Source organism: Euprymna scolopes, chromosome 40 (genome assembly GCF_053919585.1).
Source record: "Euprymna scolopes isolate OS-2025 chromosome 40, ASM5391958v1, whole genome shotgun sequence".
NCBI lineage: Eukaryota > Metazoa > Mollusca > Cephalopoda > Sepiida > Sepiolidae > Euprymna > Euprymna scolopes.
The window spans coordinates 21,905,835-22,049,503 of NC_136521.1; the positions used below are offsets into that span (position 1 = coordinate 21,905,835).

Below are 143,669 nucleotides of genomic sequence, written 5' to 3' on the forward strand. Positions count from 1 at the left end.
CTACTATATTACTCACTTCTCTTCCCACGCGCAAACAAACGATAGTGAGATGAACACACATTTCCTTTTCTTTCTGCACCACCAGTCCTGCAACAAATGATGGTTACACCCATGTGGACATGAACACATGTTATATCTAAAACATTCATTCTTTCAACAGTAAATAAACGACACGTTTATCTTATCCATCAATTGAGTTTTTGTTTCCTTCAATTCCATTCGTTTCATTATATTCTTTTGTAAGGGGATTAGGATTTATACATCCTAGTTCTGTACATGCTGAAATAATAAATCATTATTTAGAAACTTATTTAAAATGGGGAATATGGTGAAAATATTATGTACTTTCACCTAACAATTTAATAAAAGCGATATCGTAAAAACGGGATTCCTTGTTTAAATAATTCTAAATAAGAAAAATCATTTATCTTTTTAGTTCAACTATTTTATTGTGCAATATTTATATCAGTATGAAATAGATTAAACTTTTTAAGTTTATGACCGTTTTTGCTATCCCAAAAGCTTATTAATAATTATTTGTGGTAAATTCCGTGGCCCTATAGGTGTCAGAATTTTGGAGAATATACTTCCAAAATAAACTATTAAAATTGTTTTAAAAAAAATAATAGAAATATTATTTTTTTATTTAAAAAAAAGTGTTTACAAAATGCTGGCAATAAAAAATAATATTTCTATTATTTTTTAAACAATTTTAATAGTTTATTTTGGAAGTATATTCCATAAAGAAAATAAACAACCCACTTTAAATGGAGAAATTACGACTTTTGTATATGTTATTTGCAGTTTTGTGTTAGGGTTGTCAAAAATTCCCCCAAAATTCTGATACTGCTAGTTTAAAATTACGGCAAACGAGTAGTTTCCAAGATATGAAGAAATGTTAGTTTTAAAAAATGGGAGATCACTTTTCTATAAAAATTTAATGTAAAATGAGCACCCACTTTATGGCCATCGTTTTTTTAGGGCGCTTTCTTTTTAACAATTAAAAGCGAAGAAAAATGAGTATGGCCACCTTTATGTTGGGGGTTGGGAGTCAACGTACAATGAACACAGTTTAACGTAAAATGAGCACCCCCTTTCAAAAAGTGTAAACAGAATTTTTGTCGGGGAGAGGGGGTCAACTGTAGGTGCTCATTTTACGTTTAGTTTTGTTCATCCCTACATCAAAGAGGCACTTCGCCTTGTTTGAGGCGAAAATGTAATTTTAAAAAAAATTGCTCGTTGACCATGTAAAAAAAAAAAAACTGGCCATAAAGTGGGTGGTCGTTTTAGGTTAAATTATCCCCCCCCCCTTTTTTTAACTAACATCTCTTTATATCTTGGAAACTACTAGGTTGTCGTAATTTTAAACGTTATTTTCGTTTTCAGCACCCCCGAAAACCTATTCAAGTTGTAATTTAAAAGCATTTTTCGAGGGTGGACTAATTCTGCACATTTATCTTATTTTTTTATTTTATCATTTTTTTGTCATGTAATTTTCTTTTTTTTTTGTATTAAGTCAAACATGGTACGATTTTCTTTTAAATTATTTCTTTAGGTATGTGAACTTCATTTTCGACCTGAAGACATACAGCGAGAGGCATCAGCATTGATGAAAGGACTGGAAAGACAATTAGTGTTAAATTAAAAAAAATCCCTATCTTAAGGATGGTGCTATTCCTCGAATATTACCAAACTGTCCCTCCTATTTATCGTCATCAACCACTTTTAGAGAGTCTCCTAATGCAAAGAAAATGCGTTTAGAAAATTCTGCTGTTAAGCGTGCATTATGTGAAAGTGTTGCTGACGAGTTAGAGTTACGGAAACGTAAAACTTTCCATAATATTGTTGGTTTAGAAAAAAAATTAAGGTTTATAGATAAAAAATTATTGGACTTCTATTAGGCAAGACAATACCATCATTATATGCCATATAAAGAGATGCCCATGCCCAAAAATAGAAATGTCTATGGTGATTGAACCAGACGTGGCCGTTGGAGTATTCTGTAGTGATGTGGAAATGAGTGCTATAGGGGAGTATAGAATTCATAAACATGTAACAGAGGAAAATACTCTGCAGATTTTGATGGACAACATGAAAAAAATGGACATCGAAGAACAGGAAATGAAAACTTCTAATATAAGTTCTTTATTAAAATTAATCTTATCATTTTTGCTATTAGTGCAAGATGAATCATTTAAATATTTTAATGCCATTAAGTTCATATATGAACAAATTAACATAATGACAATGAATAAGGTTAATTATTCGAGTGAAATGATGGTATTTTCTTCCTTATTATATAACTGCTCCTCTAAAGGGTACAGACTGTTAAAAGACACTAAAAATGTAATTTTACCATGCTATTCAACCATTCGAAGATTAACCTTATCAACTTCTACGAATCCTGTCATTGAACAACACGATAACAATTTTCTCATGTATATTAAAAGTAAGTTCAAGTTACTAATGCAGAATGACATCACAGTATCTTTACTTGTTGATGAAATACATCTCAAACCTTATCTTGATTATAAAGGTGGTAATATTGTTGGCTTAGCTAACATCAGCAATGAACCTGCCACAAGTGCATTTGCTTTTATGCTTAGCAGTGTATTCTCACAATATAAGGATGTTGTGCATGTTATGCCAACTAAATGTCTTCTAGCTGAGAACTTATTTGACATAATTAAACGTGTAATAATTGGCTTAGAAGATATAGGGTTTAAGGTATTATCTGTTATAACAGATAATGCAATAAATAAAAAAAGCTATGTCTTTCTTTTGTAGCCAATCAAAGCTTTCAATTGTATATCCTCATCCAGTTAGAACGTCTAGCCATCTTTTCTTCTTATTCGACTCAGTGCATATATTAAAATGCATTAGAAACAATTGGCTTGGCCAAAAAGATGAACGTAAATGCATGATGTTCCCAAAGTTTTGTTATAATGGAAATCATGAATTAGATAACATCCAAAGTGCTCCATTTTCTAGTTTACATAAACTTTATGCCCTAGAATCTCAATCACTTGTGAAATATTGCTATAAGTTGACTTCAAAAGCTCTTTCTCCGACTACTTTTGAAAGGCAAAATGTTAATTTGGTTTTGCAAATTTTCAACGAATATTAACTAATTAATAGATTCAAGGTTTGCTAACCTTAGGAAAACAGGAATGCTTGCCAAATTATACAGAAATCACAGAATACATTCAAATATTTTATATTTGGTGGACAATACTGAATGTGAAAACACCATATAAAGGTTGTCGATTTTGTAATAAATATGCTAATCCACTTACATTAAATAGTGATAATTTATTTTTTGCCCCTCCCCTTCTCAAAACTCAACCCATCTTGGAGGAAATCAAGTCTAACACTAACACCCCCCTCTCACCATCAAATTTGTTCTTTTCTCCCCTGTCCAGGACCCCCCTCCCTCCATTTAGAGGCTGCCCAGGAAACCCTGTTTCCTTTACAAACCAGAGTGAAACGGGTGGTCTAGCATTTCAGACAGGGTTGAGAGGGCCTTACTAACCAGGGTTTTTTGGGGAGTTTTTTCCCCATCTCCCTCGACACAAATGAAATTTTATTAATATTGTTATCTTTTTGTATTTTTTGATATAAATAAAAAATGTTTTAAAATTGGGTTTAAGTAGGAACAACCCCCCTCCCACCACACACACACAAATACAAATTTAAAGGGTAACCATGATAAAAGGCACTGGCCGAGAGAAAAATCATTTAAAATTTCCAATAGAGACGAGATGGACCAACCAACCTCACCATCTCCTTCTTCTTTTTGAGTTAGCCTTGTACCTAAATTTTTTGTTCATTTTTCCATTTGTATTTTTTTCCTGTGAATAAAAGTTTAATATCTCAAAGTGTAGTATCTGTTCCCACAGTATTCTAGCTCTCTCTTTTGCAAAAAAAACGACGACCACCCATTTGTCCATTATTGGACAAGTTTAAGGGTTTCTTTGTTTGGCTCGAGAGGACCGACCCCATTCTTTGGCTCCAAAGGACTGACCCCATTCTTTGGCTCCAAAGGTCTTAGAGCATTGTTTTAGTTTATTGTTGCCATTTGTTACTATTAACTGTTGTTTTCTATTTGTTGCAGATAGTCCAGTGTCTGGAACCAACTTAAGCAGCTGGCAGGGCTAGGGGAAACCGACATGCCTTTTTAGGTGAAGATCCCCCTGGTTTCCAAATCGGCGGGTTGGTAAAGAGCACTGGGCGAACAACTCCTCCTGGACACTATGGGGAACGCCCCTGATATAGGGTCCGTGTCGAGAGGAACCACACCCGGTGGTGCTCCAGTGTTCGTGGTGGGGGATACCACATCCGGTGGTACCCCAGTGTCTCTGTCGGGGGGGTGCCACATCCAGTGGTGCCCCAGTGCTCGTGGTAGAGGGTACCACACCCAGTGGTACTCTAGTGTCTCTGTCGGGGAGTACTACATCCGGTGGTACTCCAGCGTCCGTGTCCATATCAGGAGTCACCCCATTACTAAGGGCAACCGTCTCGCCCTCACCTCCAGTAATTGTGGTGGAGGGGACCACACCCGAGGGGTCCCCTGAGCTAGCTGAGTCCATGACTATTGTAAGCTGTCCCCGCCCGCTGGTGACCCAGGGTCAGCCAGAAATATTAGGAAAAACATCTCAGGGGCTCCGTATGTTACATCCAGTAGATTACAGGTATTAGGAGCGCCCCTTTCAACTTCTTCAGCCGGAGAAGAGATAGTCCAGCTAGACAAGGAGGTAGAGGTCCCGTTAGAAGAATTCCTTAAACCATGGCCGGTCGATGAACGACGACCAGTTTTTAGCCAGGAAGAACAAAGGAGTTTCTGAAAAAAATGGGTCGGAGATACCCAAGGAGAATGGGCAAATGGACGGAAAAAGACCATGAAGAGTGGTACAACAGCAACAGTCGCCCGCTCAGCAGCAAATAGCCCCAGAAAACATCACGGAAGAGGGATGAGGAAAACCAGATCCATGGAACAGCTAGGATCGGATGGGTGCTCTATAGTGGTGCGAAAGGTGAAAGAGGAAGATTGGCAGCAACGGACTTTCCAATTCCAGAAGCCCAAAGGACACTAAAGTAGTAATACAACAAAAACAGGCCCGCAACAGAGAAAGTCATCGCAGTATTACAGAGATCTGTTTGAAACCAAACACAAGGATTTCACCGAAGGAAATGTAATCAAAGTGGTGCCAGAAACGATGGAGAAAATCCAAGAGAGGCGTCTTTGGTGGCTTTCGACACCAAAAATAGGGGATTAGCCGGCGTTTCTAAGGAAAAAATGCTGGAATTGTTGAGACCTACAAATCCCAGCACAATATATGGTCAGAAGGAGCTTCACTTTGTGGGACATATTGCTCCCAAACAAAGAGGAAGCAGAAGCAGTGGCGAAGAGTGACATAAAGTGGAAGACCGTCATCTTAAAACCAGAGTACATGGTCAGAAGGAGGTCGGCTTCCTCTCCAAAGAACAATTGGGAGCAATTATGTCCCAATATGGAGAAGTGGAGGAGATTAACCCTGTAAAAGGATCTGAAATATAATCACAGGAGACTATAAGCTCCAACTGAGATTGGACAGACAGGGCTTTAATCAAATTACAGTGCTATTGCATTGTGAGGGCTGGTTGATGGTGGTAATTGTGGAGGGAAGAAGGCCCTACTGTTGACACTGCTAAAAACCTGGGCATATTTCCAAGGCATGTCCCCAAAAGCCCAGGTCAAGGCAGTGGATTAAGGACCAGTGAAGACAGTGGAGGCCAAGGAAGTAAAAGAGAAAGAAAAAGAGTAGACAAAATGGAGCAAGGTTGCCGCCAAGAAGGTTAAAAGGACCAACAGATAGAAGGTTGCAGGTGGCAACAAAAAGAAAACGCATGACGCTCTCCTCAAAGGCAGAAGAGGAAAGTGAGAACGCTGTCACTAAACCCAAAGACAAGAAAGAAAAAGTAAAAGAACTTCCAATACAGGCCCCAGTATCACAGGAAGAAAAACCCTCCACACCCCCAGCTAATTCTTAAACCAATGCAGAGGAGCCAGAAGAGGCTCTGATAATGAAAGCAGTAGAAGAAAAATCCTCACCGGCAGGCCCTAGAGTTGAGAAGACAAGGAAGTACTCTTTTTGACTGGGGGGTGGGAGACTCTGTGAAGCCAACTGTGATCACGTGATAACGGATCTGAACAGACAGCAAAAGAGGCATCTCAAGAGTTTGGAAGAAGTCAACGGGAAAAAAGTGTCAAATCCTAAAAACTTTGAGGAGGTGGCAAAAATAATTACGTTTGTGAGAAGTAATAGGGGAGGGAGGGCGAAAGTGCTATGGTACATGATAGAAGCCGGAAAAGCCTTTCCCAGACAAAAGTTAGTAGAAGAGGAGCACCCATCCTTAACAAACATAAAGAACAAATGCTAAGAGAGGGTCCCTCTTTATGTTCACCCCTCCTTCTTTAGAGCTATCAAGCTAACATTTCCCCTGGATGTTGGGGGCCTATCCCGAAACAGACGGGTTACGTCCGACGTGCTCACGGGCAGTCTCGGCCAGGCCTTGACACCCTAACTGCCAAGGACTTTAGACCTGTTATAGATGTATACTACTAGTTAGGGACACAATGAACTTGAACCTAGCTAGTTTGAATGTGAGGGGTATTAGATCCCGAAGCAAGTATGCTTGCATGATGAGGGATCTCGTGGCCCTTGAGGTAAATATAGCTGCAATACAGGAGACCCACTTTGTTGGGCCCGGGATTTCGATGTGCTGGTGAACGACTTTGACGTTTACTCAGCATATGGCAATTTCCGTAGTCATAGGGTTTCTGTGCTAGTGAATCGCACCCTATCTGCGACGGTTACTGTAGTCCACGCGCACGCTCATGGAAGGCTGATCATGGTCGATGTTGCCATTAAAAGCGGTAAGTTCCGGATTTTGGTTGTTTACGCGCCCAAAATTGCTGGGGAGAGGGTTTCCTTTTTTCAGCAGGTGGAGGTGTTCCTATTGACGGATCCAGAGTGGGTAGTGTTAATGAGGGACTGGAATGCCATCCTGGACCCCAAGATAGATATGGTCGGGGAGGAGGGGGGATAGAGGCTCGGAGAGGTGGGAAAACAGCCTGTCTGACCTGATGGCCTCGTGCGATCTTGTCGACAGATTCCATCTGGATCACCCGGGGAGGGAGATGTGGACGTGGCAAAATAGTGTGGCCTCCTGTCCAAGTACCTACTTGGATAGGATGTTAGTTAGAAAAGACGACATAGATTTCTTATCTTGTCTCACGTTCCACTGGCTAGGTCATTCGGACAATAAATTAGTAATGGCCCATTTGAGAGTAAGTAATAGTAAGTAATAGGCGTAGGTTGGCTGAGTACTGGAAGTTGAATGCCTCCTTACTCGAGACGAACGACTTCCGGGAACAACTATTAACACTAATTCAGTGGGAGTTAGTGGGGGCGCTTACCAGGAGTAGCTGGTGGGTTAAACTTAAGACCACTTTTAAGCATTTTTGCATCCAACATAGCCAAAGCCTCGCTTTAACTAGGGCACGAACGAAAACGCACTTAGATGATAGGCTGACCCGGGCGGTGGCTGGTGGGGATCCCCTAGAGATAGCATTAGTTAAGGGGGACCTCCAGCACTTGGCGAGCGTTAGGAAGGTCAAGTAGTTAGAGCTAGGTTAAAAAGAGTCTCTAACGAAGCTGTGAACGTTGACACTGTTGAGCATAAGGCCATCTTAAGACGCGGCTCAGATGGGTACATTCGGAAGGTGAAAAACCTGGAAGGATATACCCTTGTATCAACTCAAGAAATTTGCAATGGGTTTCGGCAACATTTGGAGGAGCGCTTTAGGAGTTTGGCAGCTATTTATCTGGCTCACTCCACCTTACTGCGGCTCGTGCAGCTAGCTGTGATGGGATGGTTATAGAGCATGAGGTCATTACTGCGTTGAAGCAGGTTGGCCATAACAAATCTCCAGGGCTCGATGGTCTGCCCTACAAACTGCATTTGAGGCTGTTGCCCTTGTTTGTTCCTCTTCTGATGGGTGTGTTTAACCACTGATTTGCTCAGGGATCCATCCCTGGGTGGTAACCAAAGGAGTGGTCACACTACTGAAGAAAAGAGAGCACCATGGTGGGGAGGACTTAGATGATTATAGGCCCATCACTGTGCTAAACACAGAGTCCGACTGCAGGTTGTTATTGGCGACTTGGCCGAACCGGATCAGACTTGCTATGGGAGGGAGAGATTGATTCAAAACAACTTGCACTTGGTGCACACAGTCATAGAGGGATTAGAAGATGACACATCAGTCGTGCTGATCAATTTAGATCAATCCAATGCGTTCGATAGGGTCGACCATGGTTTCTTGGAATCTGTTATGAAGACTGCCGGCTTTGGTCTGGACTTCCGCAAGTGGATCTCTGTTCTGTATGATAATCCTAGAGTAGCGGTACAAGTAAATGGTAGGTTGTGGGAGTCCTTTGGGATCTCTTGATCGGTGCACCAGGGATGTCCACTGTCACCTCTGTTGTATATCCTGGCATTGGAGCCCTTCCTTCGCAAGTTAAGGGACGAGGTGGCTAGACCAGTCCTATGTGGCATAGGTCTACCTGGCAGCAAATTCGCCAGAGTGTCCACGTATGCTGATGATGTCACGATTTTCGTTGGGTGAAGGATCAATATTAAAGCAGTGATGGAGGCAGTTGCTGAGTATGAAGAAGTCACAGGGGGCATAGTCAATCGCAGCAAATCCGTTGGCCTGGTGGTGCCTGGACCGGGGTAAACTCGCTTCCAGGTGAGTTCGGCTGGACGGATGGCCCAGTTAAGATTCTCGGTGTGTGGTTCGGGCCTGGACTCCAGCTGGATAAAAATTGGTCGGAAGTACAGACGCAGGTCGAGTCGTGAGTAAGGACTTGGATTCGCAGGGGGTTTTCCCTGAAGGGTCGTGCGGAAGCATTCACAACTTACGTATTTCCGCTAATCCTTTACCACTTGTCAGTACCTCCCTGCCTATGGACCACTGTAAAGCTTTAGAACAACTCCTTTTCAAACTTCTTTGGAAAGGGAGAAAGCCATATGTCCGTAGACAGGTCTGTACACAGAAACTCAGTGAGGGAGGCTTGGGAATGTCTGACTTATTGTCATAAGTACGCAGAAAGATTAGCATTCCTGAGTCAGACACTGCTTGAGGAATTGTACTGGGTACCAGCTGTGGAACAAGCTTTTCCACAGCTCATATCCGCCCCTGCTGCTGAAAGTCACAGAAGACTGGTGGGGGAATCGCAGTTCCTCTCCGAATGCCGATCCGCCCTTAGGACATTGCAGGGGTCCAGTGACCTTGCATGGCATAGGAGAAGGCTATATCAGGATTTAGTGGTGGGGTGGGGACCACAAAAGATCTGCTGGTTGAGCGGCTACACATGTCGAGGGATGAGGTCCTCTCTCAGTGGAATTGGGCGCCAGCCAGAAGCTTTTAAAATAATTCAGATTTCTCAATAACATGGAGGCTTGTCCAGAATGCGCTGCCACGTTTTGGCGTGCTTGCCAGGGACTGCAAGAGGGATGAATACATTCCCTTTTGCCAACACTGCGAGGAGGATGAGGATGAAACAAGGGATCACGCCTTTTTTCTTTGCAGCGGAGTTCAGAGGCTCTGGGAGTACATCAGAGAGGTAATGGCTCGCATCGACCCTGAGTGGTTGGTGCCACTTGATTTTGCATATGTCATCGACAATATGGACCCGCCGTTTACTGGGGAGAAATGGTTGGTGTTTTTCACGATCCTAGCTGTAGCTAGGTTAGTGACGTGGGTTACACATCTTAACATTGTCTATGGGGTTGAATCTGTTTCAGATCGGGATCTGGTTGCTTACTTTAAGCTGATGCTTAAAGTAAAGATCAGATGCGATTCAAAAAGATTACATTGCATAGACTTTGATAGAGATGGGTGCACAACACTAGTTTGTGCATCTGACGAGGCGTTAGGTTTGAGTTTGTTTTCCCACCCTAGTGGTATTGGTCAGGCGATGCTAAGGTTCTATGGAACCCAGCCCAGATTGATCTAAATTGATCAGCACGGCTCTTGTGTCGTTTTCTAACCCCTCTATGATCATGCGCACCAAGTGCAAGTTGTTTAGAATCAATCTCCCCTTCACATAGCAAGGTTCTATGGAACCCAGCCCTGAGCAAAGTTTATTAGAGTTAGGTTTTAACCACTTCGAGTGGAAAATACTTTATTAGGTACTAGACTAGGGCAAGTATGATAGTTGATCCTGTCCCCGATTTTATTTTTCAGCGGCACTAGGAGAGCTTCCAAAGATACCCAGTCCACCCTTTGTTTTGTCCCCGGTCTGTCGGTCCTATACGTATATTTATCTTGGAAGACGCCGTCCATTCTCTATATTAACCATTCCTATCTAATTTGTTTTCGAAATATCGTCCCTAAGTTCCCCACTCCCCACAAAGGAACGGCCTCCTTACTTTCGACCTTCGGGACCAGAAGACAGTGGGCGTTCCATATGTAGAAGTAGGTTGGGAGGATCCCTTACTAACCTGCCCCCATAGGCATTTCTTTTAGTTGTTTTCTTTTTCTTTCTTTTTGGGTGTATCTTGCCCTCCTCCCCATCATCCTCATCATTTTATAATAGAAAAAAATCCTTTTGTTTGCACATATATTTTTGTTTTTTTTGTTAACATGTAAATATTCGTTTTTTCCAGATCTTGTACATAAAGCCGACTCATATGCTGGGAAGATTTTAAATAGATAAACTCCATGGTAAGAATGAGGTATTATGGTGATAGTGTCTTAGTGTAGGGATTCTAATAAAGTCTTTGCAAAGACCTAGCTTAGAGTTTAGCATGACCCTCGACCCTCACTACCCCTTACTGGCTTCATGCCTAAGTGCTTTGAACCCCAAATGAGGCTCTGACAGTAGATAATGCATCGTTCCTGGCATGATCGTCGGGAACGTCCAAAAGCAATCAGCTTTGATCAATGCGGAGTTTCTCCTTGCTATTCAATTTGGACAATCCCCTTTTTATGGGAAGCTGGTTTCCCCCCAACATCTTGGGGAAACAAAAAAAAACAAGAAAACTGCCCCGCAGTGAAAGTTCACTTGATCTCATTAAATCATAAAGTGCGGGCACCTGCCAATTCTTAATACTTAAATAAATTCAAACATGTTTCCGTTACTATTTCTTGCTGACTGAGCGGTTAACGTCACACGTTTTTTTTTCACACTTTATTTTCCAACTTCGCTTCTCAAGGCTTCAGGTTCGATCCTTCTTACTTACCTACCAAAACTTTTTTAAACTACCCCCCCCCACCTTACACAAACATATTTTTATTATTCTTTTGTTTTGATTCACCCAAAAGCACACACACCTCTAAACACTCGGGCAACACCGGGTACCCCCGCTAGTATATATATATATATATATATATAAAAGTGAAAATGTGTGTGTGTATGTATGTGTGTATGTGTGTGCATTTTTTGTGGATGTCTGCAAAAGGCTTTTTCGGGGGAGAGGGCTCGGTGGGGTCGCTCCTTCTTAAAACTTTTTAAATGCTGTCTAAATGATAATATGTACGAGTTACGAAAGGAGTTTGCATGTGTATTTAATTTTCCCAACTTTCATGCACTATTTTTTCCAGATTTTTTGATTGTCGCGTCTTTCTTTCACTTTTCAGTATAAAAAAAAAGCAAAACTGGGTTGAAATCAGCAGTTCCCTGACCCACGGGTGGTCTTTGGAAAGCGATGTAAACGTTTGGTCAATGTTGGCTTTTCACCATCATATCAGACAATTGCTTTCATCTGGACACTCCCCAAATAAATGAGGGAGCTTGTTTTCCCCAAAGTTGGGTAAAAACAAACAAACCGGATTTTTGACCTCCTTAAAAACTGTCCCGCAGAAAATGTTAACTGCTGAATAGCGATTGCTTACATCATTGCAACGCTTGCAAAAAATGTTAACTCCGCGACTTCTATTTGACCTCATTAAGTCATTAAGTGCGGGCACCTGTCAATTCTCTTTTTACTTAAATAAATTCAAACGTCCTTCGGTTACACTTTCTTACTGGCCGAACAGTTAACGTGGCATGTTTTTTCAGATTTTGTTTTCCAACTTCGCCTCAGGGCTTCGGGTTCGATCCTACCTACCTACTAAAACTTTTTTTACCTCCCCCCCCCCCCCCCCGGGCAACGCATATTCTTTTGTTTTGATTTAAGAGCACACACACCTCTAAACACCGGGGTAACGCAGGGTACCCCCGCTAGTATATATATATAAAAGGTAAAATGTGTGTGTGTGTGTGTGTGTGTGTGTGTGTGTGTGTGTGTGTGTGTGTGTGTGTGTGTGTTTTTGGGGACACATGCTCGGTCGGGTCACTCCTTCTTAAAACTTTTTCCAATGGTTCTCAACCTTTTTTTAATCATGATTTTCTTTTCTTTTAAATGTATTTGGGTGAATCCTTATAGCTTATTTTATTTTTCAGTAATGTAAAGAAAACCAAAGGACATATATCAACAGTTTATCTTGAAGGAAGACTGAACCGATATTAACGTTACATGTACCATGGAGGTCCACATGGACCCCGGTTGAGAACCATTGATCTAAATCATAATATCTATGAGTTACAAATAGAGGTCGCATCTATCTTTAATTTGCTCGACTTTTACATGCTATTTTCAAGATTTTTTCGATCGCCACATAAATCCGTACCATCAGTTCCCTGGCATTTGTGGCAGGGACATCCACAAGCAAATCAGCTTTGATCAATGCGGCAAAAACCGTCATATTAGACAATTGTTTTTCAAATGGACATCACCATATTTTATCTTGGGTAAACAAACAGCCAAAGTTGGGAAAAGAAAAATTGCCTCGCAGCAAAACTTAATTGCTGAATATGTTTGACCTCATTATCATTAAATTCACGCGTCTGTTTTCACTTCCTCTCCCTTCATGGCCAAGTGGGTTAGATGTTACGTTTTTTTCCCCACCTTCACATCAACGCTTCGGGTTCGAGCCTACCTTCCTGCCAAAACTTTTTTTTTCTTTTACACCTCCAAACACAAGGGTTTTTGTTTTTGATCTAACCCCCCCCCTTAACACACACACCTACAAACAATGCCGGGTACACTCATTAGTATATATACATATATATACATATATATATATATATATATATATATATATATACTCCTATAACTTTTTTCTTTTGAGTGTATTGATATTCATATTTAAAACCCTTTCTTTTTATTTATTTTAATATTTATTTAAATCACAAATTTTACAGAATTTTAGGGTTAAAATTATATAAAACAGGCAACTAATTCTTTTTAAATGTGGCATGAGGCCAGAAAGGGTGTGGGGGGGGGGAAGATGAGTGTCGGGGGTCGTCCACTTGTCTATTCCCTATCACTAGTTGCAATCACCACAATACCGCATTCACTCTAGGAGTTGGATCTACTTAAAGCCCCAGATGACAATATGTACAATTTTTTTTTTTTTTTTTTTTAACAATAAATTATATACAATGGCTCTTCCTTTTTTTTTTTTTTTTTAAAAAAAGAAAATAAAACTTTGTTGTATATGGGTTGTAGAATTGCATTCATCTGCAAAAGATCTAGCTAATTTGCATATTCTTTTAAATATTCATTATAATTATTCCCTATTAGTTTTTTTTTTTTATGGAATGATCATCTTTAGTTAACTATTATGCGCAATTATATTCATGCAGATATTCTACAGGATTTATACTTGCGTAATATTTGCATCAAAAGACAAACACAAACCCTTTTCTATATATATATATATTTGTTTAAAAATGTTGCCTACCAAACTCCTCTGTCAGATTTTGGTTTACAGACATGAAACTTAATATATAGAGTATTTGAACACATGAGAAACTTTATATTTGGGTTTTAGCTGGGGAAAATCAGTGCAAAAGTGTGAAAATTAAAAAAATGGAATTTGCCAGGTAAAGGTAGAACGCTGGCATTACGAATATGCATAACGTCACAGCTATTGGTTCATGTTTTAATTTTTAGCCTTGCAGCAAATATGTGTTCATAACTCAGGCATTAACGTTAAAGGAAAAAGTAAATCAAAAGCTAAACGTTTTGGTTTCGTTACATTCAATTTAGCTTAAATTTGCGGTTTTTGAAAAAATGGCACTGTATATATATATATATATATTTTACACAGTGATCACCACTTATCAAGGCCCGGAAACCACTCAGGGATAAGGGTTATTGTAAGTACATTATGTTAGTGTGGAGATTTGATGAAGTGCTTACTTAAGGGGGCGGTTCATTAGGAATTTGTTAACATTGGACTTGAAGACATCCAAGTTGTAGTCCGGTGGGAAGCAGGCAGACGGAACAGAGTTCCACAGGCGTGCAGTTCTAAGAAAGAAGCTTTGTTCATGGAATCCGCATTTTGATTTAGGCACAGATATAGAGTGGGGGAAATTTTTCACAGTGGATTCAGCTAGACGGGTGTTTTTCGTGAAAGATTGGCGAGGGGGGACCAGAGATTGGATTTCAGACGAGCACCTGCCATGGAAATAACGATAAAACAAGGATAGGCTCGCAACGTCTCTTCTGTGGGAGAGAGGTTGCAGGGTAGAGAAAAGGGCATCCCCCCACTAAGCCAGATATATATATATATATATATATGCTGATTAGGCGCCAGCTTTATATGGGGAATCCGAAATGAGGAATTTGGCAGCAAGGTGTTTGCTCACATTACATTTAAATTTTTGCATGATTAATACAGTCAAGGAAATAGAGAGCAGAGAATTGCAAAGGTAAATTGGTCTGAGGAAAGAAACTATTAGAATAGAAAGTTTTCCATCATCTAGTGACATTTATAGTGAAGTGATAAGTCGGGTTTGTCCGTACAAGTTCACTAAAACAAATAAAGGAAGGCGACGTTGCGGAGATGGGATAAAAGCTAAAGTTTGAAAGATAGTGTGGAACTTATTAAGTTAAAGATTCTTTTAATAAGCTCTAGCCTTTCTCCCATCTCCGCAATGTTGCATTCCTTTTGTACCTTGTCCAAGAGAAAGAGACTAGTGGTTGGTGGACCAACCCAGATGTTGTAACAGTACTCCTTGTATAAATGACAGCTTTATAGAGATATAGAATATTGGCAGATGCGAAAAATTTACTAACCTTGTAGAGAGAACCAGACTTGGTTGGCAGTATTTTTTATTGAGCTTGTGAATGTTATACCAAAGAATTTGAATATTTGAAAGGTACTACCAACCATGACAGTCAGTGATTGGTAAATGAAAAGGAATTTTGTTTTAGTAGCATTAAATGTAATCACAAATTTTTGGCATTATTCTACTACAGACTAATTTTAGGTAATTTTCTAAGCATCCAACCTTGGATGCGTGTGTCCAATTCTCTTGTTTTAATTTTCTTATCATTTTGTTTTTCATGAACAATCATCCACAATTTCAATCACTCCAACAAGACCTTTTTAAGATTCTAACCGTTCCTTTGACTGCAATTGTTTGTATTTCCTCTGCACTTGGTTCATCGAGTATATTAAACAGGTAGTTTTTTTTTATACTTTTTCATAAATCAAGTTGCTCCTATAGGCACTGGAATGGTGGAGATCTTCTTAAGATTTCAGTTTCTTTTCATATTGTAAAACTAAAGGAAATGCTTACAAATCAACTGTTAAAACATGTTTACAAACTCCCCGTCACAGATCACCAGATGTGGTCTCTGACCTCGTCGAAACTGCAATGGCTGTGATCGTCCTCTCTGAGAGTTCTTTACAAGATTCTTCTGCATCGCAGGCTTTGTTGTTGGTTCCCAACGCCGGCATTCACTGAAATTTAATTAGTTTCTCATGCAGATCAAAAGAAAACAAACGCAGAGGTTTCTAGTCCACTAAAAGTTAATTCACGGCATTACAGGTGTTTTACATATATACAATTGTTCAGTTCGATTACACCAGAAAGCAGTCCGAAATCTTATTCTTCATTCTCCACGATAGCGACGATGGTGGAAGGGGGTGAGTGGCATTCTTTTGGGTGAATGTTCCTGCCTCGAGATTTGGCAGTCACTCCTTGGAATATTCTCCCTCTAAAGCTGATTGCAATTGTTCCCAATTCAATCAGGAATATTCTTCACTCTTTTGACCAATGAACCCTGACACCAGCCCCATCACTGCTACTAGGTTCGGCTATCAACTGGGCCAATGGCGAGAGGCTGTTGGGAATCGAGCACATTGATGAACGCGCTCGATTCGCAGCAGTCCAGCTCCTCAAGCCAGTATGTGTTTCCTGCAGCCACTGGCGACAACCCTCAGCCTAAAATATCTTACCATCATTCAGTTTCTTTTTAAACAAAAATAAACCTGAACAGATTTATATTCATTCACGATGGTACCTACTGCATCTGTCATCTCATTTTTGCCATAGCCATTTGTCATCTTCTTCTTGCCTGTGTCGTTTTTTAGTTGTAGGATCGATTGCCACTGACATTCGGCCCCACAACATACATCAGTAACACACACACACACACACACACACACCTTCTATGCTGATGAGAAGACAATATCCAAAAATATTTTATTTCATACATTAACAGAAACTTTGCTCTTTTAAACCTTTAGTCTATTATTCTCTATAATATATATATATATTATAGAGAATATATATAAAGAGAGAGAGAGAGAGAGAGAGAAAGAACAAAAGAAGATTGAAAGATCTGCTGCCAAATTTTACAGACTAAATACCACTGCCCTCCCCAAATATAATCCCTATCTCGACGAGTTCGAAAATTCTATGTTAAAGTCAAGAAAATTAAATTTAAAGAACAAAAACACCATTATAATCCAGTCAACCGAAAAATCAACAACTTTGCTGAGAAGGTTAAAAAGAATAAACATATATTCGTCTTTGCTGACAAAACTAAAAATTATTATAAACTTGACCATCCTACATATAAAAAAAAATCATCTATCATCTATAAAGAACTCAATAAATCTCACAAAATAGTCCCTCTTAACACATTACATTTTATTATTTCTGAAGCTAAAACTTTACTGACTTTAATGAATATTCATAAGTTCTTTGAAATGCTTTCTCCGGGTACCCCTAGATTCACCCTCAAGAACCATAAACCTAATTTTTATGACAATCCATCCATTAGATGATTTACCCTTCTAGCCCGACTTAGGCACAGTAAGCAAAAAATTTTAGATAGAATTATCCTCTCCATAAAAGAAAAAATAGCTTCCCTCTTTGACAAAATTCAGATTTCGTAATTAATTGGTTCCTTTCCTTTAAAAATAAACATCTCCTTAATTTAATAACTTTTGACATCAACAACTATTTTTTTTTTTTATTCAATTTTCACCCCAAACAAGGCACAGTGCCACTTTGAAGCAGGGGGCTACTATTAGGGAATTAATTAGCGGGGTCATTATGAAGGGAGAAGAGTAGAAAGATGTTTGTTAACATTACACTTGAACTTCTGCATATCATTGCAGTTGGGAAAGCAGAATCCCGGAAGGGAGTTCCAAAGACCCGCAGTTCCGGGGAAGAAACTATTGGAGTAAAAGGCTTTCTTGCACCTAGGGATCTCCACTGTAAAGGGATGAGACTTAGTAGCTTGTCGGGTTTGTCGGGGGTAGTTACGTCGGGGAGGTACAAGTGTTTGCAGTTCGTCAGAGCATTCACCATTAAAGTATTTGTAGAACAGGCAGAGGGATGCAACATCTCGTCGATGGGACAGAGGTTGAAGCCTAGATGACAGTTCAGGACCTATCAGGTTGGCGACTCTTTTTTGAACCCTGTCCAGGAGCGAGAGACAAGCAGCAGATGCACCAGCCCAGATGTGACAACAGTACTCCATACATGGGCGAATGGTTGCCTTATAGAGGTATAGGATACTGGCAGGCGTAAGTAGTTTTCTAGCACGGTAGAGGGAGCCAACCTTCCTTGCAGCAGCCTTGGCAATGCTCTCAATGTATCTATTCCAGTTCATATTCCCTGTAAACGTTAGGCCGAGGAGTTTAAAAGAAGTACTTTCAGGCAATGTGTTCTTCGCCATTGCTATTGGTGGTAGAGAAGGTTTCTTGTAGTTATTGAAGGAAACAAGCTTAGTCTTAGCAGCATTGAATGAGACCAACTATTTTTGTCCCCATTCCACTACGGATTGGAGGTCATCCTCTAGTGTTTCTGCCATTTTCTTGGATATGTGTTCATTTGTTTTCCCCTCATATCTGTTATAGAGAGTGGTGTCATCGGCAAATATACCCATCTCCGAAACAATATTATCAGGGAGGTCGTTTATGAATATCAGGAACAATAGAGGTCCAAGGATAGACCTCTGAGGCACTCCCACATTTATGTCATATTGTTTGGATGTACGTCCGTCGAGGATAACTTTGATTTTTCTATTACTTAAGAAGGATTTAATTACGTTATGAATTCTTCCAGTGATTCCATATGATCTAATTTTCCTTAGAAGACAATCGTGCCATACCCTGTCAAAAGCCTTAGATATATCAAGGGCCACCGCTCTACCCTCCCCTGTTTTATCCAATGAACGGTATATACGTTCAGAAACTACAGTTAAGATATCTGCTGTTGAACGGGCTTGCCTGAATCCATATTGTTTGTCAGTCAGGAGTTTAGCAGCTGTTAGGTGCTGGACTAGGACTTGATTAACTAAGGACTCAAATATTTTGGCGAAAAGCAGGAGGAGGCTAATGGGGCGATAATTTAGTGGGTCAGTTCTTTCACCAGAATTCTTGAAGACTGGTACCACAGAGGCGGTTTTCCAGCAGTCGGGAAAACAAGATTCGTTAAGGCATTTATTGTAAAGTTTGGACAGAACTGGAGCAACCTCGGCAGAGCATTTTTTTAATAGCACAGCCGGGATGAGATCTGGTCCACATGCTTTTGAGGTGTCTAGGTTTTTTATAATAGCATGTACCTGAGAAGGGGTGATTTTCAAATCGTCAAGTGTTGCGTCTGTTCGCAGAGGAAAATCAGGGAGTGAGTGGTGTACCGAATTCAGTGTGGAGTTTGAGGAAAACCGACTGGCAAGCAGATTAGCCTTGTCAGTTGCCGTGCAAACAACCTCATGATTGTTTGTTAGTGGGGGAATAATTGACTGTCCATTATTAATCAATTTCTCTAGTCCTCTTAAATAAGTCCTAATCTTCGCAATAAGAAATTCGGACTTAACTAATTTAGAAATTAAATTAATTCTCCTAGCCAGAAAATCCCTAATACAATTTAACAATAAATATTGGACCAGAAAAGACACCCCTAATAATTTTGATATTCTGATGGGCTATTCAGATTCTGCAAGGATTACAGATTTAATGGGGATCTTCTTACTGAAAAAACTTAAATGCCAATTTAACCATATTCGACACCCTATTTACTACAACAGCCGGACTAAAAGAGTAAAACAAAACAATTAAAAAATTACATAATTTCTTTAATAACTTCGGCTTTTCTATAGAACCAAACAAAAAAAATTCTAATTTTCTACACATTACACTAAATTTTAACATCGAGACATATAGCCCATATTATAAACCCAACCTTCTAACTTTATACTCTTATACGTTCATAAGTCTTCTAATCATCCCAATTCAATTATAAGGTCTATTGTACCACCCGTCTGTAGAATTTCTACTCTTTTTGTTGACAAAAAACTTTTAATCAAAATGCCACCTTCTTCAATAATGCCTTAGGGAATTTAGGATATAATGAAAATATTAAATACAACCATCATACCCCCACTGTCAGCTGTCCGAAATTCGTAATCACACACAATATGACTCGCAACAAACCAGTTTAAATAACAAGATCTACTGAAATCAATAACAATGAACCACACAACCACTATAATCCGAACCAACACACTAATCATAACACCTCTAGCCCACTCAACCGCCTCAGGAGAAAGAAAAATATTTGGTTTAATCCTCCATCTAGTTCAAATGTCAAAACCAATATACCTAAAGAATTTTTTCATGTTCTACAAAACTCTTTTGAGTACCCACATAGATATAGTTCTATTTTTAATAAAAACTCAATAAGGATTTCTTATTCGAATATGCCTAATTTAGCACAATGAATCATAACATCCAATAACAAAATAATAAATCCGCCCAAAAATCCTTTTCCAATTAAACCCCAAAACAACTGCAATTGTAACAACAAGCAAATTTGCCCCTCAATAATAATTGCATCCATAGAGATGTTATATATTCATGCACAATCACAAAGCTCCCCCGTACTCCCCCATAACACATATGTTCATTGTCTATTTTTGCCTCATGTTTACTGTTGTGGCTTTATATTGTTACAATATGCATCTCAAGGGGATTCCAACTTGGAATTTATTCCTGATTACGTTAAGAAAAAATGTAATATGCCGCTCGTGGAATGTTATGACCCAGATGGCAATATAATCCCAAGTTCTTTGATTAGTACGATAACATATGACCGAACATAACAACAAGATTACATGTATAATATATATATATATATATATATATATATATATATATATATATATATATATATATATCAATTATTTTATTGTGCTATAAAATTTAATAAACAAAACAAATCATAGAATGCAATATCCCAACAGGTCGAACTAAGTAAGTTAGTAAGTTAATCGATGTATTTTTCTCTTTTAAACAAAACCTAGAATACAATGTCCCAATGGATTAAAACAAAACAGGGCAAAGAAAGGAAGTTCATAAGTTAACCAATATCTTTTTTTCTTTTTCTTTTCTTTATATAAAATAATATTCAGTCAAACAAAAACAAATGTTTGAAGATTTTAGTTCAGTTATTCATGAGAGTGGACAGGATCGGGATTAATAATCAGTACTCATCTCTTAGAAAAGGTATAATCCAAATGAGATGAAAGATCCAGGGAAATAAAATATTCAAGAGAAGTCATCTTCCAATTCCAAGCTTCCAGGAATTTTAATAATTCTTTGATATTTGCAGTAACACGTTCATTCGCCGATTTGCAGTAAGCATGGTTCTCTGGGATGTCTGCCCTTTTCTGCTGTATTTATAAATATATATATAGGCATGTTGGCCCTTTATCCTGTGCAATTATCTCCAAATTGCATGGCGAAATTGGTAATTTCGATACATAAGATTCTGGCGATGTCTGCATGCTTGTTTGAATGCAAAATGATTTTTTTATTTTCTGCCCTCATGTGGTTTCATTTGTGTGCCAACTTTATTTCCGATTGCTTGCCCTCCCTCTCTCTTTATCTTTTGAAAGGAAGAACGAATATGGAGAGGGTAAAGGGATAAAGAAATATGTGACATGACAAGGGGGTAAGAGGAAGGTGCTTGTCTGTGTCATTTCTGTTAGTAACTTGATGCATGGGCATTATGAATTCATTGCCTTTCCCCAATCAAATAAAAATCTAATCAAGGTAGGGTGGAATCTTGTCATTACGCATTTTAGCTGAATCTCGTATCAGCATCAACACTTAATCATGCACGGTTTATTTCAGTGAGACCTAAATCTCCTTATTTTCGTGGCAGACGTATATCCTGTCTGTGCATTAGTTTTGGTATATTAACCTATGCAACACCAATATTTTTTAGCCTTCTCATAGTGATGTTATGTTGTGATGTTATGTTGTGATGTTCTGTCAAACCAAATGAGATGGCAGGTTAGTGACATTATGAATTGAGTAGTTTTTTTAAAGATGTTTTGTGTATTCTATTTCCATTTTCTCATGTTTCACCATTACATTTTTCTCTACATCAACCTACTTGTATGTGACACCCTCTCCCAGTCTTTAATAAGGATGTTATTTATCTAAAGATATTCTGATATTACTCTTTTTCTCCTTTTGCACATTTAACACGTTTGTCAAATCCATGCAGGCATCTTCTGTGAAAGATTTTATGATTCTTATATAGGAGTCAAAATGTTTTGCTGCCTCCGTGTAGAATTTGAGATGTTCATTCTTTTTTCTGTTTTTTTTTCTTTTTTTTCTGCGTCTACTATTTTTTTTTTTACAAGCAAGTCACCACTTATCAAGGCCCAAAGACCACTCAAGAATAAGGGTTGATTAATATATGGTGGTAGTTTAGTAATCGTTGTAGATTGGATTAAATTTGAATTATTTTAGGAGACGGCTGAACAAGAACTTGTTTACATTGGACTTGAAAGCTACTATACTGGAGTTGGTTGGGAAGTAGGCCAGTGGAACAGTGTTTCACAGGCGGGTAGTTCTAGGAAATAAGCTTTTTTTATGGAATCTGCATTTAGATTTAGGCACAGATAGAGAATGGGGGAAATCATATATAGTGGTTGTAGGTAGTCGAGTATTTTTTGTGAAAGTGGTTGTAGGTAGTCGCATGTTTTTTGTGAAATCTGGTAAGGTTGTAGCCAGCATTGCAATGTTTAAGGAGCTTACAAAGTGGATCCATTGTATGGTAGAGGATACCTTGCTGAATATTTGTGGTACTGTTTCATTCAAAGTGATTTACATTAATAAATCAGATTGCTGTCATTATAGGTGTGACGAAGTGCTGCCAGCATTTTCAGATAGAAATTAGGGATATTGTCGATTCTTGGGATTTTGAAGTTGCTGAATTTTTTTCAAACAACTTCTTTTGTAATTTCTTGAGCTGGCATCTGTTGTTTGCCCCCAACTCCTTTTGTGTCGATCCGCTCCTTTTACCGGTGTTAGGGTCTTCATATAATAGCCTCCAACAACTTTACACTTCTTCCTGAGTAAGTGGAGATAATGAGATTTCGATATCCTGGAATTCCTGTTGTGAAGTGATTGATGTGTGTTAAACATTGACATGTGTTAGGATTATAGGACTACAATCAAGGGGATCTAACTCCCTTATGCTTCAAGTGGAGTTATCCTCTTCCTTTTATCTCTGTTATGTGTGTTCCCACGTGGAGACGGAAAGAGAGAGAGATGCTGGCAGGCACCAACTAAAGGATGATTTTGAATCTGGGTAAATGGAGATGGAGATATATTACTTCTGTCTGTGATGTGACACACAAACTCAAGTAATATCAGGTTAACATGTCATTTGTATCATTCTATGTGTTGTCTCCTTTCACAAGATGAAGATATTCTGAAGATATATTGATGATGTCTGTACACATCTGACTTGAATAAGAAAGAGGTCACTATACCTTCATTTCTGTAATAATATAAATTCATTGTATCGCAGAAGATCAGGGATGATGCGTTATCTTATTGAAAGATAACTTGTTGAATATGTATGGCATAATCATGTTTGACACACTGGTTCCCATCAGATCACCAAAGTTAAGTAACGATGAGCCTGACCAATACCAGATGGGTGACCATTTGGTATTTCCAGGTGCTGTACATGCTCTCCGTTTATTTCGGTATTATTTCCAGTCGTCCTGAACTTCTCTTTGCCACTGGATTCAAGCAGTGCCGATTCAGAGAGGTGTGGCTAGAGATTGTGCAACCCTTGCCATATAATTACACGCACCGCTGCCCCTACAAGGGGTATCCTTTGTCTTTTGAGACTGAACAGAGACATTGGCTAGATTAATTTTATTAAGCAGAACATAGAAACGGAAGAAAGTTTGTTTGTCACATATTATGGTAGGAAAATGATTGAGTCACGATGAAGTTATGGCAAGAGTCATGTCTGTTCTCCTTAGTGTCTCGATTAGAACAGTTTATATTTGGTACAAATAAAGCAGCAAAGTCTGTGGATGCACATGCATGCAAAGTCTGTGGATGCACATGCATGCAAAGTCTGTGGATGCACATGCATAGTGATGTACTAATTGCTTGTGCATCACCGTGCAAGTTTGATGATCTTTTCACCAGTTGAATCCCAATATATTGTTATGCAAAGTATGGCAGATCTTTTGTCATCTAATTGCAAAATAATTTGTTTATTGATTTGAATTGGATTTTCTTTTACTTTTAATTTCTGTAGCTTAAGATTTTAGTTTTCCTTGGTTTTCTGCTATGTGAGCTCTTAATCGGTTTGGAGTGTGAAGGAAATATTTGGATTTTTTCGCCTTCATTGAGGAAGGAGTTTTGTTTGGATAAACTATGCTGACTTATATATTGCCTTGTTCATTTCTGTTGGGACCAACCGTGTAAGAGCATTATTCACCTTTAAATGAATGCTTTAGTAATTTTTATTGGAGCCAGTCTGGTTCAATCTCCAAAAGGCAGATTTATTTCCTATTTTATTGGTAAGAAGGTTCTCCACATTAATTTGGTCTGCAACGATTGATAGAGTCTGAAGTGGGAAGGGTCACTTCTTCCAGGCATGGTTATGGTGTTTTTCTCTACAGTATTTATTGGGGAGGACCTTTGATCAGATATTGTTTCCTTGATTGAGGAGTTGTTTTGTGTAACAAGTTGCTGAGATGCAGGGACAAATTATCTGTAGTTGGAGTCAGACAGACTTCATCCATAAAAATGGTATTGCTGACAGGACAGATGTTGCTTACTGACATTTTGTGAGTGTGGTGTTTTGCAATCTCGTCCTACAAAAATTTCCCAATTTTAAAGAAGTTAGATTTTTTACATATTTGACTTTTGCTTCCCCATTGCCCACACAATTGAAGTGGACTGACTCATCTATCCCATATTAAATTATTTATTTTGGTATCTGCAATATAATGGAAAGCAATTTCTTGGTTGTTGTGGCCTCCAATTATTTTTTGATAGTTTTATTCCTTGTGTTTGAGCTTTGACTATTCATTTTTTACATCTACCCACTTCTTGTGTTTAAGCCTTGATTATTTATTTTTTAGACCTGCCCACTTCCTGTGTTTGAGCCATGACTATTTATTTTTTACATCTACCCACTTCTTGTGTTTGAGCCATGACTATTTATTTTTTACACCTGCCCACTTCTTGTGTTTGAGCCATGACTATTTATTTTTTACATCTACCCACTTCTTGTGTTTGAGCCTTGATTATTTATTTTTTACACCTGCCCACTTCTTGTGTTTGAGCCTTGACTATTTTGTACACCTGCCCACTTTTCAAATCCCGAGTATGCAAAGCAGTGAAAAAGTTTTTTTCTTTTCACTTGAGTAAATGATGAAATTGTCATCCTAAAAAGTTTCTTTGAAAATTCAATTAAAAATTATATATAGGCAATAATATTTTTTTTTAAGATTATGAACATTTTCAAGTTAAAATCATTTTAGTATTGCATAATAATAGAACAAAAAAAATGTAACACTTTTTTGTCTTGAGCAATACAAAAAACAATCATGACTCCATAAACAGTATGATGCTATTCTTTTGAACATATTGTATGATGCTATTATTTTTAACATATTTTTCTTCAGATTTCATGCGCAATATAAATGGTTCAACATGAAAAAAATCTTTGAAAAAATTAACATAAAACCATTCATTACATATCTACACAATTGTTTATCACATTTTTACACATTTTTACACAATTTTTCATCACATTTTCTCTAGGATGGCGATCCCATCATTTGCCAATAATTGTCATTTTCTTGAAAATAATTTCTATCATTTGCTTTCACCTGCTTATTTTGCAGCTGCATTTTTTGTAGTCTTTATTCGATTTTGCTGAAGTTTAGGATCAGGATTGTCTTGTCTTGTCTGGTAGTTTTTCCAGTTTAATATATAATATATAGGTACTGTTAACATATATAGGTACTGTTAACATATATAGATACTGTTAACATATGTACACTGTGTATCAAATTATTAACGAGTTTACATTATTTTAAATATTCAAGGAACGAGTGAATAAAAATCCATGAAACTTTGAGAAAGTGCTTACAATACTATTCAGCTACTCCAGTTAGAAAATAAAAGTATTTCCATGAATATTAGCGAAACTATGGTAAAAGATAGGAATATCTGTTAATTTCAATGTGTCAAGTTATTAACGAGGTTGAGAAAAAAAAACACAATATACCTATAACTTGTTTATTGAAATAATTTTCTAACATTAAATGAACTAGGAAAAATGCTTAGAACACAATAACTACATAGCAATTTCTACGTTGACATAAATAGTAGGGATATGCAATCTTTTTTATGAATGACTTATAAAAGACGTTGGTCCGCAGAATTAGTCAAATTTGTGATTTTATCAATAGTTATTCCTTGCGATACCTCTTGGAGAGCATCCCACAACTCATCTATGCTCTTAAATTGGCGTCCATTTGCATAGAGGCGTCGCTTCAGGATACTCCAAAGGTTCTCAATCGGGTTCAAATCTAGTGAATTCGCAGGCCACTCCATCTTCCGTAGCCCAGAGAACCACAGTTGTTGCAAATACTCTTTGCTTTTGTTTGCTGCATGTGAGGAAGCATTATCCTGCATAAAAATAATGTTTTTTTTTTTGGAATGTCAAACTTTGTTCCTTCAGTTATGGTTCAAAGTGCTCCTTCAGAAAAGATATGTAAGCATTTCACATCATTTTTACGCTTTCTGGGACTCCCCATGGGAAAACTAATATACCTCCGACAATCCCAGCCCAAATCATTATCCCACCACCACCTTGTTGACGCCTTAAACGCTGATGACGATGTTGTCCATCTAGGACCCATTCCTGGCTCCAGCCATCTGGGGCATCAAGAGTGACACGCACGTCATCCGTGAACAAAACTTTGGAAAAATCTGTTTTCATGTTGTCCTCTGCTCATTTCAATCGGTTTTGTATGTGACTACAAGAACGAATTAGTTCTTGACAATACTCGATACTAATTTTAGAATATTCTTTTTGAAGCTTCACCCACAAATTCTAGGGTTATAATCACGATTCGGTTCTGGGGTTCGGGAAGGAGTGAGTCACTCTCTCGACAACAGCACGTTTCTGCTCTTTTCTTTTCCAATAGACCACACCTGACCTCTCGCCACCAATGTCACACCGCACAATCCGAACGTCAGCAATACAAAATTCTTTTCAGGAGAAGATGTTCACGACTCTTTTCTCTCTGCCCCACCCAGGGAATTTTTCCCAGCTTTTATATCCTCCTATCTAGAAAAAAAAGGAAGAGACAGGAAAAAAAAATAGCTTCTCCCATCATGCTCTGCCTTCCCAAGATGCCCTTCACGTATACAAATGCGCTGGCTATCCTTTCCTTCTTCTTTCCCAAAGAGCGATGCAGATACGCCCAGTACATTTCTTTTTTTTTTTTCTTTTCTAACCATATACCACACACGCCCCTCCTGATCTGTGAGATCAATAAGACACTTCATAATCCTTCATCTAAGCAGGCCTCCTCCTCTCACGTTCTTTACCCATATCATCAAATCCGCCTTGTTCTTTTCTGATGGGATTAGCACTACAGATACCTTCAACTGGAATTCCGCTATCAAATTTGCAAGTGCTCCAAGCCTGTGCTTGATCAGCATTTCTGCAGCACCTCTGGTCCTAACTCTCTTATCGCACAATGGCAGCAGCACATTCAGGGGAGAACCATGGTTGGCTGTTAGGTTTTTGTTGGAATTTTTTGGATGGTATGAATCGGTCTATGCCTACAATTAACCATTCGGTCAGGTCTGATACTATAGAGGACACATCCTTTTTAAACATGAAATGCAGAGGTAGGTCAGATATGAATGTACAGAAGCTATCCCAGTCAGTCATAGAGTATCGATATACAGTATGGTGGAGGGGTATGTCTGAAGACTTATTACATTTCATTTTTATCTTAACTGATACAACGGAGTGGTCAGAGGATCCCAGAGGAGATAGAACAGAACATGAACACAGCTCAGGGGAAGTTGTGAGGAAAAGGTCTAGAAAGCTTGCATATTGACCGGGTGTATCGGGCACATGGGTGGGTTCGTGAACAATCTGAGTGAGGTCATAGGCAATGGCAAAATCATGACAAAACCTCCCCTTGTCATCAGTTTTATTTGAGTGGGTTAGTCATTCCACATTATGGACATTGAAGTCACTGCAAATGTGAATGTTAGTCAAAGGATGAGCAGACAGGATGTGGTCAATTTTCTCAGATATGCTCTTAAAGATAGTAACCCCACTGTTGTGGGGGCGATAGAGAGCAAATATAAATGCAGTGGTGTAAGCTAGTGCAACCCGGAAGCACATATAAGGTAAATTAGGGTCTTCTTTGGAGATATCCCTACCACATTTCATAGTGAAAATCAGTTATAGCAGATTTTATAAGGTTGGCTAGTTCAAGCATATGTTCATCACTGTTCCATGTGATGGCTTTGAGTTTTAGTGCATTCAGTGATGCAGTTGTCAATGCAATGACACTTTCTTTGGTGCCACATTTAATAGTGTTGTAGGTTTTGAGGACAGGGGTGCCAGGTCGTCGGGTAGTATAAACTTTATAGGTTCACCCATCGGATGGCATGAAAGGCAGTCTATGGGCAATGCTTTACTCTGGTGATGTGGACCATAGTAACTCTGTTTTTCCTTGAGGTTCCTGTTGTAAACCTGTGCTAGGGGTCACAAATGAAAGAAACCACACGTAAAGTGTATAAATATAATATGTATTTATCATAAAGAATACAGGAGCCACTAAAGTGGTATGAGAGGAACATGTTCATAGCATGCGGTTAAACATGGTATGAATGTCTTCATTTAGTCTCTGAAATCAGTGGTATTCATAGGACTGGTTGATTCCACTTAGTTCTCAAATAGGGGTGATTTATACCCCACAACACTCCCCTCCCAAACTTTTTATTCCCCTGGAATGATCATATAGCTCTTTTTCCTGGGGTTGATCTCTGTCGGGTCGGGTCGGTAATTTTTTTCTTTTCCTGGAGAACCAGCGTTGTCCAGCTGCTTATGGTCTTACCAGATCGAACGTTTCATATATCTGCTCTATTACCTCTTCTTGTTCAGCAGGAGGTTGTCTTTTGTCATCTGTGATATGTTTCCGAATTTGGTTTAAATGCTTCTTGTGAGTAAATCTTAGACCTACGATAATGTAGACCATCTGCCCAATCTTTTTCTGGACCTTTCCTAGTCCCCATATCGTATTATTATTTTTGTGTACCTGGAAAAATACCTTTTTACCAGGTATGTACCTCTTTTTTGGAACTATTGTATTTGACAGTTTCCCCTGTTTTGGCAAAAGTTTCTTGAAGACTGGCCTAATTTTCTTTGCAAACATTAGCTCTGCCGGCGATATCTTCAATGGAGTGCTTTCATTTGGTGTAATTTGGTAAACTTGTAAAAACTGCTGGAGCACCTTTTCTGAGGACGTTCCTTTAGTCTTCTTCAGGGCTCTTTTTAGCATGTCTACAAACCTATCTGCCTGACCGTTCGATCGGAGATGATAGGTTGGTGTCGTTATGTGGTTAACCTGGAAATCCTCATAGAAGCTTTTAAAATCTGCTGAAGTGAATTGCATGCCATTGTCTGACACTAGAAAATCAACCACACCAAATGTAGTGTACAATTTGTAAAGAGCACTGATTTAAAATCCGTCGTTGGACTTTTACATCGAAATACCTCAGGCCATTTTCAAAAACTGTCTACCACTATTAAATAATAGTTTCCATCCAGTGGGTCTGCATAATCTACGTGTATTCTTTGCCATGGGTGGTCTGCTTTAGGCCACGGGCTAAATTGTATTGGAGGTGCTTTTGCAGCCAATGCGCATCCCTTACACAACTTTGCCTTCTATATCAGCGTCCATACTCCTCCAGTAAATGTAGGACCTCATAAGGCTCTTTATTCATGTATCCCTTGGATGTTCCATATGGAAATCATTTAGAATTTTCTTTTGGAGTGTAGCTGGGATTACTACTCTTTCTTGGGACAACAGTACCTCATTGCACATAAAATAAGCTTCCGCTGCCGATTCATTCGATTTAATTTTTTGTTTCGTTTCTTTGATAAACTCTCTTCTTCAGCCTCCCTTATTATATCTTCCAAAGTGACTGGTAGTTCCTTGATCATATTATATAGTATTTGAGTATAGTCCTTTTCATTTTGTAGTGACGCTATTACTGTGTCTTACAGTGGTTCCCTTGATTTCAGCATTAATTGTGACAATCTGTCTGCATGACTTAACTTCACAGACGTAAGAAATTCCATACTGAAGTCGTAATTCAGTAGACTGGTCCCTCATCTTTGCAGTCTGTTAGCTCTGTAAGTTGGCAGGACTTTTTTAGAACCAAAGATTGTTATAAGCGGCTTATGGTTAGTTTGTAATTTAAATTTACGGCCGTGTAAAAATCGGTGGAATTTTGTAACCCCAAATATGATCCTTATTCCTTTTCAATTTGGGAGTAATTATTCTCGGCCGGCAGTAAAATTCTCAACACATGGGCGATCGGCTTAGTGGACCCATCGGGCATCTTGTGTAGAATGCATGCCCTGATCCCATAATAACTTGCATCGGTTGCAACAATAATCTCTTGTTTCAGATTGAAATGAGTCAGGGATAAATCTGACGTTAATACTGTGCCGAGCATGCGCAAAGCGCACAAGCGTAAGAATCGGGCCTAGCTGCGGTGAAAAGCAAACCCGAGACCTTTCAATTACAAATCAAGTCCACTAATGAGCTACATCCATCTTACCCCAAAGTGACGATTTGGTTTCGCCCAACTGCTACAAAAAGAACAAGCTGATTAGTGATTTGCGGGTTTTGAAATACACTTCTTTAATAACGTGTCTTGCGTTATTGGATTTTTGTGTCATGGCATGTCGATTCGGCGAGATTGTTTGGTTCTGCTTGGAAACGTGTGTGTTGATTCAACGGTATTTGTTCGTGGTGTGGCATGTCGATTCAGTGGTGGTATTCAGAATTGCATGGACGAATTTGTTAAGGACCGTGCCATCACATGTGAAAACAAATATATATATATACACACATTTTTTTTTCTCACACTCTCTCCCTTGTGTAGTGACAAATGCATCTTTTAATTTTCACTCAGGCATCCAGTCCAATTTTTTGTACTTTTTTAATAGTACATTCAATGGTGCATGTAATTCATGCATGTTCTTAATGAACGTTTGATAATAGTTAGCGAGCCCTTAAAAACTTTGCAGTGTATTTACATTATGAGGCTCTGACATGTCTTTTATAACTGTGGGCCTACCCGGATTGGGTTTCCTCCCGTCCTTATCTATTATATGACCCAGGTATTTAATTCGTTCCCCCCAAAATTTGCATTTTGCTTCCTTCAATGTGAAGCCGTATTCTTTTATTCTGTCAAACACTTGAAATACATGATCTCTATGTTGTTCAACATTTTGACTATGCATAAGAATATCGTCCAGAAAGCCTATTGCAAAATCCAAACCGCTTAACAAAGCATTGATTACCTGTCGGAAAATTGCAGGTGCTACTTTTATACCAAATGCTAATCTATTGAAGTTATACAGTCCTTTGTGCGTTGAGATACACAAAAGTTTCGAGCTATCTTCCTCTAACTGGTATTTGTAGGTACGCCTCACTTAAGTCTATTTTGGAAAAAAATTTTCCAACATTTAACTTAGCGAATACTTCATCTGGGTTCGGTAATGGATAGTGATGGTCCTTAAGCACCACATTCAATCTGGTAGAGAAGTCTCTTTAGATTTTTTTTTCATGTATATGGTGGAGGCTGCCCACTCAATATAGTTAATAGGGGTCAAAATCCCAGGGGTAACTAGTCTTGTGAATTCTTCTTCAATTTTTTCCCTTGAAGCAAATGGTACGCTCCGTAACTTTTTGAATATTGGTTTTGCTTCATCCAGCAATTCGAATCTCGCCTTTATTTTTGTGCAGCATCCAAGTTTTTCAGAGAAAACACCTGGGAAAGATTTTTTGAGATCTTTTTTGAGTTTTGTCGGCTTCGACCCTTGTGACAAAAATCACTCCTTGGTGAGTCCCATAATTCAAATTCCTGAATCCAATCGGTCCCAAATAAGTTCGCTGTGTTCCTTAGAACAAAGACTTTTAGCTTTTTTTGTCGTTCTTTTTAGTGACATATACTTCACCCTCAAAATTTATTTTTTCACCAGTTACCGATCTTGCGACTTTATTTGTCTTTGTCATCATGAGCTTTCCTATTCTCTTCCATGTGTGAAAATTTATAATTGATAAATTCGACCCTGAATCGAGCTGCAGTTTCACTTATTTATTCCTGATTCTCACCGTAACATATTTCCTTATGTTCTCTGTTGGTGAAAGGTTCATTTTTGCAGTTTTTATGTAGCTCTTTTTTGCTACTTTTGCTCTGCAATATAAGGCCTTATGCCCTGCTCGCTTGCATAGGTCACGTGTTATTTTCCCTTAGTACTGACATGTATTGTACCCATGAGGTCCTCCTCATTTGCTACAAGGGGTCCTAGGATTTTGTCTATCCTGATAATTTTGTGAAGGGTTCTTTTTGCCTCTTCGTTGGTAATTGCTGGCGGGTGGGTGTCCTTTATTTTTGAAGCATATTTTTTTAATGTGAGCAATACCTGTTTCCTCTATGTTTCGAAATTCTTGCTTCATTGCCACGAACCACTGACAATCTTCAGCCAGTTTCTGAAACGTCAAATCAGGTTCTAGTTCCAAGTTATTTAGAGCTCAACGTCTTATATCGGCGTTTTTTGTGGCTATCAAACCTTGTGTGAATATTAAACATTTGAAATTGTCCGTCGTTAATGATGACAACTTGAAATCATCACAGTGCTTATTAACTATAGATGCAAAAGTCATGTAGTTCTGACTCTCCTTATGTGTAAGATTCATGCATTTCCATCTTTTATGAAAAAGGCTTCTTTTTGGACAGTATAACTCCATTAACAGTTTGACTGCCTCATCAAACGACAAATCGTTGGTTTTTCTTGGTAAAATATAGTTCACGAATTTGTTATGTTTGGATGTACCCAATTTCCGTAGCAATAAACGAACCTTCTTTTGATCCATTCATGCACTGCAATCAATCTTAAAAAGTTCTTCAAATCTTCTTAAATATGTCTTAAACGTTAGATCCTCCTCAGGAGCATAATGAAATGTATCAATACCTGACCAGATCGCATTTTGGCAAAAAGCCATGCTGGTTTCTTTTCCGCTGTCCTTATTCACTAAAACTTGTGTTATCAAATCCATTTTTTTATCTGACTGGTTTTGTTGCTCTAAATGTAGTTTTTTTCAATTCCAATATTTGTTCATTCATTTCTTTCTTTTCTCTTTCCTGTTTTTCTTCAAAGTATTTCATTAAATTTAACTGCTTCTCTTCGTTTTGTTTCTTTATTGCCAATTGTTCTTCTCTGAACCTTTTTCAAGTTCTAATTGTTGACTTTGTTGGAATTTCATCATTTCCAAAATCTGTTTTGCAAAATCGTCCATTTTTTTTTTTTTTTTTTTTGAAGGTTTAGAATTACTTAATATGACAAAATTAGTTTTTTCAGAAGCACAATTCGTTGATTTATTTTTCCTATAGTACGAACTCTATAGAAAAAAACCTTTACAAAATTTGTACCTGGTTATTTAACGAATATTTCTTTCATATATTTATTTCTTATTGAACAATTTTCCTGAGAAAATAATTCAGTGTTTGCATTTATACAGAAAGCAGTAGATTTCATTTGCCATTTTTCAATTTTTGTAACATGTAGGTACTGGGTTCAATTCCTTGTTGATCCTACACTTTTAGTAGCTTTTTAACAGCAAGATAAGGCTTTTGACGACGTCTGTGTAAAATCCTTTTTTTGGCAAGAATTGTTGTCCTTTTTTGAAGTCTTCTTTATTCCATGTTTGTGGATTTTTACACTCGAATGTTGGTTTTTTCCCCCCCAACATTGACAAATAGTTTTGAAAAAAAAAACTTTTGAAGCTGTTTTTTAGAGTGAATCCTTGCCCAAATATTTGTCATCCAGTTGTTGTAAGCAATTGTTGTAGGTTGATCCGGGAAATTCTTGAATCATCCTCACCAGTTGTTGTAGAGCCATGCTGGAGGTCACAAATGAAACAAACCACGTAAAGTGCAAAGTGTATAAATATAATATGTATTTATCATAAAGAATACAGGAGCCACTAAAGTGGTATGAGAGGAACGTGTTTATAGCATGCGGTTAAACATGGTATGAATGTTTCCCATCTAATCTCTGAAACCAGTGGTATTCATAGGATTGGTTGATTCCACTTTGTTCTCAAATAGGGGTAATTTGTACTCCACAACAGTTCCGTAAGCAGGTGTTGGAAATATCTTCAAGTGATCTATCAAGGAATATTTTAAGCAGCAGTTTGTGGTCGACTGCAATGATTAGGTTTGAACATCCAAGAACGAAGTATCTAGCTTTTTCTAAGGCATCTGTGACTGTGAGGACCTCACCTTCTATCGGTGCATAGCATGATTCTGCTGCATGTGTAAACTAGGGTCACATTCTAGCCAGAGCAACAGCAAAACGGTTCGTTTTTTGGGGAAGGCAGTTACAGTGCTTTTGTAGGAGCCAAAATCCAATTCCAAACTTTGACCAATCGGTTGCCAAGCCTGTAGGTTTAACCAGACCAAAGATGTGGATGCTATGTTCAATCGCAGCAACAATCGATGCCTTGGATTTTGAATTGCGACCTTGGCAACAGATTTGATGTACGTACTCCATTTTTGACTAGGAGTAAAAGTCAGATCTCGTTAAAACATGGAGCCTCCCCAAGAAGAGAGCCATTTATTTCAATTAATGATAGATGGGTGAAGTGTTCCTAGTTTAAGACAGCAAAATTAAAGAAATTAATAAAAAAAGAATTCGTCTTTGCAAGCCAACAACCACCGGGTTTGAGATCACCACTGACACCAACCTTCGTCTGCCTTTCTCCAACCTAACCTATCAACTCCTTTTATATATGTCTCCCACGTAATTTCACATGATTTTGCATGACTTCGACTAGAGCACACCTTTTAAAACTATGGGTGTCATCTTGATTTCTCTCTCTCTCTTTCACCCAACCTCACCCAACACACACGCGGTAAGACCTCTGTCCATTTGATCCATTTTTCCCTTTCTTTTTCTTCTTTCCTTCTGCTAACTTTAAGCAACATGCCTCCCTGATCTCTGGATCATATTTCATAATCCCTCATCCACTGTGGTGGTTGTCTTTCCCTACTTGGTCTCTGAAGTGTCTTGCCATCCTCCCGCTGCACATCACTTTCCACCGTTTCATTTTCCACTGGCCTGATATCAAGAATATGTCTCAGTACTCCATCTACCGCAACATTGTTGCTAGCATTATTCCCAGTTATGCATCCTCTGCTCCACTGTGTAGTACATCACGCCCCTGGGGGCATCACCCATACTTCGTCATCGAGTTTGATGGTCCCTGTTGTCTCCGTCTCCCTGCTTGCTGGCTCAACCCTAGGATGCTTCCAAGAATATTTGAATATTGACAGGTGTCGAACTGTCCCTTGCTGTTGCCTCGATCTAGGTGACATGTACCAATAAACTGCTCAGGCGAGGTGTTCCCTCTCTCTGCCACTGCCTTTATTGTCCGGTGGTTTCTTTCTACAATCCCGTTGCCACTGGGTCTATAGGCAGCTCTAAAGAACTGACGGACATTCCATTTCTTTAGCACATCCACAACTGCTGCCGATCTAAAAGCAGTACCATTGTCAGTTAGAAGCTCTTCCATCGGACCGCGCTCCAGAAACATCACATCAAGGGCTGCTGCTATTTCACTGCCCATTTCACCTCACAGCCTTTTCCATAGGGCAAAGCACCCGGGGCCACAGCCGATCATTGTCATGTAAAGCCCACCCCTGTAATGGGTGGTATCAACTGCAAGTCTTTCCCAGGTCTCAGTCATGCCTAGTTCTCCAGCTTCATGCGCCCTTGGAGCAGAGTCAATTGGCTGACACTTGTCACAAGTCCTGATCACTTGTTTCACTTGTTCCTTTAGAACACTCGGACCAACTTTTCTCACCAAATACAATGTCTTCTCTACCCCCATATAGTGCAGATTGTGCAATTCTCGCACCCCAGAGTTATCCAGATGAGTCACTGAAGCAATATGCTCTTTTGTTGGCACAAGCCAGCTTTTTCTCACTCTTGTGAGCGCATCCGCTTTGTTCTCCTCAGAGGCAACCATGATTACGCGCAGCTTCAAAGAAAACTCCTGCATCAGCTCAGCCAGCATCCTGAGCCTGCACTTCACTAACATCTCTGCTGCCCTTTTTGTTCTCATCCTTTTGTCATGTGAAATCATCGATTTCAGCCAAGCAAACAAAGTGGCAGAGTCTGTTTTCACGCAGATGTTGCGTAGTCCCCATTTTAAAGCCAGATTAACTCCCTTGGTAACTGCATACAATTCTGCTACATTAATGTGGTTAGCATCATCCTTCTTCCATAGCCAGGCCGCATCCTCTGCAACCACTCTACCCACTTCCAAGACAACCCCTGTTGCAATATTGCTTGCATCACACAACACAACTCCATCCAGTGTTCGTGGCACATTCCACGTTCCCTGAACTGGGTCTTCCTTTTTCACTTCTTTCAGGACCTCTTCAACGAAGGCAGTCGTTCTTCCCCCCACTCTATCATCCTATCCTCTACCTTTGGCATGCCTCTTGATGTAGCTGCATACTGGTCTAAGCCAGCCAGCAATGAGGTAATGCCCGATCAGCCTGCCGCATATCGAAAAAAGCTCCCGCTTGTTGAGCTCTTTTTTCATTTGTGGGATCACGTTTCCCCTTCGAAATTCCAAGCCACCCAACGCATTTCGTTTCAACTTTAGTCCCAAAGCCGCTCCTCCATCCAATTCTTCCGGTATCTTGGTGACCAACCCGAACTTCTTTAAGTGAACTATGACCGCCCCCCCCCTACAGTCACAAGAGTTTCATTCACAAGGATATCGTCGATATATGAGCTCACGGCGCCATCTTCCTTCCCTACTTTTTTTAGAATCTTCCTTAGAATGGTTGACATGATCTTGGGTGCCGAGTTCAGTCCAGACCACACCCTCGTAAGGCAGTAGGTTCTGCCTTTATATCTGACCAACTGGTACTTCCAGAGTTTCTTGGCAACGCAGAGTTGCAAATAGGCAGACTTTAGATCGACCAACTTAGAGGCACTGTTCATTTGCCTCCATTCTATGATGGTTTCACTGCATATATCTACAGCATCATCACCCCCCCCTGTATGGCACTCGACGTGTTGGTTCAATTCTCAGAAATCTAGTACTGGTCTGACCTTTCCTTTTGTTGATTGCAGAACGGCCATTAATGGCAAGATGCCCGATTCAACATCATTTGTCCACGGCAACAGTATTCCCTCCTCGATCCATCTGTCGACCTCGTTCAAAATCCTTTCTTGCTCCTTCTTTGAGTGAGTTATCGTAACATGCCACCCTGTTTGTTAACGTAGGTGGTTCATTCTTCCATGCCCACTCCATTGTCGACTGTTACCATCGAATTCGGCTCTAAAATCTGGATCACTGATTGATATCCATTTCTTTTCTCCAACCTGTTTGATTCCTTCGTTGACCTGCTCTGTTACTCCGCATCCAGCTGGTCCGAACCTCACGCCATTCCTGCCGACTGTGATACTTCCAAGTCGGCATATTACATCCATTCTGACAATCGCTTGGACGCCAGGTACCAGGTGATCAGTGACAACTACATGGACTCTCATCCGGTGAACCTCAATTTCAATTGTGACAGTCCTCCTCTCTTGACATTTCACTTGTGACCCATCGAATACCACTACTTCACCCTTCCCTTTCCATCCTCTGACAAGGTTAGTGTGCACCATGGCAGTGGTACAACGAGTATTGATCAGGGCCACAGCTTCTTGTCCTTCCACCACAAATTCATGCTTGGCATCTGCTGCGAGCGCGCCATTATTCTCAAGTCGGGGCAGCTTCTGGCGCTTCAGCTCCCTCTTGACAGTTTCCCGGAATATTGCAGTTAACTGCCATGTAACCACTCTGATTACACCTGTAGCACAGAGTCCTTTCCAAGAACTTCCTGCAGTCTCCCTGCAGGTGCGAGCCCCCACATTCAAAACATGCACCTCACAGTCTCGGGCGGCTTTTGCTTTCATCCTTCCGTGCTGTTGCCACCATTCCTATGGCCCCAGAGGGTTGGGTGCTTACTAATATTCTTGTAGTTGGAAGCAGACTACTCACCTCCAACGTCTCAATACCTGGAACCTGCTGCAGTCTTTTGGAAATCTCCTCCGGGAACCCGGTAACGGATGCCATCTTTGCTACGTAAGTCGCTGTCTCCGAATTCTTGCCAGTTCCACCAATCTTTTGACTTCATTTGCATACACATCTACGGATTCTCCCGTCTACCTCTTCTCTTTTAATTTGTTGTATGCCTCAACTGGCCCTTCCGCAAATGCCTGGATCAATCTGGCTATGATTGTCTCAGCGTCTTCCTGTCCACGGGAGCTCAGCTCCAAATATAGGGCCAGCGTGTCACCCTGCAGGAACAACGGTATCACTGTGGCAACGTCGCCTATCTTTTGGAGCTTTGCCACTAGGTCAGCTTTCTTTAACCAAGCCACCACATCACCTTCGCCACTGAATGGCTTTACCGTGTTGTTCAAGCCGGTAGCCATAATTTGTTGTATGCCTCAAATGGTCCTTCCGCAAATGCCTGGATCAATCTGGCTATGATCGTCTCAGTGTCCTCCTGTCCACGGGAGCTCAACTCCAAATATAAGGCCAGCGCGTCACCCTGCAGGAACAATGGTATCACTATGGCAACGTCGCCTATCTTTTGGAGCTTTGCCACTAAGTCGACTTTCTTTAACCAAGCCACCATATCGCCTTCGCCACTGAACAGCTTTACCATGTTGTTCAGGCCGGTAGCCATCGCCGAAATAGCTTGAAGTGTTCCTAGTTTAGGACAGAAAAATTAAAGAAATAAAAAAAAAAAGAATTTGTCTTTGCAAGCCAACAACCACTGGGTTTGAAATCACCACTGACACCAACCTTCGTCTATCTGCTTCTCTCCAACCTAACCTGTCAACTCCTTTTATACATGTCTCCCATGTGATTTCACGTGATTTTTCGTGACTTCCACCAGAACACATCTTTTAAAACTATAGACGCCATCTTGATTTCTCTCTCTTTCGCCCAACCTTGCCCGACACACACGCGGTAAGATCTCTGTTCATTTGATCTATTTTTCCCTTTCTTTTTCTCCTTTCCTTCTGCTAACTTTAAACAGAGCATTGATGATGTAAAGACAGAAGCTCGGTTTTAGATGCATTAAAATTAACCACCTTTTTTCCCATTCTACCACGAGCTCAAGATTAGAGGAGGAGAGCATCAGAGAGAACTAGGTCATTTACAGCCTTTGAAGTGTTGCCATAGATGTTAGTGTCGTCAACATAAATGTCTACAAATGATCTTAGAATGTGATTAGGGAGATCATTGATGTTAATCAGGAAGAGAGTTGGGCCCAAGATGGACCCATCATATCACTACTCTTATGAACCTATCAGAGAGAAATAATTTAATATTTGAGAAGACATTACCAGCTATACCATAGCTGGAGATCTTATGGAATAGACCTTTATGCCACATCCTATCAAAGGCCTTTGATAGAGGTGCTAACAGTTATATCCCATAGGTTTAGTGAATCTCTCGGTGGAGGCTTCCTTTTTAGGGCATTTTTGAAACAGAATTGCAGAATTTCTTCAGTTGATATTGCATTTATAGTGTCAATACCTGCGTAACTATATTATTTTTTGTAGGTTAATTTTTTTAGATAGTTTTTAAAAAGCGATATAATAAATTTAAAATCTTTTTTTTCTTAGCGTGATTATCTCCCTTTCTTAGAGCTCTTCTGTCTAAGTTTGTGACGTCAGACGTGTACAGGCGCCATGTTTACTTCGTTTCGCCTGCAATTCACAGTCTCTGTTGGAGAACGTGAACACAGTCGCTTCAGCTAAATTAAAACAGTGCAACCGTCAGTGGAATTAATAGAACATAAACTAAAGAATAAAGTGTCTTAAAGCTATCGACGACAAAGATGACTATTCTTCCGAAGAAGAAGCCGACGAAAGACAAGAATGATCCGGAGAACGCTGAGCACGGCCACCACTCGTCGTCCAACGAGAAGGTGGGACGTTCCCGGAGTTCTCCGACCAGATGGCTACCGGCCTCCACCTCTTTCGACGATAAACGGGATCCGGGTGGCGGCGGCAGTCCGTACGACGGACATCACGACGGCTCGGGTTCGAGCCACAACAAGCGGAGGCACCGGTCGTCGCCGCACCGTAACGCCCGCAAACACAGGCACGACCCCCGGGGGAGCCACCACCCTCCGACGTCGTCTTCTTCGTCGTCGGCTTCATCTACCTCGTCGACCCACCACGGAGGGGCCACCGTGCTGCCTGGAGGCGCCGTTTCCCTGGTCGGAGGGGTCGCCGTGGTCGGTGGTAACAATGGTTCGTCACCTTCGGATTACGAATCCATGACTGGTGGTTACAACAGCGAAGATGAACACGCCGCAGAACCCGAGGGACAACGGCAGGACAACACTGATGAGGTTGGTAAGAATAGGGTTAACCTGATGAAAGAGTAGATAAAATAAAGCTTTTAACATTTTACATGTTTACAAAGGAAGGAGGATATCCCGTATCTTCAAATCTTATTATTTTAAAGGTTTCAATTACCCCCTCCAATTCTCATGAAAAGTAGTTAAACCTAAGGATTCTTTATAACATTATAATTGAAATCATTTGATCATTTTAGTCTCCTTTACACCTTCCAATTTTAATTTATCTTATTCTCATGTCAAATGATAAAGTAGTTAATTCCAAGGTTTCAGTCCTTATAACAGATATCTTTTTAATCTGTTTAATAATTTAATCTTTTTGTAATATTTATTTTAATATATCCCAATTCCTATGTGTGGTAAAGTAGTTAAACCTAAAGATTTCAACCTATCCTTATATAGATCAGTTTAGTCACCTTTCTTGGTACTTCCAATCATATTCCAATTCGCATGTCTAACTGCAAATGCCTAAGATTTTAACTATGTTTTATTACAATCGTTTTCATTCCCAACAATAAAATTTGCTTTTCTTTGAAATAAAATGTCGACTCCTCCAACCAGTCGTTTGATTCGTCTTTCACAGGAAAGATTTGTTTTATATATAAGGTCATCTCTTTTTAACCAATAATGTCATATCAACTTTAAAAGAAAAATCTCACGTAATGGTTTGAATTCTCTTTTAATATGGACCTCAAAAGGGTGTGTAAATTATTTTTTTTACTATTTTAGAATTCGCGTATAAAATTACCTTATCACATTTTGATCATTTTTAACTGAATATTTTTCAGAATAATCTTAAAATAATCAAAACTATGTTTAACGTGATTAGGTAATTTCTTTTAAAAAGTGTATAGTAAATTATCTTTTTTTGCCAATAAATTTACAATGCGAGCAGATATTTTAAAGAGAAAAATACGAAAATATATTTTCGTATTTTTCCTGCAAAACTTGAACGAGAAAAGATTTTTTATTTTTACATTGTTTTAAAAACAAATATATTTGTTTAAAAACATATATTTGTTTAAAAACTCAAATCATTAAATATCATACTTTTCGCCTTTAAATTTTAATTCTAGCCAGAAATCACTTCAATTCGCCAACTTAAAGGCCTCGAAATCAATTTCTAATTTCGCACAGTCATAATAATGGTGATGATAATAATAATAATAATAATAATAATAATAATATAATAATAATAATAATAATAAACCAAAACCTGTTCGACAGGATGCTTATATCGAAGTTTTCGACATTTTGTCCAAGATCAAAGTGTGGCATCTGTTCTGATATTACACTTTTTTGTCTTCGGTAAGTAAAGGAGAAATCCTTTGAAACTGACGCAATTTTATTTTTCTTTCAACCTGATGTTGTTTTTGTGGAGCTGCCCCCCCCCCCCATTAAAACTGACCTTGTGTCTATTTCTGCTCTCATGGGGAAGCAAGTAAATATGGACATCCGAAAGTGATTTAAAGTTTAAAAACTCAAATGGCCCATAATTCTCAATCTTTTTGCAAATTTTAATTTTAACCAGAATCTATTTTCTCATTTGCCAACATAAAGGCCTTAAAATCACTTTAGAATTTCGCACGATCCGTGGCGACCATTTTTTATTATTTATTTTGATAATAACAATAAACAATAAACAAAACCAAATCCGACATGATGTTTACATCGTAGACTCCGACATTAGGGTTGGTCGTTTTTAGAACTCTAACGAACATTGTCAGTTAATTAACATAAAGAATTGCCATTAAAAATTTATTTTCCAAACTTTCTTTCATTTCTTAATGAATTTAAAAATTTAGATATAAAAATAATCTATTTCGATATTTCTTTAATCTGACCGGTTGGTTTTATTAGACTCGAGAATGAAAATTAATGTGGGGAATAGTTTGTTTTTAATTGCAGTGTCCGTACGCCATTCGAAAGTGATTTTCAAGTGGCGAATCTCAAATTTTGACTCTAATTAAAATGTATACGCGACAAAGTCAAGTATTAGGGCTGATGTGTGCTTTAAACCAAAACAGTATTTTTAAAAGGAATTATTATTATTCTAAAAGAAAAAAAATAATCCCAGATTTTAAGAGGGGAGGGGGTAAAAAAAGAAATACGTATTTTTTTTATTTATTTTAAACAAAGATATATAAAAACGTTCCTAAATAAGAATTTTTCAGTGTTATTTTCTCGTTCGAGAACACTAGAAATGATTAAAATAATGTTAACAAAAAAATATGTTGATTTTTTTTTTTTTTTATAGTTTCTTTACAACTTCTGCCGATTACACCAGATTAAATAACAAAAACTACAATATTTCAAATAAGGTAAAAAAAAGAAAAATGAAATTCTATTTTTAGTTATATGTGAATACCGTGAAAAAAAATTGGTAAAACTATACAAACACCGTGACAGCGAATTAACCCTACCCCTAACCCTAACCCTAACCCTAACCCCTAACCCTAACCCTAACCCTAAACCTAACCCTAACCCTAAACCTAACCCTAAACCCTAACCCTAATCCTAACCCTAACCCTAACGCTGTCACGGTGTTTGTATAATAATACCAAAAAATTAGCGGAAAGAAGAAAAAAAACAAAATTATTTTAAAATTTAAAGTAATAAAATTAGTTTCGTCTATAAATTTAACATAAAATGACCTCCCCCCCCCATTTCTAACTTTTTAAAGTGGTTAACAATTTTTTTATCACTAACCCTAAGTCCGAATAGCAAGGTTGTAGAACTAAATGTAATAGTCTAAATATACTCCCCCCTCTAAAAACACAGAATTTATCTCCCATCTAAAAAATTGTTTTAAAATGTTAGAATAGCCTGTAGATAGGGATCGTTTTCAGTTATATATGAAACTGATCTTCTACTTTAAATTCTAAAATGTTTTTTTTTAAGTGTGTTTTTGTCTAAAGAAAATAATAAAATCTCATTTTCTGGGGAGTGGGGAGTAGATAAAGGTGTTATTCGTCAATACTACCAAGAAATTTTTATAAATTTACTGCAGCAAGGCTTTTTTTTTTTCTTTTTTAAAGATATGTAACAAAATAAATCTTACTTAAGAATTGTTTCAAATCTGTTTCGTTAAGCTCCATTTTACAATATGTTTACTTCGCAAAAAAAAAAAATTGTTGTCAGCTTCCACCCTTTCCCTTCACGTGAATAAACTTTTAAAAAAAATACAAGTACGGAATTTAATGCAGAAACATTGTGAATTACAACATAATTAGAATTTTCCACAATCTAGAAGGATTTCTTCTTTGACTGAGGACGTAAAAGATACTACGCTTTGATCTTAGTCAGGAACTAGTATATTTTTGTTAGTAAAAGAAGACATTTTCTGTTTTAAATCTCAGAAAAATCGGGGTGGGGGGCTTTCCATAAACAACCTTTCTTGTCCTTTTTCGGCTAGGAACAAACTTCTGATACTATATCTTTTGTTCTCAGTTAGTGAAAGAAAAATCCTTCTAGACGGAGGCAATTCTAATTGGGGGGGGGGGGCTGCATTTTCCCTATATTAAGAACCATCTTTGTGTTAGTGGGAAGGCAAGTAAATAGGAACAACTGTTTTTTTTTTTTCCTAATAAATTTAGAAACCATCTTCAATAATAATACGAGGTGATTAAAGAAAAAAATAGTGAGAAAAAAAATTTATCAAACTTATTGATATAATTTTTACCTGTGTTTACCTGAAATTTTTACTGAAATTTATTATTTATGCATTTTTAGTGTTACTTTTACTTAACCAAGCCAACATGCTTTCAAGATGGAGGATAATCTTACCAGACTTGGTCACAAATTTTTCCTGAACTGCCGTTGCTTGAGTTCAGTGACAAAGAGAAGTCCAAAAATGATTGGAAATGAATTAAGCCGAGAACCTTCCCACATACATCACTTGGTATTCTCAAATGGTCGTCCATTTTACTACTGACCAAGTTTAATGCTGGTTAACTTCAATATTATTGCACTAAATAGACTTTTAAAAAAAGGTTCCAAAAAGCATTCAACATATATTAAACAACCTGTGAATATTGGGTCAACAATGACAAATTGTACATTAGTGTATCACTTAACCGATTATGAAGGTAAAATATTAAAAACTGAATATTTAGTTCATATAAGATGAATTAGATTTGAAAAAATTGTATGACAAAACTTTATATTTTTTACGTGTTTCTATTATTGACAAAATACTTTAACATCTTGTCACCTTTAGCATTGATCAAATCTATATAACACTAACATTTATTTCGGAAGTTGTGATTGAAGATAAATTGAAAACACTACTGGGATTGAACTCGAAACCTTCAGATTGAGACTTTTGTATTTAATATACCTCCTTCCATCTGACTCTTTCGTATCTTATTAGAAAGTCCTCTGATGAACCATATTCATTGCACAAATAGTCAACCAAAGAATTATTATACTTGGCCTCCAATTCATGATCCTTTGGGTCACAAATGATCTACATACCCCCCTCCTCCTCCCGTCTTTCTGGATGACTTCATCATTTTGAATGGTTATCCTTCACTTTTAATGGCTGACATCACAGAACAATGATGTTATTTGTTCTTTACCGGTACGAGCAAGCATCTAGATAATTAGCAATTCCTACATGATGTCTGGAAGCTTCTTTGATTTTTGTTTTGCTTTTTCCAATGATTTTTCTTAATCTATATATATATAAAAGCGAAAATGTATGTATGTTTGTGTGTATGTTTGGATGCCTGCTGAAAACTTTCGACAGACGTGACGAAAATTCACAAACTCGCTATCACATCGAAGCTCCATCCTTTGCTTGAAAAATATAGAAAAATTGGGCAAAAACGTTAACTTTTTCACCCCGAAATCGACAATTTTCGACAGGGGGGTGGTCAACAAAAACGGTCCTCTCGTGACAATGACCGATTCTACGCATGCGTCAGATGACGTCGTGACCTGATTTACTTTAAATAGTTGAAAAACCGAACAAATTTCATGTACGTCGCGTTAGCTCAGTTGCTTTAAGGCCTTGGTTCATTATCTAAATGTTTTGGGATCGAATCGTGGTGTGAGATGTTTTTCTTTTTTTTTTTTTTTTTTTTTTTTTTCGATTTTTTAAATTTAAATATTGAACCAGTGTTTCGTTTTTCTGCTTTTTTTTTTTTTTTTTTTTTTTTACTTCGCTTATTATTAGCGACACCCAAAAACACTCGGGTACCCACCGATTTCTAAAATTTTAATATCGAAACAGGCTTATTGAAGCCATTTTTCACGTGTTCGTTTTTCTGTTTTCATCGTTCGTTTGCTTTACGTTAGTTTTTTTTGTTTTTTTCCCCGCTTTAGTGTTAACGTTATTTTCTTTTTTTACTTCGCTTATAACAAACAAACCTACGTTGTAGTCGTCGTAATAACGCTCAACGACTTTCGGCTGCGCACCTGTCAATTTCGTTCTTAAATAAATTCAAACATCTTTAGTTAAATCATTTTGGCTGGCTGATTTTATTTTCAAGCTTAGCCTTTGAGTTCTATCCTACCCCACCCCCACTCCCAAGTTTTTTTTTATTTAACACCACACACACCTACAAACACCCGGGCAATGCCGGGTACCCCCCGCTAGTATTATTATGAAAGTTAGGTTTAATAGTTATATTTGATCATGAGATGAACTATTGTTGAGCTTTTGTTCTGAAATCATATCATTCGTTGGCTAAAAACATTCAGAATAACTTTTTAATCAAGTTTAAATGCTTAGAATTTTCATTAAAGTATTTCTAATATGCAATTAAAAAATATTAATGCAACATGTCATCAGGTGAAATAATGTTCAAATTCTGTAATTTGAAAGAAATGCAGCCACGAGTCAAATCTGTCATTTAGTCAATCAAAATGCATCTAACATTGGTGCATATAAGATTTCTCGTTTTAAATAAAATCCATTTTTAATGAATATCAGAATCACAATAAATAACTGTTGAAACAAACTTAAAAATCTTAATTTCAAAAAGGGATTAATCACAAAAAATGCCAATAAACTGACTTTATAAGAATCCTCATCAGATTTGGTTCCATTTTGCATGCTAGCATGCATCGGAAAAGTTTTTGAAATTGACTCCCAAACTAATCTCTCTGGCCAAGTCTTTATTTATCCGTTCTTCTCTGAAGTTGATTCTTATCAGTTTGTCCCATGATTTTTATGCCCCCCCCCTCCAGACCTGAACCTGTCTCAACTGTTTGTATCTATTAACTCAAGAACTCTCACCAATTCTTTCAACATGCTCATACTATCAAAGTGTCCTGTTTTATAAACATCTTCCTGTACTGCCCAGATTTGATCTCCATCTGAGGTCTTCAGATCTAAACCTCTCTTTAAAACTCATATCATTTTTCTCCATGCAACGCATATCCTCAATTCTCTCTGGTTTCACTTCCATACATCACACTTCGTACATATGCCTAATAGACTCTTCCCTTGGTCGACGGTGGTAACATTCTGCTAATAGGGGTAGGCTATAGAAACAAAATTTTTCAAATAAATGCCAAAAGTGAACAAGTGATTTTTTTCAAAACGGGTCAAAATTGGAGGGTCGCTGGCCCCAAACGTGATTTGACCGCGTCAACGCATGAAAATGGCCCAAATTTCGCCCCCGAACACACTTAATCATTTATTGAAAGCCACAGGGTGCATTTTTTGACTATAAATGCATTTGTATCATTAAATCTAACATTCCCATTGGCTATCCCACAAGTATAGGGCTTTTTAGGGTATCTCAGAGTCCAAAATGGGTCAAAATTAGCCAAAAATGGTCGGAAATCACAGATTTTCCAAAATGCACCTCCCAAGCCACACAGGGTGCAATTTTTTACCATAAATGGCTCTATATCATTAAATCTAACATTCTCACTGACTATCCCACCTATATAGGGCTTTTCAAGGTATCTTAAGGGTCCAAAATGGGTCAAATTTACCAAAAATTAGCCAAAAATGAACAAAAATCACGGATAATCCCCAAAATGCAGGTATTATATCTCCTCGGGCTCTTATAAACACTCCTGTATGGCTTTTTACAGTTGGAAGACTGAAATAACCACCCTGTTATCTTATCCATTTGTATTTAGGGTATTTAGAGATCTTTGGGGGATGTAAAAAGGGTCAAAACAATCCAAAAATGACAAAATTACGCTTTACGGTACATAACATATGAATCATTAGTTCATTCAGCAATGATACTTTTTAGAAACATCGTAACTTTACTACATCAACTTCTCAGAAAGTAATTAATTGTAAATTGAACATTGAATGTCAATAAAATGTTGTCCAAGAAGAGTCTGAATTCATATTGTTCTCATAGTTACCCCAAAATTGATGAAAATGGTCCGATTCGCTATTTCTCGATTTGTAACCAATATATTGAATAACTTGATAAAAGGTATGAGTAATTAGCAAAGGAATTATTTTGTTATTTCAAGACACAGCTTCACTTCACATTACTTTAAAATCATTCAACAGTAAAATATCAATATAATGCATTAAAGAGCTCGTCAATCACATCATTATTCTCTAGCACATATCCTCCAGTTCAAATTGATCATCGTCCAAATCCAAACGATTGTGCAGTTCTTGTTCTGCCAGAAACCGTTCATGTTCCATATCGACGTGGAAAGTGTCAATGAGTCATTTGCGAGAGAGAGACTTTTGATCGACAAAGAATCTTCGTTCATGTACATCAAATTCATCAGGATTCACATCTTTTGAAAGTATATTGAGAAGGACATGGTGCTCTCGTTTCCATTTAATCATATTCACACGTCTGGAACCCTTTGCTTTGTAGACATCTTTGTTGTAAATTTTTAGCGATCGATCAAGTTTATGTTTTATCCCAGGTATTGTAACATAACGAACATCACTTTCAAAGGCTTTCTGCCACAATTGTAGTAATCGCAAGGAGAACTGGTGAATATGATTTTTCTGTGTCGTGGTACCATATTTGGCAGCATGATGTTGCACAGCTTGAACACATTCAGCCTCAGTTGGAAGAGAATCAAGCAGAAGATAAGTCCAATCGTCGTAATTATAATCTTCGTCAATCTGCCCTGCTATACCAGCCATGTTCATTGCATTTTACTAACTGAAAAAGAAAGCAAAGTTCAATCAAATTCACAATTAATGCAATGCAATGTTATCGTGTCTATTTAAAGATGCCATTGCATTGTTACAGAAAGAAAACATTTCCTTATTTGGTAATTTTCCATCTATAACTCAAATTAAGCCCCTTTTTGACAACCTATGTTGATTCTTAGGGACTTTTTGACTCTCTTTGGCTAAATCGGCCATATTTAGCCCCTTTTAAAGGTCCTTATACCCCTCATTAACAGTGCAAAAGTTAGGAGAGTGCCTGCTTCAAGCATTTCCCAACAGTTTCTGCCATGTAGAGGTGTCTTTGGGCCCATGGGAGGTGCATTTTGGAAAATCTGTGATTTCCGACCATTTTTGGCTAATTTTGGGGTAATTTTGACCCATTTTGGACTCTGAGATACCCTAAAAAAAACCCTATACTTGTGGGATAACCAATGGGAATGTTAGATTTAATGATACAAATGCATTTATAGTCAAAAAATGCACCCTGTGGCTTTCAATAAATGATTAAGTGTGTTCGGGGACGAAATTTGGGCCATTTTCACTCGTCGACGCAGTCAAATCATGTTTGGGGCCAGCGACCCTTCAATTTTGACCCGTTTTGAACAAAATCACTTGTTCCGATCTATTTACATATAAATGAAGGTAATAAGCCACTTTTGGCATTTATTTGAAAAATTTTGTTTCTATAGCCTACCCCTACTGCTAATAATGACAGAAGTTCTCTGGATTTACTTCATCCACTTCAACCTCTTGCAATCACTCTAACACCTGATGCTCCCTATGCTCAAATTTTATCACCCAGGTAACAAAACTTCTGAACAACCGCAATAGCTTTGCCATCCAAATATACTTTCTCCACATCTCATACACCACCTTCTCCATTGTCTTACACGTGTTGCACACAAATAGATTATCTTCCCTGAAGTTGATTTCCTGGAGAGTTTCTTTTACACTGTCCATCTTCTGTTAATATGTGTTAGTCTTACTACATATTGCTTTTTCTCTGTTTTTGTCGGCAACTCCTTTCTTTATATTGTATGCAGCAAGTTACAGTAGTGGCACGGATTTTCTTGACTCTCATACTATCTAACATTATCCTATTACACCAGGTAGTTTTGTTTTTTTTTCATTTTACTTCAGTTGAAGTTCTCAAAAATCAAGGACCCACTCCCTAGGGGGTTAACACTTGTTCTCTATACGAGACACACAGATATTTGGGGCTAACACTTGATCTCTATACGAGACACACAGATATTTGGGGCTAACACTTGATCTCTATACGAGACACACAGATATTTGGGGCTAACACTTGATCTCTATACGAGACACAGATATTTGGGGCTAACACTTGATCTCTATACGAGACACACAGATATTTGGGGCTAACACTTGATCTCTATACAAGACACACAGATATTTGGGGCTAACACTTGATCTCTATACGAGACACACAGATATTTGGGGCTAACACTTGATCTCTATACGAGACACACAGATATTTGGGGCTAACACTTGATCTCTATACGAGACACACAGATATTTGGGGCTAACACTTGATCTCTATACGAGACACACAGATATTTGGGGCTAACACTTGATCTCTATACGAGACACACAGATATTTGGGGCTAACACTTGATCTCTATACGAGACACACAGATATTTGGGGCTAACACTTGATCTCTATACGAGACACACAGATATTTGAATATTCCATTCACGTTCTCCTTTACCTCTCAAACGTTGAGTTAGTAAAGTAGTTGGGAACATAATTTCTGCCCACTCGATCATTTAAATATGTTTTCAGAATGGATTCTGAATCCTCTGCTTGATATAAGTTCTGTTTTGTTATCCATGAAAGAACATCACTGATGATTTCATCTTTAGCTCTCTAATAACATCAAGCAAATCTGGTTCTTCTCCTTTTAATCCAAAAGTATGCATAGTGTTGCTCTTTTGTGTGATGCTGCCTCCAGATGCTTTGGTAAAAGTCAGTCTGCTGCTTCCATATATCAGAACTGATGTAACTATTGCTTCAAAGTCACGTTTCATCTTTGTAAAAAGATTTGACTTCTAAGTTGCTTTCATGTCATCCAATCAAAACCCTGCTAAGTCACATTTAGTTCATGCCATGCAATTTTATTTGCATCGGTACTGCCAAAAAAGGTAAACTCATTTACATTTAAGACAAGTTCCCTTTTTGGAAAAAATGTTTCCATGTTGGTTCAAAAGAAAGTGCTCTGTTTTGCTTGTGTTAACAAAAAGTGAAATGCAATATTCCTTTTTTTTTTTTTCAACACGGTTTATTAAGACTTCTACGTGTCCAGTTACGCCAGCCAAAATTGTAATGCCATCAACATAGTTGGCGCCATTAATCTGCTCTGCTGCTTGCAGCTACCAATGCCAAGTCATTTTTTTCCACTTGTCAATTGAAATACAGAGGATATAATTAAGAAAGATAATAAATGGATAGGGAACAGTATCCCCTTGTAGAACCCCAACACTGACCTAAAATAATTTGATGTCTTCATGAGACCATCATACCATAGACTGTGTTTTTCTGTACAAGATCATTATTACATTAATTTTTTGATTCAATTTAATTTAAATTTTTATACTTTACTTTGTAAAATTTATAAAAGTGCACTTTGAAGATAAATAAATTTCAAATTGAATCTTGTACCTTTATTTTTAAAGCCTATAGTTAAAACATTTTGTTTAACAATTTTCATGCCTTGGATGAAATGCTTTTCTAACTTGTATCGTATCTTTTTAAGATTATATTTAAAAACTCTCTTTCTCTCTATTTCAGTTTGTATTTCTCCTCACACCACAACTCATTTTTGCAACCCCTTCTTTGTATTATTACAGGTCTGAATATTCTCTCTGTTTCAGTTTGTATTTTTCCTCACACCACAACTCATTTTTTGCAACCCCCTCTTTGTAATACAGGTCTGAATAATGAGAAAATCTGAATTTTTTTTTAACAAAAACTTTAAAATAACTTTTTAGATTAAATTTTTTTAAACTTCTTTCAGAATGGAAAATCTTCAAAATTTAATAAGGAACATATTTCATATAGGTTTCATTAACAAATAATCAGTACATAACGAGAAAAATAAAGATGAAAATTTCAAAAGGACTATAACTGGTTACGGTCAATAGTAGTCTTCGCCAGCGAAAGTCTTTGTTATTGTTATTCTATTATTATTATTTAAAACATTTTGTCTTGCTCTTTCGTGCAGGGACTAATTATTGTTGGAATAGAACTACAGTGAATGAATTTTTAAGTCTTAGCAAATTATCTCGACAGCAGTTCATCGTGTAAACAACACGAATGATAAGTTGCTGCTTAGTAGATGTGGACATTTCTCCCTTTTTTTTTTCTTCATCTCAATTGTCTCCTCTGTCTTAACAACTATTATAAAAAGTGGAAACTGGTCGTCGGGTTTATTCTCTAAAATGTTAGTGTGTAGAGAAGAGTGGATATTAATTAGGTAATTTCTCTCTGTTGTGTAGTAGTGAAATCATAAGTTGTTGCTCAGTAGATAGTGATGTGTCTGTTTCTTTTTCTTGTCTCCTGAATAATAACTTATTGTAAAAGTGAATTTCTTACTCTCTATCTCTATGTTTTGCAGCATTGAACTTTTTACCTTACCTCATTTCAGGACATTATTTTTTTAATTTTACAAAGTATTTTAAGTCATTACATTTTTTATTTGATTATTAGTAAATAAAAAAATTGGTACTCCTGCATAATTTGATCCGGATTCTCGGGAATTCCTGTCAAGCATGGATCGGGCTAGACCAGCAATCATTGGTTTTAACTGAGTGTTGTAACAGACTAATTTAAAATAAACAATCTGGAAAAAAAAATACAGATGCAAATAATCAAAAAATAACAAATATCACAGAAATTTATATATATATATATATATATATTTATGTTTCTTTTTTTTTTTTTTTTTTTTTTTTTTTTAAAGAAAATATGTTTACAAAAAGCGTAAATTGTTAGATGAAAATACAGGAAAAAATTTAGTTTTTTTTTTTCCAAGAAAACTTTTTTTTTTTTCATGGCTGTTCATTGCTGGCAGAAGAACTTTCTCGAGATGAGGATATTTCCTGAGGAATCTTTTACTTCAGTCGACTGAACTGCCATTGACGGCAAAAAGGGAGGGAGATAAGAGTAAAGGAAATGGAAGGAAGCTCCCCAAGAACTGGGTAGCTTGGGAGCAGGGTTTTGGCATTGCGATTTGGTACACTCACTAAAACTCTGTCCTTGCCGGTGATATAAATAAAAATAAATGTCGATTTAGCATTTCAACATTTGAACAATGCTCGGTTGAAACCGATCATTGCTGGTCTTGCCCAATCCATGTTTAACGGGAATTCTTGAGAATCCGGGTCAAATTATGCAAGAGTACCAAAAAATTTTATTTGATTGTTAGTAAATAAAAAAATTTGATTTGATTATTGGATGATAAAAAAATTTGTTTTTTAGAAGATTAAAGATTTTATTTGTTTAATAGAAGATAAAAAATCTTATTTGATTATTATTAGATAAGATATGATTTGAATATTAGTAGATAAAAAAATTTTTCCAAAATGTAAATCGGAACTTTTTCAGATATCAGAATCTGAAAAATTTGTGCCTATTTTCTGATTCCAAAAACAATTCTTTTGTCTTTTTTTATTTGATTTTGTTTAAAACAAAATCTTCCACTGCTGGTATTAATAATAAATATTGATTGATTTTAAACGATTAGTAAAACTAAAATCTATAGATCATCCCCACATTTTATTTATTTTTACATTTTATATTTATTTTTACGTTTGATATTTATTTTTACATTTTATATTTATTTTTACATTTTATATTTATTTTTACATTTTATATTTATTTTTACGTTTTATATTTATTTTTACGTTTTATATTTATTTTTACGTTTTATATTTATTTTTACGTTTTATATTTATTTTTACGTTTTATATTTATTTTTACGTTTTATATTTATTTTTACGTTTTATATTTATTTTTACGTTTTATATTTATTTTTACGTTTTATATTTTTTTTACGTTTTATATTTATTTTTACGTTTTATATTTATTTTTACATTTTATATTTTTACATTTTATATTTATTTTACATTTTATATTTATTTTTACGTTTTATATTTTTACATTTTATATTTATTTTTACATTTTATATTTTTACATTTTATATTTATTTTTACATTTTATATTTATTTTTACGTTTTATATTTATTTTTACGTTTTATATTTATTTTTACGTTTTATATTTATTTTTACGTTTTATATTTATTTTTACATTTTATATTTATTTTTACATTTTATATTTATTTTTACGTTTGAGAAAATATCTGCACATATAGCATGTGTTTTTAGCGTAATCTGGGGGAAAAAAATAACAATTTTATAGTTAAATATTTAGAGATTTATAAAGAATAGGAATCGGTAATTGTATCGGAATTGGAAAAAATATTGGAATAGTCCCATCACTAATATATATATATATATATATATATATATAGGGCTCGACATTGCGAGTGAAATGGTCACATTTGCAAGTGATTTTTTTTCAAAGTGGCAACTAAAAATAATAAAACGCTTATCTTTTGCCAATTGCATTTCTGTCACTGACAATCTTCGAAAGCTCATTATTGAATGAAAATATCTTTTCAACTTTTTTTTTATATAAAACGAACAAAGTTAAATTATTTAAACAATAAAAGTTTGATAGAACAATATACTTTTTTTTTCTTTTTTTTTAACGAAGGCTGTTTAAAAAAACATCTGAAGAAATTAGAATTAGAATTCAAGTACCAATATAAAATTTGTTGTACATTTAGAATTACGATTATAAAAAAAACACAAAAAGTCTTTATGATGTACATACTCGTCATAGAACGAACATGTCATATTCTAAAAATCATGTGGGTTTGGCTAGTAAACAAAAATATTTAGTTGTCAAAGGTCAACTAAAGATGAGTTTGTTCGTAGAATCCTGATATATATATATATACGCACACACATCTGATGTTGTTAGGTTGTTGAGATCAGATACTACACTTTAATCTTTTTAAGCCAAGGAACTATATATAATGTTTTTGAGGCATTTTTATTTAATAAAAAAATCTGATTAAATGAAGAATTATCTTTAAATGGGGTTGGGTAGTGTTGTATCGGTTTTGTTGTTATAAGACTTTTCCCATTTTTAAGTGGATGTGAGTAATCCTCCCAGGTATTACACTCTCCTTTGAGGGATGGTTAATGTTTTGTTGTGATGAGACCATCTTCCCTTTTGTGGAGAAAAGGGGATAGTGTATTTTTCTATCTCTATGATACCATACTTGCAGGCATTACCTTGTTCTTTTATGGAGTTATGCTCCTAGGTATTATCTCTTTCATTTTGAAAAGGATATTTGTAATAAACCATTGGTGTCACAAGTCTCTAAACACTCTTCAGGTGCTGGATATCCCGAAAGAAATAGGGGGATGAAGCTTGGATGTTATATTTTGGAATGAGTCACATTAGAGATATGTATAGTGGCAGGAAGATGTTTGTTGTCATGGTGACAAAGGAGAAGTAGAGGAGAAAGAGCACACTGTCATCCTTATCACCTGAATACATTGGGAAATGTGAGTAAAGGAGGTTTCCAAAACAAAACCAAAGTCTTAGGTCTGCATTTTGTCCAGAATTGGAAATAAAGTGGTGTGTTAGGTGAAGAACTGACTGAAAGGTGGTGGCAGTTGTTAACGTTACCAAGATCAAAAGGCACTTGAGGATGATGAGGATTAAGGAAATTGTAAGTTGGATGCTGAATGATACGATGAGTGAATTATGAACGATGGACAATGGCTCGATAAGTATTTTATATTTATCTTGAATAATCATGTTGTAATCTTCAGGGAAACAGTCTCGTCACGTGTTCAACAGATAAGTTCTTGAAAAGCAACTCTGTTTAGTTTTAGATACACAGAGAAAGAAAATGGGGTTCTTTGCTTTGCAGTTTTATTAGAAAGTTGAGTTGTGCAAAATAATTTAATTTATAACGTCTATTTAATAATGCTGAATGTCTGTATTCATCTATTAGTGCTACTAGATCAGGCTGTCTGAAGATACTGGCTTCTTCCTGACCTAAAATACACCAAACATTGAGGTTGTTTTTTTTTCCTTTTTAATCATGATATCAAAAAAAAAAAAATTTTTTTTTTTTTTCAACACAATAACCAAACCAAATATCCTGAATAAATATTTTTGAAGATATTACGAACTTGAAGCATAAAACCTTTTTCCAAAATTACTAGATTCAGCATTAAAACAAATTGCTGTAAAACAAAACAACCAAATGTTTGTTCGTCTCTAGATATTCTAATCAGTTGGTTTTATTTTCATGAAATTTGGAACATTTATAGTAGGGAAGTGTAATGAGCTGTTTTGAGGGGAGCTTGATAAAACTATTTTGAGGGGAGCTTGATAAAACTGTTTTGAGGGGAGCTCGATAAAAATACAGAAAATGAAGAATAAAAATGAATTATTGAAAAATATTAATTTTTTATTTTTAAAACGCATTTTATTGGCATCAGATGAAATATTTAACATAATTCAACATGTATATCGATATTAATGTATTAATGGTGTATATTGCATGTGCAGTATTTTTTTGTGTTGATTTGAGAAGTTAAAAAGACAATCAAACATAATGAATGTGCAAAGTTGGTTTTATTTAAATCATTGGGTTTATCTTTTGCACTTGCAAGTAATTATTTGTTAATATGATTATTAATATTAATCACTTGTTAATATGATTATTAATATTAATCACTTGTTAATATGATTATTAATATTATTAATCACTTGTTAATATGATTATTAATATTAATCACTTGTTAATATGATTATTAATATTAATCACTTGTTAATATGATTATTAATATTAATCACTTGTTAATATGATTATTAATATTATTAATCACTTGTTAATATGATTATTAATATTATTAATCACTTGTTAATATGATTAATATTATTAATCACTTGTTAATATGATTATTAATATTAATCACTTGTTAATATGATTATTATTAATCACTTGTTAATATGATTATTATTAATCACTTGTTAATATGATTATTATTATTAATCACTTGTTAATATGATTATTATTAATCACTTGTTAATATGATTAGTATGTGAGTGAGGTAAGTCATCTTATTATTTGGATTATGATATGTTGAGCATGCATGTCTTTTTTTTTTCATTTCTCATAAAGATCCAAATACGAATAGTTACAGTTTACAGGTGACATTGACAAGGCATATACTTCTTGGTCTGCCTCTCATCAAATGTTTGCTTCATCAAAACAAAACCAAAGAATTCTTTTTTCTATTATCCTGGTTTAAGCATGATTTTTGATTGTACTGTTTTTTTTTTTTTTAAGAGTTTCAGTTTAGGTAAGGGGTGCTGAACAAGTAGTTATGCAGAATACCAGACATGCAACACAAGTAGACTATAAGTTGACCTTTCATCTACTAGGATTGTGGACTCAGGAAAGCCCACTGGGAATGAGTGCAGGGTCCCTTTACATGCGCGACATGGCACTACAAACATCCCGATATTATACAACTGTTGATGGAGCAGCCGCTCTAAGCGCTGCCAAATAGTTAAGGATCCTGTACTACCAGTTGGGAACAGCAGCCAGGAACTGTCAATCTGGTACCCTTAACCCATCAGACGATAGTCAACCTAATCTACTTGCACTGGCAATTACAGCATTCAAACACTCCTAAGTGCCCAGTTTAGGGGATGTGTTGGCGATACACTGGAACATGTATTCGGGTAGAGCTGGAGGAGTTGGTGTGCGATGTCCATGCCAGTGAGCCGAGTCGCAGCCTTGTACTGTCCAGCGCACCTCGCTGGTGCCACCTGTTGTGACGATCGGCCGTTTCACCCTCTCCGCTTTAGAGGCGCTGGATGTGCAGTCTGGTCAATCAGATGGGCTGTGTGGGCGTGGAGGTCAATCAAGCTGAGCAGGACGTTCAGTGGGATGTCGTCTGACAAGGTGGTCTCGCAGTCGAGGGCGGGGCACGGAATGTTAGGCATTGTTGGCTTTAGACTTGTGATGAGGAAGAAGTCAAGCGGTCCAATAGCAAGGTGCTGTAATCATAGATGAGCTTCACCTCTTTAGTCAATCTTCTTTATTAACCAATTAGCATCTCAGCATCTGGAAATACATGAAATAGAAGAATGGTTTCTGAAGAGCAACATCATGTAATATCTAAGGCTTTTGAAAGGGAATGGCATGAAGGTCTTCTCAGGAAAATCAGATCATACAGTATCACTGGTAGAATACTTAACATAATTAAATCCTTCTTATCTAAGAGAAAAATCCAGGTTGTCCTCGACGGTCGCACATCCAAACAATATGATATAAATGCGGGAGTGCCTCAATGATTTATCCTTGGGCTTCTATTGTTCCTAATATTCATAAATGACTTCCCTGACAAAATTGTCTGTGAGATGGGTATATATGCTGATGACACCACGCTCTATAACAAACACAGCAGGAAAACAAGTGAACACGTATCTAAAGAAATGGCAGAAACACTAGAGGATGACCTCCGATCTGTAGTGGAATGGGGACAAAAATGGATGGTAACATTCAGTGCTGCCAAGACTAAACTTGATTCCTTCAATAATTACAAGAAACCTTCTCTACCACCAATAGCAATGGCCAAAGACTCTTTATCTGAAAGTACATCTTTTAAACTCCTCAGCCTAACGTTCACAGGAAACATGAGTTGGAAAAATTACATTGAGAGCATTGCCAGAAACGCTGCGAAAAAGGTAGGTTCTCTCTACCGTGCTAGAAAGCTACTAGCGCCCAAAAGTATCCTGTACCTCTATAAGGCCACCATTCGCCCATGTATGGAGTGTTGTTGTCATATTTGGGCTGGTGCATCTGCTACTTGTCTCTCACTCCTAGACAAGGTTCAAAAGAGAGTCGCCAACCTAATAGGTCCTGAACTGTCATCTAAGCTTCAGCCTCTGTTCCATCGACGAAATGTTGCATCCCTCCTGTTCTACAAGTACTTTAACGGTGAATGCTCTGACGAACTGCAAGCACTTATACCTCTTCGACGTAAATACCACCGACAAACCCAACACACAGCTAAATCCCACCCCTTCACAGCTTATCTCTATTTTATTTCATGCCTTTTTTCCTTTGTTCAGGGGTCAGACTAACAGCATCGCCAAGGCCAACACAGACAAGAATGATTACTGACTTGCCCACTATTTAATTTGATTTAAAAATTCTATCACCAATAGGTCCGACATCAATAACCTTGTAAAATGATTTCTTTGCTAGTAAAATATTAACTCTTCCCACGTCTTTATTCTTACCAGACTAAAAAAGCTTATACCTTGAGTTCTTTCCATGGATCATCTGAGCCGAGCCACTTTTCTATCTAGTCTCTTGAAAGTAGCAAAGATTGATCTTACAGTCTCCACTGAACATATTTTGTGAAGTTTTGCTCAATGACAATCTGGTCTGCTAACTTTTGATTTTACCATTCACAACACCATTGACACTTTAAGTCTTGTGACTGGTTTGTTGATAGCTATTTTTATACAAAACCTGCTTTTATAGTTGGATCCCCTTATGACCAACCATAGTTGTAAGCAGTAAGTCTAACTTTTGCCGTTCCACAGACAAAACCTCCAAGGCGGCAAGTGTTGGCCTATGTGAGGTTTAGTTTGCCAACTGAGATGGTTTACCGGAGTTTGGAATCGTGTATGAAAGAATTGGGGCATAATGCTTCAAAATCAGGCGTGATTGCCTAATCATAAGATAAGGTGGGGGTGGAGGGAAATAATATGAGAATGATACAATGATGTGTAAAGTTTTTAAGACACTCAGATCTGATGAGCTCGGAGCAAAGTTGGACCTGGACAATATAGGGAGATGTGTGCAGAACAAGAAAAAAAAAGAAAAACGATCTACCGCATTGCATATTGAACTCTCTTGTAACTACATCTCAAAATCTATATTTGTTATTACGTCATCGCTATACATAGCCTAAATCCTTGCTATGTTTTTGTCACGTGTATTTGCTTACATTATGATTAGTTTAATTCTGTTTGTCAAATTAACATTCCTGAGAACTATTAAATGTAAATATTTCAACTTAACATAACTTTTCACATCTTTAAAATATTTCTATCTAACAATATACTTTTACCAATCATAATAATCGACGATTATAATTTTGTTGCAATAATCGACGATTTTAATAATTTTGTCGCAATAATCGACGATTTTAATAATTTTGTCGCAATAATCGACGATTTTAATAATTTTGTCGCAATAATCGACGATTTTAATAATTTTGTCGCAATAATCGACCATTTTAATAATTTTGTCACAATAATCGACCATTTTAATAATTTTGTCACAATAATCGACCATTTTAATAATTTTGTCACAATAATCGACCATTTTGATAATTTTGTCACAATAATCGACCATTTTAATAATTTTCAGTGTTTTTCGGTAGACTAACAACATAACAAACTAAATATAGTCCACTTAAATAATTCATAGAAATTGTATATATCTATATATATCCTGATCTGTCTTCACATACTCAATCCACATTACACATCTTTATACTTAACAGCTGTGTATCAAAATTTATATTGAGTGGTTAATTAGTTTAGGAGTGAATCTAATACTTGGAAATATATAAACATATGCATATACCTAACTTATACAGAAATTAATAGAAATCCACTTGGAAGCACAGAAAATTAAATGCAAAAAGCATGACGGTTAGAAGATTGGACACTTGCAGTATTTTTGTTTTTTTAAATAAACATTCATTTATTTAAAGTTTCTAATTTTCAGCTTATAACAAAGCCCTCTTCAGGAATTTTTTTCTTACTTGCCAAGGAAATGCATTTAGCCTGATGCTTTCCTTCAGGATTGAAACATGAATTTTTCAGTATAGCTTACTTGCTATAAGTATATTTTCATACTATTACTATGTATATTTCTTGTGTGTTTATTTCGATAAAGCGAGCCAGCATTAGATTTGCTTGATTGCCGCAGGTATATACTCTGGCAAGTCATATTGTAGCAATTCAGTTGACCAATTGTTTTACGACAGCAGATTATTTGGGTGGCAGATCATCACATAGACAGCTGGAGTTTTATATAGATGACATATTTCAGTTATGTTAACCTCTTTTTTGTTGCAGCTGTCATCTTTTTAACAACAGTGATTTCAAACATTATTAATAATGACATAATCAGTTTTATTTGGATTATTCTGATTACTGACCTTCTCTTGGATGTTCTCCCAACGTTTCGACCGATGTAACCTCCAACATTGTTAAGAATCTGTACAGAATATCAAATGAAACATTTTATTAAATTCATGGGTAGAGCTTGCTCTGATTCTATCAGCCATGACAAAGTTAATTGCATTTTTAGTTTCACCCAGACTGAGAATTGAACCTTCAACCTCCAAAAACTGTCACTTTGAACTGAATATACTTTGAACTTATATCGGTTATGCCATAGGTTCTTGAGAATAACATCGAAGATGAGAACATAGTTTGAATAATACAAATTATCCATTCTCATCTCAAAAATTCCAAAACCGCATACAATTATTTGAGATTTAACAATTCTTTCAGAGTTCCCTCCTTTTGTAGATCTTCTCCAAACTCATTCCCTTTAACAAGAGGAAACAACTGTCCTAATCATAGCCATTCTTCTTTGTGGTTCAGAAACAAAGAGAAAGATTTTATCAGTTTATCCACTCTGAAGATTTCCTATCACACAACATTGGGAACATTTAACTCTAATTCTAATCTTAACTTCTAATTGAATTTTCAGATTTTCTGCATCATCTAACCTTATGTGGAAAATTCAGTTTTCAATATTATTTTAACACGCCTACATCCAGTTTTGCTACAACACCATTTGTCGCTCAGAAGCAATTTTTTATTGCATTCAGAACTTCATCTTCCTGAGATACTGCTTAATCACCATCATTAAAACTTAAATAATTTAAAAAAATTGTATATATATATCCTGACCTGTCTTCACATACTCAATCCATATAATACAATTTCTACTTTTCCACTCTCCCCCTCTTTCACTTCTCTTCTTTGACGTTTCACTTTATAAAATGATCAGTTCTGCTTAGTGAAATTTATTTATACCAAATGATTATCGTTGAACAAATCTGAAATATTTGTACCATTTCGTAAACATAATTTTCCACATGTATGTGTTAGCTAAAATGCAACTCTTATAAAACTAAATGATTTTCCAAATTTCTATTTAATAATCGCAAGAAATTTAAAGAAAAGAAAAATGCTTTTATATATTTTTTCTTGTTTATTTTTGTGCCCATTTTCTACTTGCTCATCACATCCTTTCATCTACTCCCTCTCCTGACCGAATTTTGAACCAGCTGTTGCACTGTGTTGATTTCATTTTTTATTCCAATCCCCAATGCCACACTATCTTGTTTCTATTATTTTTATTCTTTCTCTTCCCGTCTATTTTCTGTAACATGCAGCTTATGAGGCCATCTATTAACAGCATTTATTTTTCAATCATATTGAAAATATCGAATAATAAAAAAATAAAATAAAATATTCTATCATAGTTAAAATTCAAAATGTTAATGACTATATGTGTGTGATATATATATATATATAGCTTTATATTTCTGTGTATAAATAGCTTCTGTAAGATTAAGGGGAGATAATTCAGTATAAATTTCGTCATCTGCAACGATTGACGAAATGAATTAGTACTTTTTAGCTTATAAATTGTATTTACCAATAAGTTATTCTTACTAGTTTTTATCAGTAACATCTTAAACGAGCTTTGTAAATATTTAAAAGCGCCATAAAATATAAATTATGTATTGTTTGGCATAAATAATTAAAAATAGTTTATTTTCTGTTAAATAGATAAACCCTACTTGTGAAATAATGTTTTTATTTTTTAATTTTAATTTCGGTTTGATTTTTAGTTGGAACACTGGTTTGAGGCAACTTTAAAAGAGAAAAAAGGATTTACTGTGAAAAAAATGAGAGAAGATGGGGCGTGTTTATTTCGAGCTGTTGGTAAGTATTTTTTTTTTTTTTCTTTTAAGCTAAAAAAAAATAAGACAAAGAATATCAAACACTAGTGAGAATGTTAAATATCCAAACTATGTGTACTGAAAGGTTATTTGCCAGAAGTAACTGCTCTTGGCATCAACAGCTGGAAGAAAACAATATAATGTGATTGATTGTCCAAAAATGAAATAATCCTTGGATGAATCTGGGCCACTTGAGGAAGAAGAACATGTTAGATGGCTAAAAACAAAATAATTATTCATTACAACCACATGAAAAAAAGTTAGCAACAAATAAAACACCTAGAGACTATATTGACTGATTTCATGTGGGCATTTGCACATGGTCACAAATTGTTATATAACAACCAGAACTTGATATCATCAGTGAGTTGGCAATTTATTCCTGAAAAAAAAACAAAAAAACATTGAATTCCTATGCACCTATGCATCACTAACCTGTACTCGTTCACCACAAATGACAACAATAACAATACCATAGTTTCATATATTGTTGTCAACATTCTTTTAAGCACAGCAAAAAATACAAGAATTAATTGTTACCAATTGATTTAAATGACAGAAAATTCTTGGATGGATTCTAAGTTAATATCAATATAATAATTCAAGAAAATTTCATATTCCTATGTTACCTCTCTTTTTTTTTTTAAAGATTGAACTCTCTTGATTGTAGAAGATGCAATGTATCTGTTCGTCCAGACATAGTACAATAATATTGTAGGTCTGAGTTTGTGCCAACTGGGAGTAAGATTGAATCTGGACAATATAGAGAAATTTGTGCCAAACAGGAGATGAATTTTTTTTTTTTTTTTTTTTTTAATGAAAATTGCTCCAGACAAGCTATGAAGCCATTTGATGTAAGGAGCTAAAATAAAAATGAGCCAACGATAAGTGTTGACATCTTGATCTAGAAAACAGCAATTCCTTCCTCTTTGTCAGAAACATCACTAGTGGTACGTGAGGTCTAAAGAACAAAATAAGAGACACAAGAGTTGCAGGGGAAGGCCAAGTAGAATATAGAAGAAAGTGATAAAAATGGATTTGAGAAAAAAATGATAAAAATCTGGTCATTGATTGGTTAGTTTACAACTCAATTTCAAGCTGTCCAACATATACCACATTTAAAAATTGCATTTTTGTGGTTAAGTTTGTTTTATTTGTTTTTTACTTCAAGGTACATAATTAAATCTGTTTCATGATTTATGTATAGAAAATATTAATCTGTATTGTTAAAAAGATTTTAATATTTAATCCTGATCAATATTTTAATGAAGTCTGTAAACAAAATTACTGCTCATCTAAAAATTATAGATGTACAAACACACAACAGAATATTTATGTAAATTTTACTCTTCAAAATATTAGGTATTTCTATTATGTGCGTTGATATTTAAAAAAAAAATGCTTTTTTGTATTTTCTATTTTTTATAAATGTTTACACATTTATCTTTTTAAGCTGACCAAGTTTTTGGTGATCCAGAGATGCATTCTGATGTGAGGAAAACTTGCATTGATTACATGGTATGTGGAATTTCTTTTGAAATTTATAAATATTATATGAAGTTTATTTGTGTGAAAATTACTACACATTCCCATTAATTTCATCTTGTGATGACTGGGGAGGAGGGGGATATTTGTTAAAATTTGGATGTAAACGATTCTTTTTTTATTAAGCTACAATTTTTTCTCTTGTGTCATTAAAAGTTCTTTTTCAAATTATTTCAGTGATATTTTTGAATGTTGATGTTTTTCAATTTTATGTGCATAATATTGTGCGTCTCTCTCTGTAAATAGCATTACGAGTTGATTTTTTCTTTTTAGATAATTGTTATTTTATCAACTTGCATGCAAAGATGCTCCAAACCCTCAAGTACCATCAGTAGTTCAAAAGTTATGAGAATTTTAAGTGCCAAAATTTAGGCTTTTCCGTGGACATCTTTCTTTAGAAAAAGTGGGCTAAATTACGGACCTCAACATTTCAAGAAATTTGGTAATTTTGCCACCATTTATTTATTTTTCAAGCTATTCTCATGAAACTTGGCATTCTTATGTAAAATTGTGTGCTCTTTCTGATTATGCGGTCTAATCTGATGTCTCTTCAATGTAAGCCATGAATTATAAATTAAAATGTACAAATTTCAATTTTTTTTTTTAAACTGACACATGGTATCATACAGTGGGTGTCTATTTATGAACAAAACTAAGTATTATAGAAGTATTTAGATATAGCTTTATTGAGAATAGGTATTTACCTGCCTCTCCACCAAAAGAGAGCTTAATCTGGGGTGTAGCCATTGAATGCTACTTCAAAAAAAAAAAAAAAAAAAAAAAGTTGAGTAGATATGAATTAATCTCAGAAATAAATTGAAGAAAATTTTTCATATAGATTTTGAATTTCTGTAAAAGATGGAAATTCCTATAGTCTACCAGAACTTATGCATTTTGGGACCAGGCTAATTTTCAAAATAAACTCCTGATTTACATTTTGTAAATCCTCTCTCTCTGTCTCTGGCCAAAAATATACCCCTATTTTCTGAGATGCAGCCATAAATCATACTCTACATGAATCCTCAAATGTAACTTTCACAATACCAGGATACCAAGAATCTTGGTAAGCAACAACTATATATTCACCAGTTGATGGTAATTTTTTTGGTAGTTGTTCACACAGGTGTTGAACAAGACATTGAATGCCTGCCTCTTGTTTCATGCTGTCATCACTTCGATTTTTCAGTTTTTTTTATTTCCCTACAACTATTTCTTTTAGCACAGACTTTTCTCTTTCCACATGTTTTTCACGAGTTTTGCCTCCTTTTCGCACTGTTTTCATCAGACTGCGACGATCATCTAATGGCATATCTTGCAATCATTTTAGTTTTATTGCATTTCAGCAGTTGAACAGAGGAATGGTGATGCATTGAAGCACTTGGCCGTCTTCTTTGGCTATGGTCTAGATCACCAAAATGATGCTTGCATCCCAAGTTGGTGCAGATCTGTATGAATATTCATTTTTTGATATTTAAAAAAAATATTTTTATATCATTTTAGTGTAAAATTACAAAATTTGCTGTAAATATTAAAATATTATCTTTGTCTGAGGAGGGGGGGTCCACCAAATTTGCCTCCTGGAAAAAAGTCAGCAAGCTGCTTTTCAATTGTTTGGTTCATGGCAGATGCAACAACTTTGAGACATGAAAGTAATTCATTTCTTGTGTCTTCATGAACAATGAATAGGCACTTTGCCATCCTATTCCTGTGAGGTAAATTTATGATTTCTTCAGTGATATCTTTAGTCCAGTGGATGTCTGAATGTAAAATCATTTTGGGATTCTTTTTACATTTTTCTAAAAAAGATATGTATATCTTGAACATATTTATTAAGTTGAAGATAGGATACCCTTGATTTGGTAATCAAATTCCAAAATGGTCCTGTAATTTTTATGTAAACAACTCACAAACATTGCAACATAATGCCACTAAATTGTGACTGCAGCTTTTAATTTTTGATTTGTATTTGGTAAGTTTGGGAAAAGGAGTTAAAAATAAAAAAAATATGCAAAATACTGTTAAAACTCACCGAATATATGTCAGCCTATCTCACGGTAACATATACTGAGCAAGTTGCTAACCGTATTTTGTCTAGTTTTTTATTTATAACTCCTTTTCCCAAACTTACCGTGTCAAAGAGAGAGTCAGGCGCCATTTTAAATTTTCCAATACATCGGTAAACACTATGTTTTTCAAGCTGAATAAACATGTTACATTAAATAAAAACACTAAAAACATATCCAGTTAGGTTGAAAAGTAACTTATCTTGCCTTCGATAACATTTATTTGTTATATATTTGTTTTTTTGACAACTTTTTTAAATCTATCTGTACAGTAATACAAACCCCAGGAAAGTTTTTCATGAAGCATATGTATAATATTTTTTATATATATAGACACGAGGGCATTTATTGGTTGGGTTTTAGTCATTGCCGAAATTTCAAAAACGTGCTTATTTTTCTTGTGCTTGTAACGCTTGACACTATTTACTTTTCGAAATAAAGATTTTACATTAAATAAAAACACTAAAAACTTATCCAACTAGGTAGAAGAGTAACTTATCTTGCCTTTGGTAACATTTATTTGGATAATTATGCACTTATGTTACCGTGCTATTGTTTTTTTTTTTTAATGGTATTATCAAGTTAAATTCAAGTTTCACAATATTTTTTATTGTTGAAAGTATAGAATAGTTAACAAAACACCCTCCCCTCTCCATATTAAGAATGGGTTTCTAAATGTTTTTATTTCAGCAAGCTAACATAAGTGCACAAGTACCTTTTATTTGTTTTTGGACTACTAAAAAACATAAATTTTACTGTACAAGTAAGAAGATATAAATACCATAATAGAAACGTATGTACTAAAAGCGTTAAAAAAAACGACAAAATAGTTTTGGGTTGGTATTGTTTGGAAATAAAATTTAAAGAACTTAAAAATAATTTTTTAAATTGACAAACTCTGAATAAAAAATTGTTTTCCAAATGAAAGTAGAAGTGTTCTATTTTTAAGCAAAGACAAACAAAACTCGTCAATACGCTGATTAGCCAGCTGAGCAGTAAGCGCATTAGTGCGTAGCGAGCTGTTTTCATGTTAAACGGATTTGAATTTGTATAAAAGATGACATTTCAAAGACATTTCCGCACAATTAATAATTTACATATTATACATGAAAATAATTTACATATTATACATGAAAATAATTCTGAAACTATTTTCTAGATGAAAATCGATGATATATGCTGACTTACCTTATTAATTTTGAAATATTCTTTGTCAACTTTGCTCGGTCGTAACTTTGCTTCCTGTGGCCGTAAAAGTATAAATCAAATTCCACTAGAGACAGACTTCTATGTTTATATAGCCTGTAAAATTTCAGCCATATCCAATCAAATTTAACCCACGCATATGTATCCAAACGTAAGGTCTGAAATGTAACCATTGAAAAAATAACTTCCCTTTTTGCTGGCATTATTTTTTACCGTTTTTTTTTCATTTTTAACTTGGAGCATAAAAATATTGAACGCATAAACAAAAAATAAATTAACATCATTGGAATGCTTATTCTATTCTCTTTCCATCAATGCAGTTCTTTTAAAAATTGACCAACAAATAAAAAAGATATGACTTGTTGAAGCACATTAGGTATGTTATATTGCCGATGTCCACGAAAATACAGCATACACTTGTAATGCTACTATAAATATGACCGTCTCCTCTTAAAGGGATTATTTGCTAGTTTAGTGGGCTTAATATAGGGCTTGAAATTGTTTTGGGCAAAAAAAACAAAAATTGAAAACTTCCGTGAATGACATTTTTGCCCTACTGGCAGCAGCCTGAAAAAGAGTGAAATTTGTAAAAAATGGTCAACTTTAGGTTATGTTCACCAGCCTGTATTTCATTTGTTTGAATTTGGTTTTGCATAAAAATATATATTACATGAAAGAGCAAATCTTCCTCTTTCATATGGTTTTTATTTTGTATTTGTTGAATAAAAATTCAATTTTACTGATTTATTTTAATAGCACCAACAAAAGTGATAACATTTTGATGTGGAACGCTAGCTGCTAATTTTTAAAAAATCAAGAAAATCATACTTCTTAATTAAAACTCTTTGCAAATTTTTGCCATTTGACCAATAAAAAAAAATATAAATAGCATAAAATTAAGCAAAGAATGATCTTAGGTTTTTTTTTTAAAAACAAAGGCCACTCAAGGATAAGGGTGTACAGTAGACAATTGGACAATAAAATAATCGTTTACGTTAGACTTGAAGACAACCATATTGTAATCAGCTGGAAAGCAGGAAAACTGAAGACAATTCCATAGGCGTGCAGTTCTAAGAAAAATAAAAAAATGACAACAAATATTAAAAAAAAAAAAATATGCAAAATTCTTTAAAAAATTTTTTCTCTTTTAATTTGCTTCTAGTGAATTAACTATTCATAATAACCATGGCAAACACGATATAAAATTAAAGTTTATTCAATTTCCTATAAAATGGTGCTAAGAAATTGTACCTAGCTTTATTCGCGAAAATGTGCAAGGTGAAAGAAAATTGACACCTCGGGAGTCTTTTGGACAAAATTGCGTGAATTGTGAACATGGTGAAAATGTGCGAGTCAATGGATGAAAGTTGTTCGACTTCGATATTTCACCAAATAGGTAACTATACTGCTTCAATTTCAATATAAGCGATAAGAAACCATTTCTGTACATTAATTCATAAAAATTACGTTTGAATATTTTAAATATTCAGAAGTATTTTGCAACATGTAGTTAGCACGTGTTCAGCTTTTTAATGTAAACAAATGAGCGATGTTTTGGATTTTTTTTTTCAAAAATTAATATTGTATCATTTTGGAGGGGAAATAAAGAGTATTTATAATAAACCATTTATAAAACTAGTTATTTAATTTTAAAATGTTTGAGTATCTAAATATTTGTTTATTCGGCATTCTAAACCAGTTTCCTGAAAGTAAACAAACTTGGCAAAAGAGCGTAAAAAATGCTAGACAAGAAGCAAATTGAACGGACGTTTCTAGCATTTTGTATTTATTTAAAAATGATTTGGTGCAGGGTAGATATGTATTGAATGTAAATTGGTGTTGAACAGGTGTGTTGGCTTATATACTATATTCGCCATGATAAACAGTGAATTATTGCGATTATTAAGTTTATTATTTTAGAACTACAAGGTGTACAGAGTTGAAATTTAGGTATGACATTTGGCTTGATAGTAAATCTGAAAAGGAACAAGTTGCTTGGATTGTGTGGATGCAAATCTAAAGAAGTCCAAATAAAACACCAAGCATTACAGAAGGTGGTACTTTAGAAGAGAAAGCAACAACTGAAGAAAACAAAGCAAAAACAATATGTATTGATTATGCATGCAAAATTTCACATCTTTATCTTTTAATAGTTTTTGTGATTTTGAAGTTTGTATACATTTAAAGCATTCGGTACTTTATTTCCACCATTGAAATTGAACATATCAGTATTTTTATCGACTTATAATGAAAAAACTTGCAGCTGGAATTTTTTGAAAAAAAATAGACATAATAACCACTATGCATAGAATTATATTGCATGTTCATATTTAATTTTCTTTAATCCAGTTTTATTTGCTGATACTTCAAAAAGTGCCCACCAGTGCGATTTTGCTATTATAAATAATGCAATGTTCACTTTTCACATCTCAAAAATGAAAGCTGAAATTGAATTAGATATGATTATACGTTTATTTCCTATTGTCTTCTAATACTAAGAGTGATGAAAGCATCTTTCATGACATTTTTACTGGTTACTTTTTTTGCTTTCAAAGTTGCCATGTCGTAATGGAAACATGTTCATGCTACGTTTGCAAATATGAAAATGATCATAACTTGAAGACTAAACAAGATATCTTCATGATTTTTGTTTTTCTTGTATTTATGTATATTTTTTATATGAGAAGATCAAATTTAGTCATAGACGATTTAAAAATTTTGGCTACTGGTAGCTAATTATTATCAAATTGTTTGCGTCTGCGTTTTTTTTTTTTTTTTTTATTTCTAGAAAAATCTAATGTTGTCTCTACTATGACATGGATTGTATTAAAGTGATTCAAAATGTCAGCTATTTAATCTTATATGAACAAAGTTGCAATTTTTTGTCATTTTTTTAACAATATTAATGGGATTTTTATTGTTTCTATTATGATTAATTATACACCAGACAATATTAAAATTATGAGGGTTTTTCACTTTTTCAAAGCTTGCATTTGTAGTCAAACACTGAAAAAATAAGCTTCTGTTCTAATAACACCCAAGACAATAATTTTTTTAAGTTTCATCAAATTTTGAATGATCTTATTTTAGTGGCTAATTGTGTTACCAAAATAAAATTGGTATCATTGTTTATATTTTGTAAAGATTAAATTTTTATGATATAATGAAAATCAAACTTTAGTTTGGGATACTTTATATCTATGGAAGCATAGATGCTGTTGCATGATAGTACTTTTTTTATGGCATAACTTATTTCTGCTTCATACTTTCTTGTCAAGTTGAGATTCTTCGGATGCCAGATTTTGATCATCTTTGATAAAAGAATGAAGTACAGTCATCATTATTTCTACTTTTGATTTCGTCAACTGTAACATATCTATTAATTGATTTTTTTTTTTTTTTTTTTTTTTTTGCATAACTAAAAATGTTTTATTATTTTGATGAATAATATAAAATTAAAACAACCTATGATTTTGACGTCTAATTTACATATGTATGTAAATTAGTTGAAAAAAGTCGCTCTTTCTAAATGCTTAATATTAAAATCTACAATAGTTAAATCGAATAGAGCCTAGTAATTGTCTGTATTTTTGAGATGAGGTGTTTTCATTGATTGAGATTGTCGGACTGACTTCCTCATCTTGGTTGTTATTGTCACAACGTTTCGGCCGTTTTGCCCTCCGGCCTTCGTCAGGTGTTTTGTATCGAACTGGGGAACCGTTTGTTAGGAGTCTCGAACCCAACCCTTTATTATTATTACGGGGGTACCGTGTTCGGACTCCAGCTAGGCTTTGGGACATAGTTGCTGATTCTCTGTTTTGAATGTTACTTTTTCACTGCCTTCGTTCAGGATTGAACTCAGCACCTTTGGGTAACTGTAAACTTTGATACAATGTCTAGGACCACTCGGCCATATGGGTTCGAGAATCCTAACAAACGGTTCCCCAGTTCGATACAAAACACCTGACGAAGGCCGGAGGGCAAAACGACCAAAACGTTGTGACAATAACAACCAAGATGAGGAAGTCAGTCCGACAATCTCAATCAACGAATAGAGCCTGATAAAAAAAACTAAACAAAATATCGGTGAATTGTTCAATTTATTACAAATTACAGCCAATTAAAAGAATTAAATAGAATCTTTTTTCGTACATGACAATCAGAAACTGAGGAATATTTTAGCATGTATTTTGTGTCATTAAAATTTATAAGAAAAAATTTTTGAGACAAGCATTAATTCAGCTTTAGTACAATAATAGATATAATAGTTTTTACCTCTACAAAGACAGTGGGTGTGACGCAACTAGGTTCAACCTCATTTGGTGACGGTGACACAATTTTAGGTCCACGCTCATTGTGTGTGTGTGTGGGGGGGGCTGAGGTGTTACGTCCACTCTCATTTGGTACAAGACTTTTGCATCAATCTGTTTGTCATCATTTGTTGTTGTGCAACGTAGGTGAAACCAATGTTACTGCAGGGGTTTACATTTAGTTGTAAAATTTAACATTTCAAACATTATACCAAATTTTATTTTGACAAACAATTCTCTAAGTTCTACGCATGCCATTTGTCATCTGACTACTCATCATTCCAAGTAAATTGTACAAACATTTTGTTGGTCGAAGTTGTCAGTTAAAAAAAATTTTTTTAACTTTTGTTTGTTATCACCCACTGAGCAATAGTTTTTCTCCCTTTTTGTGTTTTGTGTATAATTTGACATGAATTTTTTTTTTTTTTTTTTCTAGGCTAAAAATGTTGATTATTTCAAACATTATGTGACAGAAGATTTTAATACTTACTTAAACCGTAAAAGAATGGACAGTTGTCATGGTAACCATGTGGAAATGCAAGCTCTGTGTGAATTGTATAATCGACCCATTGAAGTCTATCAGTATAGCATAGGTAAGTATAGCTTAATGTGAACAAATATCTTGCTTCCCAACTACCCACCTCACTGACCCCTATCACAGTAGCCCTTTATGCTTTAGTGACAATATCCTTTCTTTGAGACAAAAACGTTTTTGTTTTTTTTATTTATTTTTTTTAAGATATTGGCTATTGTTTTTTATATCAAGAGAAAATTACTATATGATTATTATTCCCCCACACACACAGGGACAGATCTTTCTTTTTAACAATCTTCTCTTCTGACATCAAAGCTTACAAACAAACAATCCAAATATTAAGCTATCATCAAATTCTATTAAATATTTAATCTCATCTAATATTGAACTTTTAATTCCGTTTTTGTTTATTTATTCCATTATTTCTGAAGTTGGTGACTTCAGAAATAATGGAATAAATAAACAAAAACTTGCAATGTGTCATATTTATGGTAAATAATCTTATCTATTAGCAAATAAATCAAGTTGATGTGTGCAGAAGATTTTGTTGGTATGGTTATGTTGAAAGAATAGATAAGAGTTCTTGGGTGTAGAACAGTTGCAGTAGCAGAGTCTGTTGGAAGGGGAAAGCCAAAGAAAACTTGGAAGTGATAAACATAAATTTGCAATAAACACCTGACCAAAGATGTGTTAGTTTGGAAGTCAATTTCTAGAAGCCATCCAACACTTGCCAGCATGTAAATTAGACATTAAACTGATGATGATGACAGCTCTGACCTTTGAAATTGGCATTGACAAATTTTGAGATCCAAGTAGAAATATTTTTTTTTTAAAATGTTAATTAGATATTAATATTATTTTAATGTTTTCAATTAAATCTCTCATTATTCTATTGAGTAAAGTAGTTAATCCTAATTTTTGTAATCTTTTTTTGTAACTGTGTAATGAAAAATGAAGACCTTTTAAGATATTAGAAAGGTTTTATTCAACATAAAATTCAGCAGGTACAACAACATGGTCGGTAACGAACGACTAAGCTGGGAAAAGGCGCCAATTTCGTTCTATTTGTAAACATCTGGTGCGCATGCACACTAGCGCTCTAAACTCACAACACTCTCCACCACATTTTATTTATATTTCGGGTTGCAGGTGATCTTCCTTCCCCTTTTTGTAGCTTCTGGAAGAAATTTGAAAACGCCCTTCTTCGAGTCAGACTGTTGCTGCTGCTCTTCTATTTCTAAACACTTTGTTTTGTCGACTGAAGAGAAAGACTCTCCGTTTGGTGAGGTATTATTCTTTGGGGTCTCCTGTTGATCAATCAACTCTGGTTCGCGGATGTTTGATGGAGTAGTAGAATCTGGTGATGTACCATGATCAGGGGAGACAGGAGATTCCAAGTTTGTAGAGGAGGGGTCAGTGACAGGAGTGGGGGCTAGGTCTTCTGTTGAGACTGTTGACTGACGGCCGTCAAGGAAACGAATTCTGGCAAAGTTGGGAGTTGCAGATATTATATCTACTGGTTCCACTAGGGGATCTGATTTGTGTTGGCGGACAAACTTCCTAAGGAGGGCCGGTCCTCCTTGCAGCCACTCGGGTAAGGTATATCCGGTGCCCGACCTTCTGGAAAAGTTAAACATTCTCTCGTGTGGGGTTGAGTTAGTTGCTGTACAAAGTAGCGATCAAATAGAGTGCAAAGCTATGTCGAGTACTTCATGCCAGTGACATTCGTCCAATTGCCTGGTTTTGAGTGCAAGTTTGATCGTTTTCCAGATTGTGCCATTTACTCTCTCGCATTGTCCATTGCTGATTGGATGGTATGGAGTTGAGTGGGTAATCACAATTCCATGTTGCCAGAGAAACTCTTTTAGTTCACATGAAATAAACTGACTTCCTCGATCACTATGGATGGAATCTGGGCAACCAAAAAAGGTAAATAAATTCTGGAGACAATTTATAACAGTTTTTGTTGATATGTCCTGACATGGATAGACAAAAGGATAGCGTGAATATTCATCTACAATCACGAGTAGGTATTTGAGATTATTCGTAGATGGTTTCGGTCCCATGAAATCTATTGAAAGACGTTCAAAGGGGGATCGGGAATGGATTAATCGACCTGATGGAGGTTTGAAGAACCTTGGTTTTAGTTCAGCACATATTTGACATTCAGCGCAGGTGCGCTTAGCATCTTCCATGGAGAATGGTAGATTCTTCTGCCTCACAAAGTGATAGTCTCGCTACTCCAGGATGACAAAGTGCTGCGTGCAGGTCCTTTAGTGATAATGAGCGCGAAGCAGAGCATGATCGAGAAAGGGTATCTGCAGAGTTATTAAGAGAACCTGGTCTATATTCTATCTCATAAGAATAGTTTGAAAGTTCAAGTCTCCACCGAAGCAGCTTATCGTTTTTAATACGATTTGGTGTCTGCGTGTTGAACATGAATGATGCAGCCTGTTGGTCAGTAATAATGGTAAAGTGTCGACCGAGTAAGAGGTCACGCCATTTACGCACAGATTCTACAATGGCTGCCGATTCACGTTCCACTGCTGAATGTCGACGCTCTGACTGCGTTAGGGTTCTGGAAAAATATGCTACTGGACGTCCATTCTGGGAAAGGCAGGCTACTAATGCTGTCGCAGATGCATCAGTTTCTATCGTAAAAGGAACTTCATCCTCAATGGCTGCAACCGAAGCCTTGCAAATTTCATCTTTCATGGCTTGAAATTGATTTTTTAGTTTCTCAGTGATAGGAAAGGACGTAATGTTTAATAAAGGTGAAATCCGATCTGAGAAATTCTCTATCCATGGTGAATAGTATGAGAAGAGACCTAGAGCCCGCCTGAGTGACTTACTGCAGTTCGGAATCGGTAATTCTTTTAGTGGTGTAAGTCTGTCTGGATCAGGACTGATTGTTCCATTTTCCAATAAGTGCCCTAGAAACTTTAGTTTGGTTATACCATATTCACACTTTACAGGGTTTAGTTGCAAGTTAAGACGGTTGATAACCTTTCTAAAAGCTTCCATATTTTCGTTTAATTCTTTATTAGTTTTTCCTCTGATGACAAATGTCATCAATGTAGGCAAATGTACCTTGGAGTTCATGTTCTTGAATCAGATTATGCATAATACGTTGAAACACAGCTACTGAGTTCGTTAGCCGAAAAGGTAACCTAGAAAACTCGTATAGTCCTCCGTCAGCTTCAAATACTGTGTAAATTCTCTCGTCTCTACGTATAGGGCATTGATAATATGCAGACTTCAGGTCCAACTTATTGAAAATTTTGTACTGTAATAGTTGGTGTATGATATCCGAAATTTTGGGAAGCGGAAAAGCATCCAAAAGTGTAAACCGATTTATAGTTGCAGAATAGTCAACGACCATGCGACGCTTATGTCTTTCATTTCTAGTTACTAGTACTTGGGCTCTCCATGGGGAATTCGATTTGATTATGATACCTTCTTTTAATAATTTTTGTATCTCATTCCGGATAAATTCGCAGTCCGATGCTGAGTAGTTTCTGCTTTTTGTTGCGATGGGTTTACAATTCTTTGCTAAATTAGCAAAAAGAGACGGTGGCTCGATTTTCATCTGAGTGACGTTACAAATCTGTAAAGATGGTATCTTTCCGTTATAACGGAATTCCACCCGGTTATGCAATTGCATGAACTCTTGTCCTAGTATAATTGGAGCACACAAGTTGGGAAGGATAGATAGACGCATATTAGTGTAAATTTGTCCATTAACAGCGATGGACGCAACACAGTGTCCTAAGGTTTTGCTCGTGAGATTCGAGGAAGCCATGCTTACCGTATCATTAGAAGGTAATATACTAAGGCCGAGTGATCTCACGATGTTCATTCGTATAAAGTTATGAGTGCTTCCACTGTCTACCATAGCTTTCAAACAGGTACTATTAATTGTTGCATTTACTACAGAATATTGTGTGCATAGAGTGCATTGGGATGACGCAGTGAGGGCAATATATGCAGAACTAGTCCTGGTATTATAAGTTGTTTGTTTTATTTTAGATCGGCAGACTTTAGAGAAGTGGCCCCTCTTTCCGCATTTAAGGCAGTCAGCATTCCGAGCTGGGCAAATATTTCGAGAATGATTTTCTCGTCAACAGAATTGGCATCTGGCGAAGTGAGTCGCCTGATTATTTCTGGAAACAGCAGCACATTCATTAGTTAGTTCCAAACTAGAGTTATTTTCAAATTCATCTGCATGAATAGATGCCTTTGCTACAATTGATGTGTCATAAGCTGCTGCATTATGTTGGGCCATTTCTAGACTTCGTGCAGTTGCTACGGCATGATCTAGGTTAATTTCAACTAATCTCTGCCTAATAGTTGAGGAAGTGAGACCTGTGATAAATGTGTCACGTATCGCTAGCTCCGCATGTTGAGAGGCAGTAACATCTTCAAATTACAATCCTTAGAAAGATTCTTTAGTTTTAGGAGAAACTGATCAATAGATTCACCTTGATTTTGTTTCCTAGTGGCGAGAAGGTGACGAGCAAACACAGAATTTATCGGTTTTACATAGGTTGCTTGAAGGATGCTAATAGCCCTCTCGAATGTTGAACAGTGAGATATAAGAGAATAGACCTTCGGTGAGATGAAATTAATCAGAATACTTAACTTATTCGGAGGATTTTGAGGATGAGCGACTGTGAGAGAGTCGATGCAGTTGATGAGGGTACGATACCAATGATTCCATTCGTCAGCGGTTGTATTGGACGATCCTTCGAATTTACCAGGTCTCAGTATAGCATCCATTGTTGCTGTTAATTTTTAATTTTATGTTGAATAAATTGTAATGAAAAATAAAGACCTTTTAAGATATTAGAAAGGTTTTATTCAACATAAAATTCAGCAGGTACAACATAACGACATGGTCGGTAACGAACGACTAAGCTGGGAAAAGGCGCCAATTTCGTTCTATTTGTAAACATCTGGTGCGCATGCGCACTAGCGCTCTAAACTCCCAACAAACTGTATTCATCATGAGTTTTATTCACATAATGTATTGGTTGATGTCACCTCCCAAACTTGGGAACCTGTTCGGAATTTCAAATAGAACACTTTAATTAATCCACGAGCGTAACAGGCTTTTGTTCTATCAGCCATGACCGTATAGATGTTTTAATTTGCAATTGTATTCTTGGTATCAGCCACACTAAGAATTGAACTTTTAATCTCTAGATGAGTGTGTCACTTACAACTGAATTTATATGTAGTACTGTATCCGTTGTGGACAATACTAGTATGAATTTATAGAGGCTTAAACCTATTTTTAGTTTTACTAAATGTTACTACTTATCTCTGTAGCTCATTATTTATTAATCTCTCTCTCTTTCTCACTATATATATATACATAGTGTCCTTATTTATTATTTATAATTAATGGTTCCCATATTGTATTAAATCATATTGTAGTATTATCTGCAAGGACTGATGTCATTTTACTTTTTAATTTTGTTATTCTTGTTATCGGAGAGGAACCTATGTTTTCAATGGTGTCCGTTAGTCTGGACGATTGCTAGATAACCGTTCATTAGTTTTTCGTGAAATTTTGCTACATATTGTATTTCATTAAATGGATATGTATAGGAAAAGAATTTTTTTGCAAAAATTCCGTTGACTCAAGAGGTCAAAAATGCCCCAAAATGATAAAAAATGATACGTTTTGTCCCATAACTTTTGATCCAGCCATCCTGGCAAAATTCTGGTTCACATCCCTGGGGACTTTCAGTGCTAAAAGCGCCCCTTTTTGTGGCTCTTATTCTCATATTTCTAAACAAAAACTTGGTTTTTCACGGTGGTCAATTCAAATATACATGTTAAGGCCTGAAACTGCACCGTTATCCATTTACACTGGGATTTGGCATCCCCAGGGGCTCAAGAGGTCAAAAATGCCTTAAAATGGCCAAAATTACACTCCCCCCCCCCCATAGCGTTTGATCCATCCACTAAATTTTTCTGAAACTTGGCCAAAGTGTGAAGGCCATCGTTAATATAAATTCAGTATGGGTGACCCTGGCAAAATTCTGGTTTGTATCCCTCTGGGACTTTTAGAGCTAAAAAACATGCCTTTTTGGAGCTCTTTTTTCATATCACTCAAGAATTTGATATGTATGTCTATATAGTGGTTTTCCATGGTGCTGAATTCAAGTATACATGTCTTATGGCGTGAAACTGCACCATTTGTCCATTTTCACTGGGATTTGGCATTTCCAGGAGCTCAAATGTCCCAAAATTGCAAAAAAATGACACTTTACACTCCATAACTTTTGCCCCATCCATTAGATTTTTCTGAAACTTGGTGAAAATGTGAAGGCAACGTTGGCCCTTCACACGTCTCACATTCATCATTTCTTCACTATTTTTTGTGGCGTCATCTCACATGCAGAACTAGAAGGGGGACCATGCACACACAGCTTGTTTGTATGTTTGACTGTTAGATACCAATTTCTATTTCAAAGCACATATTAGAATGCAATACTTTATATAAGGTCTTATTACAGATTTGTATTTCTTTAAACTGATTCTCATAAGTTTTTTTTTTTGTGGAATTGAAAAAAATTTGCTTTTCTTAAAGTTATTCATATGGTTTTGAATAAGTTGAACATTTATTTATTTAACAATATTTTTTTAATGTTTATATATTTAACCATTAACATATTAAATATTCATATATTTAACAGATTCATATATTTTAAAACTCATACTTTTTTAAAAATTGTAAATTTTCAATCGATGCATATTTTATAAACAATTTGGTTGTTTAGGTTCTATGTCTTATCAACCAATATGTTAAATATATAAATATTAAAAAAATATTGTTAAATAAATGTTAAATATATAAATATAAAAAAATATTGTTAAATAAATGTTAAATATATAAATATTAAAAAAATATTGTTAAATAAATGTTAAATATATAAATATTAAAAAATATTGTTAAATAAATGTTAAATATATAAATATTAAAAAACATTGTTAAATAAATGTTAAATATATAAATATAAAAAAATATTGTTAAATAAATGTTAAATATATAAATATAAAAAAATATTGTTAAATAAATGTTAAATATATAAATATAAATAAATATTGTTAAATAAATGTTAAATATATAAATATAAAAAAATATTGTTAAATAAATGTTAAATATATAAATATAAAAAAATATTGTTAAATAAATGTTAAATATATAAATATAAAAAAATATTGTTAAATAAATGTTAAATATATAAATATAAAAAAATATTGTTAAATAAATGTTAAATATATAAATATAAAAGAAATATTGTTAAATAAATGTTAAATATATAAATATAAAAGAAATATTGTTAAATAAATGTTAAATATATAAATATAAAAGAAATATTGTTAAATATATAAATATAAAAAAATATTGTTAAATAAATGTTAAATATATAAATATAAAAAATATTGTTAAATAAATGTTAAATATATAAATATAAAAAATATTGTTAAATAAATGTTAAATATAAAAAAATATTGTTAAATAAATGTTAAATATATAAATATTAAACCAATATTGTTAAATAAATGTTAAATATATAAATATCAAAAAAATATTGTTGAATAAATGTTAAATATATAAATATCAAAAAAATATTGTTAAATATATAAATGTTAAATATATAAATATCAAAAAAATATTGTTAAATATATAAATATCAAAAAAATATTATTAAATATATATATATTTATATATATATTATTAAATATATATATATATATATATATATATATATATATATATATATATATAATATTATTAAATAAATATATAATATTATAAAATATATAAACTTGTTAAAATTGTTTTTTACTTTTTGTTCAACTTTTATAAAATGTGAGTATAAAATGACCCAAAATGGGTTGGTAAAACAACCAACCAACTTTCTGGAATGTCACCAGAAATAAACTCTGTTTCTTTTTTCCTTTATTCTTCTCTTTGTCAGTTCTCTCTCATTATTCAGGTGTAATGCTTTCCTTTTTTCTTTTTTTTTTGACATATCCATAGAAGTTATGTAATATACCGAAACATTTGCAATGAATATAGTGTTTTTACATAAAGATTTTCTTGTGATTATTTTTTTTTTAATCCAGATTCGCTTTGGTTCTAAAAGAATCGGCATTGTGGTCAACTCAAAATCTAGTTTGGAATGATGCAAAACTTGTTATCCACATCTGTTTATATATAATATTCACTGGTTGAATTGTTATGGCAATGGACATTTGTGTTTTGTTGCTCTTTATTCAGGATACAGTGAATTCACTGGAAGGCACTGTTTAATCAATTCAAAATGGATATCATCACAAAAAGTAACCATTCTCTTGTTAGATAAAAAATGCACTTATTTGTATAGATGTGAGACCCCTTCATTTTGTAATCAGGACAAATTTGTGTGTTTGTCTTTTCGCTTTGAAATTAATCGTAATATAATAATTGCATAATAAATCTATAAGCATAAAAATTCATGTTATAATCACAAATTTATTTGTTTATTTTTAAAATTTTCTTTATCTTTTCAGATCCAATCAATACTTTTCATAGTACATACAAAACAGACAATGAGCCAATTCGAATTAGTTATCACAGGAATGTACATTATAATTCGGTTGTGGATCCTTTCAAAGCCACAATAGGTGTCGGTCTTGGATTGCCTGGTCTTCAACCTGGTGTAAGTATGAACAAATTACAAATTTTTTTTATTTTGTATAAAAAATAAAATTTAGTTTCTCATTTTGGAAATATTTTCATTATTAAAGTTTCCACAATTCTGTTTTAACTTTTGATAAATTCTAGTTTTTCTTTTTTTTTCTTTTACACCTATATTCACTTTTTTACAAAATTGTAAACACTTTGTAATTTTTATTGTTTTGATCAGACTATTGTCCTTATCTTCAGTGTTATTTGTGCAGCATTTTGGTCAGTGTAGCCTCTGACCTTCATCAGGCATGCTGGTCGTCATCTTGGAAAAGAAAGGAGAAAAGTTACTGGCTCCGTAGATGGTTTTGTATTCTTGGAGGTTTTTTTTCGCCATGCTTTCGTATGTGTGAAAAAAACCGTTGCACAAATAACACTCAAGATGAGAACAATAGTCTGATCAAAACAATATAAACAATCAGCCCTCATCTCAAAAATTAAAAATTTTGCCATTTTGTTTTATTCTTTTTGTCTCCTCTTCTTCCAGTTTTTACATCAACATTTTTTTCTCTCCTTCCATGTCCACTTTAGCAATAATACCCAAGTCCCAACTCGGTTTGCAGTTTCTTAGAAATTTTTTCAACTATTTAATAGATTTGCCAAAATTTTTCTTAGAAAATGTATATTAATTTCGTTTATTTTCAAAAGAAAAATGAAAAATATTCATACACTAGATTTGAAAAAAAAAACATGAATTTTGTTTTTCATAGATTTATATATTAAAGTGAATATTTTCACAAATACATTTAAGTTTTAAATATGAACAAAAAAAAAATTTGATTTATGGGCAACCGGAATGGTACTATTAAACCGAAGTGGTACTATTAAATTCTTTTATGGTGTAGAATTTATTTTTCTGCATAACCACCATCATTCTTGCTGCACTTTTGCCATGAATTCAATGCTGTGTCTCTGTTTCTGATGCACATCCTTGACAGGGGTTGCTTTCTTAGAGTCTCACACCATCAATATCTGTAACAGAGAGATGAAACTTTTAGGTTATGAATACATAAGTTCAGTCATCATAACAATGCAATTTACAATCCCCTCTGATCTATTTAAGCAGAATAAAAAAAAATAGGAAGCATTACTTTGGGAATTGCTCTCGGACAAACTGTATCAGTGTAAAAATAACACAATGTTTGAACTGTTTGCCATAAAATCTGTTTGATTTTTTTAATGAAATTTACTGAATAAAATTTTAAGAACTTATGACACTTGGTTTAGTGGGAATTTTTTGAACAAATCAACAAAACACCCTTATTTTTTTAGTTTTTTTTTTTTTAACAAATTGTTTAAAGGATCGCAGTAAAGAAAAATCCTTAAGAGAAAAAACTGATTTGATAAGTAAGTGTCATCCCTTTTGAACGACTGGTGTGTTTTTTGTGTTTTTTTTTGATTATGAATTATGTTTTTTTTTTGTTTTTTAATTATGAATTATGTTTTTTTTGTTTTTTTTTTAATTATGAATTGTTTTTTTTGTTTTTTTTTAATTATAAATTGTTTTTTTTTTAATTATAAATTGTTTTTTTTTTTAATTATAAATTATGTTTTTTTTTTTAATTATAAATTATGTTTTTTTTTTTAATTATAAATTATGTTTTTTTTTTTAATTATGAATTATGTTTTTTTTGTTTTTTTTTAATTATGAATTATGTTTTTTTGTTTTTTTTTAATTATGAATTATGTTTTTTTGTTTTTTTTTGTTTAATTATGAATTCCCTAATTATCTAGTCTCTCACCTTTACCACACCCCGGGTTTCAAAATATGCATTTTAATTGATTTTCGTACTAGATTATTTGACAATGGATCTGTTTTTGTGATTTGTTTTTTTTTTTTTTGGGGGGGGGGTTCTGGAACATATGAAATGACATTCTGATGCGATTCAATGTTTGAAAAATTTATGCTGCATTGTATAACTGGAAATATTGCAACAGTTGTAAACAACTGTAATATTTTTGCATATGTTTGTTACTTGGAGCATGATTTGAAAATTAAATTGTCAGCTCTATCTCTAAATATTGAGCTATCTGTGTTTGCAAGCTTTCTAGTTAATTCAAAAGGAGTTTTATAATTGCTTTAAATTTGACTGTGTGTGTGTGTGTATATGTATGAATGTATGTATAGATATATGACCTTCTCTAATTAATATCTTAACATTTTAGTTGGCTGAAAAAAATCTGATGAGAGATGCTGTAAATCAGTCCGAAGATTTCCATATTGAAAAGGTATGTGCAGCTTTTTTTATGTACATCATTCCTTCTTGTATACATAATATTTCTATCCTGTTCTCTGTAATCATAGTATCTTTGTTTAAATTTGCGTTGTGTCATACTTATATATTTTTCCGGTGTGCTTGTCGTTTGGTTCGTTAGTGTAGCTTTGTAAACAAGGGGTTTAGCTTTACAATTGCTATCCATTGGGCACTTATTTTTGGCCTTGCAAGAGCAGTCTGCGTTAACTATCTTTCCTGGTTCCTTAGATATTATAGACTTGATCGATGGTGCTGTCGAGTAACTTACTTTCACAGTATTCCTATTAAAGATCTTGTGCAGTCTGTGCTTTTCTGGAAAATGCTTATCTAGAAGTCTAAGAAAAAAATGTCTTACTGTGTTTTTGTCAGAAATTACTGGGTTAATCTGGCTGAAATTTTATATGAATCTTTATGATAATGTGCAGCAAATTAAGTATTATGGTATCTGTTCGATACACAGCTGAGATTTAATGCAAAAATTTAACCATCAATTTGGTATAAAGCATTTTATGTCAACATAATTTTTACCTGTTTAGTGCATGTATATGTATATATGTGTGTGTATATATATATGGTATAATCACGTTGACACACAGGTTCTAGTAAGATCACTGAAGTTAAGCAACAATGACCTTGACCAGTACCAGACGGGTGGCCCTTTCAGAATTCTAGGCGCTGTATGTGCTCTCCACTTATCTCTGCATTGTTTCCAGTCATCCTGAACCTCCACTTGCCACTGGTATTTAACGACGTTAACTCAGGAAAGGTGTGGTTGGAGATTGTGCAACTCTTGCCACAAAAAAAAAAATTTCATGTGAAAGCACACTTACAGTGGGTAGCTGTCAGAACTGAAAATTAAAATTAAACAAATTCCGCAATGTATTACGTTTAAAAAAAAAATTGACTGACAGATGCCAGACAAAATCTCTGTTTATATAAGACTAGCGGGGGGGGGGGGGGTACCCAGCGTTGCCTGGGTGTTTGTACGTGGGTGTGTTTTTGGGTAAATGAAAACAAAAATCGTTGGTTGTTTAAAAAAAAAAAAAAACTAAGCCTTGACACACAGTTGGAAAATAATAAATTGTTGAATATTTATCTTTTGAAAGTCGGGCAACTTAAATAGACAGGTGACCCCGGTTATTAACTTGTAAATATTATCATTTAGGCGCGATATAAAAAGTTTTAAGAAGTTGTGAGGCGACCGATCGCTTCTTGGAAAAAAGCTTTTCTTGGACATACACGAAAACACACACACACACAAACATTTTCGCTTTTATATATATATAGATGTAACTTTTAACATATCAATTTCTTTGATGCACAAACATTGATTCTTTTTATGTGTGTATATATATATATATATATATATATAGTGCTGGTCTTATCTTTAGAAACAAACTAAAAGTCAATGTTTCTATTTTGAACTACAAAAGCTATAAAACGTTAAAACAAGGTTTGATTATTCAAGTTGGTAAGTATAAAATATCATAAAATTTAGAATGTGCAACCATTAAAAACTTTAAATAAATGGACAAAACTGCAGAAGCATATTAGTAAATGTTTCTGAAACAAAATTATTCACAAATATTTTACTCTAATCATGTGTAGCACCACTTATTAAAACTTCACAAATTCTGTCTTTCATGCTAGAGACGAGACTTTTTAGATAATTAGTAGGTACACTTTGTCATGCACAGAATATTGCTGTAGTAAGATCATTCAATGTTCAGCACTTTGTATGTATATATATATATATATATATATATATTCTTTTTACTAAAAAAATGTAATTTCTTAAGCCAGTTGTGCATCCTTGACGTGGATACCCCCCAACAAACCCGACAAGCAGCTAAATCCCACCCCTTCTCAGTAGAGATCACTAGATGTAAGAAAGCCTTCAACTCTAATTAGTTTCTTCCCCAGAACTGCTAGACTTTGGAACTTCCTTTCGGGATTCTGCTTTCCCAACTGTACTGACATGTTCAAGTGTAATGTGAACAGACATCTTGCTACTCATCTCCCTTCATAATACCCCTTCAACTTATATCCCCGATAATAGCCCCCTACTTCAAAGTGGCTCTGTGCCTTGTTTGAGGGGAAAATTGAATAAAAAGAAAGAAATGAGTTCAAAATTAGTTTCTTTTTGCTCATTATCTCTGTATCCAGTTATGGATTAAACAGCATTACTACTTGTGATTATATTTCCTTCTGTCCATATTGAATTATTTCAATCTTGAGTTTTATAATTTTATTACTTTTAACTGCTAATAAGCAGAGTAGCAGAAGTGAGAGTGATGGACAGAAACTTAGATGATCAGGTGGCCAATTAGAATTAGCAATACACATGAAAAAATTGAAATGGCTTAAAATATTTCAATATTGGTATCTATAGAAAGAGCTTGATGAGCTAAGAAAGAATCTTTTTAAATTTTTTAAATCCAATTAAAATTAAGTTATGACTATTTTTTTGCCTCACACGTTTGGATATTTTACCATCTTCAGGACCATATGCGTTTTGTCACATTTTTTGCACTACTTTTTCAGTGAAAATGCTATATCTTTGTTAAAACAGAGGATTAAATAATGAAATTTACTATATAAGTGTATTTTTGTGCTAGGAATTAGAATATGCTACTGAAAATCTCCAGAAATAAATGGTTTCCAAATAAGCTGCAGTAAATGCACATAAATATACTGCAATTCCTTAAAAACGCCATGTATTCATTAAAAGAAAAGAAGTTAAAGAACTCCAAGCTGAATTGTGACGCAATATATGTACAAATAACTGAAATCGAAATCTAGGACTGTTTAAAAATGAATATATTGCAATATTTTTTTGGTATTATTGTAGATTAATACCTTCCGTTAACACCCCCCCCCGCCACCCCATGACCACCTCTCCAAAATATGCGATTTTACCTTTGTAGGCAACACCTTTAAAAACTTTAATGGAAGATAAACAAGTATTATTTTAGAATTGAATATAAAATGATCCCCCATTTTGAGCCATTCTAGCGTTTTAGGGCAGTTAACCTTTTTTTTTTTTTTTCTATCGGAGATAAATCCTGTGCACCTTTTTTTTTTTTCTCATAAAGACGATTGTGTGATTTTAAGAGGGTCTTTATGCAATTATGAGAGGGTGGGGAGGTTGCTACTGACCTTGGGTTAATGATAGCACTAAGGGAAATTATGTGTGAACATCCTGAAGATAAAAACAAAACAAAAAAACAATTTTAGAATTTAGAGTGAGGATTAGTTTCACGTAAAGTTAATGTAAAATAATTCACCATTTTGAGACCATTCTAGCGTTTTAGGACAGTTAACCAATTTATTTTTTATGGGATATAAATCATGCACTTTTCTTTAAGGAAGTTGTTTTTTTTAGACACTTATGTGTAGCTTACCAAGGAACTTTGTTTGGTGAGGAGCTTTGTTAGAGCTAAAGAAGGTTTTAGGAGGAGGAGGCTTACCACTCATACCTAGGGTCAGAGGTAGGATTAAGGGAGTTTTTTTTTTTTTTTTTTTTAAGAAAGCGTTTGAACCCCATATTTACGGTTAGTGGGTCATAATTATTGGCCTTTGAAAATGTTATACGTTAGATTTTGGACATCAAATTACTTTTAAATATGTAAACTTATGTAAATGAGGGGTGCGTAACTTAAGAATTACGACAAACAAAAATAAATTTCATTTAAAACAAGTGACATCACTAACAGAAAATGTGACGTTTGGAAAACTTAATTGAATAAGTGGGCAAAAAATACTTATCAAAAAACACTTTTTGCTAAAGCTAACAAATCGTTCACAAATTTTTGATAAATTTGGTTTTTATTTTCAACTAACGTAAGGCAAACAAACGATGAAAACAGAAAAACGAACACGTGAAAAATGGCTTAAATAAGCCTGTTTCGATATTAAAATTAAAAAAATCGGTGGGTACCCGGGTGTTTTGGGTGTGTGGTCGGGAGTGGATAAGCGAAGTAAAAAAACAAAAAAAACAGAAAAACGAATGTTACGTGAAAAATGGCTTAAATAACACTGGTTTAATATTTAAATTTAAAAAATAAAAAAAAAATTAAAAAAAGAAGACATCTCGCACCATGATTCGAACCCAAAACGTTTAGATAATGAACCAACGTGCTAATCGACTAACCTAACGCGACGTACATGAAATTTGTTCAGTTTTTCAACTATTTAAAGTAAATCAGGTCATGACGTCATCTAGCGCATGCGTAGAACTGTGAGAAGACCGTTTTTGTTGACCCTCTCCTGTCAAAAATTGTCGATTTCGGGGTGAAAAAATGAACGTTTTTGGCCAATTTTTCGATATTTTTTGAGCGAAGGATGGGGCTTCAATATGATATCGAGTTTGTGAATTTTCGTAGTGTCTGTCGGAAGTTTTCAGTAGGCACACAAACATACATACATTTTCGCTTTTCTATATATAGACTAGCAGAGGTACCCGGCGTTGCCCGGGTGTTTGGAGGTGTGTGTTGGGGGGGGGGGGGATTAAAACAACCCTGTTAAAAAAAAAAACGTTGGCCGGTAGTTTGGAGGTGTAAAAGAAAAAAAATAGTTTTAGTATAAAGGTAGGCTTGAACCCCGAACGTTTGACGTGGAGGTGGAAAGGAAATGGAATAAAAACCCTTGTGACCCAACCATCTCGACCACGGGAACAGATGAATTGATAAGTGTGTTAAGTTGACATTTATAAACCGAAATTAGTAGGTGCGACAACGTCAAGTTGCGGAAGCCAGTTTCTGTTTTCCCCGCTATGCGGCGATCAAACAATAAAAAAAAAACACACACAAAAAAAAACTAACATAAGGCAAACGAACGATGAAAACAGAAAAACGAACATGTGAAAAATGGCTTAAATAAGCCTGTTTCGATATTAAAATTTAAAAAATCGGTGGGTAACCCTGGTATTTTTGGGTGTCGCTATGAATAAGCGAATTAAAAAAAAAAAAAAAAAAAAGCAGAAAAACAAACATTACGTGAAAAATGGCTTAAATAACACTGGTTCAATATTTAAATTTAAAAAATCATAAAAAAAAAAAAAAAAAAGACATCTCACACCACGATTCGAACCCAAAACGTTTAGATAATGAACCAAGGCGTTAACCAACTGAGCTAACGCGACGTATATGAAATTTCTCCGGTTTTTCAACTATTTAAAGTAAATCAGGCCACGACGTCATCTGACGCATGCGTAGAATCGGTCATTGTCACGAAAGGACCGTTTTTGTTGACCCCCCCCCCCTGTCAAAAATTGTCGATTTCGGAGTGAAAAAGTTAACGTTTTTGGCTAATTTTTCGAGCAAAGGATGGAGCTTCGATGTAATACCGAGTTTGTGAATTTTCGTCACGTCTGTCAAAAGTTTTTAGCAGACATCCATACATACATACATTTTCGCTTTTATATATATAGATTACATTTCTTGTCTGAGTGACATATTTCGTTAAACTTTCCAGTTTAACACGTTTTTATTTCTCTACCTGGACTTCGGGCCAAGATCACAGTGTAGTATTCACGTGATACTACACTTCACCTTTTTTGTCCCCTATTAGTGAAGGAGAAATCCTTCATGACTGAGACAATTTCTATGTTTGTTTCTATCCAGATTGGGAAGCTGGATTTTCCTCGCATTAAAAATTGACCTTGTGTCTGTCCTCGTGGGGAGACAAGTAAATAGGAACTTAACTAGAAACTGAACACCTCCTACAAATATTTAAATATTGATTTTGTATTTTTTTCATTTTCTTTATATATATAATTGAATAGATTATTCTCCATTCAGTTATAATCTGCTGAAAAAAATTTTTAAAAAAGACCAAAAAATATATTGGGGTGGGAGGAAGTACTGCTCAAACACGTGAAGCAAAAAAATAATTTCACATTTTTTTTTTTTTTTTTTTTTAAACAAAAACACTGTTTAATTCACGTTAAAAACTAATGTAATGGATAAAAGTGCACACACGTTTACAAACATATTTACAAAATTTGTCTTTTTATAACATTTTATCACTTTATTTGCTTAAAACTCTTAAAATATATAATATCAATTATTATTTATTAATTCATTTGAAAGTATATTCATTTTTTAACAAAACGGTTGTATTTTGAGGACTTAAGGTGCTTTGGTTTTTAGAATATGATGATTTTAGCAGAACCCCCTTGAAATCCGTGATTATCCAAAGCGTTTTATTGTCCGTGTGTATTGCTATTAGAATGGACAGTTTCTTTTTTTTTTTTTTTTTTTTTTTTTCAAATATAAATCTATTTGAAAACTAAATATTTTAGCACATATTTTGTGATCAAAATATATTTTTAAAAAAAGCCTTGAAGAAACAAACGTTGATTAACTCGGCCTTAGCATAACAATAATAACAATAATAGATGCTAAAGTACCTGTTCTATCAAAAATGGAGAGAAATATTACTTCGAATTTTCGAACAAATAAATCCAGTATTCAAAAATTTAGTGGCTACAGCTTCCATTACTGCAATGTTGCATCTTCTTGTTTTACAAGAACTTCAATATAATGTGCTCCAATGAACTTAGTACACTTACATCCTTCTCAACATTAATACTTTATGTGTAGGAATTCAATTGTTGTAAATCAATGATCACTTTTGTGATTATGCTATGGTAAAACAAGATTGCTAGATGTAAATCAGTTACACTCTGTGTGTGTGTGTGATACCATCATGTAACATAAAAATCTGGAACCACAAACTTTGTTCATCACTAGCTGTATGCTTGTATTGGTTGCCAGCAATTTTCTTCTCGCCCGACTGAATCAAATTTCTCTAATCTCTCTCAGGAGACCTCTAAGCCACCAACTGTGACAAACCCAAGACTGTCCATAAACTGTCCTTAATTATCGTAAACAGTTGCAAAATTAATTACCACTCCATAAACTAACGATATTGACCTCTATTTTCTGGTCGTTTGTCCCAATTCTATGTGATATTTAATTAACAATCCTATTTTAGTTCTCTTGGTGAACAACTTTCTCTCCATTGTCTTTCTACTAATCTAACTTCCTATATCTTTATTCTGCTGATAAACTTATTTCCTCTTTTTTTCCTTTTTTAATTCCTAACACTTTAGGGGGGGGGTAGTATCACAGGTTTACTTGGTGAATACATTTCATTTTAATCAAATGTCAAGCACAAGAGTAATGTGGGGTCTATATTGACACTTAATATCCATAAAGAAACCATAACATTTATTTATGATTTGAAATATATGGACACTTGAAAATAAAAAGGAAATGTTCAAAACTAGAAGCAAGTGTGTGGGGGGTGGGGGTCCTCATTTCTGGGAAACACTAGTCAAATTGCTTTATCCCTTGGTGTTGGCATAGTCCTCTTTCTGAGTGAAACAGGCACTGCATATGTGGGTGCTGGGGTTGTTTTGTCGATAGTGTTTCAGCTCTAAGGCTTCTCCAATCTTTCTATTTTTTCCTTCCCTTTGTGGAGACTGTTCCGCCAGCTACTCCTTTCTTTCGCTTCTTCCTCCCAACTCTCGACATTGATGTTCATCGCCTTCGAGTGCCGTTTTGTTACATATTTGTAGCGAAGCTTCTGACCTTCCACTGTACAGGTTCCAGTTTCCCAAAGAAGATCATCTTTGGGATTCGGTTGCCATCCATTCTGGCAATGTGCCCAGTCCATCGTAGTTGCTAGCAGCAAAGGTAGCTTCCATGCTGTCTAGGTTTGTCCTCCTGAGAACTTCCACATTTGATACGTAGTCACTCCATTTGATCTCAATGATCCTTTTCAGGTTTCTCTGCTGGATGGCTTCTAGTCTGTTATCATGTGTTATTTATACAGAGTGTAGGTCTCTGCTGAGTACAGCAAGGCTGGGCGGACAATGGCTTTTTGTGTTTAGCCAGATATCAGTTCTTATCCAGGGCCGCTTTTCTAGTTTACCAAAGGAGGCACATGCGCTTTGGATTCAGCAGCTTATTTTTTAATTCTAACAAATGATCTTCATTTTTTGTTATATATTTATTGATTGTGCAAAGATTTAATTTTTATTTTAAAGGCAATTGTTTTTCTAATTCAAATTTATGTAAAATTTGAAAAGTAAAGTTTCAAATAATTATCAGTTTCATCTTAATACAATTTCACTTTGTTTGGTAGTTTTATGTATTGGAATTATGTTATTGTTTGATCATTAATTGTTATAAAGCTAATTGTTAATGTACAAAGTGCCTTCAATAAGTTTTCGGACTTTTTTCGCATGGACACTTTTTTTGATAATACACATATGAAACTCTAGTCTCCTTCGAAGTAATCTCCTCTGGCTGCAATACACTTGTTGTACCATTCCAACAACTTCTGGAAGGCTCTATGGAAGTCCTCTTGTGTGAGCGTGTCAATGACCCTCATCAATGCCTCTTTCATCTACTCGATTGTCTCATAACGAAAGCCTCTAAGGTTTTCCTTGAACTTATGGAATAACCAAAAGTCACAGGGAGCAAGGTTTGGACTATAGGGAGGGTGAGGAACTGTCTTGATGGCCATCTTGGTTAAATAATCTGTAATCTTCTTTGAGCAGCCTTGAGACAAACTTTGCGCAAATCTTTTGCATCTTCAGTTTCTTGCAAATAATTGCATGTACAGTTCCCACACTGACATCAAACTGTGGACTTATTGTCTCTATAGACACACAACGTTCTTTATCCATGAAATTCTTTATTTGGCCAATCAACTCTGGTGTTCTAACTTCCTTACTCCACCCACACCTGTCATCATCCCTCACAGACTCCCTGCTTTCCTTGAATCTCTTATGCCACTCAAAAACTGATGCTCGATTCATGTAAGATGGTGCAAATGCAGTCTGAAACATAAGATGTATAGCAATAACAATACTGAATTTTCAAGAGTCTACAACTGTTTTAAATGCCTGTACAAAAAAGTACTGAAACTTATTGAAGGCACCTCGTAGTTTCATTTTGTTTGTCTCATGTATTCGAATTTAATTATGTTATTGTTTGGTCATTAATGATTGTTATGAAACTAATTAAGGTAATATAAAATTATTAGATGTACATAACTTAAATAATTTTCTGTTTTAATACAAAGGATTTGCTAAGAATATTGAAGTCAAAATTTCTATTCAATAGTTTAAATATGTCTAAATTCCTTTAAATTTTGAAGGGTCATAAAGTAATACTTTTTTTTCTTTTCTTTTCTAGCTATTCACAAGATAAATATAGTTGTTTAACAAAATGCATTGCAGTTTTCATTTCAACAAATAATAGAAAAATGTTTAAGTCACATTAATGAGAGAACTACAGATATGAAAGTAATGTAGTATTTAATACTAGAATGAGCTTGTCGTAATCAATTTGATAAACTGTGCATCTGGATTTGCTGTGATGTTTTTTGTCTAATATTTATAATCCTATTTCTCTCTTTTTCTGCAGGCTATGCTTGAGGATAAATTGCGAGAAACTGACTGGGAATTGACGCAAGAAACAATCGAAGAACAAGTGGCGCGAGAATCTTACCTTCAGTGGCTTCGCGATAATGAAAAGAGAGCTAAAATTCAAGGCCCAGTAAGAATTTTATCTTGGAAGTTTTTTATTTTAAGCAATTTTTAACTTTTTGATCTAAAATATTGCGTGTGTGTGAGAGAAAATACACATATCATAAAGTCATGAAGACAGAGTCAAATTGACAAAGAAATGAAAAACAGATTTGACCGGTTATGTTTGTATCGACGAATGTCTTTGGAAAAGGTGAAGATTTAAAATTATTGAGAAGAAGAAAACAATAAAGATGACATGAAATAGGATGCTTTTTGGCGTGTACATAACTAATTTTTAAATATGCTTCACATGCAAAAAAAACTTAATTTGAGAAAAAAGGATAAATAGCAATAAAAATAATTAGTACTTGGTTGGGGTTGATAATCCAGTGAAAAGATATAATGCAGCGTTTAAGTGAAAACTTTGCCAGATTTTTGTTAAAGGAATAAGAGTTCATGTTAGATGGTGATGAGAGAAGTGCTTTTGATGAATTTGCAACATGGAAAAGAGGATTCAGTCTTGAGGAGGGTGCAATTTCCGAAGTCAAAATTGTTCTTCTGTATGACAAGGGCATTATTGTATTTGAGTTCCTGTCTCTGCTCATAAATATAGGATTCAATATTTCTGGCCGCTCTTTCACATCCTCCTCTCTTCACTCTCTCACGTGTTTACATAGGCTTGGCTCTTAATACTTAAAAAAATCAAAGATTTCACTCAAACAATGAACCCTGCCACTGCCAGCTTATGTACAGCACAATTACGTTGACACACAGGTACTCGCCAGATAACTGAAGTTTGGAGCCAAAATTTAAAACTGAAATGCAAGTGCTCATGGGTAATATTACTTTTAATCAACAAGGATGTCAAGAAACTTGTCACTGGGTTTTCATATTTGAATCTAACAATATCTATAAATTTAAATATTGAGAATCTCAGGTTTTTACAATTCAAAATCAACAAGGATGTCAAGAAACTTGTCACTGGGTTTTCATATTTGAATCTAACAATATCTATAAATTTAAATATTGAGAATCTCAGGTTTTTACAATTCAAAATCAACAAGGATGTCAAGAAACTTGTCACTGGGTTTTCATATTTGAATCTAACAATATCTATAAATTTAAATATTGAGAATCTCAGGTTTTTACAATTCAAAATCAACAAGGATGTCAAGAAACTTGTCACTGGGTTTTCATATTTGAATCTAACAATATCTATAAATTTAAATATTGAGTATCACAAGTTTTTACAATTCAAAATCAACAAGGATGTCAAGAAACTTGTCACTGGGTTTTCATATTTGAATCTAACAATATCTATAAATTTAAATATTGAGTATCACAAGTTTTTACAATTCAAAATCAACAAGGATGTCAAGAAACTTGTCACTGGGTTTTCATATTTGAATCTAACAATATCTATAAATTTAAATATTGAGTATCACAAGTTTTTACAATTCAAAATCAACAAGGATGTCAAGAAACTTGTCACTGGGTTTTCATATTTGAATCTAACAATATCTATAAATTTAAATATTGAGTATCACAAGTTTTTACAATTCAAAATCAACAAGGATGTCAAGAAACTTGTCACTGGGTTTTCATATTTGAATCTAACAATATCTATAAATTTAAATATTGAGTATCACAAGTTTTTACAATTCAAAATCAACAATGCTATACTAACATGTTTTCTCTTGTTTTAGGCACGTTCTGCTAGTGCAACTTGTAGCTCATCAAGTGAATATGCTTTGCTTGGACCCGAAACAGTTGCCTCCCCTGAGTGTGGCCGCCTCGGCCGTTCGCCTCGTCATCGGAGTGCTCCCAATTCAGCACAAAGCAGTCCACATTCTGCTGAAAATTGTATGGAACAGCTGCAGTCACAACCATTGCAACAATCCCAACCGCAGCCACAGCATTGCAGTCCAAATCGACCAACGGATTTGACTTTGCATTCAGGTAAAATATTTCTTATAGATCAGCTTTGAATCACAATCAGTCAAATAACAAAAGTAGAATCGTGATCTCTGCAGTGCATCCTTCTCGATTCGCATCTGCTTTGTCAGTAAAATTAGTTGATCATAGTTGTAAGGATGATGTGGCACTCAGTTTTCATCTTCTCTTTTCAATAACAGCGTTCATAAATCTAATAGGTCATCCACTATCAACCAAGCTCTAACCTCTGTCCCATCACCAGTGTTCCATCCCTACGCCTGTTTTACAAGTACAATTATGGAATGTTGCTCTGATAAATTTGTAACACTTGAATAAATGTAAATATAGAGTAAATGTTAATATCACCGATTAACCTAAGCAGCAAAATCCCTCTCCTTCACTGTTGATGTCCCTAGATGCCAGAAAGCATCCTATTCTAATAATTTCTTCCCACAAACTGCTACACTTAGGAATTCTTTGTCTTCTGCTTCCCTGACTAATTAGTATGCAGAAATTTAAATGTAATGTGAACAGACATCTCGCTGCTCAACTCTCTACATCATGTCCCTGTAAACATGGTCCCAAATAGTCGCCCGTTACATTCAAGTAGCAATATGCCTTGTTTCGAGTGAATAAGAATTAAAAAAAAAAAAAAAAAAAATCTTTGGAGTTTTATTATTTCTTCATAGAATACATACATTCGCATAAAGCACCCAACCCCTCTTACCGCAACAACTATCTAAACCAGCATTCGCTCGCTCGCTCTCTCTCTCTCTCTCTCTCTCTCTCTCTATATATATATATATATATATATATATATATATATATATTTCATCATGACAAGTTTCAAGAAAAAATACACAATTAAACCCGGTTCTCCAACTTCCAACGTAGACCCCTACTACCATGTCTCCTTCTCCAACATCAGGGGTCTACGTTCTAACCTTCCAGAGGTTGAAACCCAATTACAGGAGACTAAACCAGACCTTTTATTTTTAAGTGAAACTGGCATTGGACAGGCTATTTCCCTAGATGAGTTTGCAATTACAGGATACTCTAACTTAACTTCTAAATCTGACCCCCAAGATCGCCATGGGCATGGAATATGTGCCTATATTAAAGATAGCTTTCCATGTGGGAGGGACATCTCCAGGGAAGATCCTAACTTACCCTATATGTGCTTCCGGGTTGCTTTAGCTCACACTACTGCATTTATATTTACTCTCTATCGCCCCCACAACAGCGGAGTTACTATCTTTCAAAGCATATCTGAGAAAATTGACCAAGTCCTTTCTACTTATCCGTCAGCTAACATTCACGTATGTGGAGACTTCAATGTTCACAACGTCGAATGGTTGACCCACTCAAACAAGACCGATGATGAGGGGAGGTTCTGTCATGATTTCTCCATTGCCTATGACCTCACTCAGATTGTTCAGGAACCTACCCGTGTGCCCGATAATGACGGCCAGTATGCGAGCCTACTAGACCTTTTTCTCACAACTTGCCCTGAACTATGTTCAGTTTCTGTTCTGTCGCCTCTTGGATCTTCCGACCACTCTGTTGTATCAATTAAGATAAAAATGAAATGTAATAAGTCCCCAGACGTACCACTTCATCGTACAGTATATCGATACACTAAGGCTGACTGGGATAGCTTCCGTACATTTATATCTGATCTACCTCTGCATTCCATGTTTAAAAAGGATGTGTCCTCTATAGTATTAGACCTAACTGAATGGTTAATTGTAGGTATTGACCATTTCATACCCTCTAAAAAATTTCAGCAAAAACCTAACAGCCAGCCATGGTTCTCTCCAGAATGTGCTGCTGCCATTGCGCACAGAAATCACTTTTTCCACTGCTTCAAACGTAATAGATGTATGGAAACTAAAGCCGTTTTCAGGACTGCCAGCAACCATTGTAAGAAAGTAATAAGGAACGCAAGAGAGTTGTATGCTCAATCTGTTAAGTCCAAAGTAGCTGAGCAGCGGCTTGGTTCCCACCAGTTTTGGCAAATAGCAAACAGAATCCTGAACAGAAGCGTGTGCTCCATCCCAACTATTATCAATGGACCTGAGGTAATCTCGTCAGCATCAGACAAAGCCAAACTCTTTGTCAAGAACTTTGCAGCTAATTCTACCCTTTGCGACCAAGACCGCCAACCCCCAATATTTCCTCCTGTATCAGAAAACACGCTATGTGATATACGTATATCTGTACGTGATGTTGCCAAGCTAATCAAAAACCTTGATTCCAGTAAAGCAACTGGCCCTGATGGTATCCCAATTATAGTACTCAAAAAACTTCAACCTGAACTAGCGCCCATACTTACAAAACTGTTTAAACGTTGTCTTAAGGAGAATAGTTTCCCATCTCCCTGGAAAATCTCATCAGTATGCCCTGTATTTAAGAATTCAGGTGATCGCTCATCCCCCTCTCAGTACAGGCCAATAAGTCTCCTGTGCGTCATGAGTAAGTTGCTAGAATCTGTGTTAAATACAGAAGTAATCAAACATCTCAACAAAAATAACCTTCTTAGTGACACTCAATATGGTTTCCGTTCTGCTAGATCTACAGCAGATGTCCTTACAGTTATATCGCATAGGATTAGCAAATCTCTCGACGGTGGCAATCTTTCTAGGGCAATTGCTCTTGACATATCTAAAGCCTTTGATAGGGTATGGCATAAAGGTTTACTTCATAAGATCGCTAGCTATGGTATAGCTGGAAAAGTCTTCTCAATTATTAAATCATTTCTTTCTGATAGGTTCATAAGAGTAGTAGTTGAGGGGCAAAAATCAGAAGCTCTCAGTATTAATGCCGGTGTCCCTCAGGGATCCATCCTGGGCCCAACTCTTTTCCTGATCTACATTAATGATCTTCCAAATCATATCCTTACATCATTTGTAGACATTTATGCTGACGACACTACCATTTATGGTACCACATCTAAGACAGTAAACGAGCAAGTACTCTCCAATTCTCTCTCCTCTGATCTTGAGCATGTAGTACAATGGGGAAAGGAGTGGCTGGTTACTTTTAATGCATCTAAAACCAAGCTTCTCTCTTTACATCATCAACATTTTAATCCACATTTGTCATCAATTGAAATGAATGGCTCTCGTCTTCAGGAGGCCTCAAGTTTTGACAAGCTTCTGGGCTTGACCATTACTCCTGATCTTAAATGGAACACGTATATCAAATCTGTTGCCAAGGCCGCTGGAAAAATGGTGGGATCTTTCTATCGATCCAGTAGATATCTCACTGCTGATGCTATTCTCTATCTATATAAGAGCCAGGTACGTCCAAGGATGGAATACTGTTGCCACATCTGGGCAGGAGCTGCTAGAAAGAACTTGTCCTGCCTTGATAGAGTTCAAAATAGACTTCGTAGCCTCGTAGGAGATGTCCTTTTCTCCTCCTTACAACCTCTATCTCACAGAAGAGATGTTGCGAGTTTGTCTCTGATGTATCGTTATTTTCATGGAAAGTGTTCAACTGAGCTTCAATCTATGGTCCCCCCTCGCCAAACTTTCACAAGAAACACTCGTCTAGCTGTAAACACTATCAATAATTTCCCCCACTCTTTATCTGTGCCTAAACCTAAACATAGATTCCATGAACAAAGCTTCTTTCTTAGAACTGCACGCCTGTGGAATTGTCTTCCGTTTTCCTGCTTTCCGGCTGACTACAATATGGTTGTGTTCAAGTCTAAAGTAAATAAGTTCTTGATGAGCCGTTCCATATAAGTTATTAAATTTACCAAATTTTCATTACTAATGATTACTATATTGACCAACTTCTACTGTACACTCTTTAACACTTATCCTTGAGTGGCCTCTGGGCCTTGATAATGTGGTGATGCCTTTGTAAAAAAAAAAAAAATATATATATATATATATATATATATATATTTAGTAATGTGATTGATAATTTAAAATTAAAATTAAAAATCTGTTTCATAAGAAGGAACAACAATAAAGTCAATAATTTGTACGATCGTTTCGGAAACGATGTTTTTATTGTGGTAGACATTAAGCCACGGACAATAATTTTTACATATTTTTTTTTTAAAACAAAGTCTCCTCATCAGCAAAAGTATTAGTGTTCTTTTTTTATATATAAATAAAAGACAACATAAATAAACCTATCAATTTCTAAGTAAGGCAGATGTATCTTTTAATTGTTTGCCTTTTGAAAACCGTAATTATCGTCAAAGCATTCATTTGGATGTTGATTGTAGCTTATAAATGCACGAAAATCATTTCGTACATTTATAAGATACACTCAATAGAAAGGTTTTGTACGCCATGAATCTAAGAATGGACGCAACAAAGACAATGGGATTTTTTTTTATAAAGATGATTTCAATGTTACTTTTGATATAAATCTAAAAAAAATATCAAACATTTAATAGAATCTACGTATATTATAATTATTTTTATATCTCAAAAATTAATAAAGAACGCGAGATAGTTGTATGCTCAGTCTGTCAAGTCCAAAGTAGCTGAGCAGCGGCTAGGGTCCTATCAGTTTTGGTAAATAGCAAACAGAATCCTGAACAGAAGTATGTGCTCTATCCCAACTATCATCAATGGAGCTGAGATAATCTCGTCAGCATCAGACAAAGTCAATCTCTTTGCCAAGATCTTTGCAGCTAATTCTACTCTTTGCGACCAAGGTCACCAACCCCCTGTATTTCCCCGTCTATCTTAAAACACGCTATGTGATATACAAATATCTGTACGTGATGTTGCCAAGCTCATCAAAAACTTGGATTCCAGTAAAGCAACTGGCCCTGACGCCATTCCAATTATAGTGCTCAAAAAGCTTCAACCAGAACTAGCGCCCATACTTACAAAGTTATTTAAGCGTTGTCTTAATGAAAAATGTTTCCCAACATTTTGGAAAATCTCAAGAATTAACAATTCAGGTGATCGTTCATTTCCCTCTCAATACAGACCAATAAGTCTCTTGTGCATCATGAGTAAACTGCTGGAATCTGTGTTAAATAGAGAAGTAGTCAACCATCTTTACAAAAATAACCTTCTTAGTGATATACAATATGGTTTCTGTTGTGCTAGATCTACAGCAGACGTGCTTACAGTCATATCTCATAGGATTAACGAATCTCTCGACGGAAGCTTCCTCTCTAGGGCAATTGCTCTTGACATATCAAAGGCCTTTCATAAGGTATGGCATAAAGATCTACTTCACAAAATCTCCAGCTATGGTATAGCTGGAAATGTCTTCTCAATTATTAAATCATTTCTTTCTGATAGGTTCATAAGAGTAGTAGTTGATGGGCAGAAATCATAAACTCTCAGTATTAATGCTGGAGTCCCTCAAGGGTCCATCCTGAACCCAACTCTCTTCCTGATCTACATTAATGATCTTCCAAATCACATCCTTACATCATTCGTAGACATTTATGCTGACAACACTACAATCTATGGTAGCACATCAAAGACCGTAAATCACCAAGTTCTCTCTGATTCTCTCTCCTCTGATCTTGAGCATGTGGTACAATGGGGAAAGAGGTGGCTGATTACTTTTAATACATCTAAAATCAAGCTTCTATCTCTCCATCATCTACGCTCTGATGCCAATCTGGCAGCAATTGAAATGAATGGTTCTCGTCTTGGGGAGACTTCATGTTTTGACAAGCTTCTGGGCTTGACCTTTACTCCTGACCTGGAATGGAACACATATCCATTGCCAAGGTCGCTGGAAAAATGATGGGGTCCTTCTATCGATCCAGTAGATATCTCACTCCTCATGCAATTCTCTATCTACATAAAAGCGAGGTACGGCCAACGATGGAGTACTGTTGCCAGACTTCGTAGCTCAGTGGGGATGCCCTTTTCTCTTCTCTGCAACCTCTTTCTCACAGAAGAGACTTTGTAAACCTGTCTCTGCTTTATTGCTATTTTCATGGTAAGTGCTCATCTGAGCTCCAATCTATGCCCCCCCCTCGCCAAACTTTCACGAAAAACACTATCAATAATTTTCCACACTCTTCATCCGTGCCAAAACCTAAACGTAGATTCCACGAACAAAGCTTCTTTTTGTGGAACTCTCTTCCAGTTGCCTGCTTTCCAGCTGACTACAAACTGATTGTCTTCAAGTCCAACGTAAACAAGTTATTGATTAACCGTCCCCCTAAATAATCCAATTTACAAAATTCCCACTACTTATGTTTACTACGCTATAATCACATTGACTAATGTATACCCATTAACCCTTATCTTCGAGTGATCTTGATAAGTGGTGATTCTTGTGTAAAAAAAAAAAAAAAAAAAAAAATTTATTTTCGTAACAGTTACCCACTGAATTATAAGCATTCAAAGTTTGTTGGAAACTTGAAAAAGTGCCACCTCATGTATACAAGGCATAAGAAAATGCACACTTCAAACAAATGAAAAATCCTTACAAATGTATCATGTCATTTTGTGATAAATGAAAATTATAATGAAAGCAATAATAATTAAATCAAACATTGTTTTTATGAACATTGAATTTTTGTACTTTGATTCATTGTATATAATTTTTTTTTTATATTAAAGCAGTAAAATTAACTCAGATTTGTACCATGTAAAACAGAAACACAATTTGAAAATAGAGCAAAAATTTAATCCATTAAAGTTTTCAACTTGGATTTTTTTTCCTAGAATTCAGCATAAAACCTTGTATTAATCCAAACATATTGATCAGTGACCGCCCCCCCTTTTTAAGACGGTATTTATATTCATAGACAAACAGAACTATGCACATTAAGTTGAAAAAGCCAGCATCAAAAATAATAAAAATCATTTTTCACAGAAAATAGTGACATAACTCGAAGTGATCTGAAAAAAAAAAAACTGAACAAATTAAGCTTTTATAATGAGAAAAGGTAAAATTTTGTTTTCATTCAAATTTTATAACCCAAAAATGAGTTATGTTGAAATTGAAGACGATTTTTGAATATGTTTATTCACAGCCAAGTGTGCAATCACTTTTTTTACAGATTCGAATAAATTAAAAAAAATAATAAAAAAAATAAAAAAAAATAAATTAAGGTTTGATTTTGGAGATCGTCTGATTCAATTATAACAATGTTGTCAATTTTAAAGTGAGGTGAAAACTTTGTTTGATAATTGATTTATTTTATTTCAGGAAGTCCAAAATCGCCTCAACTCGGAAATGAACCTCTGCTTGGAGCTGTTGCTGCTGGAACTGGTGGAAGTTGTATGTCATCTGACGTTGTTGCAACTGGGGGATTTGATGAAACAGCGTCTATCATGAACCGTTTACCTCCAACTATGTTTGGTAAGTATGAACACGTGTTGGATTATTTTTCTCATCTTTGGGGATTATCTCTTATTATATATAATCTACAGACATTGTTTCATTGTATCACATCTCTTCAGTGTGGCTAGACTGGCAAGTGTTTCAAACCAAGATTGATAATCAACCATTTAGTATAGTCAACACTATCATCTATTGGACTATGAGTCGCTTGTTGCTAGTGAAATCTATGATTATAAACACTATCAATTGCTGAAAGTGTTCCACTTGTTTACATAAAGAGCTTTACATTTTTGTTGATGGCAAATTTCACACTGCCCAACGCAAGAAATGGACGAATATATCACCACGCACACACACACATATTAGGAAAAATTCCAATTGATAAACTATAATAATTTTTTAATTATCCTGTATGAGACACATCTATTTATAGACATATACTTTTTAAAAAAATAAATGTAGACATTATTTCATACGTATGAAATATCTAAACACTGGAGATAAATATAAGCTCAATTGATAATTAGTTCTATCAATTAGAGCTCTCATATATTAATAGAATACTGTTCAAAATTTTCAAAAACAATATTTAGCATTTCAAATATTAAAATTGAATTCTGGAAATAAATGTAATATTCTACTTAATATGTTCAATATTTGGAATGGGGCTCACATACGCACATATCAAGATTTCTCATCTTGACAAATGAATGGCATCTCTTTGTCGATACCATTACTGTCTTTCCTTGCATAAATTTGTAGATGACTTGGAAGGCCAGTTTCTGATCTTCAATGCTACAAACTTAGGTCTTAAATCAAAGAAGTATCTTTGACTAGATTGCTTTGTGGAATGTGACTTTTGTGTACTGCCATATGTTTTTATGGTCTGGTACTGATTTATAAATTTTTCCGCACATTACACGATAGGATACTTGGCCTTGGATGGAAGGTTGATAAAGGGTGGATAGGGGTGGAGATAGACGATAAAATCAAATATAAAAAAGATTCTTAGTTACTAAAGCCGTTTTGGCAGTTTGGTTCATTTTCCTTCCACTAATAAGACAGAAATACAAAAACTATATGAAAAACTGAAAATTTGGCTACCAACATTTTTATGTAAGTGCATATTTAAAAAAAACTATTTGAAAAAAATTTAACATGCATTTTATCAATTAAAAATGAATTACTGATATTTTTATGAATTACTAATATTTTCATGTAAATATGAAAGATTCTTTTGCTATTACTTATTATTGTAGATGAATGTAAATTAAATAATCTCCAAATCAAATTCTTCTACTTTTTTAGACGATTACATGTGAACACCATAAAAAACATATCAGAAAAAAGCAATTCTTTTAGAATTTAAAGTGGGAGATCAGTTTCACAAATTTATAGCATAATGAGCCCTATTTCTGGGTCATTCTAGTGTTTGAGTTAAAATAAATTTAGTACCAGATAAATTCTATGCATTTTTTTTTTTATGGATGGAAATGCCAACATTTTATAAGGATTTGATTTTAGGATCTTTCCAGTCGGAGTTAGTGTAAAAAAAAAAAAATTGGTATGGCCTTGAAATGAGAATCATTTTATATTAAATTTATATACAAAACTGATCCCCCACTCTAACTATACATATTATACATATATATAAATATGACCTTGTCTCTGTATGTGTGGAACAGTCTCTGCAAAACTATTGTGAAATTTTGGTCTAAACTTGAAATTTGATATATGGGGTATTTGGATGTGTGGAACAAATACAATTTAGTTATCTTGAAAACTGGTAACGGGTTAAAATATTTGTCGCATGTAAATTGACTTAAGTTGTATCTTCCACGCATGTGCATTTATATGTTTAACTGCATTAATTTTTTAAGTTTTGATATCCATGTGACCTTAGGTCATATGGTAGCAAATGCTACTGAAGAGCTAAATGTTTCAATTCCAACTGATGGCACCGAGTCATATTTTTTGTTTTAAACTTTTGAAATTACTACTTATATTGTGTGTGTATTATATATATATATATATATATATATATATATATATATATATATATATATATATATATTCGGTACTTATATTCGTAAGAGAATTGGCTCTATAATAATAAATACAAAATCTGTATAAATTAAAATATCATGTTAATCATATTTTATGGCTGAGCAGTGTCAGGTGCCTTGCTAGTTATAAAATAATAATTTGTTTTTTTCTATCAAGTATTTCAGCATGTATGAACATCCTAAAAAGTAGAATCTTATTTTGAAACAATTTAGTTATGTCTCATCCTATTTATCTCTTTCCATACAGAAACAGAATTAGACACAAGGTTAGGTTTAATGTAATCCAGCTCTCCAAGAAGGACAGTGTAGATTGAGAGAAATTGCCTCAGTTTTAGCAAGATTTCTCTTTCACTGATCAATAACAGAAATGATAAATGTATCAAAACAGATACTACACTTTATTTATTTGCTAAAAAATAATCAACATGGCACAAGATCATAAAAAGTATGGGAAAATGAGGGTCATTGCTCATTCTCTATCTTCTACTTTCTTAGAATCATTTTAATACCACATTTTACTCTCAAGTTTATCCTATTTAAAATATTGCCAATGTGCTGGAAATCGAATTATAAAACTTTGTCTTCATATTTTCAAACTCTGTCTTCATATTTTCAAACTCTGTCTTCATATTTTCAAACTCTGTCTTCATATTTTCAAACTCTGTCTTCATATTTTCAAACTCTGTCTTCATATTTTCAAACTCTGTCTTCATATTTTCAAACTCTGTCTTCATATTTTCAAACTCTGTCTTCATATTTTCAAACTCTGTCTTCATATTTTCAAACTCTGTCTTCATATTTTCAAACTCTGTCTTCATATTTTCAAACTCTGTCTTCATATTTTCAAACTCTGTCTTCATATTTTCAAACTCTGCCTTCATATTATAAAACTCTGCCTTCATATTATAAAACTCTGCCTTCATATTATAAAACTCTGCCTTCATATTATGAAACTCTGCCTTCATATTATAAAACTCTGCCTTCATATTATAAAACTCTGTCTTCATATTATAAAACTCTGTCTTCATATTATAAAACTCTGTCTTCATATTATAAAACTCTGTCTTCATATTATAAAACTCTGTCTTCATATTATAAAACTCTGTCTTCATATTATAAAACTCTGTCTTCATATTATAAAACTCTGTCTCTTCGAAAACTAAAAGCTGCAAAGCAATGCTAAGGCCTGAAATGATTGGATTTTTTATTTTCGCCAATGAAAATAGTTTTTAAGGGGTCAGACAAAGGTCAAAACTGAAAAACTCATAATACATTTTGTACATGCTTATTTTTAATCAGTTCATATGTCACGTTGGTACAGTGGTAACATCACCAGCTTTGAATGCTACAGTTTTGATTTTGGTTTCGATTCTAGCTGATGGCACCTAAATACTTTTTTTTTTCTTTTGAAATCACAACTCTATAATATAAATGAAATTTGGACAAATTAAAATATATTTAAGCATATTTTACGACCGGGCAAAACCGGATGCCCCCCCCCTTTACTAGTATAATATATAGTAAGTTATCGAAATGTATTTATGGCAATTAAAGCTACGCAAAGGTTTCTATCATAAATATATTTTCATAACTTATCTACTTGCGTATTTAGCATTGTTGAAGTAAATACTGAAAATCATATGCATAAAATACCTCCTTATTTTATGTGGATGCATGAAATAATAATACTTATATATGTTCTTAATATTGTCTCCACTAAGGATTGAACCTTCAATCTCAAGAAGACTGTCCAAGGTTCACACAGGCTTGAAAAGGTCCTGAAATTTTAGTTTTGTTTACGTCGAAAATTTGGAAAAAAATTTGAAAAGGCCTTGAAAATCGTATTCTTTGTCTAGTAAAAAATTATGTTGGAATATTAAAGATAAAATTGAAATAAATACATTCTTTTGAAATTGTCAATACAAGAGTTGATCACAAAATTATCCAGTGTTTTCCTTATACTTTACAGCTGTACCTGAAGTGAAATTCAAAAGTAAAACACAGTGTTGATGAATCCACAATGGAGAAAACAACAATATTTAATCATACTTGGTTGGCCAAATATAAGTTGATCAGGGAATGTAAATATGAACTGAAAATGATTCAAAATCATTGAATGACAGAGTGTTGTGGTGAGCTTAAGAGTTGACCATTTTGTGGCAAAATCACCTTTACCTAAGGATAGCAGCACAAAAATTATGATTAAATAATAAAAAACGATAATTATAAAAATGATTGATAAATAATAATTAATAAATAGACAAATACAATAGTATAAAATGTAAGTATAAAATATCCAGATTAAAAATAGGTCACTTCCCAATACAAAGAAAGGATAAACACATCCGCACCAAAAAGAACAAAGAAATTGGTGAATTAGAGGTTAAGTGAACCTTTGCCTGATAGATGTGCGCCCATTGACTATGATAAATGGATGTGCAAATAACAAAGAATCTGATTGACTGACTAGCAAGCCCTGTACCACGGAAATATATACAAACACAAAGCAACGTCCGACTCTATTTAATTATCTGATAAATCCTTACAATAATGAAACACAAAAAATTATGTATAGCTTAATTGCATATATATTTTCCAAACTTACTATATGGATGCATGCATGTATGCATGGGTTAAATGAAAAAATCTTTAAAAAAAAAAACAGCCTAATCTCATAAATTTATTTCAACCCTGTATGTGTTCTCCACTTATTTGTTTTCAGTTGTCCTGAACTTTCACTTGCCACTAGTATTTAACAACGCCAACTCCGGAACTCTTGCCACAAAAATTTCATGCGCAAACACCCTTACGCGTGATATTTTTGTGGCAAACACCCTTACGCGTGAAATTTTTCGTGCGCAAACACCCATACGCGTGAAGTTTTTGTGGCAAACACCCATACGCGTGAAATTTTTGTGGCAAACACCCATACGCGTGAAATTTTTGTGGCAAACACCCTTACGCATGAAATTTTTCATGCGCAAACACCCTTACGCGTGAAATTTTTGTGGCAAACACCCTTACACGTGAAATTTTTGTGGCAAGAGTTGCGCAATCTCTAACCACACCTCTCCTATATATGTGTATGTGTTTTATCATATGGAAGAAATGATGAGCATGTCTTGTATTACCCATTGAGATGAGGATGTTGTGGATTTTTAAGATGCTTATTTTTTCCTCTTAAAAATTGGCATTACTAGTCAAAGTTTTAAAAGTGTTTCAGTTTATCTTAACAGCTGTACCCGCATCAAACGGGATTTGATCAAAATATAAGTGAACATAAAACAAACTATCATTCATCTATGTGACATCAAGCTGATAATATCAAAGGCTAAAAGTAAACGTATTTCAATAAGATATTATGAAGCAGCAAATGTTTTTTATATCTTGTTTGGTAACAAAAGCTGCTGGTTGTTAAGAAAGACTTTTACATAGAAATCCTACCTCAGGATTGCAGCTTTTACTCTAACATTGAGAATTCAATGAGAATTCAATGGTTGCCGAAGAAGTCTGAGGTGGTTTAGCTCAATACGCATAAAGGAATTGCATCTTAGTTTGTGGTTGTGTGTCTGACATGTCTTTACTTGCTTGTCACATGCTGAGCCAGACATAACCAGAGGATTACGTATCCTGATGCTGATTCTTCCTGTTTTTTCAACAGATCCCTTTTAACCCAGTAGATCTGACACAGTGAGGAAGAGTTGGACTTCGGTGCATGCAATGGTAGTCACCAAACTGTTACCTCCCTTGGTTCGCAGCTAATTAATACAGGGTGCTATTATGTGCTATCACATGTATATTTTTTTAAAATATGTATGTTTTTTTTTTTGTTTTTTTTTCCTCTGACCAAAATCAAATCTAAATTCAGGCTAATCAGGATAGCTTTAGAACTTTTGTCCCTGGCGTTCCCTTGTATTCCATTTTTGGAAAAAATGTGTCCTTTGTCACTTCCGTCCGAAATATCAAGTTTGTTAATCGTTAAATTTCAACAGACTCCAAACAACCATGGTTCACTTCCAAATGTACGACAATCATTTTACAAAGAAACCATTACTTCAATTATTACCAAAGAAATTGATCGCTACAAACCAAAGCCACTTTTAAAACTACCTGAACTTTATTGCATTTTATGCTCAATCTGTTAACACCATAGTTGCTGAGCAATTTTGAAAGATAATAAACAGGGTACTCCTTCAAATTCCATTTTTTGCAATCAGGATCACCTACTCTCAGAATTTTCTCTCGACTGAATCTAAAACCTCAATACCAACAAGGCAATGGTACTTGTGACAACATTCTGGTCACTAAAATTCTGCTGTTAGAACTTGCCCTTATCATTTCAAAATTATTTAAATAAGAAATGCTTTCAATCTTCTTAGAAAACTTTGGTCTGTCGTCCAGTATTTGAAAATATATTGGAGGTACGTCTTCTGCAACTTTGTACAGACTGATCTATTTCCTGTGCGTCGTGAATAAATTGTTTGAATCTGTGAGAATCATGAAATTTTCAGTCACCTCAACAAAAACTAACTTACAGAATCAATTGCTGATGAGTTAACTGTTATATAATATATTGGATCAACCAATCTCTTGATGGGACTGCAAAGGATTTCTATAGGATTTGATACAAAGAGTGCTTCAGAAACTTTCTAGCTGTAGAATATCCGGCAATCTCTTTGTAATGATTAAAACCTTCTCCGATAGATCATAAAATACTTATTGAGACGCAGAGGCAAAAGCATATAGAATCAACATTGGTATATCGCCAGAAACTATTTTGGGGTCAACACTCTTCCTGATCTTCATTAATGATATGTCAATTAAAAATCGTTCAATACAGCTGTCAATGGCAGCAGCTCAAAGATCACTGATGATCAAAATCTCACTGATTCTCTCTTTGGATCTGAAATATGTTGCTTGAGGGGGTGGACTTGTTACTTTTAACACCTAAAAGCAAGTTCCAGTCAAAATGAATAACTCTTTCCTCAAGGAAGCTCCTGGTTTTGATAAGCTCTTAAAACTGACTTTCATTCTCAAGTTGAAAACGTATATCCAGTCTTTTGCTAAGATCATTAAAAAATGGTTGGATCATTCTATCACTCCAGAAAGTACCTGACTTCAGGTACAATAAACTACCTATATAAGAATCAGGTATATCCGAAAATGTGGGTTGCTGCTGCCACATCTCGGGAGGTGGCACTCTGAGCACTTTCCCTGACAAAATTGACTTTAAAATTTAGTGGGTGATGATCTCTTCTCTACAAATCGTTTTGCACAAAAAACACTTGCTAATCTCACTCTTTCCATGGTAAGATGCTAAGCAATGAACTCTTGTTTCACCTTGTACGATATTCACAGCAAGAACTCTTATTGTTACCACAATGAAAAAAGATTTTCTGTTCTTCCATCATCAGGTAGAATTTCTATGGATAGAGCTTCCCATCTGTAAAACACGTTACCAAAGGACTATTCCCTTGCAGATTACAACATTGCTGTCTTCAAATACTTGTCATAAGCTCCTTAAGTAATCAATTAGTTCATTCCACTGATTGTTCCTCATCTTTTTCTTTTTTGACAATCTCCATTTTAGTAATCTCTGCCAAATGATTTCTGTTTATGATAAGTGAAACAAAAAAAAGAAACGGCACGGATTTTTTATGCTATTAATGCAATATAAAATTCTGTTGGGAATTTTAGCTGATAATTTCTTTTAATTCAAAAAAGCTTGCTGCATGTCTGAATACTCTTTATGTAAAATTTCAAATGTTTAGACCCAAAATTGGCCAAATAGTTTGCTAGAAACCGCAAAAGTCAAATCTTTTGAACTTTGACCCCTTGGCCGCCAAATTATCGGCCAAAACTTGATTAAAAAATCTTGCCCTATGTCTGAATACACTTGATGAAAAATTTCAAATGTTTAGAACAAAAATTGGCTGAGTAATTGTTGAGGTCAAATTTTTTTTTATCTTTGACCCCTTAACATTTAAGCTCAAATCAAATTAAAAAGTTTGATCCATGCCCAAGTAACCTACATCTAAAATTTCAAATGTTTAGACCCAAAATTGGCAGAGGAGTTTGGTAGTTTTCAAAGGTCAAATCGTTAAACTTTTGACCCCTTGACAGCCAAATTTCTGGCCAAAAACCGATTAAAAAATTTTTCCCAAATCTTAATACCCTCATGTCAAATTTAGAGTCTGTAGACTGAAAATTGACAGAGTAGTTTGGTAGGGAAATGTACACACACACACACACACAGACAATTTCACTTTTATAGATATAACCTTCACATTGCACTTATTAAAAGTTGAGCTCAGTTGGATTATTAGTTTACAAATTAATTAAGTGAAACTACAGTTGCAAATTTTCAAAACAATGAAAAAAAATCTGAATTTCATGTTGATAAAACATTGCTTTCTGATAAGGAAAAATACTGTTTAAGCAAAGCAATGACTTGATAAATGTTTTGGATTCTGTTAATAGTGGTATGCTGACTTGAAATACAGCTGTATAGATATAAATAATGCTAAATGCTCACGTTGGCCAAATTCATCAGTCTCCTGAAAAAAATTTTAATTTCTTGGTTTGGTCAATCATATTTATGAATTTATTTTGATCCATCATAAATTGGGATTGTGTGATAAGGCAATTTTTCTGCATGAAAATTTGTCTATAAGAAATCTGTTACTAGTGGGTACCATGTTTAATCAGTCAATCAAAAATGTGTTTATGATTTAGAGTGATGTTTGCAACTTTTTAATACAACAAAAAAGGAGTTTTTGTAGCAGTATGTGACAATGGATGAAACCTGGATCAACTGGCATAAAATTGGCAATCAGCTGAGTAAATAGCTTCAAATGAAAGCCATCTAAAATGACCACAAGCATGACGAGCATTTTTTACCTATTTTTTGGAATGTGCAAGATATTTTGTTTATTGATTACTTTGAGAAAGGAGGAACCATCAGTAGCGAGCATTATTGATGCATTTGGAGGAAGAAATTGTAAAAAAAAAAACACAAATGAAGAAACTAAGACAATGCCCCATGTCCCAAGAATGTCAAAACTACATTTATTGCACTTCAAATTGCTTTTGCATCCATCTTATTCTCTAGATCTAACATCCAGTGATTACTGGTGGTTGTTTGCAGACTGCAACAGAATGCTCCAGAGAGTGAGATTTGACTCATAAGGAAGTAATATAAAAAAATCGAGTCTTTTTTTTTTTTTTTTTTTTTTTTTTTTTTTTTTTTTTTTTTAGGCCAAAGAGGAATTATTCTACAAAAAAGACATCAAATTGTTAGAGAAATATTGAATGATGGACTATGTTGATAAAGTGCAGTTTAAAAGCAGACAAGATCGCTTGTATTAAGCTGTTCGTCCATCAGGGGCTGAAGTTGAATTGTTATCCAAACACCATCAAACACTTTGAGAACCTTTAAAAAATAAAAAATGGATGAGATGCTTTGCATCTAACACTTGCTTTTTAAAACTACCTCATCTCAGTGAGAAAATTTTGACAGTGGTTTGCAAAGTCATTAAAAAGGAGGGCTTCAATATACAGCTTGTTTATTTTGTTTATTTTGGACCGTTGCTAAAGCAGCAACTGGCTATACACATACCAACACTGTACACCATGGTTAACTGTCCAATTAATTCTACAGACATTTGCCACTACATATATACTGTTTACAGATAAGAATGCACGGCTTGCAATAAATTTTACATAGGTAGTACCATGAGACCATTACATATCGGGTTAAGGAACATACACAAACACAAAATTTATTGTAGTATAGCCATAAAATATTACCAGTTCACACAAGTTTCAAGAGATTTGAAATGCCCAACATTTAAGAGGTTTTTACCTCAAAAAATATTATGCAGTATTATTACCGTGTAAAAGTTTTGACTAAATTAAGATTAACTGAAAAAAAAAGTTTTTGTCTCCCTCCATATTTCCATTTCTTGCATTATGACTCCTTTCTTATCTCATTTAAATGCTTCAAATGAATTACGTCTTTTGTTTAAAGTTAACTTTTGACCTGGGATTTATTGAATGATGTGTTATATAATTTTACATTTTTAATTTAAGACAAAACGGAAAAACTAATGAAAATGATGTGTTCAGCACAAATTAGGTTTTTAATCTAACATTTTTTTTACTTCAGGTCTGACTGAATGGGATGAAGATGACATTTTGGCTCAAGTCATTGCGCAATCGCAGCAAGAATATCTTGATAGTTTAAAGAAGAATGCGGCTTCTACTTCTGTTTGTGACGGCTTTCCTATGGACCAGTCAACACATTCTTCCAGTTAACCCCAGACTAGTGCAATGTTTATTCTCTTTACACAAAGCACAATACCATATGATAAAAACTATAAACCATAAAGATGATGAAGTTATTGATAATTTTGGCTTACGGAACTCACTATTATTATCAGCCCCCCCCCTCTCCCAGTGCTGTTAGCCATCTTGTCTACGAAATGAAGATGGCGGTGGAAATATAATCTTCTTTTTGGTTTAATAACAAGAAACTTTTCTCCATCGCCTTTTGTCTTCTTTAAATAAATGACTTATCTTGATAACTTTTTTGAGCACAAGAAAGCATGATTATTTTTCCGTTTGAGAATGTGTGTGTGTGTGTGTGTCTGTATATAATATATGCAGTCATGTGTGTATATATATATATATGTGTGTGTGTGTGCATGTGTGTATATAATATATATGTGTGTGTGCGAGGCATCTTTCCTTCCTCTTTTCTAAACTCAAGATTAGCAAAAGGATTTTTGTCCCTTGTGATCTAATTCTCTCTCTCTCTCTCTCTCTCGCCTTTCCCCCTCTCTTACTTTCTCTCTCTTCTTTGCCCTCCTGCTGTCTCACTTTTCTCCTCCCCCTCTCACCTTTACCTCCTCCATATCTCATCTTTGTCTCCTCCCCTCTCGTCTTTGCCTTCTCTCTCTCTCTCTCTTTCACATACTTTTGCCAACTTTCTCTCTCGCCCACTCAGAGCAATGTACACTTTTTGCTGAGATTGATTTTTTCTTACTAATTGATTTATTTCTAACTTGTACAAATGTTTAATTAATGGTTGACATTTGGTTAACCTTTATTTATTTTCCCTATTTTTGTTCCCCACCCCTGCCTCTGCTGATGTTTAAATTCCTCCAGTGTCTTCATTGTTATTTGGAAGAATCAAACATTATTACTTATTTACTTCTTTTTTTTCTTTTGCTGCTTATGTGCTTTTTTTATTTTTTTCTGTTATCCTCTACTTGTTTTTATTTTTAAAAGTTGCCGTAATAAGCACAGTTATCATAAGAGTTAAAATATAAATAAGACTCATCTCTGAACTTGCAAAAGATTACAGCCATTGTCACTTATGGTAATTGTGAACAATCACTCAAGACTCAGCGATGCTGTGGGGCTTCCCATCCTACTCTTTCCTTTGGAGGATTGTCTTAACCATTCACTCTCATTACACACCTCGTATCATCTTGGCTTCCTTTTCTTCACTGTGGTCAGCAGGTGTTTGTAATTAGTTGACCAGTGGTGCAGCAGACCTCCTTGTTAGTGCTGCTGTCTCTGTAAGAAAGCTTAAAGTAGCTCATTTCAACTGCTGTCTGCATTCTACCTGCATAGTTTTTAATGTCGTTGTCACAGTACCAGCATGTGGGACAGTTCAATTTTTCAAGTGCTGCTGCTGTCAACGTCAGTCTTGGTAAGAATTTCATGTCTGAAACCTCTTAAATATTAGAACTCTAACACTGCTTGCTTGTTTGCACCTTGCATGTTTTAGATGGTATAAGGAATAGTGGGAGTAGCAGCAGTAGCATAAGAGTAAACGTGGGACAAAAATGATGCGAGTCAATAAAAGGTAAAAGTAGCCACAGCAGAACATGTCCGGCAGTGATGGCTGAATTATTAAAAATATTCCAAAAGCTTGACACTGATGTACAATGTAGCAATGTTGACTCAACAAGTCAGAGGTCATCTAATATTTGTATGTTACAATTATATTTGTTAATATCCCCACACGCGCGTCTAATCTTAACCAAGACTCCTCAGTGTGACTAGATATAACTGTACCATCAGTCGCAGGATTCAATTCTCGCACTAAAGTCATCTTCTATCCTTTACCAATACGGCCGCTGAAACAGCTATACAATGGAAAAAGTGAATATTCCTTTTAACGGACATTTGCAAAGCATGAAAATGAACATCTCCAAATACGAATTAAGACGACCAACTTTGTATCGATAAAGGACTATGTTTTTAATTTGTGTTTTTATAGCAATAATAAATGTGGCTGAACAATTTTAGGGTTGATCAAATCTTCAAAAACGTTTTATAAATTCTTGAATGTTTTTGTATATAATAAATGAATGAACACTTGTTTTTTATCTTGACTCCATTAACATCAAAACAGATTGCGTTTAATTCTATGATATATAGGCTTTTGAAAAATTGTTTATATATATTAAACTACAAACATCTTTAGGTCTTAATTTGCATATTTTATAAAAAATCTAATAAATGAATAATTTGTAATAGTTGTGATTTTTGCATTGTCATATTATTTTTGTCGGTAGTAAAACCTATGATGCTGCTCAGATGCAGATACCAGGTACTACACTTTGATCTTAACCAAAAGGCCAAGAAACCATGAAAATAATACTTTTATGGCTAGGTATTTTTAATAAATGAAAAAAAAAATATTTAATATATTATCTTTTCATAAGGGAGTGGATTATGCAGTGTTGATTGTATTGTCATAACTATTCTCCCAAGAATTATCTTCTTTTTTAAGGGGGTGGAGATAATCCTTACAGGTATTACATCCTCTTTTAATGTAGTATCTGTTCTGTTGTCATAAGAACATCTCAAGGACTACTTTTTTTTTGGGGGGGGGGTAGTGTATTATCTGTTGCGATGATATTGCAAGGCATTGTGGATTGTGCAACATTTTTTTCACTATAAACTCCTCACTACATCGGTAGCCTTTCTGGCCATGTCCATTGTCTCTTGAGGCAGAAGGTGACCAAAAATACAACAATTTCTTATTTAACTCTTACGATGTCTTCACTTAGAACGGCAATTTTTGAACACCGCTAAAATCCTATTTTTATTTTTTAATTGATTGAATATCTCATATACATAATTTGGGATTCCTGAGAAATGTTGAAGTTGATTGATCTGCATAGACTCCTTACAATTTTACTTGTGTGCATGAGAGAGAGACTTGCATAAGAATAAAACCCAACCAGTGTAATGGCAAAAACAAAAAGGTGGAAACAATCACAAAATATAGAAGAAATATAAAAATCAAATCAAAAACGTTTCTTTGACTAATATTTTGTGCCTTTATTATCAGGAACTTTGTCAAAGTGATTGAAATTTATATCTTTATCATTTTTGTACAGACGTTATTTACAAGAAAGGTGGGAGATAATAGTCCGAAGGAGGGGGGGGGCAGAAGTGGATGTGGGAATACAGTAGTCAGGGCAGGAAGTCATGTTTCAGGTTGATTTTCTATCACCTTTTTCTCTTTCATTTCTTCATAAATAATATTTCATGTAAAAACAAAGATAGTCAAAAATATCATTTTTAGTCACTTTGATAAAATTTCTCTTAATAAAAGAAATGAATATTTACCAAATACGTTTTTATTTGAATCTGTCTTGTATATTTGGAGTTGTTTCTATCGTTAGATTTATTTTTCAACACACACACACACACACACATATAATCAATTACAACAAATGAATGTTATCATATACGTTAATTTCTGTGTTTACCTGATACAGATATTTCGTGCTTCTTGCAATTTTTAAACATGAATACAATTTTTTTTTTTTTTTTATTACCGTTGCCTTTAGACAATTCATGAGGCTGGCATTTTCCAAGCTTAAACTTTTCAATAAGGAAAGCCAATTCTTAAACTGGTGTCACATTTTAAAAAAAAAAATGTTATTTTTATGGAAATACTAAAACCAAATCCCATGAAAGAAGGTAAAAAAATGTTTCTGCTGAGTATGTGTTTAGTTTTATGTTTTTATATTTTGATATGATTTGATATCTCGCTGGTTCGATTGTTTTTTGATTTCCGAGAATCATAGTTCTTGCTAATCTTTCAGCAGGAGAGAAGGCATAATTCTTTTGCTGTTTTTCTGTATAAAGTAGATTATTTTATTGGGGGCTTCTATAGATGTGAATATACAGATGGAACCTCATGCAAAATCATGAAAAGGTTGTTGGGACTTTCAGTCCATCCCATAAAATATAATTTGAAGCATCTCGCCCAACATGAAGTACCATTTTATTTTGTTTTATTGTTGGAGTCTTAAGAAATGTTCATGTTCATTATTAGACAAGGATTCCTTATAAAGGCATTAACCAAATCACATTAATGATGACTTTAAAAAAATTAATTTAAATAACAAAAGCTGTTTAAGTAATCAATTCCTCTGAGGAGATTGGAATGAGCTAAGCAAAAAAACGTGACATTCATTTGTTGTAATTTATTGTTGAACTTTTAAAATACTTTCCATTTATTTGGCAAACAAATTACTTATATTCCCTGTTTTTAAATTTGGATTCCATTATTGATGGAATAACAAATATATTTTTTTAATTTTTTATTCCGCTTATACAATTTTTATGTAGAGCTTCAGTTATGCAATTTTAATATCAATTGATCCTCCTGTTGTTTATAATTGCCAAGAATTTCTTTTTCTATCATGCCAACCTTGAAAATATTTTCCTTTTTATTTTATTTTTTTTTTTTTTTCTTATTAAACATTTCCAGATTACTTTATTGATTGAAACTCAGATTTTCAGATTAAAAAATGTTTTCTAACATTTTTAGATTGACATTTAACTTATGTAAATTTCACATAAAATGATCCGTTTAAGATTCTAGAGTGTTTATTTTGGCTAAAACAGTTTTGAAAATCAACTTTTCCTGTAAAATCTAATTTAATAAAGTGAAATGTGTTGGTGTCACTTTTATTATTACGAAGATTAAAGTTAAGATATAATGACTAAACCTTACGTCTAGAATCCTTATTTCAATTTTGATCAAAATCCATTATTAAATTATAGAAAATGTCTAAAATTTAAAATGCAGGGAATCTTATATTGACTATGGATCAAATTTAATTTAAATTGGAGGTTGTGCCCATATTATGTCCCCTAAAACTTTTAGAATACTCCAAAGTAATTGAAACTTAAATTTGGAGAATAATTGTTTATTGTTAAAAATTCACAAAAAATCTGAGGCATCTGAATCACATAAAGGGTTCTTACCCGATTTTTGACTTCAAGACTAAATTAAATCAAATATAACCCACATAACCTATTCTTACGCATAGCAGTTGCTCCAAAATTCATAATAACCAGTTAATTAGCTTCAGAGTGAATCCCATACAAACAAATAAGCATAAGATAAATATTCCATTAAACATTCCCACTTAGTAAATAAAATTTCAGATAATTCTGGATAGAACTTTTGGGATCACATGATCATGCATGTTTGCCGCAATGTCTGTTATCTCAAAAGAATGTCGGTGTGATTTCACAGTAAATTAATCAACAAGTATGCAATAATCCTTTGAAAAAGAATCAATAAAATTTTGATAAATCACTTATAATTTATGCAAATGATTGTGCATATCACAAAACATATTTTAATTTAAAAAAAAAAAATGAATTGTTGCATTAAGCTTATGTAGAAAAAAAACAACTTTTTCTAACCAGTAATTGTGGTGACACCAACTCTCTTTGGATCACTGAAGTTAAACAGACCATCTGCAAATACCAGATGCTCTGTATGTGAGTATGATGACACTATGACAAGATCCTTTTTTGTAAAAATTAAGAAATTATGCTCTAAAAATAGATCATCCTTGTCTATTTAATATTTCCATTTGTTTATGTGAGAAAATGTTGCATTGTGCATGTAATGTGCATTTTAAGAAAAGATTTTGATGGAATTCAATTAAAATAAAAAGAATGCAATAGTTTTTAAAACTGTTTAAGTCAGTTGAATGACATTTAATTATTTTAAACTGAGTAAAGTTGAAATGTTTGCCTTAGTGACACCAATAGGTCAATGACGGTATCGAATTAGCAGAAAAGAGAAAAAAGACAATGGAAAAACTATAGAACCCCTGCCAACATAGCTGCAAATCTAAAATTGGATTATTTAGCCACAACAGACACTGTAGTGAACCAATTTAGGTGCAGAACGCCATTGTCTCAAGCGACAGAAGGTTGCCATCATATGACACCAGTAAATGTTCAATTACTTGCATGTGTCATCTTTACTGATCGTTTGATCAGTAAAGATGCAAGTAATTGAACATTTTTCTAAATGGATGTGGAAGTTTTTTTCTTTTTTCTTATTTTTAACAATCTGAAAATTTAGTTCTTAATCAATAATAATTGGGAATATGCGTATAGGGAAGGAGTCATCCATGTTGGCCAATTTAATTTCTTTTTTCTTTTTTGTCTACTCTAACTTCCAAATAATCAATAAAAAACAATTTCCTTAAAATTCTTACCTTCATCTTGGTACGTACTTTCGTGCTTTGCTCTACTGTGTAGAGATGATTTGAATGTTCGCAATGTACACTCTGTTGTGATTGTGCTCTGCTATGTAGAGTGCTCGTCGCAAACGATGCACACATTTTATACATTGTGAGCCACGAGACGCACCTGATTATCCAATTACATCCAGCCAATTGTCACCGCCGCCTTTATTGATGTGATTTTCCTCCACTCTATATACGTGTTATATGTATATATTACTATTGAATATATGTGTATACATATTGTATATAATTATAAATGTATATGTAATATTATTGCATATATTATGTGTGTGTATTTGTGTATTTGCTTGCTTTTATATATGTATATATATAAAGCACTGTGTGTTAATAAATCTATAAATGATGTATGTAGGGTATTTTCAATTTATTGTATACAATTTTTATATCATGTGTCACATATATTTGTGGATAGATATGTCAGAGAAATTGCTAATAAGCATACATGAGACAATATGTAAATCGGACATTAAAGCAATGGTTTATTATAAGTGGTTACTATTAAAGCAATGGTTTATTATAAGTGGTTACTATTAAAGCAATGGTTTATTATAAGTGGTTACTATTAAAGCAATGGTTTATTATAAGTGGTTACTATTAAAGCAATGGTTTATTATAAGTGGTTACTATTAAAGCAATGGTTTATTATAAGTGGTTACTTACTATTCAAGACTCCAGAAAAATGATTAAAGTAATCTAATGTGTTCTAACAAATGTTTTATTAAAGCAGAAAAACTGCCAGTATTCTTTCTGGTTCGTTTAAGACGAAAATTCAATCAACACAGAATGTCTTATTCAACAAAACGAATACACATGTGCATATGTGTTGAGTGTTACGCAGCATGTTGCTAGTGTTACGCAGCATGTTGCTAGTGTTACGCAGCATGTCGCTAGTGTTACGCAGCATGTCGCTAGTGTTTATGTAAGTAGAATTGTTATTACATGAACAAATATCATTTATCTATACGAAACAGTTTGTCGTGCAGTGTTATGATGTCGGCAAGTGAAACTTGGCCAATAATGACTGGTTCACATGCGTTGCATGGATAGAAATGATATAACAGTGATATGATGGCTGTGTAATTTGAGTCTTAAAGACAATCGTAGATCTGATGAGCTTAGAGGAAAATTAAATCTGAACAGTATGGGAAGATGCATGCAGACCAGGAGATATTGCCATGTTTAAAGAATTGAAGGAAGTAATAAGAACGAACTTTATAGAAAAGGCAACAAAGATCTGGCCATGTTAGTTTGAAAGTCAATTTCTTAAAATTGTTCAATGCTTGCCAACATCGAGCACAGAAAATCTTTGAAGGGGGGGGGTCATTGTTTTTAGTAAAAAAAAATGGTCTTTTTGTTGATAATATTCCAAATATTTTTTTTTTTTTTTTTTTTTTTTTTTTTTTTTTGCATGTTTTTTGGCTTTTCTATCTCGGTTTCATTTTTTTTTTTCTTAATATTCAGTCATATTTTGATGTCTGAAGATATAAGCTATATTTGAATGGCAATTGATAAAAACATTGAAATTAAAAAAAATAGATTTTAACAATGCTGATAAATGTTATTTTGTCTTGTTTTTTTTTTTTAATTAGAAAAAAGTATAAAATGGAATTTATCATAAAGTTTGGTTGAAAAATAAAACATTGATCAACCATACTTTGATGGCTATCTGCATATTTGTATATATCAAACAGTCAAACCCAAATTCTTTATTGATAAAATTTAAGATATGTGTATAATGAGCACTTTTTTTTCTAAAATGTTTTCCAGGTTGTATGTAATATACAATAATGCCATAAATATGTTGTCTTTGTTGCCGTTATCATCCTTGGGGCAGATTGAGTTTTCATCAATTTCCAAACAAAGTCTCATATCACTGCAGATCAGGAATAATTATTTTGATTTTCATCAAACACAGTTGTAATCCACAGGTGAATACTGTTGATATTATTGATACTCAACATCATATTACCGATTCAAGGTTTGCTTTGATAGAGAACCTTTTTTTTTTTTTCTTTATTGTATCTGAATAAGCAAAATTATCTTTTGATGCGACTTTCTGTGATTTCTAACAACTGTGTTCCTCATCTGACCAAAACTCAGAGAAATACTGATACGTTTGTTAAAAAAAAATTACGTAAAGATCAGATGTTAAAATTACAAAGATTTTACATTTATACAAAAAGCTTGATTTTTTTTTTTTTTTTTTTTTTTTTTTGTCATATTTTAGTTGAGACACGGATCTTTTCGATTACAGGATATGTGGCAAATGGCAAAAAGTGTTTTATTTATATTTTTTGTGTACGTGTACTCCTCCTCCTCAAACAAGACATATTGCCACTGAAGCATAAGGAGCTACTGTGATAAGGGCTAGATTTATAGAGTGCAAGCTGGATGATGAGCTGGACAGCAAAATGTTTATTCACATTTCTGCATGTTGGTACGGTCAGGGAAGAATTCCAAAGAAAGAACTTATTAGAGTAGAAACTCTTCTGACATCTAGGGATCTCTAATGTTAAGGGGTGGGATTTTGCAACTGGTTGGGTCATAGGTATTTTACATTGAGAAGGTGGAATACAAATAGTAAATTTGTCGATGCACACACTCCATGGAAATACTTATAAAACAAACACAGGATTACAACACTAGCAATGCAACACAACCTGTTGATATGACTGCTTATTTCCTTCTTATGGTGACTCTGCGTTATCAGATACTTGAAATCTTCCACTTTCCCAAGAAGTGTCTGGTGTGATTGTGCTTCAGCTGACCATTGGTCAACCTACTGACATATTGTCTAATCGCCATTAACCTTCAGTCAGACCTATGGGAGGATACGGTGACCTGGATGCATTCATCTTATATTAGATATTGCCATAGAATATTGAATTAAAAATCCTAGACTTGGAGCTATCTACACCAATTTTAGTCCAACCTGCAAATAAAAGAAGCTCAATATCTATATAGTCGATACAGTAGAGCTATTATATATTTGTCTATTGATTTAAAATTCATTTGAATCAAGTTTGACAAAGAAAGATTTGCGTAAGAAATTTTAATGTGTGTTTCAGAACATCGCTTATTCAAGATTGGCTCAAGATAGGAAACTAAGGAGTCCTTTTTCTTTTTCTTTTTTGTCCATTCAAGCATAGATGTTTCTCATCAAAAGGTTACAGAAAGAAAGAGAAACATGTGGGAAGAATGGTTTGTAATAGGCATTTCCAAATGAAAGTGATGACCAAAATGACTTTTTTGCTTGCACAACTTTTCCTTTCTGAAACTTGAAATTGTTTCTGGATTTAAAATGCATTAAAATGCATTTTAAATCCAGAAACAATTGTATAAATTTCAACATATTTTGATTATAGATTCGAGTTATTTTAGTGTTTCTTTTGGAAACATGTCCAATGCCAAGTACAGATTTCTTTGGAAAGACAGAAAATTGTGACGTCATGATCACATTCATGTTTCATTTCTAGATCTTATCTGACCATTGGTCAGTTCTTATTCATCTAACATTGTTTTTTTTTTTGTTTTTTATTCATAAGGCATAAATCTCTTTAAGGAAATTTAACTGATAATGTTTTCCACTTCTGTATATATGTGTGTTTTTTTTTGTTTTGTTTTGTTTTTAAACTTGTATGTCAAACAAGATGTTGGCAGTGCAAGTTTGATGTTTCGTGTTGATAAATTAATAGCAAAGAAATAATTTTTGTAGCAATTCATTTCCTTTTGGTTTTAATTTGTCTAGAAAATAATCCACATCGTTTATTTCCTAACAATTTATGTGAAATCAAAATGAGTCCTCAATATTCTTCAGAACATTTGTTTTGAAGTTTAGGAGAAACATCGGCTGATATGGACCCTGCAAAAGTGATGGAAATTATAGTGATTTCGTTTCGGCTTCACTCAATGATTATAATGTAATAAAAAGTTTCAAGGTTCCTTATATTTTTTTCTGATCTTTTCTGCCTGGAAGATCGACATTTTTCTTGATAATAAAATCAGGATCTGCTTCGAAAGGCTTCATCAGTTTTATTTTCTTAGAGAAAATTCCTGATAAAACATGGAATTTATTGATATCAAGAAATAGAATGACATTTTCATATGAATAGAATGTTTTAAAAGAGGAAACTCTAAATTTATTACCTCATATATATATATATATATATATATATATACTTAGGCAGCATTTTCTCATTTAGACAAATATTATTGAATAGCACGGAATTTTTCTGTTTTACAATTTTCCTTTTTATCTTCTCCAGTCGCCAAATAGTCCTTTTTGTGTTCTTCTCGAAATTGTATATGTTGGATCCATAATCGCGAGTGCTTTCGACAGAAGTACTTCTATCATCCTTAGGCATATTGTAGAAATAAATGTAGAAATTGTTTTTTAATTTACTTATATATACATTTTTTCCTAGTCACGTCGTAGCTTGTTACAAGTTAGGTGGGTGGACTTTTTTTTATTACATATATTAAACACATTTATGTATACAAACACATATATACATATTCAAAAATTTATCCCAAATATTTCAAAACGTTCGGTTGCACTCATAATTAATGTTATTTATTTGAGGCTTCTTTGTTTTAATGTACAATGCTTCGAGTATTCTTAGCCTATTTACATTTCTCTCACTCTGCAATACTTTTGTATTTTATACCATAATTCTTCGAAATTCCGAATGTTGGCAGCCATGTCCCTTCAAATGTTGTGATGTGGAGCTAAAGTTAGAGAGGTGGAGAGTCAATCTTCACGACAATGGTAGAAAATACAAGAGTATTGCAGAGTGAGAGAAATGTAAATAGGCTAAGAATACTCAAAGCATTGTACATTGAAACAAAGAAGCCTCAAATAAATAATATTAATTATGAGTGCAGCCGAAACGTTTTGAAATGTTTGAAAATGTTTATATGTGTTTGTATATATGAATGTGTTTAATATATGTAAAAAAAAAAAAAAAAAGTCCACCCACTTAACTTGTAACAAATTACCACGTGACTAGGAAAAAATATATATATAAGTAAATGAAAAAACAATCTCTACATTTATTTCTACAATATGCCTAAGGATGATGATATAGAAGTACTTCTGTCGAAAGCGCTCGCGATTATGGATCCAACATATACAAATATACAATTTCGAGAAGAACACAAAAAGGACTATTCGGAGATTGGAAAAGATAAAAAGGAAAATTGTAAAACAGAATAATTCCGTGCTATTCAATAATATTTGTCTAAATATATATATATATATATATATATATATATATATATATATACTAGCAAAAGTACCCGTTGTTGACTGGGTTCAAAAACAGCCCACAGAAAATGTACTCTGATTTATGAAAGTATGATAGGTTATGAAAAGGAAGGGTTGTAAAGAGATAGCTTCGAATTTGGGGGTATCAAAACCAAAGCAAAATATGATGAAAGTAAAAATAAAATAGATAAACCCCATAATTTATTATACCATACCTGTTCACACTGATACACTTATCACAATATTCTGTGGATCTATATTAAAAAATCTTGTTAAACTTTGTGACATATTTCCATTCTATGGAGCTCAGGTGCGAACGAACACCCCATAATTTTATTATACCATATTTCTTCAAACTGAAACATAATTATCAAAGTATACTTATGCAGATAGATATGAAAAGTCTTTATTAAAGTTTGTGCCTATTTTCATTCTAGTGAGGCCAGGCGCGAATGCAGACCCCACAATTTTATTATACCATCCCTATTTAAGTTAAGAATACTTTGATAAGTAGATTTTATGTACATCTATATCAAAAACACTTGTAAACGTTTTTTTTTTTTTAATTTTTTATTTCCATACTTTGTGGACCAGGTGCGAACACAGACCCCACAATTTTAATGAACCACCGTTCTGCCAGATCAAACATACCCATTCCTGTCTCGATACATCTTCTATCATTATATGTAATCCGTTTTTTAAAATAGTCAGCCATATAGGAGCCTATTCGTGACCAGACACACACACACACACAGCTTTATATATATATATATATATATAATGTATGTTTTATTTTTTTATTACCGTTTTATCTGTTCAGTTACATATGTTTTCGGATGCTGGACCATGGTTTCTGTAAGGTCTGACGAGGCTGCTGGATTGTAAACATGGTCCAGTATCCGAAACATATGTAACTGAACAGATAAAACGGTAATAAAAAAATAAAACACATATTTGCTCTGCAATAGTATTGAGCACTCTCTCCAGGTTTTTACTAATTACCAATTTTACTATATATATGAACGCATGAAGTGTATGTATTAAAAAAATGGCCGTTTAATTGGATTTCCTCCCTAGTGCGTTAGGGTAAGAACGCTACTTTATTGAAGCCTAATTTGATTGACGAGCACATTGTATAAATCACTGTAATAAAACAACTTTTTCTACGTCACTGTTTCATGTGTCGACCACTTTCTACAAAAGAAATTGATGCTTTAAAATGCTTTGTTTTTTTTGTTTTTTTTAATAATCTTTCCGTTTTTATATTTTGCAAAAGAAAAAACTTTCATGTTTTTTTTCCTTCTGATGCCTTTATTCTCGCGATATCAAATCAACAGTTTTTAATTGCTAGCACAAACACCTTCGTCATTTAAATTTTAAAAGGATCAATTTGAACTCTGAAAATTTTAAAACATCTGATTGATTACTTTGACTAATAATAATTTACTAGCAGAAGCTGTGGAAATTCCACAGCGGACTTTCATGTGTAATATGTTGACGTTAACATTCTAGATGCCTAAATGGAGATGCCCTAATACTATAGTATCTCTTTTGTTAAAAGTGCAAATGTATTTATCTAAGCTAGCAGGGACACCTGGTGTAGTCTGGTCGTAAATATTTTAATTTATGCAGATTTCATTTATGATATTATAGTCAATTTTCTATCGATTTATATATTATAAAGTTTATTATAAAGTTGCGATTTCAAAAATAAAAAAAATATATCCGTATGACTTTGGTGCATCAGCTTGAGTCGAACGTGAAACCAAAAATTATAAAGAAAAAATATATGTATATAGATATAATTTGCGTTTATTCAGCCGTAAACGAAACCAAAACTTACGAAGAATTCTTGATAGAATTATTTATAAAAAAATAAATTACTGGAATGCCATCAATTATAATTGAAACTAAAACTCATGGATTCTTTGTAAAATTATTTATAAAAAAAATAGATGACTTAAGTGCCATCAACTATAATCGAAACCGAAACCAAAACTTACGGAGAATTCTTGGTAAAATTATTTATTACAAGAAATAGAAGTCTATAACAATTTAATGACACACAAAAAAATACACTATCCTATTCTCTTGGCAGTACTTCACAAACGAAGATTCTATGAAGGGGCTTTTCCACGTCGACTGCAGGCACGCTTGTGGCTGACGAGCCCGATGCGGAACAAGCAGGTTCGGCTGCAGTCAAAAGTCACATCGGGTGTGGCTGCTGAGGCTTCCTGAATCTTTCTCCTGCAGCGCTTCTCCCTCAGATTCTCTGTACGGGAGATCTCAAAGGAGGCGACAGCCTGGCAGACAGTACATCACCAGGTAACACGGTCAGCAGCAAGAGTAGACCACTGGAGGTGGTCAGTGTGGCAGTCACCGAGCGACTTCTTCAGAGAGTTTTTATATCTCTTCCTCGGTGGCCCTCTGTCACGACGGCCATTAGAGAGTTCACTATATAGGACTATCTTGGGCAGGCGATGATCCTCCATTCTGGAGATGTGCCCAACCCAGTGTAGCTGTGACTTCAGCAGCATGGCCTCGATGCTGGTGATTTCTGCCCACTCGATAACCTCAACATTGGTGACATAGTCACTCCAGTGGACGTTGAGAATGGTGCGGAGACAGCACTGATGAAAACGCTCGAGTCGTAATTGGTGGCAGTAAATTGTCCAGGACTCGGAGCTGTACAGGAGGGTGGAAAGTACTACGGCTTTTTGTACACACTGATGTTTTGTGCAATTTGTCTGTTTTTCCAGACTCTGTCGTACAATCTGCCAAAAGCGCTGTTTGTTTTTGCCAGTCTGTTGCCTATTTCTCTGTCGAGTTTGGCATCTGATGTGATGGTAAACTGGTGAACGGTCTTCAGCTTAGTCTCGCCAATGGTGATGTGGGGAGGTCGGTACTCTACCCGAGAAGCTGGTGGGTGGAGAACTTCCGTCTTTTTCAAGCTGACCAAGTCCAAAGAGTTGGGCAGCCTCTGTGAAGCAGAATGTGAGGCGCTGCAAGGCTGTTTCGGGGTGGGCAACAAAGGGCAGCGTCGGCGGCAAAGAGGAGGTCTTGGATCAGTTGCTTAAAGGTCTTTGTGTGGGCTTGCAGTCTTTTGAGGTTGGACAGACTGCTGTTGAGGTGACAGTGAATGTAGAAAGCATCGTCATCGTCAAGATCTTCGGTCGCCTGCTTGAGCATCATGCTGAAGAAGATGCTGCAGAGTCGGTGCCAGAACACATCCCTGTTTTGCACCATTGACAATGAGAAAGGGTTCTGAGAGGTTGCTATTTACTCTGACCTGACCGCTTTGGTTCTCATGCAACTGAACTATCATGTTGAGGAGCTTGGGAGGCAGCCGAGGCGCTCCAAAATCAGCCAAAGCCCCTCTGGCTAACTGTATCAAATGCTTGGTTCAGGTCCACAAATGTTATGTAGAGTCCCTTGTTTTGTTCACGACAGTTCTCTTGCAGTTGTCTGAGGACAAAGACCATATCTGTGGTATCCATGGTCCTCTTCGTCCTATCTCATTAATATATATATATATATATATATATATATATATATATATATAATTGCTCCATTTCAACACATGAACACGTACCCCAATGAGGTGATCTGTTTGCCTAATCCTGCTTCACAGGACCAATTACAGGTCGTCATCAGTCCCTAAATGCAGTGGCCACACCTTTATCTTCATCCAGTGATAGACTCTCCACAATGTAACCAAACAACTATTGCTCTGATACTCAGAGCACACAAAACGTGTATGACCCTAGGTCCGTGTGACAATACCTTTAGTATTCTGGCTGGCCGTTCATTGCCAAGTGTTGTGGTTTGTGGTGTTGGCGTTGTAAAAAAACTGAGTTTTCAAATCAAAGCAATTCAACTCAGAAATCATTTTCTTATAAACGAGAATCTTATTCATAAGATATTTCAGGGTACATTTTTTTGCAAAAGACAGTTAAATTCTTTGGGTGTTTAACAGTTTCAACATGTGGGATGTTTTCACTTAGTTTTGTTCAGACAACTTCTCAGTCATGGGAGGAAGAGCTTTTCAACTTATCTCTTTTTCGGGATGTTATCTAGCCCTGGTGAGAGGCCAAAGCTGAGGTGTGTACTCTTTGACGGCCAACTCTCTCCTCATGTGCCAAACACAATGGTTTCTTTTTTATGGAATCCTAATTCTGAGCACCATCTCTTTGAGATTAGCATTTCCTCTTCCATCATTCTTTCTCTTCTCTTTCCTTTCTTCTTCTGAATCTCTTTTCTTTCTCTTAAACCATATCTTTCTTGAATTCCCTTTTTCCTTTCTCTTTCTCTCTCTCAAACTCCCTTTATTATCAACTACCGTCGATATTTTGGCACTAATAAGAAAATTACTTTTTTGTCTTCCATATCCACAATAAAAACATTCTTTTCTCCATCATTTGGTCTACCTTAAACCTTGTGTCAAACACCTCACCGAATCTTTAGCCGTAAATTACCCAGTGTTACACATCAGCTGTCAGTCACTGAACATAAAAACTGCCTGTTTGGAAGTTTTATCAGCAGAAATTCCCTGGAATCGCAAGAAGTTTATTTTTCTCACATGTAGCATCATTCCAGAGAAGTAATTACTAGGACAACAGTATATTCTTTTCATTGTTTTGACTCTCGAATGTGTATCCGCTAATATCTCATATAGAGTGATGTGGTTCTCGGTTGATTAACTGTTTCTCTGTGGGATATATACTGTTGTCATTTACTTTGTTCAACAAGATCAATTTTCTCCCATCACTGATTTCACTTTTTATTAAACGTTGCCCTTCATGAATACCTCAATCCTATTATAACAAAAATTTCATGTATTTCATTTTTGATTGTTTTATTATAATAGATTTTAATATAGCATAAATAGGTCTGACAATTTTACTTATTTTCAATTAGTGAGGGGCGAATCTATCACCATACTTTACCCTAAACATTTCAATTGGACTTATAATAATACAATACTCATTATTCATTTATTTTTTTAATGGAGAGTAGACAATGCATTATGGATGCGTTATCGGCAGCTCCCGTAACTCTTGCTTCTCCTAATTTGTCTCTCAGTTTTTATTTATCAGTGATTTTTCTAATAAAGGGAGAAGAAAAAAGCTGTATCCTAGGTCGGCAGTATTTTTGCGTGAGCAGTAGCCCGAGATGTCGGTAATTTTCTGTTTCTGTCCTTGTGGTCATGTCACTAATAAGGGTGCTGGAGGTAAACATTTTATCTGGGCTGACATTATCTGTCTGATAGTTAGGGACCTGAACCTTTGAATAACCACTAAGGAGGCTGTCCTATCAGCAGGTACAAAGTCCTGGGGTTGCTGTATTGCTAGTTGGTGAATGGATTCTGGACCATGCAGTAGCTTCTAGATGGGCTTCTCAATGCCACATTAGTGGGTAATTGTTACGGCTTCACCCTTTCATGTGCTACAAAAAAAAAAACGTTTCCTCGTTTCTTTTTCTCTCTTACTTTCCCTCTCTGCCCTGCTCTAACCAAGTCTGTCGACCTGTTCCACAAATCCCAGAACTCCATCATGAAAAGTTTCCGGAAAAATACATGATTAAACCCAGAACTCCAACTTTCAACATAGACTCCCACTACCATGTCTCCTTCTCCAACATCAGGGGTCTACGTTCTAACCTTCCAAAGATTGAATCGCAATTACAGGAGACTAAACCAGACCTATTATTCTGAAGCAAAACCAGCATTAGACTGACTATATCCCTAGATGATTTTGTAATTAAAGGATACTCTTACTTAACATCCAAATCTTGCCCAATACTGTCAGTATACAAGTCTCCTTTTCTCCTCTTTCTCATAACTTGAGCTATGTTCCTCTTCCATTCTATCCCACTTGGATTTTCCGATCACTCGGTTGTATCAGTTAAGAAAAAAACAAAATGTAATAAGACGTACCTCTCCATCATACTGTATATCGATACTCTATGGCTGACTGGAATAGTTTTCGTACCTTTGTATTATATCTATCTCTGCATTCCATGTTTAAAATTAATGTGTCCTCTATAGTATCAGACCTAACGCAATGGTTAATTGTAGGTACAGATCGCTTCATACCCTCCAAAATATTCCAGCAAAAACCTAACAGCCAGCCGTGGTTTTCTCCAAAATGTGCTGCTGCCATTGCACAAAAAAATCACTTTTTCCATTGCTTCCAACGTAATAGATGTACTGAGACTAAAGCCGCTTTCAGGACTGCCAGCAACTACTGTAAAAGAGTCATAAAGAATACGAGAAACTTGTATGCTCAGTTTATTAAGCCCAAAGTAGCTGAGCAGTGGCTTGGTTCCTACCAGTTTTGGCAAATAGCAAATAGGGTCCTGATCAGAAGCATGTGCTCTATCCCAACTATCATCAATGGACCTGAGGGAATCTCGTCAGCATCAGACAACGCCAGACTCTTTGCCAAGAACTTTGCAGCTAATTCTACCCTATGTGACCAATGATGTCAGCCACCCTTATTTCTGCCTGTATCAAAAAACATGCTATGCAATATACAAATATCTGTGCATGATGTTGCCAAGCTAATCCAGAACCTTGATTCCAGTAAAGCAACTGACACTGACGGCATTCTAATTATAGTGCTGAAAAAGCTTCAACCAGAACTAGCTCCCATACTTACAAAGCTGTTTAAGAATTGCTTCCCAACACCCTGGAAAACCTCATCAGTATATCCTGTATTTAAGAATTCAGGTGAGGTGTTTCTCTCAATACAAACCAATTAGTCTCCTGTGCATCATGGGTAAGTTGCTGGAATCTTTTAAATGGAGAAATAGTAAACCACCTCAGCAAAAATAACATCCTTAGTGACATGCAATATGGTTTCAGTTCTGCTAGATCTATAGCAGATGTGTTAACGGTTATATCTCATAGAATTAGTGAGTCTCTTGACGGAGGCTTCCTTTCTAGGACAATTGCTCTTGACATATCAAAGGCCTTTGATAGGGTATAGCATAAAGGTCTACTTCACAAGATCTCCAGCTACACCGTAGCTGGAAATGTTTTCTCAATTATTAAATCATTTCTGTCGGATAGGTTCATAAGAGTAGTGGTTTATGGGCAGAAATCAGAAGCTCACAGTATTAATGCTGGAGTCCCTCAGGGGTCCATCCTGGGCCCAACTCTCTTCCTGATTTATATCAATGATCTTCCAAATAACATCCTAAGATCATTCATAGACATTTATGCTGATGACACTACCATCTATGGCAACACATCAAAGGCCATAAATGGCCAGGTTCTCTCTGACTCTCTCTTGTTTGATCTTGAGCATGTGGTATAATGAGGAAAGCGGTGGCTGGTTACTTTTAATGCATCTAAAAACAACTCCTATCTTTACATCAAAACAGACTTTGTAACCTAGTGGGAGATGCCCTTTTCTCTTCCCTGCAACCTTTTTCCCACAGAAGAGACATTGTGAGCCTGTCTCTGCTTTATCGCTATTTTCATGGCAAGTGCTCGTCTGAGCTCCAATCTATGGTCCCCCCACTTCGCCAAACTTTCACGAAAAACAGTCATCTAGCTAAAACCACTCTCAATAATTTCCCCCACTCTTTATCCATGCCTAACCCTAAATGTAGATTCCATGAACAAAGTTTCTTTCTTAGAACTGCATGCATGTGGAATTCTCTTCTGCTGGCCTGCTTTCCAGCTGATTACAATTTTGATTGCCTTCAAGTCCAACGTAAATAAGTTCTTGATGAACCGTCCCACTAAGTAATCCAATTTACAAAATTTCCACTACTTACGAGTTTTACGCTATAATCCCAATGACTACTGTACACACTGTAACCCTTATCCTCGAGTGGCCTCTGGGCCTTGATAAATGGTGATTCCTATGTAAAAAAAAATGTATGTATATATATATATATATATATATATGAGAGAAAGAGATATCTATATAATTATAAAACTCAAATGACCTTGTAACGGGTGTTGTAACCCAACATCCGGTTTACAACTCCGGTTGCACATGCATATATAAACAAATAATCAATGTGACAATAAAACAGATTGTTTTACTGTGTACGTTTTCAGCATCCCAATTGTTTTTTATCCAAATAAACAATTTTCTGCATTTTTTTTTTTACATTGTTCATTTCCATATTATGTTTAAGTTATTTTAACGCAATTTTCTTACAGATAAATCTACTTTAACCTGCTGACAACCATAAGAGCATTTTAGAACGGCGATTTACCCACAGCCTTCATTTTTTTTTTTAGTTATTCTCCATTTTTTAATACACTTTTCTTAAAAAACATTCATACATTTTCTTCTACACTACCAACATAAGTAAATAACCCCGAAAATATTTTTTTTAAATTGCGTTACAAATAAATAATCAACGCGACAATAAAACATTGTTTTACTGTGTACGTTTTCAGCATCCCAATTGTTTTGGGGGTTTTTCGCGTTTGAATTAAAAGATATATCAAAATTTGAATTTACTTTAAGTATTATGGTATCTTTTCAGTGCACATTTATCTATAAATATGGCAAACCACTTATAATTCAATGGCTGTAAGTTTTTTTTTTTTTTTTCAAAAATAAACAATTATAAACAGATGGACTCATAGAAATCTATCTATATTCTTTTTTCATTTTAATATACTTTCATAGAAATGTTTCTGTTATGTCACAAAAAACTATTTTCTTCACGTCACAAGTGTCACATTCATGTATTAATTCCATAGCTAATATAGCATACTGACCCAACAGGTCACAGGTAGTCTAGTATATATATACATATATATATATATATATATATATATATAAAATAGTTTATGTTTACTTTTTGTTCTAATGGAAGAAACCCCTAAATTTCTTTTAATAAAAGAATAATTCTAAATACATTGTTGTAGAAAACAGAAGGGATCACCACAAAAATGAAAAAAGAAAAACGTTTTTCAAAAATTAAAATAATTGAAAATAAATTCTAAACGCAAAATAATAAAATTAAAACTAAAAATAATAAATCAGATTTAAAGAATAAGTAGTAGCGTTCGTGTGTGCATGTATAACTCCCGAGGGTCAAAGAAATATATAAATCCGTTTTAGACTATTTTTTGCAAATTAGATCTGTGTGGACACCTCTCCTGGTCAAAATGTCAAAAAAATATATAAATCTGTTATAGGCTATTTCTATCAAAGGAGACCACTCATTCTGTTTTAAAACGATGTATTTTGTAATTTTCTTTTATTAAAGAAATTTAAGGTTTTCTTTCTTTAGAACAAATGTCATTTATTTTCTCATATTTCTTTTATATAAATTTTTCATAAACAGAAATTTGCTACAACGATATATTTCATAATTAAAAAAAAAAAAATTCTTTATGAAAAAGTGATTAACAAACTTCAAACTGCTTATATGGCCTAAACACATACAAACGAAAAAGAAGGAAAAAAATTTACTGCTACAAGAGGTACTTAATAGTACATTCTTAGTGACTGCCCACAGATTTTTGGGACGATGATCAATATTGATGGCAAAATGAACTGAAAGTTATAAAGGATGAAGTGACTGTTGGTACTAATAAACTAGGAAGGAAGGTCAACATGATCAACTTTATCAGAGTTGGGATGGAGGGAAGGACACAAAAGAATGAGGACTAGTTTGCTTTCATCTGCATAGAGGGTGTCGGGGGAGGGGAGTAAGTAGGGATAGTACATCATGTGATGAAAATTGTGCACGGTCAAGATTTGAAATTTGTGGAATAATGTGTTGATGGAATGTGAATATAATATTGTGAATGATAAAATATGTCATATATATATATATTATTACGTTGCAACATTTTAAAAAGTTTTAAAATAAAAAAAATAAATAAAAAATACAATCTTCTTCCACAAACGGCTAAAATAATCCACATGAACTTTTTCTAACATGATTGCTAGGAATGAACGCTGTCCACGCTACAATTTTCCAGTTTTTTCCAAACATCATTTTTCATGCTTCAAAAACCCCTCATAACCTTTAAATCACTATATATATATATATATATATATATATATATATATATATATATATATATATATATATATAATATTTGGAATGATAAAAGATTGGGTGAAAAAATGACATTTAAATTGGGTTTACAGATCCGCAGTTGTTATGCAGATGACTAACAGGAATTGTAGGAACATCAAAATGAAAGGTAAAACAGCTTCCGTGTGGATTTCATTCAAACGAATCGATTCATGGAACAAGGGAAAACAATAAAAACTTATTAGAATAAAATTCTCACATAAAGTTCTTATGCTCTGGGAAGTAACCAGATTCATCCGGATGAAGGAAGTAAGATCATTGGAACGATATTCATTGGCTGATACTCTGCATACATACAGTAAGAGCATTCCATTACTTATTTTCTGGTCCATTTTTCTACTGTTTGGTCTTTAGTTTGTGTTAATCATATTTATTTTAACTGTGATCCTGTCACAGCGATAGCGTTTATCTTTCCTGTATGTAGAAATAGCAGTACACTGTCACATCTTTACATCATCAACGCTCTGATCCCCCATCTGGCATCAATTGAAATGAATGGCTCTCGTCTTGGGAAAGCTCCATGTTTTGACAAACTTCTGGGCTTGACCTTTACCCCCGATCTGAAATATATATTGTATATTTTAGATATTTACAATAAAGAATTTTTGTTTTGATAAATCGGAAATTAAGCATTTCCAGAAATTTATGGAAACGTTTTTCATTATTTACAAATATAGAACATAATCCTATAGCTCACTTTTTATAGAAACAATATTTCGTAATGTTTATGTTTGGTGTTCGACCAACCTCCAATCACTGGTTCTCCTAAAAGACACAGCAAGAACTCATCTAGCTAGAGCTACAAACTTTCCTATTTCTCTCTCTCTTTATGAAAAACCAAAGAAACTTCTATGAAGAAGGTTTCTTTCGCAGAACATCCCATCTGTTGAACAAGATACCACAAGACTGTTTCCCAACCAACTACAACATGGTCATCGCCAAGTCTAACGTAAACAAATACTTGTGCCATCTTATTGAATAATCAATTCCTCTTAGTAATCTTCTGCCCTATCTATCTATTAAGGCAATCACTGTAACCGTTATCCTCAAGTGACTCTGAGCCTTAATAAGTGTGAGACATCAGAAGAATAATCCAAAGTCTTACCATATAACAAAGCAAAACAACAGAAGTTTTGAAGTTATTTCTTGTCGTGTTTCTTCTTTAGTCGACAACTTGTTTCAGTTTGAGTAAAAACTAGCAGGAAGATTCAGCATTGGCCGTGTTTGAACGAGATAGGTTTCCGAACTGATTTGTTTTTCATTGGATAATATGGTCATTTCTTTGGATCCTCTATGAATCACAATTTTTTGTAGATCAGAAGCTAAGCAACTTCTGCTAAACTTGTAAACATAAAAAAATTAATCTATATGAATAAAACATTATTCTAGCGGATGTTATAAGGGAAGTTGTCTGAGTATTTGTGTCAGTATATGCAGTTAAAAGTCAAAAACTACAAAACAAACATCCACAAAGTTGTTATGTTTTTGATTGAGGTTGCCTTGGATGAATAATATGTTTTTTTTAATTTCATTCTTTGACGGTCAACGTGGTTTCATCAAGGTGGATGTTGGTTTTTTTTTCAGCTATTTCCAGAGCACTTGCATTATTATTTTTGAAAGAGAAATATGGAAGAGGTGAAATGCTTCTATTTTCGTTTTTATGCCCCTGGACAACACTGGGGAGTTTTGCTAATTATTATTAAAAAAATAGTTAGGATAGCTAAATAGCAATTCACGAAATATAAAATAAGTAGGGGCTCATACATCTGGATGATGATTCCCCTGAGGTATAACGGGGGGAGGGGGGGTCACAGAGCAGACACATAATGGGGTACACATTTATAATAGGAGATATGTTATGTGAAAAGAGATGTGAAGAGAGACGTGTAATGAACAGTTTTTTTTAAACACGGAGAGGAGATACATTATTGATGAGGGGGATACAGTCAACACTTTGGAAGGGATTTCATATACAAAACGATGAAGGCAAAAACGCATTACCTTGTGGTTGGTGACAAATGAAGACAAAGGCTTACATAACAATATAAAGACATTTATTTTTCAAGCAGGTGATGAGAATGAGAAGAATCCGATGGCATGTTAGATTTCTACATTCTGTTTTCTCCTCCCCTTTTCACTTCCTAAATGAGCTCGAGCTAATTCTCTCTCAACTGCCAACTCGGACTGCTCTGTCTCTCCTCTCTTGACTCTAAATCCTTTGAACCCTGTATTGAAGCTATATTTCTTTGTGACGTCAGAATGTGGCCAACATATGCATATGTATATGCATATGCTTTCAACATGTGTCCTGGCGACACAAAGGACATTCCTTAATTATTCTCCTGACCTAAATTTGTTTCTATCATTATTTCTAACTACAATGGATAATTCCACTGCATTCCTGGAATCGTATCTAAATGACAATATTATTCATTATTAAAATTTTTGATACTGAGTTTGATTCCAGCATTCTCCTTTAATAATAACTAACCTGGGTGCCCGGCATTGCCCGGATGTTTGTATGTGTGTGTTGAGCATTAAAAAAAAAAAGTTGTAATAGGCAGGCAGGCTTAAACCTGTGACACAAAAGCGGAAACAAGTGGAAGTGCGTGTAAGGGTGTTGGTTGAGCAAAAAAAAAAGGAAAATTTCGAACACAAAAAAAATAGGAGTAGTAAGTACCGCGAAGGAGGAAAATAAAGCAAAAAAAAAACGTGACCTGTTTGTTGTTGCGCCCATCGCCAAACCTGAAGTGACGTAGGTTTAAATTAAGGTTAGATAATAGAAAAGAGGGGATAACTTTCGAAAATATCAGCGAACAAAGCAACCCCTACCTGTAGAAAAGTGTCAAGTTGAGGATGAAGGAATTAATGTTTTGGCCAATTTTTCAATATTTGTCATCCGAAGGGTTGAGCTTCAAAATGATACCAATCTCATGAAAATCCTTTGCCTCTGTCGAAAGTTTTAGGCAGATATACAAACATACGTACATTTAAACAGACAGGTGAGATTTATATTATAGATTATATTTGATCCTAATTATTTTGTTTCTAACTAAAAACTGGAAGTTGTCCCCTTCAACATACAACAGAACTTGTAAATATACTATATAAGTATACTATAGAAGTATACTACAGAAGGATACTATATAAGTATGTGATATGATGACCAAATGAGCCGTTTCTTTTCTGTATCTGGTTCTAAGAGAGAATAGACATTTTCATTATCTAGACCATGTCTAATGTAGTTTTTTGCTTCTAATCTTTCAAACAAAAACTGTTCACAAACTTTTGTCAGACAAAAATATTTTCGTGTTAAAAAAAATTTAGAATCAAAATACAAAATGCTTTAACTACACAATTAGAATTTTTATTTCCTTCATTTAAAAATCTGAAAAGATGTTAAAAAAATATTCTGCAAATCAAATGGCTCAAAGGTGAGAATCTAATATTGCACCTGGATTTTGAATGATGTCTTTGCGTCTCTGAATGGCACCTTTTAATTTTCTTCGCGGACCCATTTCCAAACCGAGATCCTTCATGTCTTCGTCCTGCAATAACAACAAAGCATCAAGATCGATTTTCTCTCGTGCGAAAATAGCAAGATAGTCAGTGAGGTTACAAGTTGCCAAAAATAATTCCAAAGGAGAATAATCTGAGAGTTCTTCATCATCGTCCAATTCTTCAACTTCATCTTCATTCCATGGCAAATTTGACATTCTTTGGACCAATGTACTGGCAGTACCGATACTATCGGCTACACTGTCCTCTCGATTATGAAAATAGTGAATAGCTGGGTCAGATTCTTCAGTCAAAAATTCTTCAGCAGGATCCTGCGGAATTGAACGCAGAGTTGACACTGTAACACTGTTACGTGGTAAGAATGCCATTTTCCCAACGCCAGGTCGATTAAAAATACTTCCAGACATGATGTCTTCATCTTCATGATTCGAAGAGTCAATTCCTGAATCTCTGTTGAGGTCATCCTCAGCAAAACTACTAACAGAGAGCCGATTTGGTACGTACATCACCTCTGTGCCACGTTTCAAGCCAGACTGTGATTTCACTGTACGTTTACCTGATGCATCAACTTCGCCCACTTTAAACTCGGACCATTTCTTATTGGTAGCATGATTCTCCTGTCCATGAGTGTATTCAGAATATAACTTAGGCCGAGATTTGTATCGCAAGGTCAACGTTTTTAATTTCTCTCGAATTGTGCTTTTGCCGGATGAAGAAATACCATCTTTGTTTTCAACAAGATCTCGTTCTTTTTGCAGACGGCGGTTTTCTTTCTCTGCCTTGCGCTGTGCCTGTTCCTGAAGCTTTTCGTATCTCTTGATGTTTCTCTCTGTCTCCCCAATTGCACGTTCTTTCAACTTCTCGACCGTTTTTCTAGAAAAACAAGAAAGACATAAACTTTCATTTTATTATTTTTATTGGTTTATTTATAAGAGTAAATTTAGAAACTTTTCTTTGAGAGTAAATTTTCAGATTGCAGGGGAAATATTAAAAATGTTGCAGAAAAGCTAATTAAGGTCCATCTATGTTTGGATTAAGCTATATTTAATCCATATGTGCACTCTGACCTAGAAAAATACCTGAGCAACTCTATCAGCAATCCCCAGTAGGGCCATTTCCATTGATTCATAATAAATAAAAGATTTCTCAAAGAGAGAAAGTAAAGCCTGAGAGGCTAAATTTCTTAGGGCTGAATAGAAACATACTTCAGCCTGTCAGAAGCAAAAAAAGAAAAAATCAAAACAAAGTCTTCTTCCTGTATAAGGATACCACTGAAAATCTCAGAAAAAAAATGTTTTTTCGTTTAATAAAAAATTATACGGCATTATTTTGTTTTGTAAAATGTTCAAATCTATCTTGATATTTTTTAATTCTAAAGGAATTTTCATCTTTACAATTTTCTCTCTTTCTATATCTTTATCTTTACTATTATATAAAAAGAACTTTGTCTGTGAGTCGCAATAGGTCCCGCACTGTTTACCAAACTCTGTTTCTCTCTGTCTCCCCAATTGCACGTTCTTTCAACTTCTCAACCGTTTTTCATCACTGCAATGTTGCATCTCTGTGCTTGTTTTACAAGTATTTTTATGGAGTATGCCCTGATGAACTCAAAGCTACTGTACCCCTTCAATGTAAATACCCCTCCCTCTGACTAACCCGACAAGCAGCAAATCCCACTCTTATACTGTAAAGATATCTAGATGCCAGAAAGTTTTCTAAAATAGTTTCTTCCCTTGAACTACAAGACTTTGGAATTCTTTCCCAGGTCCATGCTTTCCTGACTGTACTGACAAGCAGAAGTTCAAGTTTAATCCAAACAGACATCTCGTTTCTCAACTCCCTACAAACTATCCCTGTAAATTTGGTCCCAATTAGTAGCTCCTTACATTAAAGTGGCACTGTTCTTTGTTTGGGGTGAAATATAACAATATATATATATATATATATATATATATATATATATATATAATAAAAACCAAACGCCAACCCAAAAGACCTAAAACACATTCTTACTTCATCCAAACTCAATCAATACAAAACACAAGAAGTCACAGTATGCAACAAACAACGATGTGAAGTTTGCAACATAATATTAGAGGGAAACACATCATAATTAAAAAAGACCTAGGCTATGCCTCCAAAAATGTGATCTATGTAATAAAATTTGCAGCATGCAAGAATTCCTACATAGGCACCACTAAAATCTTCAGTAAGTAGTAGCCTTGCATCGATCCAACATTAAAATCGCAGAAAATAGACACCTGCATGTTTCACAGCACATATGCACATGCAGTGGAGACAAATTTAGGATATGCCTGAGGAATCCTAGCATGGATGAAACGTGGAATATTCTGTGTAGCTTAACCACCATATATATTTTATAACCTACTACCTAGCTCTACTGATGTATTGAGTACTGTTGAAGTAAATACTTAAAGTTTGCGCATAAATTTATACTTTCGTATATTAATTTATGTGATTAAATGAAGTAGTTATATATATATATATATATCTCACCATAGATATCTATTACTTTTTATTATATTTTCTATATATTTATATGTGCTGATACTCATAGTCCTTAAGTGTCATTTACTATGAGATAAGTTATTTAAAAATTACTTTTATTATTTTTAATTATCTTAAATTTATCCCTTCACATTTATTCTATTATTAAAAAAAAAAATTTAATAATACTTTTAAAGTTTTATTTATTTAAATTTTATCTTTAACTTTTATTTTAATTTTATCCGAAATTAAATTTAAATTAATATATTCATGCTTTATTTCATTATATATTTATTACCGTTAATTGTCGTACCTTTATTTATATGGAGTTATGTGTTCGTTTAAACAGGACATTTACCTTTCAGAGAGGTTTTCCAAAACATCCCCTCCCCGCTGAGAATGTGTGTGTGCGCGTGTGTATATATGTATGTTTATACATATATACACACGCGCACACACACATTCTCTCTCACTCCCTCTCTTTCTCTCTCTCTCTCTCTCTCACACACACACACACACACACACTCATACACAGATGCGCGCTTTCTTCCTTTCATGAGATCATAATCTATTGGCGTCGATTATTAAGTTATGTTTTTTAAATTTGAAACTCTGAGTCTTAAACGCTCGATTAACGTTTTTTCTCTGTTCACTTTGCATTGTTTCAGTTTTTCAATGTCGCTGATGAATTTACGCTGACTCTTTCCAACCTCTTATGGTTGTTTCAGTGTAATGAAACCAATGGTACGACCTTGAAATATGTGTCATAATAAATATGTCATAATAAATATGTGTCATAATAAATATTATATATATATATATATATATATATATATATATATATATATATATATATATATATATATATACACTTAGCCAAATATATATATACTCTTAGCCAAATTGGATACTGAAATACTCATATCTTTGGTTTTCTGGGACGAAACTACATGAAAATTTGCAGACTTTTGGAAGATTATAATACTATTCTATGGTTAAAATTTTATGATAATTAGTAAAAAAGAATCTATATTTTTAAACCAATAAAATATGCCCAAATTTGCCTACATTCGTATATATAGTGTCCTGGCAGGCAAGCTTTAGTTTTGCTGCTTTGAGATGAATTTTGCTTAGGATTTTGTTTTTGCTTGATTGTTTCCCCTGGGACCTTACCAGGCCACCAATAAATATATATCTATCTTATATTCTATAAAAGTGAGAATGTGTGTGTGAGGACACTTCTCAACCTATATACTCAACGGATTTTTTATCTACTGACTTTAAATTTGGTATATAGGGTATTCAGGCATGTGGAAAACTTTTTAATCCATTTTCATCCGGCAAAAAAGGGTGAAAATTGAAAAATTGGTATGTGGGAGTCATCAGATTTTTCTCTGTTAACTGTTACAGATTCCTTATGTTAAGAATAATTCTGTTTGAAAACAACTTTTTAAAGAATGTGTCACGCTGACCGAATGGTATTTGTACTTGACTCACTGTCTTTAGGTTTTGATTTTGATATTAGCTGAAGAATTTTTTTTACTTACAGGAAGTGGACTGTTTAGAAAAAACATAATACTTGCATGCAGTTTCTTTCTGGGTTTTTTTTTTTACTTTATTTTTTCTAAGGAATTAAACGTTACATTTAATACCTATGGTATTTCTGTTTATAATAAATGAGAATTCTGCATTAGTTAAAATCTAATATTTATGCGCATTTTACAACTGAATAACGCCAGGTGGCCTGCTTGTATATATATATATATATATATATATATATATATATATATAAGACCAAACTGCAAGTAAGTCAAAGATCTTACTTGATAACAAAAAGTGAAGCAGAGGGAATATGGTGAAGAAAAAGGTGATTACATATGAATGGATAGTCTGGTGAAAGGTAAATTATCCAATGACGGTAAAATCCAAAAATATAAATCCAAAGAAGTTAATTGAATTTCCATTACCACAAGTAAAATCCAAGGAAATTACATAATTCGAAGATGATCCAAAATAATCCAAAAGGCCGAAATCCATGGAATAATTCACAAATGTGTACAAAGAAAAGGGGGAAAAATTCCAATAATATTAATAAAAGAAAAATAAGATATGCATTTGACACGGCTGCCGAGACATAATATAATTAAGAAAGATCAGTGAAGAAGAAAAGAAAAAAATCAGTGAAGAAGGAAAAAAAATTAAATGGTGATAGAATTAAATAGAAAATAGAAAAGCAAATCTCAAAATGACCCAGACAAAATGATGTTAAAAGGCGCAAAAAATATAGGGCAAAAAATAGGTTAACTGAAATGTACAGGTTATTACTTAGGAAAATGTCAGCAAGAGTTGTTAAAAGACATTAAATGGAAAAAATAAATAAAAAATGAAATATAAAATAAAGAATAAAATAAAATAAAAAAATAATAAAATAAAAAAAAATTATTTTATATATATATATATATATATATATATATATATATATATATATATATACTAGACTAACGGTGACCCATTCGGTCAGTATGTTATATAAGCTATGGAATTAATGTATGAGCGTGACACTCGTGAAGTAAAGAAAATATTTTTTTGCGACATTATAGAAACATTTCTATTAAAATGAAAAAAGAATATAGATAGATTTCTATGAGTCGTTCTGTTTATAATTGTTTATTTTTGAAAAAAACTTACAGCCATTGAATTATAAGTGGCTTGCCATACTTATAGGTAAATGTGTACTGAACAGATACCATAATACTTTAAGTAAATTCAAATTTTGATATATCTTTTAATTTAAATACAGAAAGAAAACACAATTGGGACGCTGAAAATGTACACAGTAAAACAATATGTTTTATTGTCACGTTGATTATTTATTTGTAATGCAATTAAAAAAAAACATTTTCAGGGTTATTTATTTATGTTGGTAGTGTAGAAGAAAATGTATGAATGTTTTTAAGAAAGGTGTATTAAAAAATGGAGAATAAATTTTTAAAAAAAGGAAGGTGGTGGGGAAGTCGCTGTTGTAAATTGTTCTTATGGTTGTCAACGGGTTAAAGTAGATTTATTTGTAAGAAAATTGTATTAAAATAACTTAAACGTAATATGGAAATGAACGATGTAAAAAAGCAGAAAGTATTAACAATTGTTTATTTGGATAATTTCAATGCAGAAAAAAAAATTGGGATGCTGAAAACGTACACCGTAAAACAATATGTTTTATTGCAACGTTGATTATTTAGTATGATATATATCATATATATGATACAGGTCGATGATTATACATATTATTTGTAATCATGTTTTGCGTTTGCTTCCTGTATCTTGAAGTTTTTTATTCAGTAAATTTAAGATATTCGCTTTTCTAAGAACGTCCATTTGTTTGAACAAAACCGGTCCAGC

At 34.5% G+C, this 143,669-nt stretch overlaps 2 protein-coding genes and 1 pseudogene across 2 annotated transcripts in view; 2 read left to right on the plus strand and 1 right to left on the minus strand.

Moving 5' to 3' along the window:
* Window positions 1–23,278: 23,278 nt before the first annotated feature.
* LOC145265929 (5S ribosomal RNA) lies at window positions 23,279–23,396 on the plus strand (annotated as a pseudogene).
* A 16,324-nt stretch (window positions 23,397–39,720) lies between these two features.
* Window positions 39,721–114,674, plus strand: LOC145265420 (OTU domain-containing protein 5-B-like). Its single transcript, XM_080121249.1, has 10 exons — window positions 39,721–40,456; window positions 62,668–62,761; window positions 64,232–64,296; window positions 72,339–72,495; window positions 81,009–81,157; window positions 83,350–83,412; window positions 92,882–93,013; window positions 94,692–94,944; window positions 102,082–102,234; window positions 112,450–114,674. Exons 1-10 carry the CDS (start codon window positions 39,938–39,940, stop codon window positions 112,596–112,598), a joined length of 1,734 nt encoding a protein of 577 aa, XP_079977375.1. The 5' UTR covers window positions 39,721–39,937; the 3' UTR covers window positions 112,599–114,674.
* Window positions 114,675–137,594: 22,920 nt separating this feature from the next.
* LOC145265421 (pre-mRNA splicing regulator USH1G-like) overlaps window positions 137,595–143,669 on the minus strand; it is a 69,485-nt gene continuing 63,410 nt past the window's right edge. Inside the window, exon 3 of the mRNA XM_080121250.1 lies at window positions 137,595–138,635. Within this exon, the coding sequence (XP_079977376.1) occupies window positions 137,672–138,635 (964 nt within the window). The 3' untranslated portion in view covers window positions 137,595–137,671. The remainder of the gene's footprint in view (window positions 138,636–143,669) is intronic.

What these genes read in the sequence shown, in the direction of transcription:
- LOC145265420 (XM_080121249.1), top strand. Translation starts at nt 39,938, where the DNA reads ATGACTATTCTTCCGAAGAAGAAGCCGACGAAAGACAAGAATGATCCG. An exon ending in GGATTTGACTTTGCATTCAG is followed by an intron (nt 94,945 to 102,081) that starts GTAAAATATTTC and finishes ATTTTATTTCAG; the next exon opens with GAAGTCCAAAATCGCCTCAA. An exon ending in TTTACCTCCAACTATGTTTG is followed by an intron (nt 102,235 to 112,449) that starts GTAAGTATGAAC and finishes TTTTTACTTCAG; the next exon opens with GTCTGACTGAATGGGATGAA.